Here is a 144,179-nt window from a genome sequence, read left to right on the forward strand (position 1 = left end):
GATCTATAGATAGATTGGTAGATAGGGAGGCAGTACATAATAGATAATATATAAATTGTATATGTAGAAATAACTCCAAAATAATAATAATAATGGAAAAGTGTGTAGGGGTGTGTGTGTGTGTGTGTGTGTGTGTGTGTGTGTGTGTGTGTAGGTGGCTGGGGAGGGGGAGCGCAGAGAAAGAAAAGGAGCGAAGCCCGAGAACGCATTCTCATCCAGTTTGTCCCTCTGTCTGCCCCGTAGGATGGAGCGCGCGGGTTTGAAGGCAGCGGCAGTTCGAATCGCAACAGCCTCAGTCGAGTCTGCAACGGCCGTAGAGGCGGGTCTGGGCGCTCGGACTGATCTGTACCGGCTCAGGTAAGTCTGGGAGAGAGGGCAGCGGGGTCGGCTCGGGCTGCTTGTCTCCGCCGGGCCCCCTCTCACCCTCTGGGAGGTCAAGAGCTCATGGAGTCTCAGCCTCCTTCCCTTGGTTATATGGAAACTGAAGCCCAGGGGTCTCCCCGTTAGTACTGCGGAGCTGGTATTCGAACCCGAGGCCGCAGGAGCCCCAGTGACTTAAGGTCACCGCGAAGGTAAAGGGCATTTTTCATAGAAAAATGTGTGACATTTGTGAACACCTAATGAGTTTATTGTGACTTTGAATATATGCTTTTAAAATTCAAAAGTTTTAATTCCTGACAAAGATAAACATTTATAAATGTGATCCGCCCGCTAGCTCTTGGGGTCCTCGGTAATTTTTTTTAAGAGTGTCAAAGGTCCTGAGACCAAAAAGATTGAGAAGCGCTATCGTGGAGAGAGGGGGTCTTGTTCTTCTGAGAGCTTGGACCAGGTGGCTCCCAAAGTCCCTTCCAACCCCGACATCCTGGGAGCCGCCCTCCTTCTCCCTCCTGTAGTCTCAGAACATTGCTTTTCCCTTCTGTTTTTTTCTTTCCTTCTTTCCTGTGTGGTTTTAGGTTGGAGAGAGAGACACACACACAGAGAAAAAAGAAGTGTAGAGAGACATACAGAAACAGAGACCGAAAAAGAGAGAGATAAACAGACAAAGAAACACATAGATACAAAGAAACAAATGTAGAGACAGAGATACAAATAGAAGTAGCGAGACAGAAACACCTGTAGAGACAGAAACAGAGAAAAAGGAATACAGAAAAAGCATCAGAAATATAGAGAAACACAGAAACAAACATATTCAGAGACAGAGGGAAAACGTTACATTCCTTTTGTAGGAAAGAGATGAGTATCACTCTAGGAGGTTGGGAAATGAGATTTCAGCGGTGTAATCGTGCTCCACCCACTGATGCGGATCAACAGGGCTTTATCAGCCTTAAAGAAGTTCCAAACTGCTAAGCTGTTCCTCTCTGCCCACTACTTCATGATATAGTTTGTGCCTTTATAAACCATTGTTAGAATCTGGCTGTGGAATGAATGAATAAAAGAACATTTATTAAGTGCTTACTGTGTGCCAGGTGCTGTGCTAAATTCTGTGAATACAAAGTGAGTTGATGAGAATTTATTAAAACATTTTCTAGGATACTTTAATAGGACCAGGCATGACAACTGATAGAAAAAAAAATTATTATAATTTTAATCTGAAATAAAATACTTCATCCTATCTCTACTTTTTCTTTCCCCTTGTGTAATAAAAAAAATGTACTTTGTCAATTGATTGCAACTTGGTCCTTCAAAGTATTCTTAAATTCTCATCCTTTTATTAAGCACTATGTGCCAGGCACTGTACTAAGCCCTGAGGATACGAATAATGAGCCAAAAAAAAAAAAGACAGTCCCTGCCCTCAAATTGCTAACATCCTAATAAGGAAAGATAACACATAAGCAGGGAACTAACAAGTTGGAATTGGGGAGAGGAAGTAGCAGAACAGGGACATAGTGGCAAAGTCCCTACAATGATGGCTGGTCTGGGTCCTAACTTAAAATGGAATTTCCAGAAAGAGTTCAGTGGAAGAAGAGGCCCATAGAGGGTCCTTTCATGGTGGTAAAGTGCGCTGAGGTGGTAGCGCCTGCTCTCTAGGAAATGGGGGAGACAAAACATACTGGTGTCTAGGGAAGGCAGTTTTGATCTGAGGAGTCACTGAGATGCTGAATTGATCAACAAGCATTTGCCAAGGGCCTACTATATGCCAATGCTAAGCATTGGAGGTGAAAGTTAAAAGTAAAAAGATCTCTGCCTTTAAAGAACTTATATTTTAGTGGGGGGTGGGGGGGGTGGGAGAGGGACGATGTAAATATGTGTGTATATACAAAACCAAGATAATTTGGGAGTAAAGTAGTTGCAGTTGAGGGTGATCAGGGCAAAACCTTGTGAAGAAGGTGGCGCTTCAGCTGAACCTTGAAGGAAACTAGCTCCAGGCATGGGGAATGGCCAATGCAAAGGCACAGGGATGGGAGATGAAGCAATAGTTTGTGAAGTTCGTGAAGAAGAGTTCAGCTGTATTGATAGTGTACATGAAAGGGAATAAAGTATAAAACTGAAATGGTGGTTTGGGGCCAAATTATGAAGGGCTTTCAATGACAAAAGAGTTGATATTTGATTCTAGATGTAGTCAGCCAGTAAACATTTATTAAGTACATACTATATCTATTGAGTGTAGGTGGAGGGGGGCGGGGTGAGGACAACATTGGTCAGACTTCTTTAGATAGATCATTTCAGCAGCTTTGTGGTAGATGAATTGTAGTGGGAAAGACTTGAAGCAGGGAAACCAACCAGAAAGTTGTTGTCCAAGAGTAAGGTGATGAGAACCTGTACTATTGGCAGTTGTGTGAGTAGAGAAAAGGGAATACGTATATAAAGGTTGTTAGGCTTGACAGCAAATAGGCTAAGTGGAATGAGTGTGTGGGTGAAATCCAACCAGAGTTGTAAGTTGGGATGACTGGAGGGTAGTGCTGCCTTCCACAGAGATAGGGAAGTTCAGAAGAAATTTTGTGGGCAGAAAAGATAACATGTAGTGTTTTGGACATGTTGAGTTTAAAGAGTCCTCAAGACATCAATTTCCAGGTGTCCAATAGGCAACTGGTGATGGGACACTGAGGTGAGTAAGGACTGGACAAATGGATATGAGAGTCATCTTCATAGAGATCATCATGGGAGCTAAGGAGATCACCAAGCAATATAGTAAAGAGGGAAAAGAGGATAGGGCCAATGAAAGAGCCTAGGAGGAAACCCATGGTTAGTGGGCATGACCTGGATGAAGATACCACAAAGGAGTCTTAAGGAGCAGTCAAGTCAGCAAGCATTTATTAAATACTTCCTGTGTGCTTCCGGGGTGGGGAACCTGCAGCCTCCAGGCCACATGTGGCCCTCTAGGTCCTCAAGTGTGGCCCTTTGACCGAATCCAAACTTCACAGAACAAATCCCCTTAATAAAAAGATTTGTTCTGTAAAATCTGGATTCAGTCAAAAGGCCGCACCCAAGGACATAGAAGGCCACAGGTATCCCACCACTGTGACACTGTGCTAAGTCATGGAAGATCCAAATAACTATGTGCAAACAATATATACTGGATAAATAGGAGGTAATCCCAGAGGGAAGGCACTAAGATTAATCACTGGGAAAGATTTCTTGCAGAAGGTAGGACTTAAGCTGAGACTCAAAGGAAGCTAGGAAGCAAAGATTAGGAGAAAGAGTCCCAGGAATGGGGAGCAGTCAAAGAAAATGCAAAGAGAGTTGTAATGAGGGAACAATAACAGGGCCAGTGTCACTGGATCGCAGAGAACATGGGTGAGATTAAAGTGTAAGAAAACTAGAAAGGCATGAAGGGATTAGTTTATGAAGGATTTTAAAAGGGGGGCGGGTTTTATATTTGATTCTGGAGGTGGTAGGAAGCCATTACAGTTTTTTGAATGAAAAGGACATAGACCTGAGCTTTAGGAAGATCAGTTTGATAGCTGAGTGGGGATGGACTGGAGTGGTGAGAAACTTAAGGCAGAGAGACCAATCAGAAAGGCTACTTCAGTAGCCCAGGCATGAAGTCATGAGGGCCTACACGGGTGGTGGTGGTGGTGGTGGTGGTGGTGGTGGTGGTGGTGGTGGTGGTGCCGCCGCCGCTGCCGCTGGTGCCACCGGTGCCGGTGCAAAGACGGAGGAAAATGGTGAAGTAATACGAGACTGAGGCTTGGCTGAGCATAATCTGCAATGGAAAAAGATGGCTAGAGAAGAGGACAGTGTAAAGTTAAATTGGTTCACCAAGTGAAAAGAATGCTTCAGAGGACCAAGGTGCAATGAATTGACAAAGTGCATTTTTTTTTACATATACACAAGGGGAAAAGGTGCTGAACTCCCTGAGAAAGGAGGGGAAATGACCTGGGGAGTCAGTATACTTAACCATAATTTTGATTGAGTGGAATCCGTGGGGGCTGGGGAATAGAGGTCAGAAAAAGTATAGCCAGGGGATGCTGTGTCACTAGAGGGAAGTCCCCATGAGGGCTGATAATAAGAGTGTGAAATAAAGAAGTCCAGGATAAAAAGCGACTTTGTTCATTGTGGAAAGGGAAGGAGTGGGCAGGATTGAATTTGGAATCAGGCTGAGGGAGAAGGAGATGACAGAACATAAGGAGTGAGCAGGGGACAGTCTCTCCTCCCAAATAGTGGTTATTAATTTTTGCAGGGTTAGAGAAGAGAAATGGGAGAAACCATGGGGGCTGAGAAGTGAGGTATGTGGAAAGGGTAATAGATTGGAGATGGAAAGAGAAACTCTCAGATTCTAAAGACATTGCAGATCAAGTTGGGCCTGGTCTGGATCTATTCCTTAACTTGAGAGGCAGAGGGAGAGGGAAGAAGTTTTTCAAGGAAGGCAGTGGAGCACTCGTGCCCCACCCCCACCCCCCACCATCAGAGGCTCTGGTCAGTGACTGGGCCAGGGACTGGGTACAGGTGGCCTTTGGGGTAGCTAGTGAAAGTACAGTGTGATGTGAAAGAGGAGCTTGTTTTGCATATATACTTTTGTCTTTTAAGCACAATATAGTGGAATAAGTACTAGGCTGCAAATCAGGATACCTGGGTTCCATTTCCAAAACTGCCACTAATTAACTGTGTGATCTTAGGCCAGTTATTTACCTCTCTCGTCTTTGATTACCTTAGCTGTAAAGCAATGTGACTAGACCAGATGATCTTTGAGTCTCTTCCTGTGCTAAAATTATATAATTCTATATTAATGAGATGGTATTTTCCATGTGGATTCATGTAACTATCTTTTTTTCTGTTACAGAACCTAAGGTTTGCTGCTATTGGTTTTTTTTTTTTTTATAATGGAAGGACCAGATGCATTCAAGACACCTAGCAAATTATCTGACAAGAAGAAATCTTGTAAGTTTAATCAACAAGCAAGGGCCTATGTGCCAGGCACTTTGCTAAATATTTGGGTTACAGAGGTCAAAATGACGTTCCCTGCCCACTCCAGGAGACAACCTGTAGATGTATAAATAAATACAAAATCGACAGTAAAAAGAGGGTACCTCCAGCTACTCTGGACGGGATGGGGCAGTTCTAAACCACATTCCACTAGTAACTGACGAATGTATTAATAAGTCCCTGTTAATGTGTATTAACATGTTAACATTCTGTATAACAGATACTGGGAGAAATAACATAAGTTAGACATAGTCCCCACCTCAAAGACCTTGCAGTTTAGGAAAGCAACAGCTATACTGAACATAACTAAGCTGTAGTACAAAATGGAATGTGAAAAATTTGTAAGAGACAAAAAGTCCTAAGAAAACTCACAAGGGCAGGTGACTTCTATTTTAACCAATCAAGTATTAAGTGATTACACTGTGGCAGGTGCTGGGAATTCAAAAACAAAAATCATATAGTCTTTATCCTCAAGGAACTTACATTCTATAGGAATATTGGGAGAGAGGAGCCTTCTAGCTAAAAGCATCACGTACCTTTGAGCTCCTGAGGAAGTTCAGTCCATTTTCAGATAGCCCTAATTATTAGAAAATTCTTCTTCACATCTTAGCCTAAATTTAGCTCTTTGAAACTCCCACCCATTGTTTCTAGTTCTGCTTGGCTCTAGAGGTCAGAATAAGTCTATTCTCTTCCTTGTGACAGCCTTTCATATCTTTAAGAAAAACTAACATCTTCCTGCTCCCACAATCTTCCTTACGTCAGGCTAAATATCACCACCTCCTTCAACCAAATATTATATGATCTCAAGGCCAAAGCCCTTCACGGTCCTAGTTGCGTTACTGTAGCTTATCAGTTTCATTCCTTAAACAAAATATTGTTAGAGAACTCTCTTGATCTGAGTGAAATGGGAGCTCTTGGGAAAAACATACCCATCAGTAGGCACAGCCTTCTCATGACTGTGGGTCAGACAGGGAGCCAAACTGAAAGCATAGAAATGTGTTAGCATTAGTATTAGCTAAGGAGGCTGCTGATGGAAGCTTTGACTTCCTAGGGTGCAGATTTAGTTTTTATAACTTTTCAGACCCGCTTAGAGTAAGTACATAGCCAATCAGCAGCATTCTTAGGCAACTTAGGATAGATAAGAAATGCTTCACAAGAGAGGGAGGAGTGAAGAAAGGGGAAATCATTCAAGGTATAGAAGGGGGTTTCTGGGGGAATATCTGCCAAGCAGCTGGAAGGGTTACCAGAATGAGAGGACATTCTCTGTTCAAGGGCCAGAGACAAGAGGAGGTGACCAAATACTTTTACAATTGTGAAAGTTTTATTGATAGAAGATACAAGCCTTGCCTTGACCACAACAGGGAAGGAATTCCCTTCTACTGTTGGGCCCAGGAGTCCTAGTTCTAGCCCTGTGGCTAGGCCCTCAGCCCTTGGTTTCTTTAGTGTGGTTAGAGTGTCCTGCCAGTGAAGGTGCAGCTGCCAAAGGTCCTGGTCCCAGCCCTTGTCAGTGATTTATATAGTCCCTTATCAGAGAAAGAAAGAAGTTCCCTGTCACTGGAGCACAGATTTTGAAAACTTAGCCCTTTCTGTCTTCAGTGAAGGCAAGGAATCCTGCATGGGAAGATGCTGAGGGTCCTACTCTCAGCCCTTGTCAGCAATTTATAGAGATAGGGAGGAGAAAAGAGGAATTCCCCACCATCAAAAGATATGGTTCAGTGCTTTTGCCTTTGTTTTTTCCAGAGAAGAGGGAGGACAGCAGCAAGGCTGCCTATTCCATCCTTTCAATGGAGTAGTGGCTGCTAGGAAACATAGTCTTGGACCTTTGGTCAGAGCTCATGAACTAAAGGTCCATGAACTAGTGGTCCAGTCTCAGCCTTTACCCATCTAAGAGGTTCAATTGGATTCTGACAGGAAGGGACAACTACAGGAGTCATTGCAGGAGGCTTTATTAGTGGCGTGTTGATACCACTACCAGAGGCCAGTGGTAGACGTAAACAAGGTTCAGGGGCCTGTAGTATAAGCAGCAAAATCTTAGGAAGGAATGGGGAAAAGAGGGGTGGGGGGAAGGTAGAATTATTTAATACCTGTGAGATAGGCTAGAAGAGCTGATTGCCTAGTGCGGGAGACAACTATGTAGACAAGGGATTGGCAGTACACTGAGTGAGGGTTGACAGGGTCTTTTATAACAATTAGTAAGTTGACCACAAAATCTCCAGTCATATGTGTGTCATCTTCTGATTGGCTTGACATTACATCTTGACAATTCTGTTTGGTAGACATTTTAATGAAGAGGGAGGTGAAGAGTCATCTCAGTTGCTCCCTATTACTTTCTTCCCTAGAGTTAGGAGTAGTTCTCAGGTGTTAGGATTAGTTTGCAAACCTGAGTGTAGTCTGCAGCTGTTTTGATTGAATCGACTTGAATTTGAGTTAAGTGGGTAGGGGGTGAGGTTACCAAGGTAGACCCTGCTAGGGTGCAGCTTCACAAAGGAATTGAGTCCTGAGGGGAGGTAAGTACCAGATGAAAGCTTGGCCTTTAGGCAAGTTTTCCCAGGATGTGGGTGGTAGATTGCTGTTGCCACTGCCCCTGTTTGTTCCTCTTTCTCAAAGAGGACCATGACATCAGGAAGGTGATGCCATGACATGCAAGTGAATTGGATTTAAATGAGAGAGGGCTGAGATATTCCCATTGGGCATTTCCATAAATGGAAGCTCTGCCTTATTTTTTCTGGAACCCAGAAGCTGTGTCAGCTCTTTTCAAGGAAAAGGCAATCAGCCTTTAGGGAAAACAGAATTCCCTCTAAAGAGTTCTCTCAACTACCAGAGTCTTGGCCCTAGGAGCCAAGTTCCTTTAGAACACAGACCAGCCCAGACAGGTAAGTAGAGTCACTAAATATTTAAATCTGTCTTTGAACAGATAGGTGAAGAGTTTAGATTTATACCCTATCAGAGAGCATTAAACTCATGCTGACTTGATTAAATCTTAAAAGTAGAATTAAAATCAATTAAAAAATTAAACTTAAATTTAAAAAGTAGAATTAAAATCAATTTCAGTTTTGTACCTCAGCATATAGTTGGGGGTAGAGCCAAGTTTATCCCCTTGTTTCTTGCATCCGCTGGGGATGAAGGACCTCTAAAGGGGCTCCATGGTTACAAGTCTCTTCAAGATACTTTAAATACATACACTATACTTCTTTCCTGTCAATATAAGCTGCTACTTGCAGGGATGGTATAGGGATGATTTATGCATAGCAGAGCAGTTCCAGATGTGGCTGTACTAGGATCCAGGGCCATTAACTTGTGGGACTACTTGCTATACACTTGTGCACTGACCAGTTGCCTTACTATCATCTTAAAATGCTGAGGAAACTGTTTTCTTTCACTTTATTGAAGCACTCCTTGTGTAGTTCAACAGTGGAGTAGTTTGATCATATTTCTGAATTGTGTTCTTGCTAATAATTTTCTGCGTTCAGTGTTTGAAATTTACACAAAATATTGTCAGTAATAGGTCAACATGATACACTTGTGAAAGTCTTCTTCAAATATTAATTTGTCTTCTTTTATATTTAGCATCATGCTTAACTCCATCATCTGTAGCTATTCCAGCCTCTCCATTTATGCAAAAGCTTGGCTATGGCACTGGGGTAAATGTTTATCTTATGAAAAGGTAAGGAATACAAATAGACATTTTGTATAGAACTCTGGGTCCAGTCTGCCTTTTTGGCGGGGGTGGGGTGGGGTGTGAGGTGGGGGGTGGGGGGAGTGAGGAAGACAGGGAGTTTATTACAGAAATAAATTACTGAGCCAGTCTCAATCATTTTTTAGGTCTACAGGTAGTAGGGTACTAAGCTGTTGTGAGTATGGTTGCCTACCTACTAACATAGGAGGTAGAAAATTTGGAAACTCTACTACCAGTGTTTTCTCCTTGTGTTTTTCCATTCCCATCACACAACTCTATTGTTGGGGCTGAGAATCCAAGGATTCTCAGGTTAATTTTTGGTATGCAGTTTAGATTGTGAAAATACATCTCACAACAGAAAAAAGAAATATTTGAAATCTTGATAGTGAAAAACATTTTTCATTAAATTGCTATCTTGTTTTTATGTCATCGACATTTCTCAATATATATCTTATCTCTTTCCCATAGGGCCATCCCTTATAAAAAGCAAAAAATCAATTCAGCAAAACTAACCAACACATCAAAAAAAATCTGAAATAACTCAGTATTATACACTCAGAGCTCCCCTTTTGCAAAGAATGGATCCTCATCTTTCTTCTTTAGGACTATTCTTGATCATTATAATTTCATGGCTCTCAGTTTTGATTATTTTGTTCTTTCCAATTATATTGTAACCATAATATATTGTCCTGTTTTTTTTGTTTCACTTTGCAGCTCTTCACATAAATCTTCCTATTTATCCTATTCTTTGTTTTTCTTGGCATGGTAATGTTCTGTTACACTCATGTGCCACAACTTGTTAAGCCATTTGCCGACTGATGAACATTACAAAAAGTGTTGTTTAAACGTTGAAATCACTTTAATTCTTTGTTTTAAAATTGAACATTTTGGTCATTTATTTTTAGTACTTTCTCATAGCCTGTTCTTAAGTTTCTACAAATGTTTCATATAATATTTGCTTTTTTAGGTCTCCCAGAGGTTTATCGCATTCTCCTTGGGCAGTGAAAAAGATTAATTCTAAATGTAATGATCATTTTCAAAGTATATATCAAAAGAGACTAACTGATGAAGCTAAGATTTTGAAAAACCTTCAGCATCCAAACATTGTAGGTAAGCTTAAAGAATTTTTAATTTATAAGAAGTATATAATAGAATCTTATTCTACTTAGCCACAAACTGTTTAGACCAGGGGTTCTTAATCTTTTTTTGTGTCCTGGGCCCCTTTGGTAGTCTGGGGAAGCTTATGGATCCTTTCAGATTAATGTTTTGTTGCCTACATTCTTAACTGAATGAAATGCTAAATTTCATTTAGATGTTAGTAAAAATAAAGATACAATTTTTTTCTTCCCTTAAGGGTCCACAGACCCTAGATTATGAACCCTGGCTTTAGACAGTCTTGGGAATATCCCTTATAAACTTACTGACATTTTGATATGGTAACCCTAGTAGAATTAAAGTAATTATTGTCTTCACTGATAAATTTTTCCAGGAGTTGGGAGGAGATAGTTAATATGTAAATTCAGTTATTATACAGTTATAAAATATGAGAATTAGAAGGATCTTCAGCCATCGTCTGTCACGTACATACATTCAGCTATACTCTGTCACATACGTAAAAGGAAATAGAGCGTGTCTGACTAGTGATTGTTCATTCTCTTCTTGAAGACATACCACCTCTGAAGACAATTCTGCTTGCTAAGAAGTTTCTCCTGATATCAAGCCTAAATTTGCTTCCTTGCAGCTTCTACCCACTGCTTCTGGTTCTTCCCAGGGGGCCAAATAGAACAAGTCTGTGCATCTCCTAATGAAGCCCAAGATCAACATTAGCTTTTTGGGCTTCCATACCCTACTGATGATTTGTATTGAGCTTGCAGTCCACTAACCAACTCCCCCACACCCACCCCTAGTCTTTTTCAAAATAACATCTGACCATGCCTCCCTGATCTTGTGCTCGTGGAGTTGATTTTTGTTTTAACACAAGTCTAAGGCTTGAAAGTTCTCATTATTGATTTTTTTTTCACCCTGCTAGATTTAACTTAGGGCTTTGGTCTGTGAAGAGCCTTTTGGGTCCTGATGCTATCATACATCTGTTGTGCTAGCTATCTCTCCCAACTTTATGTCATTTGCAAATTTGATGAGCACATGTTTGTGCCTTTATTCAAGCAATTAGTAGGAAGGTTAAATAGGACAAGATTAAACACAGAATCCTGGGGTAGATCACCAGAGCCCTGCATTAATATTAAACCATTAAAAATTGCTTTTTGAGAGCAGCTGGTCTTGAATCTTATCTATTTGCATTATCTAATCCATACGTTCTTCATCTTCATAAAAATAACTCAAACTATTTGATCAAAAGCTTTGCTAAAATCTATGCAAACTATATTCCACTGTATTTCCCTCATCTATTTAGTAATCTTCTTGAAAACAGGAAATGAGATTAGATTGGTATTACTGGTTTTAATGAACCTTTATTGACTTTCGTGATCACTCATTTCCTTCCCATGTGTTCACCAACCATCTCTAATATGTCCGTTCTAAAATTTTCCCAGAAATTGAAGTTGGGATCTCTGACCTATGTAGTTTAGAGACTCTTCTCTTTCCTTTTTTGAAAATCAAGAACATATTTGCCCTTTTCCATTCTTGTGGTACTCCTCTTGTTTTCCATGATCTTTCAGATATCACTAAAAATGGCTCAGTTATTACTTCTACCCATTCTTTCAGGCCCTGAGGATGTAGTTCATCTGGGCCAGGTGACTTAACTCAATAATGTCAGCTAGTTACTCTCTTAATTACTTATCTTGGGTATCAACTCCTTATTTAGTCATTTTTGTCCTGACATTTCCCATGCAAAAGTCATTGTCTTTTCTCCCTATTTTCCTTATTAGTGAGATGTATTTTTGTACCCAAATGTGTGTGTGTGTGTATATATATGTGTATATGTGTGTGTATATCTATATCTATATATATATATATCTCTAATCTTCTTTGAATAATTCAGCGAAGAAAACAAGCAAAAGAAGAATCAAGCAGCTATTATTCATTCATTTATCACTCCTTGCAAACTCTCATCCCTTCTTTGATCCTCTCTTTTTCTCTGTGTTGCTTTAAAAAAAAAAACACCTCCTTTTTTGTTGCCCTTGGCTTCCCTTGACAACTTCAATTTATTCTGAGTTTTAACATTGCTAATATTTGTTTTTAGAGGACCATTCCATGCTCTTACATTCATTCTTTGTTGCTTAAAAATTAAATTTTATTTTTTTTAACCTAAAAAATCTGCTCCCTCTTTCCATTCTTCCCCCTCCCAACCCCAAAGCGAAATAGAAAAAAAAATCTCAAGCAAAACAAATTTCCTTATTGGCCATGTCCAAAAAAATATGTCTCATTCTGCATTTTGAGTTCTTTACCTTTTAATCAGGAAGTGGGTAGCAGGTGTCATTGTTAGTCCTCTGAAATTCTGGTTGGTCATTACATTGATTGGCATTCTTAAGCTTTTCAAAGTTGTTTGTCTTTATAACATTGTCATCATATAAATTTGTTCTCTTGACTCTGCTCACCTCATTCTGCATCGATTCATAAAAGTCTTCTTAAAGTTTCTCTGAAACAACTCTCTTCATCATTTCTTACAGCATAATAGTATATGCCATCACATTTATATACCATACATTTTTCAGCCATTCCCTGATTTATGAACTCTCCCTCAATTTCTAATTCTTTGCCAACATAAGAAGAGTGGCTATAAATATTTTGTACATGCCTAGAGTTTGTTTTGCTTAGGACCAATCCTTCTCTTAATCTACCCTTTCTTTTATTCTTGACTATCCATCTCTTGTTGCTTTTCTCCCTATTTTCCTTATTAGTGAGATGTATTTTTGTACCCAAATATGTGTGTGTGTATATATTTGTATATATGTGTGTATATCTATATCTATCTATATCTATATATCTATATATCTATATCTATATATAACCTTCTTTGAATAATTCAGGTGGGAGTGAGGTTCAGTTGTCACCTGCTTCCCAATGCCTTCTTCCTTGTTGGTATAAACTTATACTTGTGTACTTTGATTGTATGATAAAACTTTTCCCTTACCTTCTTCCTCCCACTTCCTGCCCCTTGTCTTAATCTTTCCATTCATCTTTTAAGATCATTAGGACATAACAGAACCTCTCACAGGTCCTCTGTCTAATTGACTTCCTTGAGGTAATCAGGATGGCCAAGTGAGACCCAGCATTTTTGCCTGGCTATCCAAACACACACACACACACACACACACACACACACACACACCCTAGAAAATATGCCAAACTGAATTCAGATCAGGAAAGTTAAGACAAAGTCACAGTTTTTCCGGCCCAAGGCAGCTTAAGAATACAGAGGAGGTCTCCTAACTCTCTTTAACCTCTAATGATAGGGTTCAGAGGAGACACACATCTCTCCATGTGAATAGGATAAAAAACTTTGGTCACAGTGAATGAGCATGTTTCATTAATTTTAAAGGTCTTTGATGGAGGCAGTGATAAAAAGCAATGCTCTTTTCCACAAACCACTCCAAACAGTTTTAAAAATGTACCAGAACAAAACCTGATGAAGAAATCCAAAAAAAGTCACAGTGAATCGTTTGTCCAGCCCAGCTTGCCATAGGGAGACAGACAGGTATGCAAACACTGGGGACAGATTTAGATCAGAAGCACATGGCATTTTAGAGCACTCCAGCACTCAGGGAGAGACTGTGCCAGTGCAAGAGGTGGGTCCAGACTGGAGTTCCACTAGACTTATACCAGGGCACTATAAAGGAGACAGGTACAAACTGTTCACCTACTACCTAGTTCCTGGACACCGACCCAAAGCAAAGGAGGGTAACGTTTGTGGGTAGGAAGGCCCTGGGTGGGGTACTGAGAAAGGAGGAAGTTCAAAAGCCAGCAGCAACAGTGTGGCTCAGACCCCAAGCACAGAGCAGAGTCTTATTCCCAGCATCTAGCCCAACCTACAGAGGAATAACCAGGACAGGAATCCTAGAGCCAAAGGGAGCCTACAGTTTTGTCACTCTCAACCAACAGAGCTTTTCAGCAAGTTGAGGGGGCAGAGTCCAGCAGCAGTCTACACTTGTGTAGACCCTATCTTTGTCCCCCTGCTTTGAGTTCTGCAACTATAGGTTTGAATCTGAACAACATAGCTATGGGTTTGCCCTATTTAGAATTCCATCCCGTGGACTCAGTGGTAGACTTAGCTACTACCTGCCAGCTTGAAAAACTTTATTGGTTCAGAATGACAGACCTGTTGGCTTCCCTTTGGGTTGCATTCTTGCCCCAGTTTTTTTGCAGGTTTCAGACCGGGCTGGAAACTATCATAGAGACTCTGCTCTACTCCTTGGGTCAGAGCTACACTGCTACTATTTGCTTATGCATTTGCTGCATGCTTGGTACACAGCTTAGGACCAGAGATCACTCCTTACCCTGGAATATTACCCCTGGTTATGGGTTTCCTCCTCAATCCTTCCTGGATCTGTGACCAGGAACTGGAGAGTGAGCAATGGAGCTGCTAGTTAGAACTCTTCCTCAAGTTTAGGCCCCTCTATATGGATCTGGTACTCTTTGCCTTAGTGTACAGTTTATCCCTGACTGGAATGCTCTGTCTGGTACACTACTGGTCAGACCCTATTTCCAGTTTCTGTACCTCCACCTCCCTTTGCTGACCTGGGTTAGTAAAATGACTCATTGATTTTTTTTTCTCTTGGATTTCCCAGTAAAGATTCAGTGTGGGTGTGTTCTAGATCTTTTTGGAGGAGTTGGGAGGAAGGTCACTGTACTTCTACCTGCTACTCTGCCATCTTGGCTCCACCTTTGTACATTTCTTTTTAAAATCTAAATTGGTTTGGTAAGTTCTGTGCATCTACACCAGTCTTTTCAGATAAATCCCATTTTTCTGTTTTCATTTGAATTTTGTTCTTAAGCATTTCCCATCCCTCTTGGACTGATTTCCTGTATAGCGTGTTAGTCCATGGGGTGCTACTCATGTTTCTGAATCTCTTGAAATCTGTTTTCCTTAGTATAGGATGCATGTTAGACTGTACCTAGATTTCTTCTGTATAACAAACTGAAAGGCAGTGGAGCACCCTCTGTGCCTCCCTTCACCCCAAGGTTGCCATTATGTTACCCCAGCAACCAGTTAGTGTGAATCAGATCCAAAATAGAATTTTCTTTTATTTATTCCTCCAGCTTTTAAAATTTCATACTTTTAAAGGATGAAATAATCACTAAAACAGCCAATACTTTATATCTGTTTTGGTAGAAAGCTCCAGCAGATGTCTGGATAATCGAAGTCCCCCATCACAAGCATATCATGCCTCAGTACCTAGATTTTAATGTTTCCTAAGTTCTTCAGCTATTTCTTTCTGTCCAGGTGGTATGTAGTATATTCCAATGACAGAATCACCTCCACTGACCTTCACCTAAATATTCCCAATCATGCTTCCCCCTTGGTGGTTCTTGCATTTCTTCATATGAGTATATACAGAACCATCCCTATTGAGAACTTCTTGATTCACTCAGTCATCCAAGTGTGTCATCTTGGTGTTTCCCTGAGCTCCTTGCTTATTAATTGCATATATCCAAACAATTATGAAATCTTATTTCTATCCCCATGATATTTTCTGTGTGTATGTGTGTATGTGTGTATGTATGTATGTATGTATATATATAGAGAGAAAGGTCTCTATATATGTATATAGAGAAAGATATAGATACAAAATATATATATATTTCTTCCTTTCCACTTACACAGCTACCTCTCTAGTTCAGGTCTTGCCTGAACTATTGCAGTAGCTTCCTAATTGGTCTCCTTGCCTTTAGTATCTGCCACTCTAATCCATTCCCCACATAGCTGTTAATTTGATTTTCCTAAAACTTAACTCTAACCATGTCCCCTCTTCCCCATCCCTACAACCCCCTGCAAGTTCCCTGAGCCTTATAGGTATAAGCTCCTTTATTTGGCATTTAAAATCCTTTACAACCTGGCCCCTACCTTTCCAGCTTTCTTATGCATTATTCCCTCCTACTCAGTTGTTACTGTCTTCTTGCTGTTCCCCACACGTGTAGTCCATTTCCTTTCTGTAGGCTTATTCCCCATTCCTGGAATACTTTCACTCCTCATTTTCCTCTCTCAGAATACCTGACTTTTTTCAAGGATGAGTTTAAACACTCCTTATGTAGGAGGTCATTGTCCCCCACATACTCTAGCTGCTAGTACCTTCTCCTTATTTTCCATCCACTCTGTATGTTTCTTTTGTATACGTATTTATATACATGTTATCTCCCACGTTAGAATGTAAGCTCCTTGAGGGGAAAGGACTGTTTTTTCTTTTTCTTTATGTTCCAGTACTTAGTGACACAAAATGACACAAAGAAATCACTTAATAAACATTTATTGATTTTAACACAGCCTTTGCTAGATATACTCCGTCTTTAGCTTGGAATCTGTCAGCTCAATGTTTTAAGCTGTGAAATTCAAATTCCATTCTTAGAGGAAGATGCAATTTTTGCCCCTTCTTCAGTTTCTTATCCAAGACTTCATAGCCATTCGCAATAATTTTTAAGTTCCTTCTAAATCTATTTCCCTTCAAATTACAAACCAGTTTTCCCAAATGCATTTGTTAATTTTTGTTGTTTAGTTATGTCTGATTCTACGTGACGGAAGTCCATGGGGTTTCCTTGGCAAAGACACTGGAGTGGTTTGCTGTTTCCTTCTCTAGTGTGTCTCATTTTATAGAAGAAGAATCAAAACAAATAGGGGTTAAGGTCACAGAGTAGCAAGTGTATTTGATCTTCCTGACTCCAGGCCTGATGCTCTATCCACTGCACCAAATTCTTTTCCCAGTTTCTATTACCTTTTATCATAGAGTATTGATTTACTACGTTAATATAACTTAATAGTCATTGATGGGGGAGGCGTGGTGGTAGAAAGCTTCTTTACATTGCTAAATCAGTTTTGTAATTATTTGCACAAATATCTTTGCTTTATTGTATAGCTACTAGTATTGGTTTAGTCCTATATTGCCATAAAAGCAGAACTTTTAATTATCTTTTCCTAGTCTGGTAAGAAAATATCACTTTCTTTAAGGTTATCGTGCATATGCTGAAGCCCAAGATGGCAGTATGTGTCTTGCTATGGAGTATGGAGGAGAAAAGTCTCTCAACGATTTAATAGAAGAAAGAAATACCAACTGCCATTCTCCTTTCCCAGCTGCTACAATTTTGAAAGTTGCTTTGCACATGGCAAGGGGGTTAAAGGTATATCAATACCATTATATTTAAAACTACTTTTATATAGAACACATATAAAGCAAATATATACATATAGTTGATAGTACACACTTTATACTTAAGCACATAGAGAACAGTGTCTTAACAATATCTGCATGAAACGGATGGCATACTTTTCTGAATTCAAAGAGAATTTGCCAGACATTTAATTTAGATTGAGTCCTTGCCTCTTATTAATCATCCTTGTGACCTTGCCCCATTTATTTCTTTAATGGTAAATAGGTAAAAATATGTCTCAGAGATCATAGTAACACTATAAAGATTACTAATTTCACAAGTGAATTTTGAATCTCAGAAGTTGTAATATGCTTAGTAATTTGGAATGCCAACTTTTGATAGGAAATTTGTATTATGTGAGTAATAAATAAGGAATTGCTGCCTGCAAATCAGGTGCCACTTTTACAGATTTTTCTATTAACTAGTGTGAATTTTATTATTCATTACAATGAAAGATTGGAAAACTGTGTACTTAATTTTTTTTTATATTCATAATCCAAAATCTGTATGATATTTTGGAGAGTGAAGGGAAAGGAAGGAAAGCTATGTACCCCTACATAGTCATTGTGTTAAGTATGCACTAAATGCTTTCTATGTGATGCTTATACAAATTACAAATGCTTACATCTTACATGTATTGTATATCATAAGCACCCTAAAGTTCTAACTTCTTGTGATGACTCCTAAGATATCCATAGGCCTCTCAGATATGAAAATGAAGTCTAGCCAAAGAACAAGGTATTATCAATGAGGCACAATCCCAAGGATTGTAGATTATCATACTGGTATGGTATATGTTTTTAAGGCTGGTAAGAATTCCTGAATATTAGAGTAGGGAGCAAAGATGCCATTTATGACTTTAATTTTATCTTCAAGTAATTGTCTAAATATAGTTAAACTAAGTTTGTACAACTGCTATTTTTAGATGATTAGCTACTCTTAAATCACTATATGTGCTATTTTGAATACATCAAATAGCTAAAGTTGATGGGGCTTTTTGATTTTTTTAGCTGTGATTGAAATCTAGACTTACAATATAATCTAAAATCTAGTGAACTTAGGCTTTTAAGTAATTATGGAAAAATTGGAAAGCCTGTCAAAAATCCCATTGTGGGAAAAAAAATGGTTATTTGGTTCTGTTAAAGCAAACAATCAGGCAAATTTTTTTGGGGGGGGGAATAATATTAAACATACTCAAATGTGAAATTTCTCATTGTTAATAGTTCATCTTTTAACCAGATTTCATTTTCACATTTGAGCGAGAATCTTAAAGGTGTGTGGCCATTTTAGTTGGAAGCATCACAAGAGAATTATATAATAATTATACTTACATTAATTAATTTTACTTACTACACTTATAATAGTGTACATTTGTATAGCACTTTATAGCTTTAAAAAATTATTTGATTTGATCTTGACAATAACTGTGTGAAGTAGGTAATATAATTGTTACCATCCCCATTTGACACAGCTGGGTGGTATAGGGGCTCATAGTTCTGGGGCTCAAATCAGGAAGATCTGAGTTCAAAGCTGACCTGAAACATTTACCAACTATGTGACTCTGGGCAAATCAGCCTCTGTCTGCTTCATTTCTCCCAATTCTAATAATAGCAGTGACCTTGAATTGTTTTTGTGAAGATCAAATGGGATAGTATTTGTAAAGTATGCACATAATAGGTCCTTAATAAATGCTTATTCCCTTTTCTTCCCTTTGTCATTCCCTAATTGAAGATATGAGCAAGATCTGACAAGTATTACCATTTTAAGTATGTGGTTCTTCTTATGCTGAATATAATAAAACCCTTTTTTCCTGCTCTCCATTTGTTATTAATGAATAAGTGAATTTTATTTGGTCTTTCCTTACCATGTGATTACATTAAGCACTTGCTATGTGCATAGAATCGTTCCAGCTAGGCCAGTCTTTTTATAGTATATATGCCATGCTCATTCATATCTCCAAGGCTTTGTTTATGCCTGGACTGCTTTTTAATTTTTGAAATTCTACCTATATTTTACAACTCAGCTTTACTTGCACCTCTGTGAAACAGTCCCTGGTCATGCCAGTCTACCTCTAAATTTCTATAATACTTACTGTTCATATTTCCTTCTTTTTATACTTAATAACAAGCTGCTTTATACTCTTCAACTGTTCATGTCCATGCTTTGCATCTCCAATGAGAATGAAAGTTTTCATTGTCCGATGAAAGTTACTCTCTCTTAAATTCCTATCTTCCAGAATGCCAGCAGTTAGGTACTTATAAGGTTGGTAGTCCATATTTTTTTGAGCAATGTCAGACCTTGCTTGAATTCTTACCTTTCCACACAGAAAGATCTGTGTAGATCGTAATTACAGGGAAAGCGGTTACTTTTTCCTTATCAACTAGCTAATGCTGGGTATTAAAATTTATGATCTCCCAATACAGATCTTCAAATGACTAAGCAATACCAAATAGTTAATCTAATTATAAATAGCAGATAAATCAGTTAGGGGGTCTTTAGAACATGGGAATTAAGAGAAGCAGGATGTAATGGTTATTATGTTTGTAAAGCACATTATTGTTTTTGTTGCTTTTGTTTTTGTCGTCATCATTATTGTTTGACCAACCACATCTACCAGTTTTTTCCCTTACTCCCAACCTCCTGGCAGACATGACTTTTATTATGTTACAGTTGTTAAAGTTATTATGTACACTGTTACTGTGTTACAGTTATTAACATAATACTGTTTCTACCTTTAGGAAGAATTAGAACTTATTTTTCCATATTAGAAACTCCATAGTTCGTTATGCACACCCATTAGTGTGGCCACTCTTTCATCAATTCTCTTTTTTGTCATTCTGCTTATGGGAGCTAATTAAACTATTTCTTTTAGTATCTGCACCAGGAAAACAAGCTGCTCCATGGAGATATAAAGTCTTCAAATGTTGTAATTAAAGGTGACTTTGAGGCAATTAAAATCTGTGATGTAGGAGTTTCACTGCCACTGGACGAAAATATGACTGGTAAGTAATTCTCTTTTTCTGTGCGGTTTGAACTAGGTTGTGTTGTTAGGATAAATATTACTTGAAAACAAGACTATAAACTTGCGTGTGTTTAGCATCCTATGGGTATTTAAAGTACCTTAGTCGAGGCAGCTAGGTGGCACAGTGAATAGAGCACCAGCCCTGGAGTCAGGAGGACCTGAGTTCAAATCCAGCCTCAGATACTTGACACACTTACTAGCTGTGTGACCTTGGGCAAGTCACTTAACCTCAATTGCCTGCCTTCCCCCCTCCAAAAAATAAAAAAGTACCTTAGCCTAGATTTATTTACTATTTACTGCCTAAACAATTGCAGTTTTCCTGTAACCTAAGAATTTTAATATTATATCTAATTTCACAATAATTCTAATTTGGATTTGTAAATGAAAACAGGTTATAGAAGCACCCTAGTAAAGTGCTAGTGAATATCTTTGATCTAGCAGCAAAGTAGAGTAATTCGTTTTATGGCATTACCTTGCGATGTTAGTTTTAGAGGTTTGTATCTGTTAGTAGCTACAATGTTTCAATAGAGTATTTATTAAGCACTTAGTATATGCGGTATGCAGACACTGTGCTAAGTGCCAGGGGGTATATATGCAAGCAAGATAATACACAAAGGGGAGTTGGAAAGAGGGTGATACATAGATGACTGCATGGGGTGGAATTAGCTGGGAAGTGGCGTGGAGGCCTGGTTCTCAAGCAAGATAAGGCAAAAGCTCTCCTGTCAGAGCTGGGGGACCCAGGGACAGTGCAAAGTCACAATTGGAGAGAGAGGAGGATGATGACCACAAGATAGGCAGCTTGGGGAGGAGATGACCAGAAATTTTTATATATAATGTGAATTAGTCCATCAATATTTATTGAGTATTTGGTATATGCATAGATCTAAAGCTGGAAGAGACTTCAGAGATCATCTAGACCAGTCTGCTCATTTTAGGGATAGGGAAATGGAAGCCCTTTGTTCAAGTTATTTCTAGGAGAGTGTAAATAGTATAGTCATTTCTACCTTTAAGGTACCCATTTTCTACTCATTACTAGTTTAATAAAAGCAGCACAGAAGTTCTAAACAGTACCTTTTTTTTTTTTGCTTCAATTATTTATTTACTTTTAGTTTTCAAAATTCATTTCCATAAGCTTTAAATTTTCTCACCCTCCTTTCCCCCTCCCTTCCCAAGGCAGCCTTCAATCTGATATAGGCTCTACATGTACATTCCTATTAAACATATTTTCATATTAGTCATGTTGTATAGAAGAATTATAACGAATGGGAGAAACCATGAGAAAGAAAAAAAAAAAGAAAATAGTCTGTTTCGCTCTGCGTCCAGACTTCCTAGTTCTTTCTCTGGACATGAACAGCATTTTCCATCATGAGTCCTTGGTAATTTTTTTAGGTTCTTGCATTACTGAGACGGACTAAGTCTATCAAAATCAGTCCTTGAACACTGTGGCTGTTATTGTGTAATGTTCTCCTGGTTCTGCTCTCTTCACTCAGCATCAGTTCGTATGTCTTTCCAGGTTTTTCTGAAGTCCGCCTGTCATCATTTCTTATAGCACAGTAGTATTCCATTATATTCATATACCACAACTTGTTCAGCCATTCCTCAATTGATGAGCATCCCCTCAGTTTCCAGTTCTTGGCCACTACAAAGAGAGCTGCTTTAAATATTTTTGTACACATAAGTCCTTTTCCCATTTTTAATGATCTCTTTGGGATACAACCCTAGAAGTGGTATTTTTGGGTCAAAGGGTATGCACATTTTTATAGCTCTTTGGGCATAGTTCCAAATTGCTCTCCAGAATGGCTGGATCAGTTCACAACTCCACCAACAATGCATTAGAGTTCCAACTTTTCCATATCTTCTCCAGCATTTATCATTTTCCTATTTTGTCATGTTAGCCAGTCTAATAGGTGTGAAGTGGTAACTCAGAGTTGTTTTGATTTGCATCTCTCTAATCAATAGTGATTTAGAGCTTTTTCCATATAACTATAGATAGCTTTAATTTCTTCCGTATGTGCTACTGAAACGAGCTCTAAACAGTAACCTCTAAAGAGCCATTTCTATGAACAGTGTCATAAACTAATATTTCAGAAGTGCTCTTAAAGGAGGCACCTGAAAGGGGTTTGTGCCCTACCTATCCCATTGCCCCCAGGCTGTTCATTGCCATTCTACCCCATCAGTCCCTAGTTGAGGACCATAGGTAAGTATTTCTTCAACACTTGCTCCTTTGCTTGGCTTAGTAATTATTGCTTGTTGGCTGATGTTTTATACTATGCGGCACACAGTTGTTTAATATTAAAATCTCAGTGCTGCATGTTGAAATATTATTGATGGTTACATGTGACTAGAAAAGGTAGGTGGATCATTTAGCAAGAATTAGAGACAACAGAGGGGAAAGCTAGATAGATGATAATACATTATTCTTCAAGTTACTAAATAATCACAACAGAAAGTTCTCCAATGAGTTGGGTTGATTCTCTGGAGGACTGGTGGGATAATAGAGACAAATATCACACAGGATGAGAAGGCTAGAGGATTTTGATTTGGCTATTAAGAGGCTATTAGGTTTTGGATCTGTACTTCACCAATTTAAAGAAATTCGGATATTTTTGAAGATCAGTGGTAACTAAAGGTTGTTAAATTTTAGAAACAACATTGAATCTTGTATTTATGAAATGTCATGACATTTAGCCATTCACTTTTTCAAATTGCTGATTTTTATCATGTTTCCTAAGTGTTTCTGGGAATATCTGTTAGTATTTTCTTTTTTTAAAAAATGCAGACTATCTGGTAAGTGAAGTGGCATTGATATGTTTTGCACTGAAACTGTGAAATAATAAATACAGCTAATATCCAGTCACTCAACATATTTATTCCTTTCAGTGAGCGATCCTGAGTCACATTACATTGGCACAGAACCCTGGAAACCAAAGGAAGCTCTGGAAGAAGGTGGTGTTATTACTGATAAAGCTGATATATTTGCCTTTGGGCTAACTATTTGGGAGATGTTGACCCTAACCATTCCACACATTAATCTTCCAGAGGATGGTGATGAAGGTATATAAGTGTGCTTCGTTCTTACACTCTAATCTTGTTTGTTTACCTTAGATTAAAGGGTTGTCTGTAAAATGCCACAAATATTATATGTGTACTTTATAACAAACTTGACTCACATTCAATATGTATTTTCACTTGGCTAATATATTTAAAAACATTTGATTATATGATTTAGTAGTTTATTAAAGCATCTTCTCAGTATTTCTGAAAGAAATACAAATATGGTATGGGACCACACAGATATAAAATAAAAGGAAATATAGATAATTCAATGATATATATCAAGATTTTTCTAAAGAAGGATCATATTTGAAATGTAGAGAGACCCATTATTCCAGTATGCTTAGTATTTTAACTAGTTGATAAATACTCTGACCTGATGATTCAAGAATTTAAGGCTTTTGCCAAAACAGATTTAAACCCCTAATTCAAAACATTTTTGCTTGAAGGCTTTTGTTGACATCTGTTAATGTTTTCTCTTCATAGGATATAAAAAAGTGGTCCCTTGTACAAGCTGGTATAGCATAGTTAGGATAACCTTTAAATTAAGATGAGTGGTGATATTCTTTCCACTAGAGTTTGTCTCAGACTTGTTGAAAAGCATTTCATATGGTCTAATGGGAAGAATTGAGAATCAAGTGACATAAGTAATAGTAAATACCTGTTTTACAACACTTTGCGGTTTGCAAAGCACTTTCCGATCCCAGATCTGCTATTGCCAGTCTTTTTGTTATTTCAATTCTGGGAGTTAGTTTTCTCATTTGTAAAATGAAGGGACTGAACTATATGAGTGTGGAGATCCCTTACAATTCTGTGATTCTTTGACCTTAAACTGACTTTCTTTTTAATTACCCATAATTATTTATGTTAATTATATATATCTCTAAATTTATTGAGCAGACCAAACTTTTGATGAGAGCTTATTTGATGATGAAGCATACTATGAAGCACTGGGAACAAGGCCAGCCCTTAACATGGAAGAATTGGATGAATCATATCAAAAAGTGATTGAACTGTTTTCTGTTTGCACTAACGAGAATCCTAAAGATCGTCCCTCGGCTGCACACATTGTTGAAGCTTTGGAAATGAATGTGCTGTGATTATGTAGGACTCACTTTTTCATTTTTGAAACATCGTGACTGACTGATGCATCATTATGTTATTAACAATCATACATTTGTATAACAGCTGAAGGCTATTATTATACCAACATTTCATTATTAAGATTTCCTGAAATAATCTAATAAGAACTGAAAAGCTTTCTTAGAATTTGAATTAGAGTCTCTAATACTAGGATGCTCATTTTCTACTTATGATGCTTATCTTTTAGAAGTGTTGAGGTCAGTGGGTTTTCTTTATACTGCACATGGCTATCTACTCAAGTGCTCATGGGAAGTTGCTGTATAGACTTAAAACACTGCCAATAAAGTGCAGTTAGGCTTAATTTTTAAAATTGTTTTGGGCTAAATGGCAATTTTCAATACCTATACTAAAACTGTTATTTTCTTATAAAACTCCCATTTTCAGGGGGTTGATAGAATTTTTATAGTATAAAATAGTTTCAGGAAGATTTTCATATTTGAAAATTTTCAGTTGTTTGCTTATATTTGCCTGATGTGGTGATTAAATATAAACAATGGAATCTGAGAGAATTAAATTACATTTTAAAAACAAAAAAAAGCCCAGTATCCTGGCTGCTTCTCCTAGGGTTGGTTTTCAAGAGTGGGCACTTATTGTTTAAATGAATTGCAGGATTTCTACCTGAGAGTTTCAATTTATAAGACATAGATTCACGTTTTGGTTATAATTTATTAAATTATTTCACCTGAAGTTATATGATTCCTTCTTAATTTTTCATATATTGTAAGTGGTAGCCTCAATATTTCATAAAAAGATAGTGTTGAAGGGTTAGGATCCAAGATGGCAGCTGATAAGCAGGGACTAGCGTGAGCTCCGTACCGAGTCCCTCCAAAAACCTATAAAAAATGGCTCTGAACCAATTCTAGAACGGAAGAACCCACAAAACAGCAGAGGGAAGCAGGGCTCCAGCCCAGGACAACCTGGATGGTCTCTGGGTGAGGTCTATCCCACACAGAGCTGGGAGCTGGGAACGGAGTGGCGCAGAGCCCAGCCTGAGTGGCGTGGACCAAAGAAACCAGGAACTGGGCGGAGGGGGCCCTAGCGCCCTGAATATGTGAGCTGCTGCGGCAGTTACCAGACTCCTCAACCCACAAACACCAAAGACTGCGGAGAAGGTTAGTGGGAAAAGTTGCGGGAGTAGGAGTTCGGGTTTGGCTTCCAGCCCTGGGGGCAGCTACAGCTGTTGTTGCTTCCCGCTCCAGGCCCACCTGGTGGGAGGAATTAAGTGGCAGATCAGAGCAGGGGTGCACAGCCTGCTGAAGATCTAAGCCCAGTCTGGGTTGGGGGTTCTTGGGGAAGGAGCAGTGCTGGTGTGGCAGAGCCGGCACCTCCCCCCCAAACGTGGAACATAGAACTCTCTAGTCTACAAGCAGTCATACCCCACTGAAAAACTCAAAGGTCAAGTTAGTTGGCTGGGAATATGGCCAGGCAGTGAAAACGCACCGAGATTCAGTCTCAGACTTTGCATTCTTTCTTTGCTGACAAAGAAGACTAAAACATACAGCCTAAAGAAGTCAATAAAGTGCAAGAGCCTACACCAAAAGCTTCCAAGAAAAACATGAACTGGTCCCAGGCCATGGAAGAGCTCAAAAAGGATTTGGAAAAGCAAGTTAGAGAAGTAGAGGAAAAATTAGGAAGAGAAATGAGAAGGATGCGAGAAAACCATGAAAAACAAGTCAATGACTTGCTAAAGGAGACCCAAAAAATACTGAAAAATACACTGAAGAAAACAACACCTTAAAAAACAGACTAACTCAAATGGCAAAAGAGCTCCAAAAAGGCAATGAGGAGAAGAATGCCTTGAAAGGCAGAATTAGCCAAATGGAAAAGGAGGTCCAAAAGACCACTGAAGAAAATACTACTTTAAAAATTAGATTGGAGCAAGTGGAAGCTAGTGACTTTATGAGAAATCAAGATATATAAAACAGAACCAAAGGAATGAAAAAATGGAAGACAATGTCAAATATCTCATTGGAAAAACCACTGACTTGGAAAATAGATTCAGGAGAGATAATTTAAAAATTATTGGACTACCTGAAAGCCATGATCAAAAAAAGAGCCTAGATATCATCTTTCAAGAAATTATCAAGGAGAACTGCCCTGATATTCTAGAGCCACAGGGCAAAATAGAAATTGAAAGAATCCATCGATCGCCTCCTCAAATAGATCTCAAAAAGAAATCTCCCAGGAATATTGTTGCCAAATTCCAGAGCTCCCAGATCAAGGAGAAAATACTGCAAGCAGCCAGAAAGAAACAATTTGAGTATTGTGGAAACCCAATCAGAATAACCCAAGATCTGGCAGCCTCTACATTAAGAGATCAAAGGGCTTGAAATATGATATTCCGGAGGTCAATGGAGCTAGGATTAAAACCAAGAATCACCTACCCAGCAAAACTGAGTATCATGCTCCAAGGCAAAATATGGACTTTCAATAAAACAGAGGACTTTCAAGCTTTCTCAGTGAAAAGACCAGAACTGAATAGAAAATTTGACTTTCAATCGCAAGAATCAAGAGAAGCATGAAAAGGTAATCAAGAAAAAGAACAAGAAAAAGAAATTGCAAGGGACTTACTAAAGGTGAACTGTTTTGTTGACATTCCTACATGGAAAGATGATGTGTATGATTCATGAGACCTCAGTATTAGGGTAGCTGAAGGGAATATGCATACATATATGTTTATGTATATCTATGTGTGTGTGTGTGTGTGTGTGTGTGTGTGTATATATATATATATAGAGAGAGAGAGAGAGAGAGGAGACACAGGGTGAGTTGAAGATGAAGGGAAGATATCTAAAAGAAATAAAATCAAATTAAGGGATGGGAGAGGAACATACTGAGAGAGGGAGATAAGGAGAGATAGAATGGGGTGGATTATCTCGCATAAGGGTGACAAGAGGAAGGAGTTCTGTGGGAGGAGGGGAGAGGGCAGGTGAGGGGGGAATGAGTGAACATTGCTCTCATCAGATTTGGCCTAAGGAGGGAATACCACACATACCCAATTGGGAATCTTACACCACAGGAAAGAAGAGGGAAGAAGAAAAAAAAAATGGGGGGGGGGAATGATGGAGGGGAGGGCTGATGGGGGTGGAGGATGTCAAAAACAAACACTATCAAAAGGGGACAGGGTCAAGGGAGAAAATTCAATAAAGGGGGATGAGTTGGGAAGGAGCAAAATATAGTTAGTCTTTCACAACATGAGTATTGTGGAAGGATTATACATAATGATACACATGTGGCCTATGTTGAATTGCTTGACTTCTTAGGGAGGGTGGGTGAGAAGGGAAGAGGGGAGAGAATTTGGAACTCAAAGTTTTAAAAACAGATGTTCGAAAACAAACAAAAATGTTTTTGCATGCAACTAGAAAATAAGATACACAGACAATAGGGCATAGAAATTTATCTTGCCCTACAAGAAAGGAAGGGAAAAGGGGATGGGAGGGGAGTGGGGTGACAGAGGGGAGCACTGACTGGGGAACAGGGCAACCAGAATATATGCCATCTTGGAGTGGGGGGGAGGGTAGAAATGGGGAGAAAATTTGTAATTCAAACTCTTGTGAAAATCAATGCTGAAAACTAAATATGTTAAATAAATAAATAAATAAATATTTTTTAAAAAAAGATAGGGTTGAAATAATGAAAACATTGAGAAAAGTTCAACTAAAGGTAAATTGACTTAAAGTTGGTTTCTGGGTAACTTCCAGAAAAAAAATGGTGGAAAGACTCAACAAAAATCCTACCCCTATCACCTCAAAATAAGGAGAAATATACAGTATAGGAATATACTCTTAAGAAGTGAAGAAAGGAAATACTTTTTACATAAGTAGTGTTCTGAAATAATATGGGAAGTCTACATGAATAATTCACTCCCCCTATGTGTGCCCTACATGATCAACCCTAACAGGCCTCAATGTCAGCTTTGATTGTAGTAACTTCTATACTATCTGTTTCAGCAGTGACCCAGTCCAGTCCCTGTCCAACCCCCCGGAGAAAGCCCTGAACATCTCCATCAACATAATGGAGACAGTAGACAACTGAGTTGGGGAAGAGATCTGGTACCACCACAAAGCCATACGAATGGAAAAGATGAGGTTTCCTTAAGGGAAATGTTGATGAAATTTCCTGCACTATCTCCAGGGTGTCAGTAAACGTGAGAAGAGATATAGAGTCAGGGAGATTGGAATTGAAGAGGAGTCAAAGGTTGCAAAGCTTTAACATGCACTTACTGTGTGCACATTATTATGCTAAATGTTGGAGAAGAGAGAAAGAGACCTTAGATGAGTCTCCTGCAGTCTCCTTAGACTGCCCCCAGCCCTCAAGAAGCTTGGAATTTAGTAGGGAGCTAAGACATCAACAAAGATGTAATGTTAAATTAAACTATGTGCTTCAATTAAGTGTCAATTTTATTCACAGCCCACAGTTGGGTTTGAGAAGGGTCGCTGAAGAGATCAGGGAAGGCTTTAATGGAGGGAGAGAGCAGTGGTATTAAAGAATGGACATATAGGTGGCTCGGAATTTCCTCCCCCTCTCTCTGAGCAGGTAGGTGTGAGAACAGCGTTTGCTGTTGGAAGGAGTTGTCTTGTTTGACTAAAATGTAAATTGAGAATAGAGGCCAAAAGGTGATTTTAGTCACCTTTGTGGAGGATCTTGACTGCAAGGGAGAGGAGTTTGAACTTTATTTGGATGGCAATAGGGAGCTACTGGAGACTTTTAGCAAAATTTACAAGAGGGAATGTATTTAGCAGACATTGGGGAAGTGGAATTAGCAGGATCCATCATGACTTGAGTAGCAAAAAGGGGAAGAATCAAAGAGAACCCAGAGGTTTCAAACATAGTGAACTGAGGTTTGATTGAAAGGAATGGAAAAAGTGAATAGTGAGGAATTAAATCAGTTTTAGACAACTTAGAGAACGGATAGTGGATGGAAGAGAGGAGTTTTAGATTGAGGAGCTCTAAATATGTGGGCAGGTGGGAAAGAGTGAGGGGTGGGGATGGGGGTGGGGGTGCTGTAGCATGGTCCTAATAGCTTAGAGAGTGAGACTATCCCTTTCATATAGTTTGGTTGCTTAAAGAGACAAAAAAATAGCATGTAAGGAAAACAATAAGTCAGTTTGAAGAAACATAATCTTTGAGATAAAATGTTGTAGTGACTGACTTCTGAGACTCTGAAAGAGAACTGTCCCTCAGATAAATGTACAGATCTATTTGAAGGCAGAACAGTGATTGAGGTAATGGTGGCTGAAAGGTATTGTGGTCCATAAGCTCATCTGCATGTGACTTTCATGTTTTGGAGGCTATAATAAGTTGTGAGTTAAATAATTGGGAACCTATGGAAAAAACTGTAAGGACTTCTGGGTCATACCTGATGGAAAAGTGGCTCTTTTGATTTTCACATCATAAAGCAGAGATGTGTTCGTGCTTATAAGGAGATAATAATTTGAAGCATTAAAACCTTATAAGTTGGTAGAAGAGCAAAAAATGAGAAGGGGAAGTTAAGCACAGGAAGCAGGCCACTACAAAACCTGCTGACACGAAGCAGCTCAGCAGGTGAGTGAACAGGAAGGCTTCACAGGTATGTTGCTGAAACTGGGCTGGTTGGAAGGGAGGCCCTGTTTTGCCTAGAGCCTATTGAAAGAGAGGATTACTCCTGCTATTCTGTGGACAGCTGTCTGACCTTACTACTGCCCTGTAGTGCCATCTCTAGCCTGGGAAAGGGATTGTCCTCTTCTACACTGGGCTCAGAAGGAGAAAAAAAGCAAGGAACCAGGTTTTGCATCTGCTTTGCTGTGAGAAACAGCTTGACTTTCCTGAGAGTTGATTTGTATAAGATCAAACTCCCATAATGTCTGAAGAGCTGTCTGGGGAAAAGCTGCATTGCCCTATTATCTTGAGAAGAAGTAATTCCTCTGAAACGCAAAGCAGACCTGTCAACTTCAGCAGTTCTTCAGTTTGAGGAAACTTAATTACTGAACAAGCATAACACTTTGTTAGCATCCTGCCCAAGATGACTAAGAGTTTGGTATTGCTTTAGCAGCCTGAGAATAGTGAAGTACCTTTGTGATGCATGTTGCATGTTGTTCTCTAATGAGACCAAAGACCTCAAGACCTGGTGTCCAGAGTTGTCATTTGTAATTGTAAACCTGGACACATGGATCTCCAAACTCATGTACTTCCTTCCTAAAATTCTGTAAATATGAGCACATTCTCCCATAGATACTATATGTATTGGTAAAAGAGTCAATGTTGGGTTTATGAGCCTATTGTATTTTAATCCTACTTTGCTTTCTGTTAAGTAAATGTCATGATTATTCCTGCTTTCACCTCCTATTGAGCAAAGGTGGTGATTATTCCTGGTTTTACCTTTTATTGAGTTAAATGTTGTGGTTATTCCTGCTTTTTCTTTCTAATGAGTCTTCCTTTTTTTTAAGTAAACATTTCATTTTTAAAAGTGAGTGGTGTCATGGTTACTGATTTCGTATAACTGGGAAACACACTGGAGGGTGTTCAGGTGTAATAGTGGTAAACAGTATTTTCCCCCATTAGGATCCTATTAAAGGGTAGTGGCCCATGGTTGAAATTAGGGCCAGATACCCCACTCTGAGGAAAACAAAAACCAAAAAACCCAGACCTGCTGGCATGAAGGCAGGATGGGATGAGTCAGCCAACCCAGAGAGAAAGGAATGTAGGTGTCATGTTGGGTGCCTTGCCTACCGGCTACATGAGCTGTTTGCAGGTGCAAGGCCATGCCTGGGTTATAGGATCAAGGTTGTAGCTAGTACAATTAGCTTTAATGGGTATTGGGGATAGCTCTTCTGTGATTGTCAGGGAGAGGGTTGATGATGTTAAGGTTTAAAAAAAGTAGGAGAATTACCAGGAAATTCGGTCAGCCCCAGTCTTGTGTGTGCAGTAAGAAACTAGGTTCTCTACTGAAGATTTGGAGTTGGAGACACAGAAATGAAAAGAGTCATTATAGCTAATGAGATAAATGTCAGTAAAAGAGTAGGATTGTCAAGCAACTGAGGTTGTGCACCATGAATGTTTAGTGGGTGAAAACAGCTGAATTTCACAATTCTTTCTGTTGATGCTTAGTCCTGTAGCAGGAAGGGAAACATCTAATGGTGGTGATTGGCAGGTTGAAAATGGAAGGTCACGAGACTGTTCTAGGATAACAGCTAGTGAACCGTTAACATGGTAGATTATATGAGACTGAGAGAATAGAAATGGGGTGAAAAAGAAAGGGGTGAGTGTGCAAGATGGATGGATTGTGATTGGAAAGTGGAATTTCACTGTTCCTGATATTAGAGGTGCTGTAAATTACAAGGTCTGTTGTGGCAAAGTATTGGCATGTGGCTGAAGTGGGTGAGGTGAAAGCAATTAGAGAGTTGAGGAGGTTGACATAGTCCATGTCAAAGGTGTCGTCAATGTGAATATTGAAATTCCCTAAGGATAATAGTAGGGGATGAAGTGGAAAGGAAGACCAAGAGCCAGGTACTAATCTAATCCAATCCTACGGTATTTATTAGGCATCTGCGATGTGCAAGATCTGAGTTCAAACCTGGCCTCAGATACCAGCTGTGTGACCTTGGGCATGTCACAACCCCTATTTGCCTTAGTTCCTTTATCTGTAAAATGGGGACACACTGGAGAGGTAAATGGCAAACCACTCCAGTATCTTTGCCAAGAAAACCCCATGGACAAGTCTGTGGGATCACAAAGAAGTGAACACAATTGAACAACTGAACAATAACAATGTGCAAGACTGTCGTCTTGAAAAATCTGTTTTTCTGGATTAATCTTTCTCTTCCAATGGCTATTTTCCCTAGCCACATCCCTTCCTCCTAGCAGATATACCTACTTTTTGTCATGCCCTTTGTATTTGTACTTTCATGCATCTGCAATCTTTTACTCTGGAAACTTCCAGTTTCCTACATTGTGTTTCCTTATGACTTCAGGCTTAGAAACAATATAGACCTGCCTGGCCAAGGCTCCTTTCCCTATAGAATACCTGAATAACTTTGATCTAGGGGCTTCTCTGAGCCCTGAGCTGCATGAACTACCATGGACTGAGAAATCCCAGTGAAAGCTTACAGGCATCAGTCCTGGGTGTAGCCTTTCCTAAGGCCGTTTTGTACTCCCTCTTCCTCATGCCTAAGAAGAAGCATCTCCAAGGTTCTCTGGCAAATGCTGGCAGTATCCCTTTTCTTCCCTTTCCCAGTTTTCTGGATGTGTTAGTTCTAGCCCCAGGATTGGGAATTAATAGGCTGCTCTAGTAAACTTCCCTTGTTGCCCTTACCTCTCCCTTGGTTCTACCTTAGGTGTCTTTAGTCAAGCCATGTGACCTTCCCTTAAACACATCAAATAAATGGACCTATTACTTTTAGCATTGACTAGCTTCTCTAATTCTGTGATGCCCCGTTAGTCCCATCAATGGACCCTAGTCAGGGCACTGTGCTAGGCATTGGAGATAACAAAGTGAAAAGTAGCTCCTGTCCTTTAGAGCTTATATTCTACTAGGGGTATAAGTAGATAAGATAAATGGATAATAAAGTATTTAAGGAGAGAGCACTAAAAACCAAGGAGACTGATGGCAATAAGCACTTATTAAGGCTTAGTACATACTAAACATTAAGGACACAAAGGCAAAACCAAAATCCCTACCATCAGAAAACATTCTAATGCGGGAAGCAATGTGTAAACAACTAGATAGCTATGAGATATATACAGAGTAGATGGAAGGGACTAGGCCAGGGGTGGGGAACCTGTGGCCTCAAGGCTACCTGTGGCCTAGGTCTTTGGCCTTTTAACTCAGTCCAAATTTTACAGAACAAATTCTTTTATTAAGGGTATTTGTTCTGTGAAGTTTGGATTCAGTCAAATGGCCACACCCAAGGACCTAGAAGGTCACAGGTTCCCCACCCCTGAATCCAACCCCCTCATTTTACAGATAGGGAGGCTAAGGCACAAACCTCCTTAAAGTTACATAGTAAGCTAGTAGCAGAACTAGGATTGGGAAGTTAGGTGTCCCTACTCCCAGTTCAGTGATCTTTCTATAACACCACACTACCCAGTCCATCTCTCTTTTCTTTTTTTTTCCAATAAAGTAATCTTGTTTTAAATTATTTTTGTTTGTTGATGTTTTTTGTTTTATGTTTAAAATGATGGCTGATTCTGGGGATTACTAAATTGGTATTTGAGCACCTAGAGGGCCACATGTGGCCTTGAGGCCACAGGTTCCCCACCCCCGCACTAGGCGTTAGCAACTGATAGAAGAGCTGCTGGAGTAGGTGGAATTTGGACCATCTTGAATATACATGTAAATATGTATGAGCATATAAACATACAAACCATGCACATATACATATGTATATTTGAATCATCCTCATGCATAGAAAAGAGAATTGAATCCATAGGAGGTGATGAGATCACCAGGCAAAATACTATAGAGTGAAAGAGGTGGGGGGAGGGGAGAAAGGACACCCAGAGAGGGCCTCACCTGGATAAACTTAACAAAGGAGAGTGATCAGATCGGAAGAAAGAGAACCCTCTGTCACAAAAACCAAGTGAGAAGAGAATATCCAAAAGGTGGTGATTAATGTCACATGCTGCAAAGAGATCAAGAAATATGAGGGTTGAGAAAAGGCCATTAGATTTGCTAGGAGATCACTGCTAACGTTGGAGGGTGAGGTCTCAGTTGAATGATGAAGTTGGAAATCAGACAGCATGCTGCTTAGAAGAAGAGAAACTGAAAGCCTCTGGTAGTGTAAGACACCTTCTCAAGGAGTTTAGCTGAGAAAGGGAGGGGATGTGCAGGGTGATAGCCAATGGACATGACACGATCAAATGAGGACCTTTTTTTAGGGATGGGAGAGCAGAGAATGAGCTGGTAGGGAAAGATTCATAGTTAGAATGGGGATGATCATGAGGACAATCTGCTGGAGAAAGGAGGGGATAGGATGGGGAAAAGGGCACATGACAATACAGCACTCATGTGCCACGTACTGCTCCAAGTGCGATTATCTCCTTTGATCCTCATAGCAACCTTGGCAGATAGGTGCTACTATTATCCCCATTTTACAGATGAGGACACAGGCAAACACAGGCCAAGTGGCTTGTGTAGTGTCATATAGTTAGCGACTGAGGACTCAGATCTTTCCGACTCCAGGCCAGGCCCTCTATGCACATGTAGAGAGGTTGGCTTTCGCAAGGACAAGGGCTGCCTCTTCAAGAGAAAGAGGTAGTGGGGAAGATGTCTGCATGACGAGAGTGGAGGAGAATGCTTTTGAGAGATCATTTTTGAAGCTCTATGGAGAACAGATCGAATCAAGGAGAGTTTGAGATTCCAATCAGGACATTGTTGGAATGATCCAAGGTAGAATTTATAAGGGGTTGAAGTAGAATAGTGGTCATGTGATTGGAGAGAAGAGGACAGAGGAGAGATGCTGTGGAAGCAGAATTGACAAGACTTGACAACTAATTAGATATAGGGGGTTATAGTGAGGGAAATATTGATGATATTGGGAATTCAGGTGACTAGAAAAGTGATGGTAATCTCAACAGAAATAGGAAAGTTTGAAGGAAGGGGGTGAATTTAAGAGAAGATAATGAGTTTGACTTTGGACATGTTGAGTTTGAGACGCATATAAGACATCCAACTGAAGGTGTCCTTCAGGCAGTTGGTGATGTGCGATTGGAGCTCAGGAAAAAGAGTAAGACTGGAAATACAGATTTGGGAGTCATCTGCATGGAAATTATAATAGGGAGCCAATGAGCTTACCAATAAAGAGTATATAGAGGGAATAGAAGAGGAAAGTTCTGGGGGACACCTATATTTATGGAGTGGGACCTAAATGATGATTCCACAAAGGAGACCAAGAAGTCAGACAGGAGGACCAACCAAGAGCAACATAAGAAAAACCTAGGTAAGAGAGTATGTGCAAGATGAAGAAGAAGTCAACAGTGCAAGATGCTTTAGAGAAGTCAAGAAGAATAAGAACTGAGAAAAAGTCATAGGATTTAACAACTTAAAAATGGAAGATAACTGTAGAACAGTTTCAACTGAATGGTGAAGTCAAAAGCCAAGTTTTAAGAGGTTAGAAAGAAGGAGGAGAGGAAGTAGAAACATATATCATTTTATTGTGCTTTGATTTACAGCACTTTGCAAATATTGCAGGGGGTGGGGTGGGGTTTTTTGTGTGTGTGTGTGTGATTTGTGGCAATCCTACATCAAGTAAATCTATCAGAGCCATTTTTCCAACAGCACGTGCTCACATCATGTCTCTGTGTCACATTTTGGTAATTCTTGCAATATTTCAAACTTTTTCATTATCATTATATCTGTTATGATGATCTTTGATGTTACCATTGTGATTTTTGGGGGTACCACGAACCATGCCCATATAAGATGACAAACTTAAATCGATAAATGTTGTGTTTGTTTTGACTGCTCCAACTGGCCATTCCCCCACATCTCTCCCTCTCCTTGGGCCTCCCTGTTCCCTGAGACACAACAATATTGAAAAATATTCCATAAACTTAGTTCATAAAACAGTGGCAGGGTTTGAGAAGATTGACTCCAATTTTGAAAGAATTTGTACTGTGAGTAAAATACTATCCAACACCATCACAGGCTGCAGAGAAATCTTTCATGAAGGAAGAGTCACTTGATGTGGCAAACTTCAATGTTGTTTTGTTTTAAGAAATTATCACAGCCATCCCAACCCTTCAGCAACCACCACTCTGATCAGTCAGCCGTCATCAACATAGAAGCAAAACTGTCCACCAGCAAAAAAATTACAACTCACTGAAGGCGCAAATGGTTAAGTTTTTTTTAAGCAATATTTTTAAATTAAGATACGCACATTGTTTTTCAGACAATATCATTGCACACTTAATAGACTATAGTATAGTGTAAATATGACTTTTATATGCACTGGGAAATCAAAAAATTCGTGTGACTTTATTCATTTTGTTGCAGTGGTCTGGAACCAAACCCACAATAACTCCAAGGCATATCTGTAGAGGCAATGTTTATAGATAACTTTTCTAGGAATCTATCTGTGAAAGAGAGATGAGACATAGGCTTATAGCTTGAGATGGTAGTGTCAAGAAGATTTTTTAAGGATGTGTTTCGGGTGGGCGGAGTCAAGATGGCAACTGGAAACCAGGGACTTGTGTGAGCTCCCCGCCAAGTCCCTCCAAAAACCTATAAAAAATGGCTCTGAACAAATTCTAGAACTGCAGAACCCACAAAATAGCAGAGGCAAGCAGGGCTCCAGCCCAGGATAGCCTGGATGGTCGCTGGGTGAGGTCTATCGCACACAGAGCTAGGAGCGGAGGGGAGCAGAGGGGAGCAGAGCCCAGCGTGGGTGGTGGCAGGACCAACCAGACCAGGAGCCAGGTGGAACAGGCCCCAGTGCCCTGAATCAGTGAGCTGTGGCAGTTGCCAGACTTCTCAACCCACAAACACCAAAGACAACAGAGAAGGTTAGTGGGAAAAGCTGCAGGGGACAGAGTGAAAGGAGTTTGTGGTTCAGCCACCACCCTGGAGGCAGAGGAGGTGGTGCAGCTACAGAACTACAGCTGCAGTTGCTTCTGGCCCCAGGCCCACCTGGTAGGAGGAATTAAGTGGTGGATCAGAGCAGGAGTGCAGAGCCTGCTTAAGATCTGAGTCCAGTCTGGGTTGGCAGTTCTTGGGGAAGGAGGAGTGCTGGTGTGGCAGAGCTGGCTGTATAGAAATAGATCTGAAAACAACAGTGCATCCCCTCAAGCTTGGAACAAAGTACTCTTTACTTTACAAGCAGTCATACCCCGACGAAAAACTCAAGGGTCAAGTAGTTGGCTGGGAACATGGCCAGGCAGCGAAAACGGACTCAGATTCAGTCTCAGACTTTGAAATCTTTCTTTGGTGACAAAGAAGACCAAAATATACAGCCAGAAGAAGTCAACAAAGTCAAAGAGCCTACATCAAAAGCCTCCAAGAAAAACATGAACTGGTCTCAGGCCATGGAAGAACTGAAAAAGGATTTGGAAAAACAAGTTAGAGAAGTAGAGGAAAAATTGGGAAGAAAAATGAGAGTAATGCGAGAAAACCATGAAAAACAAGTCAATGACTTGCTAAAGGAGACCCAAAAAAATACTGAAAAAAATACTGAAGAAAACAAAACCTTAAAAAATAGACTAACTCAAATGGCAAAAGAGCTCCAAAAAGCCAATGAGGAGAAGAATGCCTTGAAACGCAGAATTAGCCAAATGGAAAAGGAGGTCCAAAAGACCACTGAAGAAAATACTACCTTGAAAATTAGATTGAAGCAAGTGGAAGCTAGTGACTTTATGAGAAATCAAGAACCAAAGGAATGAAAAAGTGGAAGACAATGTCTTCCAATATCTCATTGGAAAAACTACTGACCTGGAAAATAGATCCAGAAGAGATAATTTAAAAATTATTGGACTACCTGAAAGCCATGATCGGAAAAGGATGTGTTTCAACAATCCGGCTAGCAGCTGTTGTGGGGGTGAAAAACCAACACAAGCCCAACAACAAGAATGCTACCAGCACACTGCAAAAGCCCAGGTTCTTTTGATCTGCTTTACTAAGGAAAGCAACGTTAAGGGGTTGACCAGTTTACTTTAATCCAGCATACAAATACCATTCACTTAGTTCAGGGGAAAAAGCCAGCACCCTGAACTTTGGAGCAAATACAAACAAATTACAAACATCGACAGACAGACCAAATACAATTCCTAGTTACCGACATCTAAATTCAGCCTGCGAGCTCATAACAAGGGCTGGCCCAGAGTCACGAGTGCCACCACTGCTGTGGGTAAGAGAAAAAAGAGAAAGCCAACCCCTGGTTTTATATCTTTTTCAGGGTCAAGGGTGAGTCACACATATGATTCACCCACATGACCTAAAATCATAACAAAGAGGTGACTTAAACCCACGTGGTCTAAAAGCCTCTGATGTCCCAAACACGTCACTCAAACTCATGTGTAAACTAGGCCCTCCCCTGAGGCAAGGAGGACTCCAAGGACACCCAAATCTAATCAAGGAAACAAAGGCCAAACTCTTCAAGGGCATTTGGTTGAACTGAGTGCTAAGAGCCCATTTTGTTTACCAACACAGGATGAAGGAAATCTGGGAATGTTTGTAGGCTGCAGAGAAGGAGCCAGTGGATAAGGAGAGATTGAAGATGAGAGAGAGAAAGGACAATCAAAGGGACAAGCTACAAGAGGAGATGGGAATGTTTGAGACTAAGGATGCAAGTATAGGTATTGACTTTGGGAAGAAGGGCCACCACTTCAACAGAAACTGGAGCAAAGAAGGATGAAGCAGGGTATGATATTCAGATACACAGCTTAGAAAATCATCAAAGAAAAGGGATTTTGAGAAAGAAGGAAACATTAGACACTTATGATGTGCCAGACACTGTGTTAGGCACTGGGGTTACGATACAAGCAAAAAAAAAAAAAAGAAAAGAAAGGATGGGGCTAGGCCTTGGGGAAAGGTATTCAGTGGTGAGTGAGCATGGGGTTGGAAGGCTGTTCAAGGCAGTGGAGGCCTCAGGAGCTGATGGAAGTTCCAAGATGAGCTAGCAGCTGAGGGTATATGGTTTTAAAAGTCCAGAAGAAGCTAAGAACAGGGCTGGGAAGGGAATGAAGGTAGACCAGACGTATGGGATAAGAAGGGAAATTTCATGAGTGAATGAAGGATTAGCATTAAGTACTTACTGTTAGCATTTACTTCACATTTCTATATAGCTTCAAGGTTTGCAAAGCACTTTATAAATATGTATTTTCACAATCACCCTGGGAAGTAAGTGCCACTATTTTCCCCTTTGACAGAGGAGGAAATGGAGTCAGACAGAGGTTAAATGTCTTGCCTGGGGTCACATGGCAAGCATGTGAACTCAGTAATTACATTTACAATATGTATTTTTGGTGCTTTTCTCATTCAGGATTTCCTGAGTCTGTTACTTATTCCATCTTTAGTGCAACTTCAAGCAATCAAAAAAGGTATGATTATTTTCATCATATAATCACGATCCTTTCCACCAACAGGCGATCACGTTAAAGGCAAACCAGCTCAGTTGAAGCTGCACTCTGAGTAAGAGACAAGAGACTAGGCAAGTCAAACCACCATCACCCCTCAGACCATGAGGAGACAACCCAGGACCCTCAACCTGAGGCATTGTGAATGATGGGACTTTTCCATCTGACTTGCTGCTGAAACTGGTGTGTGTTGTGTTGCCCATTAGAATGTGAGCTCTGTGAGAGCAGAAGCTGCCTGCTTTTCTATTTGTATCCTTAGAACTTAGTCCATAGTAAGCACAGGTGGTATAGTCCATAAAGCTGTCTTGATGATGGCTGTGGGGGACAAGCTGGAAGCAGAAAATCATCTGGAGTGGTAGGCGCTACCAATCCCAGGGTTCTTGGGCTTATCTGCCTGAGGGTGGAAAAGAAAATAGGCCCCTTCTCTACAGTGATTGTTCCCCTCAGTGATGGCTGTAGAGCCCAGGATGGAAAGCTGAGACACCAGGAGAGCCAGCGCCCTGAATTTCAAAGATCCAAGGAGGAGGCCTAGCTCTGGGAGGTAGAGGTCAGAGCAAGAACTCAGGGGCCCTAGTAAAGGATCAAGCACAGCCAACCGTCCAACTCAAAAAAAGCGAAGAAGGCATAGGAACGTGGCCCTGACACAAAGCCCCAGCTCAGGAATTAAAACTGGAGAGTTGACTAAGCCAAAGAAATTACCTACCAGTATAAAAAGAAAGATTGCAAATCTAACTCCATGAAAACTTCAGATAGAGACTTCAAGAAAAAAAAATTCTACATTTACTACATGAATAACTAAAAGTGAAGCAAGAGATAAAAAAAAAAAAGAAGAAAAACTCTTTGGAAGAATGAGTAGTTTAGAAGAGAAAGTGCTACTACCTAAGAAATGGAAATCCTTTAAACCGAGGATACCCCAGAGACAGGAAGAAAATGTAAGATACCTGATGTAATGTGTCCTCAAAGTCTGGTCTTTTTTTTTTATTATTAAGAATGTTTAGAAGTCCTCTATCTCATCTATACTGCCCCTCTGTAGTTTCATTCTCAATTTCGCTGAGTATGTTATTCTTGCCTGTAGCCCCTCTGGAATATTGAATACCAAGTTCTCTGCTGCTTTATATTGATGGTTGCTGGATTATGTGTGACCCTGGCTCCTTGGTATTTGAATTCTTTCTTTCCTGCTACTTGAAGTATCTTTTCCTTTGACTTGGCAACTCTGGATTTTGGTTATAGTATTCCTGAAAGTTTTAATTTTGGGGTTTCTTTCTGGAGGTGAACATTAGATCTTTCCTATTTTGATTTTGCCTTCTGGTTCTAAGAAGTCTGGGAAGTTTAAAGATTTCTTGAAATAGAATGTCTAGATTCCTTTTTTGGTCAGTGTTCAGGTAGTCCAGTGCAGGGGTGGGGAACCTGTGGCCTCAAGGCCATATGTGGCCCTCTAGGTCCTCAAGTGAGGCTCTTTGACTCAAAGGACCTCTGGTCCAGTGATTCTTTGATTTTCTCTCCTTGATATTTCCCAGGTTAGTTTTACTATGAGATACCTTACGTTTTCTTCTGTTTTTCTCCCCCCCCCCCTCCAGCCTTTTGATTTTGTTTTAATACAACTTGTTGCCTCAGGGAGCCATTGGCTTCTGTTTGGTCCATTTGAATTTTCAGGGAGTTTGTTTGGGAAAGGTTTTGTACCTCTTGTGCCAAGTTTTCAACTCTCTTCCCAATTCTTCGTAGCTCTCATTTCTTTTCCATTTTTTTCCTCAAGCACCATCATTCCACTTACCATTTTTAAAAACTCCTTTTAAAACTCTTGCTTCATCTCTTCTAGGAATTCTGGTTGAGTCTGTGCACAAGCTATTTTCTCTGAGGCAATGCTTGTAGATATTTTGGAGTCATTCTTTCATTCTGCATTTGTCTTGAGTGTTCCTGTCACTATAATTGTTTTTTTTTTGCCCATTCTTCTAGCCTAAATTTTGACCTTCAACTTAATGTTAGGGCTGGGCTCTGCAACACTTCTGGAGGGAAGATCTAGGGCAGTCCTGTAGCTGCTTTCTTGAGGTATTGAATGTTGTATTATTCCAGGATCTCAGGTTCAAGCAGGGGACCTGCAAACTTCCAGAGTTCCCAAAGTTATGTGATTAAGGTAAAATCTGATTGCTTGTATTCCAAGGAAACCCTTTATAAGAAACTCCCCATGTACATCAAAATATTTTTGGCAGCACTTTTTGTGATAGCAAAAATTTGGAAATAAAGAGATGCCCATCAATTGGGGAATGGCTAAACAAATTGTGTTATGTGAATGTAATGGAATAGTACCCCACCCCTTTGAAGAAGTGGGAGATCCATGGATGTAGTATGTTGAGAGAGAAGGGGAAGGAAATTAACTTATATAGTGCCTACTATGTGCCAGGCACTGTGTTAAGTGCTTTATAAAAATCTCATTTTATCCTCACAACCCTGAGAGACTGGTGCTGTTATATCCACATTTTACAGTCAAGGAAACTGAAGTACAGAGAAATTAAGTGATTTGCTCAGGGTCATACAGCCTGGATTTGAAGGCTGGATTTGAAGTCAGGTCTTCTTGACTCTAGGCCCAGAACTCTATCCACTGCACCACCAGATACCTCACATTGAACATATTTTCAGATTTTTTCTTTGTAATTTAAGAAATAAAAAGCTATCTATAACATAGTACAATAAAAGATGATTGCACATGAAACTGCAAATCTACCATTGCTATTCCTTTTAAATATACAACATTATCATGTAAATTTTTTTCTTCCCTTCCCCCCCTCAGATAGCTACCACCAGGCCCAAATATATATGCACAATTATTCATCAGTGTTTTTTCTAGATGTATACAGCATCTTTCTTCATATGTCCTTTATAGTCCCACATACTTCTTAAAACAATGTTCCCTTGGTTCTGTTCATTTTGCTCTTCCTTATTTCGTACAAGCTCTTCCATATTTTTCTAAAATCACTAAGCTCATCATTTCTTACAGCACAGTAGTATTCCACCACTATCATATACCACAACTCATTCAGCCATTCCCCAATGGGTGGCCATCCCTCAATTTCCAATTCTTTGTCATCACAAAGGGAGCTGCTATAAACATTTTAGAACATACAGACTCTTTTCCTTTTTCCCTAATTGTCTTTGGAAATAAATGGAGTAGTGGTATTGCTGGGTTAAAGGGTTTAGGTACTTGAATAACTCTTTGGGCATAATTCCAAATTGCTCTCCAAAATGGTTGGATCATTTCATAACTCTACCAACAATGAATTAGTGTCCCAGTTTTTCCACATCCCCTCCAACATTTGCCACTTTCCCCTTCTGTCATTTGAGCCAGTCTGGTAGGTTATATCATAGAAGGGATTATTTAGGGGGCTGGACTAGATGGGGTACTTTCAACTTTGAAATTTTCTGAAGAGCATATAAGATTCTGTGACAGGTGCCATACCAATCAAACTACCAAAAAATTATTTTACTGAGCTGGACAAAATAATAACAAAATTCATCTGGAAAAACAAGAGGTCTAGAATATCTAGGGTATTAATGAAAAGAAATGCTAGAGAAGGTGGCCTTGCCATACCAGATATTAAACTGTACTACAGAGCAGCAGTCATCAAAACTGCCTGGTACTGGTTAAGAAATAGGGGTGTGGATCAGTGGAATAGGATAGGTACACAAGTAGGAGAAATCAACAAGTTTAGCAATCTACTCTTTGATAAACCCAAAGAGGCCAGCTTCTGGGCTAATAATTCACTATTTCACAAAAACTGTTGGGAAAATTGGAAAATGGTAGGGCAGAAACTGGGCATAGACCAATATCTCACACCATACACCAAAATAAAGTCAAAATGGGTTCATGATTTAGGAGTAAAATCTGATACTATAAGTAATTTGGGAAAGCAAGGAATAGTTTACTTATCAGATTTATGGAAAAGTAAAGAATTCATGACCCAACAAGAGATAGAGAGCATTACAAAATGCAAAATAGATAATTTTGATTATGTTAAATTGAAAGGTTTTTGTACAAAAAAAGCCAATGCAACAAGAATTAGGAGGGAAGCAGAAAATTGGGAGAAAATCTTTGCAACTAGTTTCTCTGATAAAGGCCTCATTTCTAAAATATACAGGGAACTGAGCCAAATATATAGGAATACAAGCCACTCCCCAATTGAGAAATGGTCAAAGGATATGAACAGGCAGTTTTCAGAGGAAGAAATTAAAGCTATCTATAGGCATATGAAAAAATGCTCTTGATCACTACTGATTAGAGAAATGCAAATCAAAACAACTCTTAGATACCACATCTCTCCAGTCAGATTGGCTAAAATAACAAAACAGGAGGATGACAAATGCTGGAGAGGATGTGGGAAAATTGGAACATTGCTACATTGCTGGTGGAGTTGTGAGCTGATCCAGCCATTTTGGAGAGCAATTTGGAACTATGCCCAAAGGGCTATAAAAATGTTCATACCCTTTGACCCAGCAATACCACTTCTAGGGTTGTATCCCAAAGAAATCACACAAGTGGGAAAAGGACCCATATGTACAAGGATATTTATAGCGGCTCTTTTTGTGGTAGCCAAGAAATGGAAATCAAAGGGATGCCCATCAGTTGGGGAATGGCTGAACAAGCTGTGGTATATGAAGGTAATGGAATACTATTGTGCCATAAGAAATGGGGATGATACGGACTTCATAACAATCTGGAAAAACCTACACGATATAATGCTGAGTGAGCGGAGCAGAGCCAGGAGAACATTGTACACAACCACAGATATATGGATTCTGTGAGGACCAACCCTGACATACTTTGCTCTTCTCAGCAACGTAAGGTGCAAGGACAACTCCAGGGGACTCACGATGGAGAATGGTATCTTCATCCTGAGAAAGAACTGTGAAGTTTGAATGCAGATTGAGGCACACTTCATGCTCGCCTTTTTTCTTCTCTTTTGTTTTTGTTTTTGGGTTTGTTTTTTTTTGGTTCTGTCTCTTCTTTCTCAGGATTCACTCCATTGGTCATAATTCTTCTCCACAACTTGACTAGTGTATAAATTAATTCAATGCGAAGTTATACATGGTAGTTATATGAGATTCCATGCCGTCTTGGGGAGGGAGGGGAGAAAATTTGAATCTCAAAATTATGTAGAACCGTGTGTTGTAAACTAAAAATAAAAAAAAATTAATTTAATTTAAAAAAAAAAGATTCTGTGACAGAATTAGGTGACCACAGAAATGATATCTCCAGGTTGTTTTAATTTGCATTTCTCCAATCAATGACTTGGAACATTTTTTTCACATGGTAAATTGTTTTCTTTTCATTGGAAAACTGCTTGTTTATATCCCTTGGCCATTTACCAATTGGGAAATGATTCATATTCTTATATGAGACTTTTATCTGATAAACTGTCTACAAATTTTTCCCCCGATTTTCTGCTTTCCTTCTGTACTACATGGCTACATTTGTTTTATTTGCACAGACCCTTTTTAATTTCATGTAACTGAAATTACCCATTTTAAACCTAACTTTGCTCTCTCGTTTATTCATAAATTGCTTGCCTATCCATAAATCTGATGTTAATAAGAAGATTTTTTTCAATATAATTGCTATGATTTTTCCTTTCTGTCTTTAAAAATAGATAGGATGGCTCTCTGGGAGGGAAGGATATTGGGGAAAACATGGTGATGTAGAAAACAAAATACATCAATAAAAATGAAAAACCTGTGTTGCAGGAATAAGATGCTTCTGCACTAGTGGCTTAGCATAGTACCTGGTACATAAGCATTACAAAAATGTCAGCTTTATTAAACATAGAAGAAAATCATATTTTGTTGTAAATCTCTATTCTGTATCTTATTTTAAAAAGATGAAATTTAACATACTTAAAAATGCATGTCTTACTCATAACTGTGAAAGACAAATGTTTCTTTTCTACTTTTTTAAAACCATCATCCTTTAATGTTAAGGTTATTTATCTATTTAGAATGTACTGTGGAATATAGTGTAAGTTATTAGTCTAAGCCCAATTTCTCAATTACTTTCTAGTAGCTTTTATCAATTTTTCCCTACGTAATTTGTTTTCCACTTTATCAGAAAAACATTGGGTTATTGAGTTTTTGTGATCTATTGTTTAACCAATACCATACGGTTTTGATGATTGCTGCTTTGTAATAGTTTGCTGTCTGGAAGTGTTACAAGCATGTATAATCAAGCTAAACAAATTCCCCATAGAACCTAAAAAAAAAATTGCCTCAATCTACACTGAATCCATCATCTATCTGGTTGTGGGTGGCAGGTTTCATCATGAGTCCTCTAGAACTGCGGCTGGTCATTGTGTTGATTAGAGGTTCCCAAGTCTTTCAAAGTTGTTTACCTTCCTGATATTGTCATTCTATAAATTGTTCAGGTTCTGCTCCCTTTATTTTGCATCAAGTCGTTCAAGTCTTCCAAGGTTTCCCTGAAGCCGTCCTCTTTGCTGCTGTCCTCTCTCTTTGATCTCTGGGGGTATTAAAGGCATAGCAGCAGTATGGCTACATCAAATTCAAGCAGGGGCATTTTTCCAAACTACTTTCAAGAATGGCTGGAGCAATTTGCTGATCCACAGTTGTATTCGGGCACTTTTTCCACAAGCCCTACATTTGTCATTTTTCTTTTTTGCCTTTGTCATTCTGAGAAATGTGCAGAACCTCAGAGTTGTTTTAATCTACATTTTTCTAATTATTCTTAGTAGAGTTTTTAAGTATTAGCTGGATGATCATTATTTATGTTGTAGAGGGGAAATCTTGCTCCAGGACAGGTTTGTGGTCCTTTTCCAACTCACCTAATTCTGTCACAGAATCTTATATGCTCTTCAGAAAATTTCAAAGTAGAAAGTACCCCATCTAGTCCAGCCCCCCTAAATAATCCCTTCTATGATATAACCAACAAATGGACTTTTGCTTGAAGAATTCTAATGAGTGGGAACCTACCACCTCCCAAACCACCCTGTTGTATTTTGGGGTTTCCAAAAAGGAGGTACATGTGATTGTTTTTTGCTTGGAGAACCCTTAAACTGCATTTTGCTCTACTCAATTAACTAAATTAACAATCATTAATCCAGTTGGAAACTTTAAAAAAATTATTTCAGATATAAGGAATTAAGTTTTTATCTTTATCCTGAAGAACATACAAAGAGCACTGGTATAACTTTAAATGATACTAATGAACCACTGTAACATCAATAAAACTTTTATTTTTAATTAAACGTATTTTGACAAGCTGTTTCTAAATAAGTGCAGAAAACACCAAAATTCACCTAGAAAAGACATAACCAGACTTATTTACACCCTTTCATCATTTCCTCTAGAGCATTATAATTCCACCTCAAGAGATACTGAAATATGAAGTCTTACAATGTACATTTCCCCAGTTTTAATTAGATGCTCAACAATTAAGGTGCATTTGAAAAATTAAAAAAAAAAGAATGGAATTTCAAGTTGTTTTAAGCTTAACGTCAATGATATTAAGTAACAATGACAAATTTATTAAAGGCAAGTAGCACAATAAAAGCTATAAAATTTTCCCTTGACTAAAACTAGCTAAGGAAAAGACAATATTCTGGAGTTAAACTTGATGAACCAATTCAACACACATTTGGTTCATTTCAGAGAAGTTTTTCAATAGCATTAAAGCATCTAAAAAGTGGCATTTTTATATTGACCTTGAAAATATTAGAGATTTGAAACATAATTTAATGAATTAACTCAATATAAAAGTTCTCTCTCAATATAACAAACTAATTTGCTCTAATCAAGTGGCTATATTGCATATTGAAAATTAATCCCTCATTGCTAGAGACTAAGTATATCGAAAACCAGATGCTTTGTCAACTACATCAAGAAGGCAAGAGAGATAATCGTTTTCTACAACCATAGCCAGCCACAAAAACGGATCGGAGAGCAAGTATCCCTATCACAAAAAGTTTTTAATAATTTGGACCTTGGGATAAATTCTTTCTCTGATTCACCAATTTAATAAACACAAAACACAAAATAGGCTTTAACATTTCTGGGTATAGCTAAACGTGTCTAACTAACAAAGTTATATACAAGGAAGTTGGGTGTGTTGCAGTATTTGGTTGCAAATAATTTCCCATCTGGTGTTGGGTCAGAAAAGGCTATTTCATCAGTACGCAGAAAGCAGCCAAACATGAAGCAATTCCTAAAATAGAGAGAAGGGAAAAAAAGATGTTAATGGAAACAACTTACATTATTTGACAAACACCAAAGGAAATTATTTCCTCAGGATCACAAAATCAATTGGAAGGCACATGAGAGACCATCTAGCCCAACCTTGATCTTTATAGAGGAATCCCCTCTACAACATCTTCATAAGGGCTTGTCTGCTTCTAGGATGTCTAGTGAGGAGGCCCCACACCCTCCCGAGAGAACCCATTGATTGTTATGTTTTCCTAGTTTTGAAGTTGGCTGAAAAGAAATAGGATTAATAGGACTATAGCAGATTGTGGGTAATCTGAAGAAATAGCTCATTGAATGTATGAGTAATTCAAACCCAAAAATATTTCAAAAAATTTTAATCTAATTTCAGCATCTTCAAGATTTATTCTTGGAGCAAAACTAACTTATTTGAATTATATATCCCTCTTGCATTATTTCAATCCTTCCTCTGTCAAAGGAACTGATAAGACAATGACCACAAATGACACAGGAGGAAGGACAAAATGAGTAGAGTCTGAATAACTCACAGAAAACATATGACGACTTCCTAACAGAACTGACTGTACTTCACTGGCCATGCAATTTTTGAGGGCTGAGGTGAAAAGGGCAGTTGGATTCATCTCCATCAATTAATACTTACTGAGGATGTCATTGGTATTATGTTAAACCTTTCCTTTTTTTCCAGGTGCAAAGCCAATTCAAATTAAATCTAGGTGTCCCTTCATTTGTAGACTGCATACATTTTAGTCAAATAGTAAAGCAAAAATAAGTATTCCTGGGGACAGGATGTGTTCCCAATTCCTGGGACTCTCTCTGTAGTTTTATTAGTAGGCTGTGCTTCACAAAGAGCACAAAGCCCATAAAAACAAACACAATCCAGTCAGGCAGCCCCTTCTCTGGTGTCCTTTGCTTAGCCCAGAGGCAGGGGCAGACCTGACTTTCATAGGCCAAGGAGTGATAGGCATGGGGAAAACTCTCCCGAATCCAACTGCATCTCCAGCCCCCTGCCAACCTCTTCTCTCCCTTCCTCACCGGACAGTATCCACCAATCGACGGGCAATGCCCTTTCTTCTCATCAGGCTAAAGACCCAGATTCGACTGATCCCACAGAGCGCTGGTTCTGGGGTGCTGGAACATTGCCAGGCTCGCTGGTTGTAAAACGTCTGCTGGTTTGGAGAGTCTGGACTAGATGGTTCAGTTAGGACACGGAAGGCCTGTGACGTATAGAAGCTTTTTTAAAGCTAACGGTGCAATGAGCGGAATATTTCTTAGAATAATAATGGTGATGATGATTATGACAATGATAACTAGCATTTATCAAGCACTTTGAGATTTGCTAAAAGCTTTACAATTTATTATCTCATTTGATTCTCATAACAATCTTGGGAGGTAGGTAGTATCACCCCCATTTTACAGATGAGGAAACCAAGGCAGAGAGAGGTTAAATGACTTGTCCAGGGTCACATGGCTAATTAAATGCCCGAGGCCAGAGCTGAACGCAGGTCTTCCTGACTCCAGCCTGGAGGTGCTCTGTCCAATGGTCCAACTGGCTGCTGCTTCATTTCTTTTTTTTGTGTGTGAAAACTAGAATGTCTAGCTATGACAAAAGCTGCTGCCTCCACTGACTATAGGAAAATGAAGTCTTATTGTTCCAATTCCTAAGTCAAATGACTTAACCTTATCAGCTAACATCTACACCAAGGCTAATGCTGATTAAAAAAAAAAAAGCTGCAGTGTTGATATAGTCCCATCGCTGAATGTTCTATGCTAAAAATAAGTTGCTTTTTCTAATTAAAAGAATCCCCTAAATAATTGTTTCTATAAAATCAGAATCCCAATTTTAATAAGGTAATACCCACTCTTCTTTCTTCTAACATTTTTCGAGAGGATAAAAAGGGAACATGGGTAAATCAACCACATTCTACTGCTTCCTTTTATCAGAAACACTAATCACCATCCAGAAATGAAAACAACCAAGCTGGGAATGTTCCCTAAAATTTTCACTGTCAAAAAGAAGTCTCTTTCTGCTCTGATCCTTTGTGACCAGGTAGGTATAGGTGTATGACATGAGGACAGAGGAGGAAGCAAAAGGACTGAAAACACAGTCTCTACTGAAAATATGCATATATAAAATAAGCATACACATAAATATGTAAAATAAGTATGTACATGAATATATGTACATATATATAATAAGAATATGAATGAATAAGTACATGAATATACACATGAACATATACTTATGTCTTAAAATATGTGTTGGTAGGCATATAGTTCTAATTAAATATTTTATTCTTCAAAGTAATAGTACATATTTTAAGGAAAAAATTGTAAATATTTTTCTTCAAATTGTGTATGTCTACATATCTACTTTGAGAAACACACTTGGAGCCCCAGGTGAGACTGGAGTGCCAAGTGGGCACTAATGGTGGATGAGAGGCCCTGAAAGAGGCTCAGCAGTCCTCACACCAGAGGTGCTGGTCCTCCTTGGAAAAGTGTGGATATAGCGAGATCAATGATTGGAAGGCCCCATGTACAGTAAAAAGGCTCACAGAGGCATTTTCAGTAGTAGGCAGAAAAGCAGACACGAGGACATGAGCACTGATCAGGGATTGGCTAAACAAACTGTGGTACATAAATGTAAGGAAAGAATTGTGTTGTAAATAATGAACTGGAAGAATACAGTGAAACAAAGGAAGACTTATACGAACCAATGGCAGGATGAAGTAAGCAGATATACACAATGACGACAATATCGTAAGTAGAAACAACAACACAAAAAGGAAACTCAAAGGTGTGTATGTTAGTGACCAAGCTTGGTCTTGGATAAAAGTTGAAAAAAAATGCAGCTTCTTCTCCTCTTTGCAGAGATGGAATGTTGTATGTGCCTTGGACTCAGCTACACCACTGCTGGGCCTATACCCCAAAGAGATTAAGAAAAGAACTAAGGTAGAGTACATTCGAGGAATGGGCAAGGCAAAAACATGAAGACAGGAGAGGAAATGCATACTCTTCTCCTTCGTGCGTTCAAGAAGCCTGGAAAAGTAGAAGCCAGGTTGTGAAAAGCTTTAAACACCAAGCAGAGGCATTTGTGTCTGAGCCTAAAAAGAAGCGGAAGTCACTAGAGTTTATTAACTAGTAGATGGATGGGGTCAAATTTGTGCTTTAGGAAAATCACTTTGGCAGCTTTGTGAGGTATGGATTATAGAAGGAGAGGCCAGAAGACCAACATAACATAATAACTAACAATGTGTGAAAAGTTTTGGTGGTAATAGATTAAGGTAATCTTCAGTACTAATAATGCCAAAGTTTAATCTGACTTTAGACAACTTTTAAAAATTTAGTTTCACAAATCATATTGCAAGGGGCCACTAAGTGATGGAGTAATGGATACAGCACGAGCCCTGAAGTCAGGAGGACCTGAGTTTGAATCTAGCCTCAGATACTAGTTGTGTGACCCTGGGCAAGCCACTTAACCCTGATTGCCTCCCCTAAATCATATTGTAAGTTTTAAAGATAAATATACATACAAATATACGTACCTGTTTGATTGGCTCAGCAATTAAACATCCAACTACTTTCTTTTCATCAGATATATAGAGGAAGGTTTTAATTTTGCTTGGACAGTTTGGGACAACTTGCTTAAATCCCAGTTCATTATCTACAAGTTCACAGACATCTTCTGCCTATGGAGAGTTGTTAGACCAAGAGAAGTCAAGTTACAATTATACTTGTTAACTACTAAAGCAGAAAAAACATGCGAGATATGTACAAAAGTGCTTCTTAGGAATAAATCACTGTGGTTTTCCTTGTCGCCACTTCTGAACGTGACAAAGCATGTAAGGGAAGGAATGACATTCTTTCCTAGCCACTTGAAAGCCCATTCTCCACAAATCATTATCTCAAATGAGAAACATTTCTTTTAAGAACTGAAAGTCTGACAAGGTAAGAAGCACAGCTAAACTCCATGGGCTTCCTTTTTTGGTTCCCTCAGTTATGTTCTACAGACCTTAGTTTAAGACTGTCATCCTTACATGTCAGTGAGCAAAAATATCATTTTACATTTAGAAAATAAAGTTGGGTTATGTTATCTTCTTGAAAAAAAGAGTAAAGGGTTTTAAAAGGTCAAATTTTGTACCTTTCGAATGGCATATTTTGGGTCACCAGGAAGTACTAATATAATTTTGCCATCCCAAAACTTTGCCACGATACGTTCTTTCTTCCAACCCTGCCAAGAGAAAATGTCTAATTAATGAAAAGCAAGATTAGTGATTATGTTTTCCATTTCACTAATAAGTTGTCAAAATGAACCACTCTGGAATTTGTACATGGTATTATCAAGAAGGCAAATGTGATTAAGCTAGGGGACTTACAAAATTAGAGATGTTTGCTGAAGTACTCACTCAAGACTTGATAAAAATCAGCAGCCCCAAGGTTCACCACTGCTGGTCCCATTCAGCACAGTCAGCTCCTAGCTCCAGTTTACTTTAATCTGGGGCATATTGTAGGCCCCCCTAAGAAAAGACTAGGGATAAGTAGACCATGCCCTCAGTTCTGAGATGGTATGCTCCACCTACCCCTCCTTGCAGCTTTTAAGTTTTTATATTCCAAAAGAAATTTGGATGGAAAAATGCTCATAGTATTTCGGGGATTATTATCATATATTCTGAAACATCTTAGGCAGTGGCTGGGAAAAACTTGTATATTTTTATTTATAAATTATTTGTTATGTATATGTTATATATTACATATTATTATATACTATTATATATTAATTATATATTATTTATTTATAAAAACTTGTCTATTTTTATTTCTAAGAGCTAAGACTCTAATTCCTATCATATACTCACATCTTGAGTTCTGCTTTCCTGCTTAAGCTTCTATGTAAGGGAGAGGCAGCTCTCTACATAGGCCTTCCATTTTATGCTAAGTTTTACCCTTTGAAAGTTACCATTATGGGTGGATTTGCCAATCTCTCCATACCACCGTGTGACCGACTTAAAAAAGAACACCACAAAGAGAACTTCCTCACACTCCCAGAGAAAATGTTCATTTTTGTCTGGAGATGCTAAAGCAGTTTTCATCTTTAACCTTTCACACAGAACCATCCCTAATATGTGGGGGAAGAGTTCAGAGTCTGGAAGAATTCTTTAACAGAGAAAAAAAGGGTAGTCCAGGAAGAGTAAGAAAAAGAGGGACACTGACAAAGTGCAGGAGAAATTACCACGGTGGGTTGGGGAGGGGTTAGAGAAGGTAAAAGCAGTATGACAGAGAACAAACAAAGGAGTAAGGGGAAAGAGGAGGGTAGAAAGTGACAATGGGAAGAAGGCAAACTGCTCTGAATTAGTAGAAAAGTGAGAAAGCCTCTGTACCAACTCAACTTTTTTTTTTTTTAAAAGAGACAATGCCAGTGGTAAATCTCCCAGTCTCTCCTACCTGTTCTGTTCTTGTGCCAGCTGGGTGAATTCCTTTTACTACAAATCCACACTGAATTTTCCATTATTCTTAGATTTTAGGGTGTTACAAGCAGAGCTTTATAAAATGCAACAAAGCAAGTCCAGATGCAAGTACCCTTTAAGAATCTTGGGGTATGCAAAGAAGTATGAGGAATGCAAAATAAAAATCTGATGTCCACCAAAACACTCAGAATGGCACTTTTTGTGTTAGCAAAGGACTAGAAATAAAGGATATGCCAACTGAGAATGGCTAAACAAACTGTGAGTACAAGAAAGTGAGGAAATATGACTGTGCTGTAAGAAGTATGATTACCAAGAATACTAAGAGGTAGGAGAAGAAAACAATGTACAGGAAAATAACAAAAACAACAAAAAATAAAGTGAATATTGTGTAATTATAATAACTAAGCTTGGCCTTTGTCACAGAGGTGGAAAACACAGCATAGGCTGTTAGACCCAGCTGATGTGCTGACATTGTGAATTGCTCCCCCCGCCCTTTTGTTATTCTTTGTTAAAAAGTCTGACTCTGAGGGAAGAGAAGGGGAGAAACAAATTTAGATATGAAGATATCAATGAAAATTTTAAAAAGAATAATGAAAAATGAAGCAAAGATTTAGGAAGAGAAACTTGAGAGCTTCATGGATTAAATTCTTCAGGAGGCCAGTAGCATGTGCTATAATGTTCAGGTGGCACCAAAGGGTCCAAGTAGATGTAATTTTGCTGGTATTTTGGATTATTCTCCATATTATTGCCGTTAGTCATGAATAACACCGATGATTATATTTCTAAAATACACTTCTACTTCACTTACCCAGCACTTATAAGTCTGGTACACTTAACTAGTCATGAAGTCAATGAATGAAGAAGCCTTGGAGTTTAAGCAAGCACCACTAAAGAGAGCCAAGAACTAATTTAGCTGATGGTTCTCAACATTTTTAATTTTTATTCTATGAACCTCTTTTGTATATATAAAAACATATTTGTAACATAATGGGCAATTATTTACTGCTTAAGGCACCATTAAGGAAGGGTGGTGGTTAAACCACCTTTTGTCTTACCACATATTTAATTCCTTCCAGGAATCTCTGGTGATAGTGGGCATGTTGTGCTTCATCCTCAGGGCTAGCCGCTGTATAGATCATGCCACAAGACTTGCATACAATGGCTCCAAAATGCTTCTGACCTGCATCCTATCATTAAAGGAAAGGAAAAAAATAGAGAATCTTTAGCTATAGAGAATTCAAAACTAAGGTCCCATGAGAATACCAAATTGTACCTTAGCTATCCATGCTTCACCACCACTTAGAAAACAGAAGGATACAAGGAAGCCAGAAAAAGGTCTAAGAAGGCATCTAAAATAAATGAAGGGATGTCATAGACAGGGATTCAGGGCACTTTGATTAAAAGATTAGGACTATGGAAGCAAGAAAGAATGTGACTGAAATTAATAAAATTATGAATTGTATTGAGAGGATGAATATGAAGTATGTATCTCAATACCTCAAGGATATATGATTTAATCATTGTAGTCCCTTGTTCTGCTGTCATAGACTCTATGTAGACGGTCTTCATTCCACAATGATTAAGTACTTAATACACACATGAACTACATTAGGCACTAGAGATGTAAAGCCAAAATAGGATGCAGACTCTGTCCTCAAGGTACTTACATTCTATTCTGAGACAGTATAGAATGGCAGAACAGTAGTTGTGGAATTGGAGGACCTGCACTTGAATCCTGTTCCACCATTTATCACTAGGGTGACTTTGGACATATCATACCCCTTCTCAAGGTTGTTTTACTTGTAAAAGGAAGGAATCCAGTCACCAGAAGATCTCTAAAGTCCCTTCCCGTTCTGAATCTATAATCCATTGATTCTACGTAGATACAGATATATCCATACAATGCCAAGCCTCCAAAATGAATGATCTTCTCTGAACTTAACTTGTCCTATTCCAATGGATCATTAGAGCATAGAATTCTGGGAGGCTCTTCTAATAAAGTATGAGCTCTGCAGGTCCTATCAAATTGGAAAGACCTTAAATAATGGCTCAGGGATTGACTAACGTACATATTTCATATAGGTTAATCTGTCAACCTGAGGGCCAACCTGGATAGTCTTGGGAGTTACTATATTCACTTGTGCTTTACATAGCAGTCTTTGTTTCAAAAGATTACATAAGATATAAAAAGATACAAGACTAAAATTCAGCAGTGAAGACAGATAAGCTCATAGTTGATCGAGCCATTGAGGAAAGTTAGGAGTGTTCAAGATGACTGATTTCAATTAGTGTCATGACAGACATCTGCCACATTTTCCAATAAACTGTTCTTTGTCAGAGGCAGAATTCTGTGATTACAGTATGGCATTTCTTGTGTCCTTATTAAATCTGACTGGTAAATAGAATCCTTCACTCAATGTCAGAATTTGGTTATCAATGTTCCACTGAAATACTGTTATGATTTCTTGTAAAACAACATAAACAGGCACATAAGACATGTGCTTTATCCACAAAGCTCATATAACCATTAGATTATAACAAAAATGGACACTCTATTGAGTAAACATAGTGTGAAGTATATTATGCCAAAACAGAGTGGACTACTTATTCTCTGGACTGAGGACTACAGTTTGAATTTACTCACAATAATGAACTGGTCTTTCAACTCTTTGTTTAATTCTCTGCTGTTTTTGTTAGCCTTCTGTGCTTGGAGCTCTTTCAAGACATTTGAAGACTCACGAATAGTTGTGCCAGATCCTAAAGATGGTGGTTCTTCCAGGAAAGCTAAAGAACTTAGAACACAAACACATCCACATGAGCTTCAGTTTTATTTAACATTATGTGATTTTATAAGATAATTAAAATGTCAGGGATAAAATACTGGAGATAGGAAAATGGATCCATAAATCTCCTAGCTCCCCCTCCCCCTGCCAGATGGGCTATAGGGAGGAGAGTATGGCCCTCCCATTCCCAGTCCAGTGCGCTGTCCCTCCCAGCCCTTCTCCCTAGCAGGGCCCCCCACCCTCCAAATGCTTTTGTCTCTCCCGCCTCTCCTCATGTCTAGGGATCATTCAAATCATTCTGGGGCATGACTGTATACATTGACCAAGTATAAATTACAGCTGTTGCAGCTTTTTGTTATCATTTTGTAAGGATCTATACAGATAAAATCTGTCTATTTAATTTTGCCCTGGCATTTTTCCTGACGGTTGACAGCAGCACCTTTTACTATGTTGACTGTTTTTTTTTGTTTGTTTTTTATTGGAGGGTGGGTGGGTGGGTAGATACATTGTTTTTTTGTTATTGTTATTCCCCCCAGTCTTGAGATTAGGGCTCTTGTTTCTGGAAGTTTCAGAGGAAATAAATGTTTCAAAGAAAAAAAAAGAAAAAAGAAAATTAGAATGTCAGAATAAAAATTCAAAATGAAGAAAAATTAGTAATGTATGTACACTGGTGACTGGTAGTTGAAAACAGATCACATTCTTTGGCTTTATCAATGCAAAAAGCAGCATTTTCCAACCTCTGTATTATCATGCTTTGAGGCACTATTAAGATACCCCTACTGTGGTCACAGGAAGCCAATGATCTTTAATTTCTAAACTGTCAGCACACTCTTACAAAAAATAAAATTCTACAGGGCAATGCCAACTTCTTGGATTCTTTCTACTTCCTGATCCCCAACTATCTTCTAAGTGTGGGCAGTGCCTACACTTCTGTCCTTTGCTCTTCAATCTTTATACTTCCTGCCTCTTCCTAACTTCAATATGCACGACTCCAAAAGCTGCACTTGCTGGCTAGTTTCCCACCTCTCGGTGGTTATAGGGCATTGTCCTTGACATGGACAAATCTAGAACTAAATTAAGGCACTTGTGCTCTCTAGGCCAAGTTTGAAAATAGAAGACCTTCATGTTACTGGTTCTATATATGAAGCTGAGACCTTACTGCCACAAATGGGCATCAAAAAATAAAGACCTGAGTGCTGGAGACAGCAGTGCTTTAGGAAAACCAGTCTCTTCATCTCTCTCCTCCTTCTATATCCAAAATGGTTCCCCTTGCCAATCTCTCTCTGATGGGGTGCCACTTTTAGTTTCCTCAGCTAGAAACTTTGGAATGAGGTTTGAAAACTTTTCTTCTTTACCTCTTATCCATACTATTACATGTATCTCTCTTCTTTTCCATTTCCATTGCTTCTGCTCTAATATAGACTTTTATCATGCCATACTTCTAATAGCAGAATAGCCATGGGCTTTTCACTCAGCATCAGTTCATTTAAGTCTTTCCAGGTTTTTCTGAAGTTGGCCTGCTCCTCATTTCCTACTGCACAATAGTATTCCATCACAGTCACATAACAAAACTTGTCTAGTCATTCCCTCAATTTCTAATTCTTTGCCACCACAAAAAGAGCTGCTATAAATATTTTTATATATATGGGTCCCTTTCCCATTTTTATGATCTCTTTTGGATAAAGACCTATAAGTGGCATTGCTGGGTCAAAAGGTATGCACACAGACTAATTTTTCTTAATAATAATTTCAATACGTTATTTTTTTTTTGAAGAACACAATCATCCCTGATAGCCTCCTGCTTTAAGTCCAAATTCACCTCCTTGGATATCGAACCCTTAATTAGAATCTGCTTTACCTGTTCAACCTTATTTCTCCTACTCAACCCCTGAAATGATCAATATTAATCCTGTATCATTTTCTTATTGACCCTATTTATAATTAATTGCTTTTGTCCTGTAACTTCTTGTCATGATTCTCAGCGGCTGAACTTGGTTCAGAATTGAGCTGGTCTGTAATTGACTAAGTTTAAAAATTAAGCTCTCCTGTAAATCGTTAATCTATTCTTGCCTCAAGGAATTTAGCTGACCTTGGGGGATGTGTAGATACAACAGAATCAGTCTAATATCTTTACACCACGAAGCTAGCCTTCAAGGATGTCTAGTTTGTTGTCCAGAAGGTCTGGGTGCCATATTGTACCCGGACTCAAGCAATAAACACTTCTTTGTCACAAAGAAGGAGGGGCATTGTTGCTAGACCCATTTACCAAAATCCGACCAATCATGTTGTTCCCTGAGGCTCAGTTCTGTAACCAAATCATGCTGTCCTCAACCCTATGATGTTACCTAACTTGTTCTGTACTCCCCAAAACTTATAAAAGGGGAGCTGTCTGTTGGCCAAGGCCTTTGGTATGAATATAGTTCAATCCATTGGCCCTTTATTGACAGGCAGTATGCCCCTGTTAATAAATATTATCTTGCATGGAGGATTGTCTCAGTTTATCCTTTTGTTAAATTTCTCCTGCGACACCCATAGGATCTCTGTAGAGCAGTGTCTTCACTGTTTCCCAGGGTGGTACAGTGGGAAGAGTGCTAGGTTTGTAGTCAGAGGATGTGGGTCCAAATCCCATCCCTGCGACTACTTGTGCAATTGTAGTCCCTTCACCTCTCTGGGCCTTAGTTTCCTCATCTGTAAAGTGAGGGTGTTGAACTAGATGACCTCTGACTTTCCTCTGAGCTGTAAGTTTATGATCGTATAAATATCATTACTCATTCCCACCTCTGTGCTTTCATTAATTCTATGTCTCTTGTCAGAAATGGTTTTTTGCATCCATTTGCTGATCTCACAGTTTCACAGTTCCTCTATGAAATCTTCTGTCACCTTCCAATGGACACTGATTGTTTCTTTCTTTGAACTCTACCTCTTTGTACAACCAATACCATGTAATTTGGCATGTCATTGTAATCAATTAATTTCATAAATGCTAATTAATCTAATTTTCCCACTGGATTTTAAGTTCCTTAAAGAAGAATGACTGGAGGGGCAGAGCCAAGATGGCAGTTGGAAAGCAGGGACTTGCTTAAGGTGTCCCCTAAATCCCTCCAAACACCTCTAAAAAATGGCTCTGAACAAATTCTAGAGCTGCAGAACCCACGAAATAACTAAGGAAGCAGGTCTCCAGCCCAGGATGACCTGGATGGTCGCTGGGAAGAGTCTATTGCACGGTGCTGGGAGCCAAGCGCAGCCCAGCATGGACCGTGCCAGGACAGACCAGACTGGGAGTCGACTGGAGCAGGCCTTAGGGCTGTGAATCATTGAGCTGTGGCAGTTACCAGACTTCTTAACCCACAAACACCAAAGACCACGGAGCAGGATAGTGGGTAAACTGCTAGATCGGGTTGGAGAACAGTCCAGCTACCAGCCCTGGGGGTGGCGGAGGTGGTGTGGCAGTGGAGCTCTAGTGTCAGCTGCTTCCAGACTCGCTGGCTCACACAGTGGGAGGAATCAAGTGGCACAGCAGAGCGGGAGTGCAGGGCTTGCTTTGCCCTGCTTGGATCTGAGTCGCAATCCTCGTTGGTGGTCCTTGGGGGAGGAGGAGCACTGCTGTGGCAGAGTTTGCGGTGACAGTGGAGTAGAAGTAGCTCTGAAAATAGCAGCACAGCCCCTAAAGCTTGGGACAAAGTACTCTCTACTCTACAAGTAGTCATACCCTGATAAAAAGCTCAAAGTTGAAGTAGTTGGCTAGGAACATGGGTAGGCAGTGAAAAAGAATGCAGACTCAGACTCAAAAATCTTTTTTTGGTGACAAAGAAGACCAAAACATACAGCCAGAAGAAGTCAACAAAGTCAAAGAGCCTCCCAGAAAAATATGAATTGGTCTCAGGCCATGGAAGAGCTCAAAAAGGACTTGGAAAAGCAAGTTGGAGAAGTAGAGGAAAAATTGGGAAGAAAAATGAGTGATGCAAGAAAATCATGAAAAACAAGTCAATGACTTGCTAAAGGAGAACCCCAAAAAAACACTGAAGAAAATAACACCTTAAAAAATAGACTAACTCAAATGGCAAAAGAGCTCCAAAAAGCCAATGAGGAGAAGAATGCCTTGAAATGCAGAATTAGCCAAATGGAAAAGGAGCTCCAAAAAACCACTGAAGAAAACATCACCTTAAAAATTAGATTGGAGCAAGGAGAAGCTAGTGACTTTATGAGAAATCAAGGTATTATAAAACAGAACCAAAGGAATGAAAAAATGGAAGACAAGGTGAAATATCTCATTGGAAAAACCACTGACCTGGAAAATAGATCCAGGAGAGATAATTTTAAAATTATTGGTCTACCTGAAAGCCATGATCAAAAAAAGAGCCTAGATATCATCTTTCAGGAAATTATCAAGGAAAACTTCCCTGATATTCTACAGCCAGAGGGTAAAATAGAAATTGAAAGAATCCACTGATCGCCTCTCGAAAAAGATCCCAAAAAGAAAACTCCTAGGAATATGGTCACCAAATTCCAGAGTTCCCAGTCAAGGAGAAAATACTACAAGTAGCCAGAAAGAAACAATTTGAGTATTGTGGAAACACAATCAGGATAACACAAGATCTAGCAGCTTCTACACTAAGGGATCAAAGGGCTTGGAATATAATATTCTGGAGGTCAATGAAGCTAGGATTAAAACCAAGAATCACCTACCCAGCAAAACAGTATCATGCTCCAAGGGAAAATATGGACTTTCAATAAAACAGAGGACTTTCAAGCTTTCTCAGTGAAAAGACCAGAGTTGAATAGAAAATTTGACTTTCAAACACAAGAATCAAGAGAAGCATGAAAAGGTAAACAAGAAAGAGAAATCAGGAGCAGCTAGGTGGTGCAGTGAGTAGAGCACCAGCCCTGGAGTCAGGAGGACCTGAGTTCGAATCTGTCCTTGACACATGTACTAGCTGTGTGACCTTGGGCAATCACTTAACCCCAATTGCCCAGCCCCAGCCCCCCAAAAAAGAGAAATCATAAGGGACTTACTAAAGGTGAACTGTTTTGTTTACATTCCTACATGGAAAGATGATGTGTGTAATTCAGGAGACCTTTCTCAGTATTAGGGGAGTTAAAGGGAATATACATATATAGAGAGACAGAGGGCACAGGGTGAGTTGAATATGAAGGGGTGATATCTAAAGAAATAAGATTAAATTAAAGGATGAGAGAAGAATATATTGAGAAAGGGAGAGATAGAATGGGGTAAATTATCTCACATAAAAGTAGCAATAAAAAGCAGTTTTGTTGGAAGGGAAGAGGGGGCAGGTGAGGGGGAATGAGTGAATCTTGCTCTCATCGGATCTGATCTGAGGAAGGAATGACATACACACTCAATTGGGTATCTTACCCCACAGGAAAGTAGGTGGAAGGGGATTAAAAAAGGGGGACATAGAACGTAGGGCAAATAGAGGGAGGAGGTAATCAAAAGCAAACACTTTTGAAAAGGGACAGGGTCAAGGGAGAAAATTGAATAAAAGGGGACAGGACAGGATAGAGGGAAATATAGTTAGTCTTTCACAACATGAGTATTGTGGAAGGGTTTTACATAATGATACATGTGTGGCCTATGTTGAATTGCTTGCCTTCTTAAGGACAGTGGGTGGGAAGGGAAGAGAGGAGAGAACTTGGAATTCAAAGTTTTAAAAGCAGATGCTCAAAAAAAAAGTTATTTTTGCATGCAACTGAGCAATAAGACATATAGGAATGGGGCATAGAAATCTATCCTACCCTACAAGAAAGTAAGGGGAAAGAGAATGGGGAGTGGGGTGACAGAAGAGAGGGCTGACTGGGGAATGGGGCAATCAGAATATATGCCATCTTGGAGTGTGGGGAGGGAAGAAATGGGGAGGAAATTTGTAACTCAAAATCTTGCGGAAATCAATGCTGAAAACCAAAATATTAAATAATAAAGTAATTGTTTAAAAAAAAAAAAAGAATGACCACTTGTGGTGTGCCAGAAAGTGCAACAGACTGGCAATGAAGCCATCACAAAGTATATTGGTCTAGCAATCAGGAGACTGGAATTCTAGTCTCTGTTCAAAGTCACTAGTTATGTGCCTTGGAGCAAGTTACCTTATTTCCTAAGATCTAAATATCCCAACTAGAAAATAAGGGTATTGGACCAGATGATTTTTAGACCCCTCCAGGTCTAAAATGCCATGACCCTCTGATTTCCTTTCCATTCTCCACAGTTCCTAATAAGGGACAAAAGCACACTGTATGACTACTAGTACTGATAATGATGATGATGATGATGATGATTTATATAGGGCTTTAAGGTTTGTTGCACTCTTACAAACTCATTTTACAGATTTTACAAATCTCATTTCGCACTCACAACAGTCTCTGGAAACAGATGTTGGTATTATCATTTCCATTTTACACAGGAAAAAACTGATGTAGATTGAGGTTAAGTGACTTGCCCAAAGTCACATAGCTAGTAAGTGTGAGAGGCCAGATTTGAACCTCCTGACTCCAGGTCCAGTGCTCTATGCACTGTGGTGCCACCACTGTTCTAATGGGAAGGAGAAGAGTTTCTGGAATATATTATCTGTATAATAAATCAACCAGGTACCAGAGAAACTGCGAAATTACAAAAATCATCAGCCAATTTTTTATTCCTATATTAGAAGGTAAATACCAAGTGAAACAATCAAGAATAGTCAAAAGAGAGGTATTCATGATTAGCAAGTGAATAACCATTTACAGACAGCTTTCAATCCTAAGCTGGCTTTCCTTTTATCACCAAGATGTCTCTTGGTCATCCTTTACTTGTTAACAGACTGTAGGGTCATATGGAATACAAAACACAATTAGGAATAATTGTGCAATATGTAATTCACTGCAAAATATGTCAAATAATTTATTCTAAAATTAATTGGAACTATCTTAATATAAATCAACACATCATTGTAGTTGAATATACTTAGTTTATGCAAATAGGATGACAGGATTAATGGATTTCTTCTTATTTCTAATAAAAGGACAACAAAATTAGAGGATATGAATTTAATCTCATGTTTTTTAACTGCTTCCCCACCTTTCAAGTGAGTTAACTAAGAAATATATTAGTCCCCAAATAGACACCTTAAGACAGAGAGAAAGAAAGGACCTAAATTATCTATAAATTGGCTAAACTGCCAGTTAATTATTGATATTCTAAAATTTAACTAATAATTTCCAATAAGATCAGAGGTGAAACAAGGATGTCCATTATGACCACTGTTATTCAACATGGTACTGGAAATGTTAGCTTTAGCAATAAGAGAAGAAAAAGAAATTGAAGGAACTAGAATAGGCAAAGAAGAAACAATGAAGGAATTAGAATAGGCAAAGAAGAAACTAAGTTATCACTCATTGCAGATGATATGATGATATACTTAGAGAGTCAAGTAAAAAACTACTTGAAATAATAAACAACTTTAGCAAAGTTGCAGGATATAAAATAAACCCACGTAAATCAATTGCACTTATATATTACTAACAAAGCCCAACAGCAAAAGAGAAAGAAAGAGAAATTCCATTTAAAGTTACTGTAGACATTATAAAATATGTGGGAGCCTACCTGCCAAAACAAACCCAGGAACCATATAAACACAATTACAAAACGCTTTTCACACAAATAAAGTCAGATCTACCGTATTACTCCATGTATAAGATGTACCCTTTTCGAAAAATTTGGGGTCTAAAAACTGGGTGCGTCTTACACAGTGGTTATAGATTTTTGTACTTGCATTTCCCACTTTTTCACGCTTGTTTTTGTGCTCATAGTTGTAGATTTTTGTACTTGCATTTCCCGCTTTTTCATGCTTGCTGTCTTTGTATTCATTGTTTCGCATCTGTTACTGGTATATTAGGTTATGTTTTGCCATGTTCTGCCCAGAAATGGCTCAGAAAAGATTTTTTGTACAGTGCTGAATTCAAGTTAAAAGTGATCCAGTTTGCAAAAGTGGAAATCGTGCTGCTGAACATAAGGTTGGTCCTCCTCCAACTGAGAAAATAATCCGAGACTGGCTACATGAAGAAGAAACCCTACTGAAAATGCCACGGCTGAAGAAGGCCATGAGAGGCAAGTCAGCAAAATGGTCTGATTTAGAGAGGGAATTGAAGATATGGATTGAAGAGCAAAGGGCAATTGGAATTTCTGTGTCCACAAAGATGGTTTGGCATGAGGTGATAAGAATTGCTGATGAAAAAGAAATTACTGATTTCAAAGGAGGACACAATGGGTGCTTCAGGTTCATGAAATGGGGTACTAAGCATGCGTACATGCGCCAGACTTGACCAAAAGACGCCTGAAAGCTATGAGCAGATGAATAAAACTTGAGTTCAATAACTTTATGTAATACATTTTTTTTCCTTCAAATTTCAGGCCCCAAAATTAAGGTGCATCTTATACACGGGAGCATCTTATACGTGGGGAAATATAGTAAATAACTGGATCATTTGCTCGTGCGTAGGGTAGGCCAAGCTAATATTATAAAAATGACAATTCTACCTAAATTAATTTATTAATTCAGTACCACACTAGTCAAAATACTAACAAATTATTTTATAGAGCTAGAAAAAGTAGTGTCAAAATTCATCTGGAAGAACCAAAGGTCCAGAATATCAAGGGAATTAATGAAAAGAAATGCTAGGGAAGGTGGCCTAGCCATACCAGATATTAAATTGTATTATAAAGCAGCAATCATCAAAACTACTTGGTACTGGCTAAGAAACAGAGGGGGTAGATCAGTGGAATAGGTTAGGCACACAAGACACAGTAGTCAATGATTATGGTTTGATAAACTACTGTTTGATAAACCAGAACTCACTATTTGACAAAAACTGCTGGGAAAACCAAAATAGTATGGCAGAAACTGGGCATAGATCAACATCTGACACCATATACCAAAATAAAGTCCAAATGGGTACATGATTTAGATATAAAGGCTGATACTATAAACAAACTAGGGGAGCAAGGAATAATTTATCGGTCAGATTTATGGAGAATGGAGGAATTTATGACCAAACAAGAGATAGACAGCATCACAAAATGCAAAATGGATAATTTTGATTATGTTAAATTGAAAAATTTTTGCACAAACAAAGCCAATGCAACCAAGATTAGGAGGGAAGCAGAAAACTGGGAAACAATTTTTACAACCAGTGTCTCTGGCAAAAGCCTCATTTCTAAAATATATAAAGAACTGAGTCAAATTTATAAGAATACAAGTCATTCCCCAATTGATAAATGGTCAAAGGCAGTTTACAGAGGAAGAAATTAAAGCTTTCTATCTATAGTCATATGAAAAAATTCTCTAAACCACTCTTGATTAGAGATGCAAATCAAAACAACTCTTAGGTACCACATCACACCTATCAGATTGGCTAACATGACAAAACAGGAAAATGATAAATGTTGGAGAATATGTGGGAAAGTTGGAATACTAGTTCATTGTTGATGGAGCTGTGAGTTGATCCAACCATTCTGGAGAGCAATTTGGAACTACGCCCAAAGGGCTATAAAAATGTACACACCCTTTGACCCAGCAATACCACTTCCAGGGCTGTATCCCAAAGAGATCATAAAATGGGAAAAGGACCCACATGTACAAAAATATTTATAGCAGCTCTTTTTGTGGTGGCCAAGAACTGGAAATTGAGGGGATGCCCAACAACTGGGGAATGGTTGAACAAGCTGTGGTATATGAATGTCATGGAATACTACTGTGCTATAAGAAATGATGAGCAGGTGGACTTCAGAAAAACCTGGAAATACTTATATGAACTGATGCTGAGTGAAGTGAGCAGAACTAGAAGAACATTGTACACAATAATAGCCACAGTGTTTGATGACTGACTTTGATAGACTTGGCTCTTCTCAGCAATGCAGGCACCTAAAACAATTCCAAAGGACTCATGATGGAAAATGCCATCCACATCCAAAGAAAGAACTATGGAGTCTGAATGCAGAATGAAGCAGACTATTTTTTTCTTTTTTTTTTCTTTCTTCCATTCACTATAAATCTTCTATACAATATAACTAATGTGAAATCTAAAGAAAAATTTAAAAAATAAAATCTAATAAGAATTACTTAAAGATCATGATTATAATGAAAATAATCATACCTTTTTTGATTGCTTGAAGTTGCACTAAAGATAGGATAGGCAACAGACTCAGGAGATCCTGAATGAGAAAATCACCAAAAATCAATACTGTAAATGTAATTACTATACAATATTAGTCAAATCAAATATTGTAAAAGTTCAAAGCTCAACTTCAACCCCAGAAAGACTAGTTGCTAAACGTTAATCAGCTGTGTAGGAAACACAAATGACCAGGTATAAGGTTTTAGATTAATTCCTGGAATATTTCAAGCAACACTTACATATCAAATGTAATAAAACCCAAGGGAAAATTTTAAATATGAAACACCAGCAGATATATGTGAGAGAAAAATAATAATTTTTTTTTTGCAGATTACTTAAATCGCTTAGTTTTCTGTGCAGTTATAACACTGTATGCTTCATTATAAAATAATAAGTTAAAAAAATCAAGAGGCAAAGCAAGAAAACTAAAATTAAAAGAGCACATGATTATAAGTTTCTTGAGGGTAGGGGCTGATTTTTGCCTCTTTTTGTATCCCTGGCACAGTACCTGGCATACAGTAAGCATTTAATAAATGTTTACTGACTAGTGTTGAAAGGAAGCTATTTTACACCCCTTCTGAGTAGTTTTTCCTCTATTTTAAAAACTTTTGCCCTAAAAAGGCCTTTTTAAAAGATGCTGTAAATCTGTTTCAGCTTTTTGACCTCCAAAAGGATAGCTAAAGGAGACCAGGCAAATGTGACATCTAGAGACAAGATAATCTGTTGTTCAAAAAGGCAGAATCTCTTGGAGGAGACCTGTAACCATTCAAGAGTTTGGTGTAACCATCCACAAAGGAAAAACCAGGCAGGTGAAGAGTGTATGCTGTCAGGACTGTGATGCACAGTCCATCACTATATGTCCATCTATAGCTATAAAGGACATCCACATGCAAATGGATGGGTAGGTAAAGAATGTATATTTCTTTGTGTTTTTAGTTTCATTGACATGTGGTCTAGACTATGATGTGTTTAATGAGTTCTAATCAGGAAGAAATAGCAAACTTCATTTAATGGATCCCAACTGTCTTCCTGAAACAAAGGCCCACTTTTAAAACATACCAATATTTTGTTGGTTGTATAGTATGATACTGAGTCATAGAAGACTAAAGTCTTATAAGATCTGAAAATAAGTACCACTCATCAGGCAATGGAGAAGCATATGGTAAGCTGCCTTCAAAATCTTAGAAAGAACTATTAAGGAAAACCACAATAAATGATGTCATCAACAAAGTGTTAGATGGAAAAGAAAAGCTGGCAACATGGTAAGAGCAAAGAATTAGTTAACAGCCCAAATATTCCATGGCTATCCTCTTGCTATGAGGAAATGAGGGAGGCTAAAGAATACTGGTGGCAATCTCCTGTGGCAAACACATGGGAGAATATGGATTGGAGATGCACAGGAGGGGGAGGCATGGATGTGTTGCAATCTGCAACAGAGGAGCGAACTTTCATATTGAGGAGATCATGGATTTCCATGATTATTTATACAATCCCTGTGTCTCTTTATATTTGAGAGATTTTAATACCTTGTTACTTTGAACAGCATTTTTCTCTCTGCACATTTTTCTGAGTTTTGTTAGAAATATATAGAAATTATTTGACTAGCCCATTTAGTATCTTGCTACTTTGATAATTCATTTCAATTGGTTTGCATATATACATATATATTATATAAACAAACTCAAGAAGATAAACAACAAAGAAACTATCATCTGCAAATGGAGGTATCCTACCTTTTGCTTTAATTTTATTTTCCTGCTTTACCACCATTTCAATGTCAAATAGTAGCAGCTAATATTTATATAAATTGTTACCGTGTGCTAAGCATTTTACAATCATTATGTCACGTGATTTGAAATAGGTGCTATTATTGTCCCTATTTTACAGATGAGGAAACTAAGGTAAACAGAAGTTAAGTGACTTGCCCAGGGTCACACAGCTACTAAATGTCTGATGCGATATTTCATTCTGATTCTTAATGGGGAAAAACCTAAAGCTTCTCAATTACAAACGCTAACTCACTCTTCCAAATTGCTAAACTATGCTAAGGAAATATTCTTCTGCTCTAATATTTAGTGCTTTAAAAATAAATGATGTTATATTTTATAGAAGGGTTTTCTGAATTTACTGATGCAGAAACAAGAAAAGTATAGTACCTAGGATGGAAATCACAGGGACACTTTAGGTTAGGCAGTACTCCATAGGAGAGGAAGGATAGGGAAGCTAAAGATAACCTCATATTCAGCATTTTATATTTCAAAAGATTCAAAGAAAGAATATGCAGGATCTCACAGATTCTACAGGAAAGACCAGAAGGGGCTGGAATGAAACTATAAACACATAAAAAATAACAATTCCAAAGAGAATGAAAAAGTAATGAACTCATAGGCTAGAACAGATGTTAAGATATGGATAGCACATGGAAACAAGGGCAGACGGCATGGTTTATAAGGAAATTAAAAAGGGCTAAAGTTTAGAAAGAGTAGATAATGGTAAGGAAAGGAATGCGGGATTTTATACTATATTGGAAAAAAAAAGGAAGACTATATAAAAAGGAAAGGACCATTGCTCAGGGTAGATGGAACAGGCAAAAAGTGCCCAACTTTTATTTTGCTTCTGTTTTCTCTGCCAAGAAGAATTATTTGGGATTAGAAAGGAAGGCACAAAAATGTTTAATAGGGAGTTAATACTCAAGAAAAGGGAGGGGCTTTTGGCCAAGACAATTGCCTGAAAGGAGGAAGACATCCCAGGTAGCACACACCTAGTCTAGCAAAAACCTTAAAATTCACACCAGATCAAATAGTGATCAGGAAATCCAATGAGAAACTATAGGAAGTGACTTCTTTCACCCCAAAATGGCAAAAAGTCAGCCAGAAGTCCAAAGTTAATAATGGGAAAAAGACTGCCAGCAAAGTGAGTGTCATCTCCAGCAACCAAGCTAGCAGCAAAGTTGTAGCCTGTAAGGCTCTGTGTCTGGAGCAAGCAAAAATGCAGGGCTCCCCTGAGAAAGCCTTGGAACCCTGGGGAATAGCAAAGACCAGTGCAGTGCTTGGGAAGGCCCCTGCACTCCGGGGTTATTAGCAGCCCTCTTTATTAACTCCTAATAGTAGAAGTCAGTCCAGGAATCCAAGTGATGCTGGGCAAGGCCACTGAACCCAAAAGCACAGCAGTGGGGTGGAGCTTCAGAGATAAGTAAACCAAAAGACATTGATCAATATTTAAAATATTACACATCTAGAGAAACACAAAAAGAGTAATTTTGTAGCTACAAGCAGAGACTCAAAGGAAAAAAATGGATTTTCGATTAGCATTACATGAATACCTAGAAGAAATGAAGAAAAAAAAAGCTCTGGAAGAATTAGAAAGAAAATACATAGCTTAGAAAACTCTTCCCAAATAACAAACTCCCTGAAAATTAGACTATATCAAAAGAAACCAATGATTCCATCACAGCAAGAAAGAGTAAAAGAAAAATTGAAAAAAACAAACAAACAAACAAAAAAAACAACCCACATGGGTAGTATCTGATATTAAACACAAATGACCTAGAAAAAGAGAATGTAAGGATCATTGGACTTCTTGAAAGCCATGAATTAAAAAAAAAAAAGCCTGGATGCTGTATTTTGAGAAATCATAAATAAAAATTGTCCAGAGCTATTAGAACCAGAAGATAAAGATAAAAAGACTCCTCCAATCACCACTTGGGGGGGAAAAAAAAAGGAAGAGTTCCAGGAATGTCAGACAAAATCCTGACCTCCAAAGCCAAAGGAAAAAAAAAAAACTCCAAGTATCCAGAAAAAAACAAAACACCAGTTTAAGTACTAAGAAACTACAGTCAGGACCGCACAAAAATGGTAGCTTTTACTAAAAATCAGAGATTAGCATTCCAAACTATATAGGCTCAGAACCAAGAATAACTTATTCTGCAAAGCTGAGTATAATCTTATGGGGCGGAGGCGGGGGGGGGGGGGGGGGGGGAATAAAAGGACCTATAATGGAATAGAAGATTTCCAATCATTTCTGATAAAAAAGATCAAGAGCTGAGTAGGAACTCTGAAATACAAACACAAGTGTCCAGATAAACCTAGACAGGTTGGTGCAACTGGAAGGTGTGGTGTGATGACATAAGGTTAACATTCTAATAGGGGTAGAAGAAACAAGTGTACCATCAAAATTTTCATGTCTCCAAGTACTTGGGTGTGGATTGGTTCTGCTTTGACGGTCTGAAGAGGGCAAAAGGAATGGAGGGTGGTTGGAAGAGGGGAAAGAGAAAGGAGGAAGAAAGGGGGTGGAGGGCATGAGATAAACCTCTTAAACAGATGGAGGGTCAGAACACACACACAGTTTGGTGTAGAAATTTATCAGTTTCAACAAAGAAACAAGTGGTGAAGGGAGGGGATGGAGGGAACAACTCCAGTGATATTAAATGAGGAATTAAAAAAAAAAGAAATCAAAAAGAACTGGAATTCAATTAAGAAATGTTGGAACAAACTGCGGTATGTAAGTCTTATAGAATATTACTGTGCTATAAGAAATGATTAAAGAGAAATCTGGGTAGTATGAACTGACAGTGAAATACAGAACCAGAAAAACAATTTATACAAGAATATTTTAAGAAATATAACTTTGAAATATCTGAGAACTCTGATCAATGCAATGACCAGCCATGTCTTCAGAGGACCTATAATGAAGTCTGTTACCCACCTGAAAGAGAGGTGGACTCAAGAACCACACAAAGATGTGACTACCGTGCGGATTCATGTTGTTTAACTGATTATTTGTTACAAGGCTTTCTTTTTTTTTTCCCCAGTTTTTAATTATAGGCAGTTGAAGGCAGCAACAGTGACACAAAAACCAAAGAAACCAACAACAAAAAGAAAGCCACTGAGCATTTGGAAATAATTTTTTTTTTTGGTGTTAAGTTCAGAGAAAAAAAATCAAAGAAAAACAGTAAGTAGGAGGGTAGTAAAAGTTCCTAGCTGCTGCCTTTGATGGACTGTAATATAAACACTGTCTCTGAAATATCCTAGAAAATAGAGGTGATATGGAGGGGTTTTCTCAGGATTGGGGACAGACTTGCTGATTTAAAAAAGGGTGGGGGGAGAAACAAAGAAAGTACTAGATCTCAAATTATACTACAAAGCACTAATTATTAAAACAATTTGGCACTGGTTAAGAAATACAGAAGTTTATCCCTTTTGACTGCATAAAATTCAAAAGTTTTGCACCAACAAAACTAGTGCAGCTAAAACTAGAAGGGTAAAAATCTTTGCTGAACATTTGCTTCTCTGATAAAGATCTCATTTCTAAGATGAAGAAATGATTCAAATTTATAAGAATAGGAACCATTCCTCAATTGACAAATGACCAAAGGATATGAACAGGGAGCTTTTAGAAAAAATCCAAGCTATCAATAGCCATATGAAAAAAATGTTCTGAATCACTAATAACTTGAGAAATGCGAATTAAAACAACTCTGAGGTTCTGCTGCATACCCCTGAAAATCAACAAAAACAGAAAATGACAGATGCTGGAGGAGCTGGAGGAAAAAAGGTATATTAATGCATTGTTGGTGAAGATGAGAAATGGTCTAGCCATTCTGAAAAGCAATATGGAACTTTGCCCTATCAGTAATAAAAAAAAAAAAGTGTATACTTTTGATTCAGTGATACTACTAGTAGGTTTATACCCCAAAGAGATCAAAGGACTTGTATATACAAAAATATATATAACAGTTCTCTTCATGGTGGCAAAGAACTAGAAACTGGAGGAGTGGGGTCCATCATTTGGGGAATGGTGGAATGAGTTATGATGGTGATGGAATACTATTAGTATGTAAGAAATGGTGAAGGGGATGGTTTCAGAAAAACCCAAAAAGACTTGTATGAAGTGATGTAAAGTGAAGTCAATACCTACTATGTGCCAGGCATTTTGCTAAGCAGTAGGGACACAAAGAAAAGGAAAAAGAAGCCCCTGCCATCCAGGAGCTCAGTCTAATTAATGGGGAAGACAACATACAATCAATCATGTACAAACAAGATAAATGTAGGATTAAGTAGACACAAACTGAGAAGGAAGGCACTAAGATTAAGGAGGCCAGGGAAAGGCTTCTTTCAGAAGGTGGGACTTTAGCTAATATTTGAAGGAAGCCAGGTAATAAAAGAGAAGGAGATGAGGAGGGAGAGTTCCAAGCACTGGCGAACAACCAGTGAACATGCTCAGTCAGAATTTTCTTCCTAGTGTCGAAACATTCTTATATTCCTGATTTAAGTCCAAATTTAGTCATAATGAATAATTTACTGGATATGTTGTTACTTAGGCAGCTAGGTGGCTCAGTGGATGGACCGTGGGGCCTGGAGTCAAGAAGATTTATTTTCATGTGTTCAAATCTGGCCTCAGACACTTACTAGTGGTGTGACCCCGAGCAAGTCACTTAACCCTGTTTGCCTCAGTTTCTTCATCTGTAAAATGAGCTGAAGAAGGAAATGGCAAACCATTGCAGTATCTTTGCCAAGAAAACCCCAAATGGGGTCGTGAAGAGTCAGAAACGACTGACTGAACAATAAGAGTATTACTTACTATTATATGGAATACTTTTCATTAACAAATACTCATTAGTGATATTAGTCTATAGTTCTTTCTCTTCCTTATCCTGTTTTACTTATCAGGACCAATTTATTTTGTGGAAATGAGTATTTTTTTCCCTATTTTTGAAAAGTACATGTAGTATAGGGATCATTTGTTCTTTAAATTTCTGACAGAAGTCACTATCTGGTCTTGTCCTGGTGTTTTTTTCCCCCCAACAGGCTGGATTAGACTCAAGGGACATACAATAAGCCATTTTTTTCTGGTATTTGAAGGAATATCACATGGAAGGAGGATTAGACTGTTTGTTCCAAGAAGGCAGAACCACAAGTCAAAAGAGGAACATTTAAGGCCTGGTATCAGGCAGAGCTATCCAAAAGTGGAATAAAAAGGGTTGTTTGGCAAGGTACTGGGTTTCTCCTCATTGAAGGCCTTCAGGAAGAAGCTGGGTGATCTCACTTGATGACTGTGGTAAACTAAGGAGTCTTTTTTGGTTGGGTTGAAATAGCAGCAGAGGTCCCTTTCAATTTTAAAATTCTGTGATGTGCTAAAAAAATTAAAGTGACAAGGAACAAATTACAGCGGAAATAAAAATTAATTGTCACATAGATTTGCTTCTTTTGTTCCTGTTTCCCTCATCGATTGCAATTTGTATTGTTATGGTTTATAATGGAGATCTTTCATATTTCTGCCTTTCTGTACTTATTTAGCAGTTCTTTATACTTTAGAAAAAATGACCTTGTTGAAGAATGAAGAAATATCTTCTCTCTCCTCATCTACAGTTGTTTCCATTTCATCATTTTCTCTTGTTTATGGGTGGATTAAACTGAATCCCAAGTAACTTATCCCCAGTCACAGAGTAAATAACCAGTGAGGGTTTAGTACAGTGGAAGGAAGAATGTATCTGGAATTGTTTTCCCAATTCAGGTCAATATAGGGAGACAGATCTGTGGGCACTGTGTACAGTCTAGCCTGGAAGGTATTGCACAGAGCTTTACAGCATGGGGGCTGACCTGAGGCCTCTAACTATAAATCGGGGCAAGAAGTGGTCAAGAAACAGGCTAGGATAGACCTGACTATGCAGGGAAGCAGGAACAGGAGCCAACTGGAAGCTCTGCTGCTGTCAGTTGAGAGCTTAGTCACAGACCCAGTGTGAACCGAGGCGAGGATCTACACTTAGGGGTGGCCCACCTGTGACTGGTGAGTTTTGGCCTGAAGTAAGGAACAGGAACTGAAAGGAGCAGCAGGTGTGAGCCTATAGTGGGGGCTTGCGGTTGAATGGTCAGGACAAGGAACTCAGACCAAGGAGGGCCCTGAAATTCTGTTGTGAAACCTGCAGAGCCTTCCAGCTAACACAGGGTTAGAACCTTCAGTGATATATCAGTCTACAAGGCCAGGCAAGTCTACATTTGTGATACCCAGACCCAAACCAGCACCAGGAACTTGCAAAGCTAAGACCAAAAGGGCAGCAACTGAAACCATGCTCCACATCAGATTGCTTTGGGCTGCCTGAAAGGCTGAAGGGCCTTAGCTGATCCTGAGATCCTTGAAGAACACAGCACTAAATACCTGGAGAAAGCAGCAGTAATCCCCAGAAAATATAAATTGAACCAAATGAAAACTAAATATTCTTTCTAGAAATGTGCAACAGAGCTAGGCCCTAACACAAAGTCCTAGTTTGGGAAATAAGACTGGAAGAACGAGCTTAAAAAAAAAGAGGTGCTATTATGATGACAATGCTGTCCAAGACACAAACCCAGAAGAGGAGAATGACTCCAACTCCACAAGCAAAACCTCAAAAAACAAAAACAAAAAACCACAGCTTGGATACAAGTTAAACTAGAATTCCTAGAAAAAATGAAACAAGTTTTTTAAAAAGTCAGAAGATTGGGAAGGAGAACCACCTTAGTGCCAGATATTCAAAATTTTACCTTTTTGAAAGTCAGACTGTACCAAACAAAGGTTAACAAATCCATTAGAAATATAGGATAACTTCCAGGAACATCATAATAGAATTTAGAACTTTCAGGTCAAAGAAAAAAATACCACAAGCAGCCAGAAAAAAAGAGTTCAAATAGCAGGCAGCCAGCCACAGTCCGGATTCAGGATTACACAACATCTAGCAGCTACATTTAGGAGCAGAGTGAGGAATATGATATTCCAAAAGGCAAAAGAGATAAGGTTTATAACCAAGAATAATTGACCTGACAAAACTGAATATAACACTACAGGGGAAAAATGAAGCTTTAATGAATTAAGAGTATGTTCAAGTATTCCTGATGAAATGGCCAAAACTGAATAGCAATTTGAAATACCAGCACATGGGTCAAGAGAACTATACAAGGTAAATATAATTGAGCAATCAGAAAGGACAAAATTAAGGGCAAAGAATTTACATACCAATAGTCAGTGTTGTTAGTGCTGAGTTGTGGCCAACTCTATGTGACCCCATGAACTTTTGCTCCTGAGGTTTTCTTGGCAAAGATACTAGAGTGGTTTACCATTTCCCCTTCTCCAGTGTGCCCCCCTTTTACAGAGAAACCGAGGCAAATAGAGTTAAGTGACTTGCCAAGGGTCACACAGTTTATATCTTTCTGAGGTCACATTTGAACTCAGCTCTTCCTGACTTGCAGGACAGGTGCTCTATTCACTGCACCAACTACCTGTCCCTCCAATAGGGAGAGATTATATAAATATTCCCTCAGAATCCTAATGCCATCAAGGATATCAGGAGGAATCAAATAAAACAGAGGGCCTGGGAGTAGTTTTGCTATGTTTTGATGATCTTAAAAAAAGGAAAGGGAGGGAGAAAAAGGAATACACTAGGCAAGGAAGGTGGAGAAAGGGCAAAGGCCATTTGAACCTTACTTTCATCTGAACTGGTCAAAGGAGGATAGAAATACATCTAACCACACAGAGCTGGATACAGAAATACACTCTATAATTCATACGAACCTTCCCAGGTTTCCCAATACAGCTGCCACTACGTAATTTTTAAGTCAGCCTGCTTTCTAAAATATTATTACAATTAATTTTTGAAAAAGCTGTTTTGATTTTACTTACCTTTCTTACTTTTCTCACTGTGAGACCCCTTTAAAGAAAAAGACTTATCTTCAACAGGCTTCCTTTCTTTAGGAGAAATAATTCTACCATTTGAACTCTAAAAATAAACAGAGGAAAAAAAATCACCAATGATATTTAATTATTAAGATCACAACATACTATAGATGTTCACAGTAGATTATGTATTAAAATGCACATATAAAATTTTTAAAAATTTGTAAATTCTCCTTAATTGGATTCTTTTTCATATATTTCTTTTCTTCTAGATGCATTAAAATTAAGAGTTAAAAAAAAGAAAAATTGAAATATTTAAAAGAACATTAATTTGGGTCTGCTATTTGCTCTCCAGTCAAAAGTGAATTATTAATGAATCCACTACCTTTCAAACATTTACAGTCAACTCTATAGTTCATGTGTTTCAACCTTCAGGATTATGCCAGGTAAATTTTTAACATCTGGTATTTTCCTTGTTAATTTGGTTTGTGTGCTGAGGAAATGTAAACTATTTTAAATTAAAGTTAAAATTAAATTAAAATTAAAGTTTAAGCTACCAGGTCAATCTATATAATTTCAAAACAACATATATTCATCCTGTAGCATCATATCATGTACTGCCATGATAATATTAGAATACTGATCTGAAATGATTGTATGACTAGATGAGAGGTTTTCCAAGTTGTGTTTTGTAGAACTCTCAGGCCACAAATGCTGGCAACTAAGCTTAATTCTCCTTTTTATGCTTCCTCAAAAGGTCTCTTTTCTCTCAAATACTCCTGAGTGATGTATCACTGATTATTAGAGCTGGAAGAATCTTAGAAATCACATGTAGTTCAACACATTTTGGAGATGAGGAAACTAAGGCCCAGACAGGTTTAAGGCTGCACAACTAGTGAGCTGCAGAGATGGGAATCATGATCTCCTGACTCCCAGACAAATACTCTTTTCACTATACTATAGATAACCTTCAATAAATAATCTTAGGAAACCTCTCCTTCATGTTTTTCCTTTTATTTTCTTTTCAATTCTTAGGCTAAATATGCCACCATACATCCTTTCTTTTAGTGATTTCTGGAATCTGACTCACCTCAAAAGTCTTTCTTTCATTAGTGCTAGGCAAACCAGAATTCACAATCACTGCTGGTTTAGATTTATTTGCCTTGAGTTCAGACATTGTTTGACCATCCAAAACCACTTTCTTGACCAAAGAGTGGGATTTTTTCCCAGCCACAAAAAATGCTGCCCCACTCTGGAGAGTCACTTGGGGTTTAACTTTTAGACTCAGCACGCGAGGAGTTGAGGTCAAATTCTTGTCAGGTTCATGACTGTTATCCTCTTGCCCCGTGGTTGGTTTAAAAATCACTCTATTTTGCTGGGGTTTTACAGCATTCCTTGACACAGTTTTAATGCCTTTACAACTTCCATATTTAGGAGCTGAATTCTTTTTTCCTTTAGGGTTTGTCCTCTTGAACACCTTTTTATGTTTTTTCTCTGTCAAGGTGGGAACTGGCTTGTTATATCCACAATCATTTTTCTGACAAAGAGACCTGCTCTCTTTGACAAGTTTCCTCTCCAGTGGGTTCAGGTACCATTTATCTCTGTTATAAAAGGATCTAGTTGACATGGCAGATTTGAAAGGAGAACCTTGCTGTGGAGACTTCAGTGGGCTCACCGCCTCTCCTTTCTGAATAGCACAGGCTGTTTCTAAGGGATACTTAGTGAACTGACTTGAAATGTGGTGTCCTTGGAAGAGATAACATATATTTTCTTTATTTGTATCACTAATTTGGGACATTTCCTTTCTAGGGGTTCCACTTGGGGATGGAGGTATACTTTCAGTAAAGTCCAATATTATTTTCTTCATTGGATTTTCAAATAATAGGCTATAAAAAGAAAACAAATCCATTATTAAGCATTACTACTTTCAAATCTCCTATCATCACATAATACTAAAACAATTCTTATTATTGGATTCTACAAAAAATGGGATTCCATACCCTTGTGCTAATTAGCTGTGGTTCTAAGATAGTTTTCTTTTCCTGGAAAGCCTATTTTAATAAATGTCATTGAATAAGATGCCATTACAAAGAAACATCTTACAACTAATCTATTTTTAAGTCCAGGAGAATAGATCATAGTAATAGAACTTTATTGACTTGGTTAAAAGGAATTCTTAACAATTACTCATTTTCATCTAGGGTGCTTTAACTCTACTTTTCTCATCTTAAAAGCCCTGTGGTTTAACACTCAAATCTCCATACTGACTTAGAAAACCACAAAACAACACTGTCTATGCTGTATTTTTATTTATTATTATATGTTTCCCAATTGTATTTTAATCTGGTTCCTGGCTCTCTGGGAATTCAAGTTAGACACCTCTGCTTTAGCCAACACCCTTTCACTGAGCTTCCAGGAAAAATTTACCCAAAATCCAATCCAGCTTAGAATATTCCTCTTCAATTGCTAATTTATTATGGAGCCTAAGAATCAGTCCTGTTTTTTTTTCTCCTATAGCCAGCACCAGACTTTTTTTTTGAAAAATATAAAATAAATTATTTTAAATGCACTAAGGAACTTGTTATTTACCACAATCATATAATCCTTTGGTACAGTTTGATTCAGTTTTAGAAATGAAAGAATTATTCCTGACATTTTGTGTAAAGGCAGATTTTCAACATTAGATCTGTTAAAAGTAAAGAAAAGCTTTGTTTATTATAATCAAATTTTAAGACAACAAAACTACTTAGAAATCTTGTGATGTTCCAATTCAATAACCACACAAATAATATTTTACTTTTTACCCTAACAGAAGAGTTCTAGGATGGTTAAAGAGGTTAGAATAAGAGTGGAAACCGCAGATCTGTCTGACTTGGTGAAAAGGAAATAGTAGAGTAATATAATATTCCCGTTTTTGTGGGAACAGGTAACTTCCTGATTTGTTACAAAAAGAAAGTTATTACTAGAATTGTATAGTATTTACAAATTTGTGTTAGGATAGAATGCCTCCTTACCATGACCCCAAAGATTAAGACACATGAAGGCGGGAGACTTTTATGGATAGGGGACAAGAGCAAAGACACACGGGAAGATTTTTATTTTATTTCCACTTTGTAATTTCCTCTCTCCCCTCTACCTCTTTTGAGATAGCAAGAGAAACAAAACTCATTACGAATGTGTATAGTCATGCAAAACAAATTCCCTTATTAGCCCTAAGTCCTAAAAAAAAAGTTAAAAAAAAAAAGCCTGGACAACATTTGGCTTGATGCCACTAAAAATTTCCCAATAATGGGAGCTGTGCAGAAAATTTAACTGAGGTAGTAGATTCCCCTGCCTCACCAGAAATCTTTTCAGGTAGGCTGGAGAAGGGATGCTTGTTCAGGTATGGGTTGGATGGGTGGCCTCTAAGATTTCTCTCAGGGCTGGGGTTCTATAAACTCACCTGCCATATTGAGAAGAACTTTGATTCCTTTTCCTTGGAGTAACATTTGCCATCTTACATGAATCCCTAGAACATATTAAAATTTTAAGGATAACCAAATACATAAAATAAAGTTGATAGCAGAACCAGCACAGAAAAAGTAACACTGACATGTCTACCAAACCATTATTATTTACTGTGCATCAGAAACCTGAAGCAGTCTAATAAAGGCATTCTAGTCTGCTGGGAAGTTAAAGGAACTGTAATAATTCCTCACCTTGCTATTATACTTTGAGTTTTACAAAGTGCTTTCCTCATGAGAGCCCTGTGTAGGAGAAGGTAGTACAAGTATCTGGAAACTGAGGATTAAAGGCATTAAGTAATTTATGCATGGTCACATAGCTGGTGGGCTCTGGCTCCCAAGAAGAGTGATTGACTCCGAATCTCTGAGGCTCTCCACTACCCAATGAGGCCTATATTTAACACCATTTGATAGTATCATTTGGAAGCTCTCAGAAGCCAACAATGCACTTGGACATTATAGACCGCCTTCAGATTTGAGGCTCCCCCCCCCCCTCCCTTTTCCTTAATGCCTAACACAGTGCCTAGCACATAATAGGTGCTAAATAGATGTTTGCTGAACTGGGCTATATTCGTTTTCTTTCTGCAGAAGCAGAGCTAAAAAGAAGGAAAGGCAGGGGATCCTGAGAAGAAGCAGTTTCTGACTCTGCAAAGGCAAAAGAGGGTTGCTGGAGCAAAAACAGAATTTAGGGTTCAACTAGGGAGGGGACTGGAAAGATGCACTAGTCCCAAGGCAACTGAACCAGGGACATCTTCCTCAAACCGCAGAATAATATCAGCAATCAAAAAAACCCCAAAAAACCCCAAAAAAACAAACCAACTTTGGTCAGGATCTGTGATTTTTTTTTTCCTGTAAGAAAACTTCCCTTTCCAAAGGTAGAGGAATGACCGGTAGGCGATTTTAAGGAAGGTCCCAGAGAGTTGCCCGGGGCACTGAGGGGTTAAGGGACTTGCCCAGGGTCACAAAGCCAGTAGGCAGGTGCAGGGGCTTCCCCATCTTCTGGCTGGCTCTCCATTCACTGAGGCGGCCCCCGCGCCTCTAGAGACAGTGCCTGGCGTTTACCTAGACCTTTAGAATTCGCGAAGCGCTTTACGGACCCTACCTCACTGAATCCTCAAGACCACCCTATGAGGTTGGTACTGCAGGTATTGGGAGCCCCATTTTACAGGTGGGGAAACTGAGGCCCAGATGACAAGAGTCGCCCAGGGTCGCAAGGCTAAGTATAGGAGGCGGGATTTCCAAACTAGCTCTTGCAACGCCCACGCTGCCTCCACCCACGTAAGATTCTTCGCGGGGGGAGCCACCAAAAGAAACCCCCAGAGGTCCTCTGTGAGGCCCAGAGAGGTTAGGTGAATAGCCCAAGGTCACACAGCAAGTTAGCGCCAGAGCTTGCCGGGACCAGAGCCCAGTTCTTTTCTCCTCAGACCCCGTCCTCTTTCCAGTTAACCCCCTACCCTCCCTCCCGGGGTTCCAAGCCCTCCATGCCTCCCCCTTCCTCACGCAACATAACCGGGGGCGCCTTACCTCTCGGCGGCGGGTGAGAACAGCAGTCCAACCAGCAGTATCCTAACCCCGACTGAACCCGCCCGCCCGACCGTTCAAAACGTGTATTCAAATTAGCGCGCGGAGCGAGCCCACGCCCCTCCGCCGTTCCCATTCGTCTGTTCTGACTTCTCAGAGCGACGAGCTGTCCAATCGAGTCTTCTCTTTGCTCTAGGCTCCGCCCACGACCTCTCTTCCACTGCGGAAACACTCTCAGGCGGTTCTGCGCCTGTCAAGTTCATAGAAAACCACAAGTCCCAGGGTGCTGCGTTGTTGCGGGACGCTCACAACCACGTGATTGTAGTCCTGCGCTTGCTAGCAATCGTAGGCAAAGTGGAATGCCCCGTCCTGGGCTTCTGGGTTTTGTAAGAGCGGTTTGGGTTGGATGTTGTAGCCCCGTGATTCTTTTATGATCTTTTAAGCACGGGCCTGATCATGTCACTCTCGTTCAAAAGTCTCTGGTGGGAACTCCTCTGTCATTTGAAGTCCTTCATAGGCCGGCTCCTGCTTAATTAACTTTCCAGTCTTACTACCCATTGCTCCCCTTCGTGGACTGGATGTTCCAGCCAAATCGGCCGGTTTGTCATCACAGGCACCATTCTATGCCATCTCCGTGTCTTTGCACAAAGCTAGCCCACTGCCTGGAATGCATTATGCTTCGCCCCCTTTGAATCCCGAGCTCCTCTCAACGACGAACTCAAGCAGCAACTCCTGCATGAGTTTCTTGATCATCCTTGATCTCCCAGCTGCTAGTCCATCCTCATGCCTAAATTGAGTATTTAAGTACACACACATACCTATACACACATACAAATATGTACATTCACACACATACACACATATACATACACACATATACATACACATATATGTGCGTGTGTGTATGTAAAAGCAAAGGATTTGGCATTAGATGACCCAGGTTCAATTCCTCTGTCACTTAACTCCATGTGTAAACCGAAGAAAGTCTTGGTCTCTCCCTCTCAGTTCTCTCATTTTACCTAGGAGGGTGTTAGACTTTAAGGTCCCTTCCAACTTAAATCTACAATTCTGATATCTTGTTTTCTCCAACAGAATATAAATTCCTTAGAAGCAGGAGGTTGTTTCTTTCCCTCTCTTCCTTTCTTCCTTTCCTTCTTTCTTTCTCAGGCAATCGGGCTTAGGTGACTTTCCTAGGGTCATGTAGTATCTAAGGCTAATTTGGAACTTAGGTCCTCCTGATTCTCTCTACCACACCACCTAGCTGCCCCTGCTGTTTGTTTTTTTGAAGTAGAGTTTACTTCTTGAGACTGGAATGTCTTTAAGTTCAAGTCCTACAAGGGACTCACATTGGCTGTGTGATCCTGGGCATTTAACCTCTCAGCGCCCCAAGTAACTCCTTAAGACTGGCAGGTGTCGAACTGCATTAGTTGCTATACCTGGGAAATACCTGGTCCAGCATTCTCACCCCCACCCTTTAGTTCCTCCCCAAAATTAACAACAACAACAAAAACTGACCCCAAAATTGGCACAGAATAGGTGTTGAAATGCTTGATGTTTGTTTGGAGGGGGCCTCTGATGTCATATAGTCCAACTATTTCATTTGACAAATGAGGAAACTAAAGTTCAGGAAAAGTAAAGGGCCACCTAAGGTCTCATAGCCAGGATTCAAATTTGGATTCTTTGACTTGAAATATTGCGCCTAATATACTCAATAAATTTCAGTGCACATGCACAAATATCACTTAATGTACTCAATAAACTCTAGTTGCTCCCTATTACCACCATGATCAAATATAAAATTCTCTGGCTTTCAAAGTCCTTCATACCGACCCCCCTTCCCAACCTTACAATTTTCTTTCATCTTACACCCACCATAATCTCCTACCCTTCCATCCAGTGCTGTCCCTCCAAGATACTGCATGGCCCGACTCTAAGCATTTTCATCGGCTTTTCCTCACTTCCATTTCCCAATTTCCCTCAAGTTCCACCTTTTACAGGAAGCCTTTCCCAATCCCCCTTAGTTCTAGTATTTTCTATCTATTGATTATTTCCTATAATAGTCAACTCCTGTGTATGGCTTATTTGTACATAGTTCTTCACATGTTGTCTCTACTATTAGATTGTGAACTCCTTGAGCATCTTTCTTTGTGTCACCCGGCTCATAGTAGGCACTGATTTCATTGACTGACTTATCCCATTAGGGAGGTAGTACACCTATTATTCCAATTTTACAAAATAATTCTTTATTGAGAATTCATGAGACTGTCTTTATTTCATGATACAGAAGGATAAGGGAAGAAGCTGAGTGTCAGCATGGGAGCTCTTCCACCAAAGCACCACACATCTGTGACATAGGGAAGATAGGGAGTTGCCTGAGGCATATAGAAGTAGGGAGTGCACGTTGTTCATGAAAGTCAATATCCACAATTTCTTTTTTTGTTGGTGGCTTTGCTAGGCAGATATTTTGGGAATCCTGCTCATTCCTCTCCCAGGTATACTTTGATTCTTGGTAAGAGAGAATGGCCAAAGATTGTCCCCTCTGGTCTCCTCAGAGAAGTAACTGGACTAGTTATATTTATCTCCACCACTCTGTACCTTCTCTAACAACGGCCTAAATATTGCTACTTTAGAGGAATGATTTTTTCCTTAGGTTTAGCCACTTTCACCGTCATTCTTCTTTAAAAAGAAAGAAGTATCTTAAGCTCACGTCTGAAATCTTGACCCTTCCCACCAAAAATGCTAATTATAGAAAAGACCATGAGTAGTGAGTAAATCCATTTATCCACAGATCTCAAACAGAAATCAGAGAAGTTATGCTTATTAGATATACAAACACACTCTTTAGATGACAGTGAGATATTTCAGCTCAGTCAAGAGAGGGAAACCTTGATCTAACCCAAAGGGAAATTCCCCAAACTCTCAAATGAAACAAAACTGGAAATCAGGACATATTGAGGACCTGGATTTCTCCTGGCATGTCTGGCTTCTGACGTTTATCTCTCTCTCCTTGAGTAGAGTCTGGAACTGTGTAATGATTATTTGTTAAAGTTAGTGGAATATACTATGTATTTTTCAAGCAGTCTTGACTTCAATAAAAGAAAGTTGAAATATTATACTATTAAGGTAGTACTATTGAACTGGCAGATAGCCGTCGAAATGAAGAGCACTGGGCTTGGAATCCGTAAGACATCTTCCTGAGTTCAAATATGATCTCAGACACTTATTAGCTGTGTGACCCTGGGCAAGTCACTTAACCCACTTTGCCTTGGTTTCCTCATCTGTATAAGGAGCTGGAGAAGGAAATGACAAACCATTCCAGTATCCTTGCCAAGAAAACCGCAAATGGGGTCACAAAGAATCAGACAACAAAAACACTGTATTTGAAGTTTAAAAATATCTGCATTCAAATCCTGGTTTGACCACTTCATTTTTTTAGAACTTCCTTTCCTTCTCTAAAAAGTGTTCAGATTAGATATTTCTAAAGGTTCAGATTGGATAATTTTTCTATCCAAACCTAAAAGTCTACGGTTTGGAAGGGAGTTTCCTTGTTTTCCTCTCTTGGTTGAGAAAAAATCGCAAGTCTGGTTATATATTTCCTCAGGCAGATCAGTCCACTGCCTAATTCCACACCCCCTCCCATGCCTGGAAAAATGGCTTCCTCAGCTCCACTCCAGCCTTCAAGGCTCACCTCCTATAATGCCACTCCTAGTTTTCCCCATATCCTTTCAATGTGTCAATACAACTTCAAATCATGTCATCATTTCCCTGATGTCGTGGTCCTCTTCAAAAACGAAGGACAAACTCAACCTGTGAGTACCCTCCTCCTCTCCCTCTCCTTCTTCTTCTGCCCAAAAGAAGGTACATTTTGATGGCTGAAGGGTGCCTCCTTAACTTCGTTTTACTGGCTAGATTTCTTTTTTAAAAAGCAAGCCTTAAACCCAATTCATTTTGGAGCTCACAGATTGGACAACTGGTACCATCCTGACCTCCTAGCACAGAATGAATGTAAATACTAAATAGTAACTGTTTCTCTTTTGGCCAAGAGCCCTGAGGGTCTTCCCCTCCCAGTTTGATTTTTTTTTGACTTTTGATTAAAAAAATTAAAAAGTAATCCCTTGATTAATTTCTTAAAGAGGCCACTCAAAGTGAGAACCTGAAAAGGCCTGAGCCTAAAAGGGCCAGGGTCTCCCTTTGCATCCTGGGCCATCTCCAGTCATCCTGGTAAATATCAGACCACTGGACTAGTTGGCTCTGGAGGAGAAAGTGAGGCTGGTGACCTTGCATTTCCCTCCCTCCCTCAAATCAAAGTCATGTCATGATTTCCCCGATCTCACGGCCCTCTTCCAAAACGAAGGACAAACACTACAACATCTGCTCCATCTTCCAAAAATTACTTTGTATTTTACTTTGCATACTTCTTGTTCCCCGACCTTTCCTGCCCTCCTTGAATCATCGTAATTTAATCAATGACATTTACTGTGCCCCTGAGAAGCTTGACATGGTGGGATAGGGGGTCTAGAGCCAGGCTGCCCGTCTCAGGGAGACCTGGGTTCAAGAACGGTACTTGCCCTCAGAGTTCATACTGATGAGGGCCCAGTCTCTGGGAACCCCCTTGAATCTGGAATGCAGTCTCTGGGAGCCCCCTTGAACTGTCCTTGAATCTTCCAACTGGATCTGGCCTTCCCCTAAGGCCACAAGCCTCACATTATCTTTAGTCCCAAATCTCTACCTAGCCTCACCCTTTGTTGTTCAGCTACTTCCCACCCTTAATCCCATTGTTACCTCACCTTGCCCTCCTTGGACTTCCCCTCAAGACCCTCCCTAAAGCCCTCCTCTAGTCACCCCAGACCACCCCTCAATCCCTCCTACAATCTTTGTGTATATAATCTCCATCTTGCCTCCATGAAGGTGCTCAGATTCAATCTAATTCAGTAGGTTGAATCTCACAAAGAGGGGAGGGGGAATTTCTTAAGACAGCCCATTGTGGTGAATCCTTAATAAACTTTCTCTTTTCCCTTGCCTGAGAAGGCTTGAGTCGAATTCTTTCGGCAGGACCCCATGCGGCAATATTTTGGGGTGTCCAGCACCCTTCAACCTTTTACCTCTACAATACTTTCTAAGTAACTAAAAGCCTTTCGGGCAGGAATTACTCATTTTTCTGTATTCCAGATCCCAGTTTGTTAAATTTAAGTGAATTGGACTGCACTGTTTCTGCTTTCACAAACTGGAACCACCTTAATGGAGAAATTGGATTTTAGGGGTCTTTACACGGTTTAAATTTCTCCTACGTACCCAGCGTATTTAAGTACTCCCGCCGCCCTCTCTATCCAAGCCAATAAACCACAGGTACCAAAGCCACGTGGACACCCAACAGGAGCGCCGCTAACGTGCCAGTTACTAAGATGGCGGGGTCGACGTTATGACGTTGAGCGCTAACGTAAACAGGAAGTGCCTGGTCTGAGGGGCGGGGCCGGGAGAAAGTTCCGGCGGAGATACAGATTGACTGACTGACGGACTTGGTTCGGCTTCCCGGCAGCCGCTCTGAGCCCGTACCTCGGAGCTGAGGGCGGCCTGAGGAGGAGCCGCCGCCGGCGCCGGCATCATGGTGTTCTACTTCACCAGCCACGGTGAGTGAGGGCGGGAAGGGAGAACTGGCGGCGCCCTGGGACTCAGGGTCCCCTCTCCCTCCCTTCCTCCGCTCCAAGTGCTCCTGGGCTCGTGGCGAGAGTTCGGCCCTCTAGGGCCAGCCCCGCGCAGGCCTCGCTCCCTCCGGGCGTTGTGACTCAAGTAGACAAACGAGCCCAAAGTGGAGGCCGAGCCCTTGAGCTCGTTCTAGTGGCAGCCTTGAGGCATCACTGACTTCCTCTCTGGTCCTCAGTTTCCCCTTTTGGTAAAAAAGAACCCATTCGTCGCCCCTCTGGTCCCGGTACTTGTTGCTCGCCCTCTTACTCCCTTCTCCCCTTCGAGGTTTCCACCTGCAGGGGTTTTCTCTGCTCACCGCTTTCCCCAGAGTTGGCTCACCTCCGGGTGAAGGCGTATTTCTTCGTCTGGGAGCCTACTGAGATCCAGTGCCACCTTCTGACAGCTCTGGGTTATCGAAAGTGTGCCTTAATCAGAGGGCTGAGAAGGGCCCTCTAGTCTTTAGGATAACTATTCAACAAACATTTATTAAATACTTATACAGGGACTTAAGTGGAACAGTTGGAAAGCAAGAAGACATGGCTTGAACTTGGTGCATTATATAGCACAGGACACGCCACGTGGGATGCTGCAGTTTTTGGGCATCATTGAACTAATTGTACTCAGGAACGGTCTAGCTAAATCTGACAGAAAAACAAATGAAGATTTAGAGCTTTGGTGTCAAACTTAAATAGAATCAGGGGACCACTAAACCGTACAAAAGTATCCTAGCATTGAAGCATACTTTTTTCACTTTATTATTCTTAATTCATTAGTTCATTTATTTGCATCATAGCTAACATTGGAAATATATTTTGCATGACTTCACACGTATGACTGGATATGTTGCTTGCTTTTTCTATAGATGGAGGAGGAACTAGAGGAAAGATGAGAATTTGGAACTCAAAACTTTTTTTAAAAGTGTGAAAAAATGATAAATTTAAAAATGTAATTGGGAATATTAGTGAAATAACTGAAAATATGATTTTAAAAAGGATCCTTGCAGGCTGAATATTGACTTAGAAAACCCCATATTGTCTTATCTATGTTCTGTAGGATTTTTATTTATTTTGTCAAATGTTTCTCAGTTACATTTTAATATGGTTCAGCCTCACTCCCAAGTGGGAAGTGGAGTTTTGGTGGGGGCCTCCTATTTGACACCTAAGATTTAGAGCACTGTGTAGGACAGTAAAAGAGTCCTGTTGCTTATAACCTCTGTCACTTTTATTACCTTGATCAAGTCACCTTTTATGTCCTCATTTTTCTTACCTGTGCAATGTGTTGGACTTAGATTACCTCTGAGTTTCCTTCCAATTCTAAATATATGATTAGAGGGCCTTCTAAGGGCCCTCCCAGGTCTAAATTTGTGATGAGATAGGCTTCTAAGTTCCTTTTTCAGCTCTAAATCTATGAACCAATGATCTTGTGAAGCTGAAATTCAGTCACTGTGTAAGGTTTGTATTCCAGATCTTGGAAATTGCCCTTTGTGTGTGTATTTTTTTTAAATCTGTGGCATTCTGCCTTATTGATAATAAAGAGAGAAGAGAATGCTATTCCTTAAGTCCTTCGTGATGCTTTTTTAATTTCTGATTCTTTGCTAGAGGTGAGACTTTAATAAAGATTATTAAATTTCATCTTATGCCAGCTAAGTGGCGGTAGGATTGATTTATGTTGCTTACTGGGTTGGTATGTTCTTTTGAAATGGGATTTTAGATAGAGTAGTTGCTTTTGAGCTTTGAGGTATTCTTGTTTTATCAGTACCCTCTAATTACTTTTATTCTTGTGTTTGCTTTGGAGTGGGGCCTGGTATTAATGGAAGAGTGCTACGTCTTAGAACAGTTAAGGATTTTAGATATCTGGTCCAGTATATTTATTTTTTGCGTGAGACTGAGACCCAGAAAAGGTAAGTGGCTTTGTCAAGGATACATCAATTTCAAAATGGCAGTGGATCATACACTTATAGGTTGAATGGTTTTGAAGGGTTCTTGTCCAGTCCCCACCTTTTAGAGATGAGGAAATTGAAGCCCAGAGAAGTAAAAAAAAAAAACATTTTTTCCACGGTCACACAGGAAGTTTGGCCTCTATTTCCTTGACTTCTCAGTCTAGTTTGTCTTCCACTATACTATACTAATTTAACATTTTTGGATGAATTAATATGATCATAAGGAGCATCAGTTGTTTATATGGTGATGCTATAGCAATAAATTGTTTTCTTTATAGCTCTTTTTTATACCCCTTGTCACCTTTTGCTGACATCAGCATCCTCTCTGTGACGGAACTTATTGATTCCCCTTCCCTTTGTTATTATCTCCACTTTATCTAGTATATAGTCTTTGTACAAAGTCATTTGCAAGTTATCCCCCCCATTAAACTTTGAGTTCCTTGACACCAGGGGCTATTTTTTGGATTTCTTTGTATCTAATGCTTGTTAACTTGACTTCCAATTTGTAGTTTATTTGCTAAGGACCTAGCTAAGGACCTAGCCAAGGACACTTGTTAGAACTGAATATAAAATACAGATGTCCTGAATTAGGGTTTGTGCCCTCTCCTCTAATTCTGAAATTCATGAGGTTTAATGTCTCTGGATTTTTAAGTTTAGGCTACTAAGGGACCTTTTTTCTTTTTTTTTAAAACTAATTTCCTGATTATCAACTGAATGCAGAATTTCAGAGAATAGCAAGGAGAGATAAGGTTTTCTTAAATGAGCAGTACAAAGAAATAGAAGAAAACAATAGAATGGGAAAGACAGGATCTCTGTAAGAAAATTTGAGATATCAAGGAAAAATTTCATGCAAAAATGGGCATGATAAAAGAGAAATGTTAGGGATTTAAGAGAAGGAGAAGAGATTAAAAGAGGTGGCAAGGATATGCAAAAGAAATAAACAAGAAAGATCTTTATATCACCAATAACAATGATGGTTTGGTTACTGTTCTAGAGCCAGACATCCTGGAGAGTGAAGTCAAGTGGGCCTTAGGAAGCATTGCTAACAGTAAGGCTAGTGGAGGTGATGGACTTCCTGCTGAGCTATTTAAAATCCTAAAATATAATGCTGTTACAGTGCTGCACTCGATATGCCAGCAGAGTTGGAAAACACAACAGTGGCCATTGGATGGGAAAAGATCAGTTTATGTCCCAGTCCTAAAGAAGGGCAGTGCCAAGGAATTCTCAAATTATTTTGAACAGTTGCACTCATTTCACACACCGGCAAGGTTGTGCTCAGGATTCTGCAAGCTAGGCTTTGGTAACATGTGAACCAAGAATTACCAGAAGAGCAGGCTTGTTTTCAAAGAGGTAGAGGAACTAGAGACTAAATTACCAAATTACCTTTGACTGTGTGGTTCACAACAAAATGTGGCAAATCCTCAAAGAGGTGGGAGTACCAGATCATCTTATTTGTCTCCTGAGGAATCTGTATACGGGCCAAGATGCAACAGTTAGAACTGAATATGGAACAACTGATTGGTTTAAGACTGGACAAGAGTATGAGAAGACTGTATATTGTCACCTTATTTAACTTACTTGCAGAATACATATGCAAAATTCCGGGCCGGATGAATCTAAAGCCAGAATTAAGGTTGCCAGGAGAGATATTAACAATCTCAGATTATGCAGATGATACCACTCTGATGGCAGAGAGTAAAGATGAATTAGGACCTCTTGATGAGGGTGAAAGAGAGGAGTGTAAAAACTGACTTGAAGCTTAACATCAAAAAAATTTAATATCTTGGCAGCTGGTCCCATCAACTTCCTGGCAAATAGGAGAAGAAATGGAAGCAGTGTGGGATTGTATATTCTTGGGTACAAAGATCACTCCCAACAGCTGCTGCAGCAATGAAATTAAAAGATGTTTGCTCCTTGGAAAGAAAGCTATGGCAAGTCTGGACAGCATACTAAAAAGCAGAGACATTACCTTGCTGACAAAGGTCCAAACAGTCAAAAGTTGGAGGACCCTCCCAGGGGACATTTTATTTTGTTTTATTTTATTTTTTGAATTCTGTTCTCCTAAATAGAGCAGAACTGCTTGTTAAGGTAGAAGCGGTGGCTGTTGTGTAGTCTTTTTTCAGTCATGTGTGACTCTTCGTGACCCCTTTTGGGGGTTTCTTGGCAGAGATACTGAATGGTTTGCCATTTTCTTCTCTAGCTCATTTTTATAGATGAGGAAACTGAGGCAAACAGGTTTAAGTGACTTGCCCAGGATCACACAGCTATTAAGTATCTGAGTCTGGATTTGAACACGTGTCTTCCTGACTCCAAGCCCAGTGCTCTATTTACTGTGCCACCTAGCTGCCCTAGTGATGGATACCTTGGAGGAAAATGGCCATTTCTTCAAGGAATTGGTGATAGAGGAGAAGAAAACTTAGATTTGGGGAGAGCAGATTTCAGAGGGTGTGCGAACTCAGTGTCATCTTTGACTCATATCCAGTCCATTGCTAAATCTTGTTTCTACCTTCACAGTATTTCTACACTCCTGTCTGCTTACATAGCATCCCTCACTGCCTCTTGCCTAGACTATTGTAGTAACCTTCTAATTGGTTTTTCTGCCTCATCTCTCTTCTCACTTCAATCAGTCCTTTATTCAGCTGCCAAAGTGACTTTTCTAAATTGTAGGTCTGACCATGTCAACCCCTCACTTCCCCCAAAAGAACTCTAATGTCTCCCTGTTACCTTTAGGATCAAATAGAAATGCCTCTTTGTGGCTTTAAAGCTCTTAATGACCTGACCCTGTCTATAGTTTCTTGTCTTACGCTTTGCTATTCTCTGTGGACTCCATGATGTAGCTGTAATGGCCTACTTGCTGTTCTTCCCTACACTCTGTCTCCTGCCCCCATTTCTTTGTAGTGCCTAAAATGCTCTCCCTCCTCACCTCTATTTCATTACTTCCTTGGCTTCCTTCAAGACTCAGCTCAAATTTCACTTTCCACAGGAGGCCTTTCCCTTTTGCCCTTATTGCTAGGGCTTCCCATTTGAGACCCTCTTCCATCTACTTTGTATTACACAGTGTCCTAAAAACATTAGTGCAATTTTAAGCTTTAATAAACCACAAAGACTTTTGGGACACGCTATGTATCTTGTGTGTATCTAGCTATTTACATGTTGTTTCCCTTACAGTTGTGAGCTCCTTGAGAGCAAGGACTGTTTGGCTTTCTTTGTATCCTCAGCACTATAGTAAGCATTTGACAAATGCTTGTTGATTGACTGACAGGCTGTGTGAGGCTTTGGGTTGTGTTTAATGAGGTGAAATTTAATGGGGATAAATATAACATCTTACACTTAGATTCAAAAAATCATCTACGCAAGTACAAGATTTGAGAAGACGTGGCTAGACAGTAGGTCATCTGAAAGAAGATCTGGGAATTTTAGTAGAATGGAAGTTCACTTGTGAATCAACAACATAACATGGCAGCCAGGAAAACTGATGTGATCTTTGGCTGTGTTAAGAGGCATCCCATCCAAGGATGAGAAGGAGGAAATACGCTGCTGTATAGTCTGAAAAATTGTGTTTAGTTCTGGATGCCATGTTTTAGAAAGAACTTTGATAAAGCTGGGGGGTGCCCAGAGGAGGGCAACTAAGGTGGTGCAAGGACCTTGAGTTCTTGTTATATGAGGATTAGTTTAAGTAACTGAGGATATGTAGTTGGGAGAGGAGATGTTTGGAAGGGAGTGAGGGATCATGATAGCTATCTTCAAATATTTGAAGGACTATCGTGTCATGTTGGAGAGGGAAGGGACTAAGCATTTACATGGTGCCTGTTATGTGCTAGGCACTGTCCTAAGAACTTTCCAAATACTATCTCATTTAACCTTCATGACAACCCTGGAAGGTAGGTGCTATTATGAGCCCCATTTTATAGTTGACGAAACTGAGGCAGAGAAAGGTTAAGTGACTTGTTCAGGGTAACACAGCTAGTAAATGTCTGAGGCTTGATTTTAACTCAGGTCTTCTTGTTTCTAGGCTCAGTGCTGTATCCCCCAAACCACCTAGCTGCCTTTAGGAAGAGGTATTAAATATGTTCCTCTTCCTCGCAGGCAGAATTAGAAACAATTGATAGAAGACAACTTAGGCTTTGATGTTAGGAAAAACCTTCTAACAGAGCAATAAAAGGGGAATGGCTACCTTGAGATAGTGAGTTTCTCCTCACTGGAGATCTTCTAGTTGAGACCGTATGAACACTTGTTATGTGTGTTGAAGAGAATTCTTTTTTCTAGTACCACCGATACTGAAGTCCCTTCAGACTTTGGAATTCTTTCTCTAAATTCAGTTACCCTATGTTCAGCCTTAAAGATGGGAATTCCTTTCCTCTTCTACAAAATTTTGCCTAAATAAACAATAAAATTAGAAAAATATTTCCTAGCTGAAGCTTGGTTCCACAGGTATGAAATGATTATAATAGAGGTCTGACTCCCTGACTAACTTGAACTGAATTTTATAGAGATGAAAAAGTAGGCATATGGGTCATAAATTGATATTTTTATGCTTGTCCTTTTGTGCCAATATCATGTGGGATCTTTTCTTTCAAAATTTAACCTCTGAGGAAGGGGAGGTGACATGATACAATAGAAAAAAAATCACTCAGTTTAGAGAAGAATTGTAAAAAAGTCTGTAACTTTCATCAGGTTCCTTCAACTCTCTAGGCCTCAGTTTCTTCATGTTTGTACATTTTACAAGCCCACTTGCCTTTCAGGAGATATAAAATTACTAAGATTTCAAAACTACATAATACTTACTCTGAGCAAGTAGGAAAGTGACCATGTGCATCATCTTGCTCAAACTTTTCATGTCTGTTTTCATCATGCCAGTGTTTTTGTAAGGTAATGTTTGATGTTATCTGATTTCTTTCCCTTTTTGTATTTTCTTCTTAGCTGATTCATCTGTTTACACCATTTATATGGGAAAGGATAAATATGAAAGTAAGTTTTACAAAGCATTTGATTTTGAAATTTTCAACAGGTAAGCGATACTATTTTTCTTTCTCTTCTGTTTTGCTTTGGGAATGAGTTTTGAGCTTTTGTGAATCAGGTCAAAATCCCATTATTAAGAATTTCAATTAGGTGTCAAAATACATTGGTTCGAATTTTGTTTGTGCTGAATAGTTTTTGAAATTATTAGCCTAGCTGGTGCTTGGAAATCTTATAAAGATTTTCATTATAATGTTAATTGTTATGGAATTTGAAATCTGTATCAACCTGTTTTGGTTGAGATCAGATAAAAATGCTGTGTCATGGGCCTTGAAGACTTTGCTCTCACATTGTTTTTTTCCCTCTCTCCCTAGACAGCTGCTACCTTAGTATAGAAGCTCATTACCCTTCACCTAGACCATTGTAATAGCCTTCTAATTGACCTCCCTGCCTCAAGTCCAGTTCATTCTCCACAATACTGCCAAACTGATTTTCCTGAAGTGCACACCTGACCATTTCTTGTTCTACTCAGCAAACTCCTCTGGCTCTCTATAACTTCAAATATAATTTCTTCTCTCTGGCTTTTTGAGTCCTTTACAGATTGGCCATTGTTCCCCTTTGTGCATTCAGAGCTCTAACCAAACTGACCTTACAATTCCTCATAAACAACCCTTCATTCCTTGCCTGGAATGTACTCCTCAGTTCCACTTTTTAGAATCAGTCAGCTTGTCAGTAAGTGAACATTTACTAGGCACCTAGTATGTACCAGGCACTGTACTAGGTGTTGGGCATACAAAAAAAGGCTGAAGACCATTCCTGTTGTCAAGAAGCTCACAGTCTTAATGGAGGGACAACACACAAACGACTGGGTCTGAACAAGCTGTACACAGGATAAATTTGGAGATAATCACTAGAAGAAAGGTGTTAGAATTAAAGGGAATCAGGAAGGCCTTCCTATTCTGGGGGGAATTTTAGCTGGGACTTGAAAGAAACCAAGATGTGAAAATGAGGAGGGAGAGATTCCACGCATGTGGGACAGCCAGGGAAAATATATGGAGTTGGGAGATGGTGTCTCTTGTTGGAGAACGAACAAGGAGGCCAATGTCATTGATTTTGTGTGTGTGTGTGTGTGTGGAGGGTGGGGTTATAGGAAAACTGGAAAGGCTAAGTTTCGAAAGGCTTTGAATGCCAAACAGAGGATTTTGTATTTGATTCTGGAACCACTGGAGGTATTGAGTAGGGGGAGTGACCTGGCTAGACCTGTGCTTTAGAAAGATCACTTTGGCAACAGAGTGGAGGATGGAGTGGGGTGGGCAGAAACTTATGGCAGGAAAACAAACCATCAGGCTATTGTAATAGTATAGGTGTGAGGTAATGAGGGTCTATTCCTGGGTGGTGGTAGGGTTACAGGAGAATGGGGAGAGTATACAAGAGATCCTAAGAAGTTAGAGTCGATGGGTCTTGATAGCAGATTGGATGTGGGAGGGTGGCGTGAGAGTAAGGAATTGAGAATGACACCTAGATTGTGCACTTAGATGACTGGGAGGATGACTGTGCTCTCAATAGTAAAAGAGAAATTAGGAAGAAGGGAAAGGTTTTGGGGGGAAAATGACAAGTTCAATTTTGGGCATTCTGAGTTTAAGATGTTTAAGGGATATCCAAATTCAAAATGTCCAGTAGGTGGTTGGAGATTTGAGCCTGGAGGTCAGCAGAGAGATTAGATCCTGAAAATAAATTTGAGAATCATCAGCATAGAGGTGATAAGTTAGTCCTTGGCAGCTGATGAGATTACCAAGTAAAATGGAGGGAACTGAGAAGAGGGTACATGACAGAACTCTGGGACACCTAGGGCTATCAGAGATAACCTTAATAAAGATCCAGCAAAGGAAGGAGATGGAGAAGGAACAGTCAAAAATAGGTAGGAGGAGAACTAGGAGAGAGTAGTCCTGAAAATCTAGAAAAAGGGTGATTAACAGTGTCAGAAGCTACAGAGAGGCCAAGAAAGATGAGGATAGGGAAAAGGCCATTAGATTTGGCAATTAAGTGAGAAACCTTTAGTTGAATGATGAGGTTGGAAGTCAGACTGTGGAGAGTTAAGAGGAGAGACTAAAGGAATCCTTAATTCTTTTCAAACATTGCCAACTACATTAAGCCTTTCATGATTCTCCTGTCCCTCTCCCTTCTCCCCAGGTCCTAGTGCCTTTCCTCTCAAATTAACTTGTATATACCTGTATATAAGTACTTACTGTCTCCCCAAGCTAGGTTCCATGAAGCCAGGGACCATTTTAATGTTGTTTTTGTATCCCTAGCACCTAACAGTACCTGGCACTTATTAGCTTCTCAGTGAATGTTTGTTGATTGATTTGATACCTGCTAATGTTTCTGAGACTGAATAAGAAACATTTTTCATGCTTTAGCATTTGTGTCACTTTTGATTGTGTAGTAAAACCAAGTTTCTTCTTTGTAGTCCAAGTTGCTACTTGAATATTATAATTTAGGGTATAGCTTTTACATTACAAAAATTGAGGAGAGAGGCTAGACTACAGGTTGACTCCCTTGGGCTAAAGGTAATAGTTTGTTGTCCTGATACTCAGAATCCTGAGGACCTTGGGGAGGGGAAGGAAGGGGAGGGGAGGGGGGAGAGAGAGAGAGAGGGAGAGAGAGAGAAAGAAAGAAGGAAGGAGTGTGTGGAGGTGGTTAGGTATAGGAAAGGGAGAGCAACATTGAGGGCCAGAGGGAAGTTAGAGTCATAGTGCTTCTACGCCACAGCCATGGAGCTGAGGTGTTCATCCAGTGCTCCCTTCAGTCACCTAAGAGTTCCCTGGGCCCTTTCTCTCCCCCCAATTGGAGGGAGGGCTCACAGGGCAAAATAACTCTGCCTGAGGGAAAACAGAGCTGAGCTGTTGTATTTATGGGGCCTCTCCCTGGTTCTCTAGTTTTTGTTTTCTTTTTCTGGGTTTCCTCTTTTCTTTTCCTTGAAACATGGATGAAAATAAGAGTCTCTTAAAGCATAGTGTAAATCCATTGATTGCTGAGCCTGCCATAAGAGGAAGATAAAGTATTGAGGATCTTGTGGTTTTAAATTTAAGTTCAATATGTAACAGTCGCAAAATATAAGGTCAGAAAGGCAGAATGGGTCAATGACCTGCAAAAGATAAGGTTCACATTATAGAGGTAAACAGCCTGAAAGACCCAAGAGCTCTGATCCCCTTCATAACCACAAACGATGAAACATGCTTACATATCTCCTTGACCAACAGGTGGGATTCAGGGTACAGATTGAAATCTGTTATCCCTTACCTTCGGACTATATATTTTCTTCATATCAGACATCTTTTAATCCTCTTCTTGAAAGTTCCTCATTATTTATGTATTGTAGCTTGCTTATACCCACTGTGAGCTCCCCATTACCATCTGTGTGATACTTCTTTTTAATTCACAGGAGATTGTTGTAGTCCATGTCTGTCTGTCATATACGGGAAAGATAGAATGTTGGTATTAAAAAGATGATGAGAGTTTGTTTTCATGGAAAACTTGGGTAAAGGAGCTTTGCAGCTTCCCAAAGTCAATACAGCTTACTCTCTTGTCTATCTTCAGGCTCAACTCCTAAATATACAGACTGATAGACAAGGTCTGTAGGCTGTCTATCCAAATGTCATAATGTGGGCAATAAACATTCTTCATCCATTTGGTTTTCTTTATGTGAGTAGTCAGGCTTTCAAACTCTTTTGATTGCTTATGGGACTATAACCCTTTTCTATGCACCTTCCTTGTTCCAGGACTTGATATAACTAGCACATCATCTATAAATAGGAACATCTTGAGAACCAGCTTCACTGTCTACATACAGATTACTATAACAAATGTTTTATTGTCGTATGGATATGGAACCACCACACTTACTAGCCTGAACACTGATTCCAGATGTGCCTATGGGGGAGGTCAAAGTGGACCTAAGAGAAACAAAAAAAAAAAAAAGCAGCCAGGTTGTATTAAATGTATGTAGAGGAGATAAAATTATGAGAGAGCTGAAGGATCAATATTCACAGTGTCTAAATGGAGGGGAAAAAACAAAAGACATGGAAAAAAATCTTTGACCTTCTTAATACCAAAAAAGGCAACTGAAAAAAAATCAACAACGACCTACTTTTATACTTAGTCTTCTCCCCATACAAAGTTTCTGTGTGGGTCATATATATACAAATTGAGGTGATCTTTAATGAGGATATCAGGGAATAAACAGATTTTTTTTTGTAAGTGCTGTAATAGGCCACATTTTTACCATTTCATAGTGTATAAGAATATAAGATCCCGCTGTGCTTATTATTGATTTAGAAAAAAAGCAGTAGAGAAAAATAACACCTTAAAGACTGTTTTTTCAACAAAATGCTTCCCATCCATTTGTAGTGATTATTCAAGATTCCTTGGAACATAACAATAGAAATATCCTTGCTCATTGATTCTCTGATCATAAATATCAAGTGAAGCATAAAACAGGGAGATGTATGCTCAACAAAGGTATTCATCACTGTGTTAGAATAATTCCAGTGTGGATACTGAGTTGCCTTGTACTTGAAGCCCTTTTCCCTCTTCTGTTTGTCTCTGCAAAATAATGGACAGTAGAAGGTGATATACAGGGTGTCCCTAAAGTTTGGACACGTAGGAAAATTGACAGCAACGTGGAGTTATTGCACCGAGTTCATGTGAATCTTGCAAAGCACATCAACCTTTGCATCATAAATGATGCAAATCATATTGAAGGTGTTATTTGTTAATATTCCAATTAAATAAAATGTTGTTGAAAATTCCATTCATTTCATTTCTTGAAAATGTGCATTTTTGCCTATGTGTCCAGACTTTAGGAACACCCTGTAGAGCATCAGGTCTCCACAAGAGCCTAAGGAGGCTTGTGACATCTGCAAGTGCCATTAGCCCATCTCTAAGCCAGAAATGGTACTTTATATTTTTTACCTTTTTGCTGTCTTGTGGACTCTGTGAGAACCCAGTTTCTTAGATTTTGACTTTTCTTTTATTTTTATAGCCAGAGATAACAGTAAGAAATTATTGCTTTTCTAATCTTGACTTCTTTCCTGAAGCCCTTTAAATTAGACCCTTCACTGCTCTTGAATTAATGGAAATTTTTTCTCATCTTCTGGTGATCTTTCATTTCTTACAGTTTTCGTATCTCCTGGCATAGCAGAAAACTACTTTATATACTATAAAGAAATTTTTGGCACAAGCATGATCTTTTCTAAGTAGCTTTTGTCATCCTCAATTTTTTTGATTTTTTGGATAGACAGATATAAATCATAGCTTTGGCAATTTCTTATTTTCTCACAAAGGGTAGCTTATTCCTCTCATTGGCCAGCAGGTGGAATCAGAGTCATTCATGGTATGAAAATGAGAGAAAATAAACCACAGGATCTCAAAAGTTGTAAGGAACCTCTCAGCTTGGATTCTTTTCTTTTTATAACTTTATTTTTATTCTAAGCTTAACAAACAACAAACAAAATGGACATTTCCATATACATATTAGAACATAAAACGATTGTACAAAAAACTCCAGATCTCTGTTATGTATAGTATGCTTTTCTTTTTCAAGTATTTAAGTTCAACTTGAAACTTTCAAACTGTCCCATTTGGCCAATCTTCTTTCTGACCTTTTTTTTCCTTTCTCTGCATTAAAAAAAAAAAACAGGAAAATGCCTCAGCGACCTTCTTTTCCTCTCCTTCTCTCCTCTCTCTTTCCCTCTCCATTATATGGGGAACAAGTCCTCTAACAGATACACTAAGTTTCAAGCAAAACAAATGTCTACATTAACTGTGTCTGAAAATGTGTGTCTTCTGTATCTTAAGTTCATCACTTCATCTTAGGTTATCTAAAAACCATTGAAATTCCTGAATTTATTTTTATCTTTTCTGCCTACCCCACAGTGGAGAACAAAAAGGCCAAAAAGAAAGGACAGTAAGTCAAACAACTACCATATTTTAAAGTGACTAAAAAGCAATGATTATCTTTTTAAACTAACAACTTCTACATTCAAATAAGTGAATTTCTACATTCAGTATTCCCTTTAGTCTTAGTTTCCTCATCTGTAAAATAGGGATAAATCTACCCCAAAGGACTATTGTAAAGGAATACATTAAATGAAGTAATGTATCTGAAAATGCTTTATAAACTGTGAACAGAGGTTAATTCACGGTCATCTATCTAGTTAGTTAGTGACACGGCCAAAATTTTAATTCAGGTCTTTTGGCTCCCAGTCGAGTTATATCTGTCAGTTATGCTAAATGTGTTTTTCTTTATTTGTGTGTTTCTTGTTTTGTTACTGTTTTTTAATCACCACCAAAGACCGGCTCTGTTGCCTCATTGTGGTATGATTATGACCCAGGGTCTTGAGGGCTATGCCAGTAGATAGTACATGCAAATTTACTAAGGCAAAGCTGTTTGTCTGAGATCATCACCAGAAGGTTGGTGATGAAGTGCTGTGGCTGTGAAAGTTGTAGACTTTTTAGTAGGCATAGTGGAGTTATGGTTTCCATTGATAGAAGGAGAACCCACACCAAACAAAATATGATATTGATACCTTGGTATCTAAGTATTTTTAAATAAAAATTAAATAGATTATTTCAGCCAATTCAGTGTAAGAAGTTTAAAATATCTCTTTCTCTTCATTTATATGGTAGAACAATAAGAACTTTTTTTTAAATTCTTAGGCAATTCCTCAGTTTGGAATGAATTGAGGAAGAAACTGGTTTTGTTGTTGTTCAGTCATGTCCAGCTCTTCATGACTCTATGGACCATATCATACCAATACTGGCCATGGGGTTTTCTTGGCAAGGATACTGCAGTGGTTTGCCATTTATTTCTCCAGAGACAAACAAAAATTAAGTGACTTGCCCAGAGTCACACAGCTAGTATGTATCTGAGGTCACATTTGTACTTTGGTCTTCCTGACTCTAAGCCCAGTGCTCCATTCACTGAGCCACCTGACTGCCTGAAGACCCAATATTCATTCTAAATCTACAGAAAAAGCTATTTCTCTTAAAGTTGGATTATCAATTTAGTTGTTTTTGAATCTAGGCATTCAAATTAAATAACTTCCCTTAGTTTACTGGTATGATTTTGTTTAAAATTTATCAGGAAGCATATGTATGTATATATTCCAGATCATGTTGACTCTTTAAAAAATTTTTAAATTAAACATTTATTTCTTCTTTCCACCTCACCCTTCATTGAAAAACAAAATAAAACCCTCGTTTGTAACATTTGCATAGTCACGAAAAACAAATTCTCACATTGCCCATGTCCACAAATATATGTCTTGTTGGAGGAACTTCAGGATAGTAAGTTTTGGAAGGTCATACTAGAAAAAAGGCTTTGAAGATGGGCCTGGTGTTGAACTGTTGCCTATAATCTGAGGACAAGGCTAATTAAATTCAGAGAGCCGCATCATTAGAAAGTTAATGGTGAAGTGCTTTGCTGGTAAAAATTGATTTAATTTGCATGTGATTTGGATAATTTTTGCTTTTCATATGGCAATGGATAGCTTGGACTTCTTTCTCAGAAAACTGCCTGCTTATAACCATTGACCATTTATCAATTGGAGAATAGCCCTTATTCTTAAAAATGTGAATAATTTCTTTGTATAGCTTAGAAATTACATCTTTATCAGGAGCTTTGCTCAAAAGATTTTTTTCCAGTTAATTGTTTTTTCTTCTAATCTCAGCTGCATTTGATTTTGTTTTTGCAAAACTTTTAAATTTTAAGTAAACAATTGGCAATTTTATCTGCTGTAATCAGGAACTCTTCCCCTGTTTATAGATTTGAAAGGTAACTTCTTCTTTGCCCCTCTAATTTGTTTAAGATGTGACCTTTTAAATCTAAGGCATTGTGAAATGTTGGTCTAAATCTCATTTCTGCCAGCCTTATTTCCCATTTTCCTAGTAGTTTTTGTTGAATACTGAGTTCTTATCCTGATAGCTAGGGCTTTTAGGTTTACTGAACACTAGGTAACTAAGTTCCTTTATGTATATGTGGTGTACCCACCCAATCTTCTTTACCAATCATTCTTTCTATTTTTTTAACCAGTCCCAAGTAGTTTTGTTTATTACTGCATTGTAGTGCATTTTAAGATCAGGTACTACTAGGGCCCTCAGAATTCTTGACCTTTTGTTCCTCCAGATTTATTTCATTTTTTTGTTTTAGCTCTACAAAATAAAACTTTGGTAGTTTGATTGGTATGACACTGAATATTGGTGTCATTTTTATTATATTGGTTCAGTCTTCTTGTAAGCTTTAATATTTTTTGTTGACTAAGACCTATCTATTTCTGTTATGTCTGTTGTAGTTGTAGTCATGTAGTTCCTATGTATATCTTAGTGGTTGAATCCTAAGTATTTTATACATTCTGTAGTTTTTTTAAGAGGCAGCTAGATGGATAGAGTGCTGGACTGGGAGTCAGGAAGAACTGAATTCAAATCATCCTTAGACACTAGTTGTGTGAGCCAGGGCAAATTGCTTAACCTCTGTTTGCCTTTATCCATTGGAGAAGGAAGTGGCAAACCACTCCAGTGTCTTTGTCAAGGAAACTTCATAGACAGTATTGGTGTGCTATGGTCTGATGGGGTCCTGAAGAGTTTGAGGAACAACAATAACAAGTTGTTTTAAATGGAATTTTTCTGTCTCTTCCTGCTGAATTTTGTTAGTAATATACAGAAGTACTGACTACTTTAATGGATTCATTTTATATTCTGCTATTTTGCTGACGTTATTAATTTCAGTTAATTTCTTAGCTAATTCTTTAGGGTTCTCTAAGTAAACTATCATCTCATCTACAAAAAGCAAAACAATTATTTCTTTTTCAGATGTGATGGTTTTTACATATACATACACCTACCCATGTATACGTTTCTTACACTTTATTCTTTTTTTTTAAAATTTATTTAATATATTTAGTTTTCAGCATTGATTTTCACAAGAGTGTGAATTACAAATTTTCACCCCATTTCTACCCTCCCGCCCACTCCAAGATAACATACATTCTGGTTGCCCCGTTCCCCAGTCAGTCCTCTCTTCTGTCACCCCACTCCCCTCCCATCCCCTTTTCCCTTACTTTCTTGTAGGGCAAGATAAATTTCTATGCCCCATTGCCTGTATATCTTATTTCCTGGTTGCATGCAAAAACTTTTTTTTTTGTTTTTGAACATCTGTTTTTAAAACTGAGTTCCAAATTCTCTCCCTTCTTCCCTCCCCACCCACCCGCCCCAAGAGGGCAAGCAATTCAACATATGTCACATGCGTATCATTATGTAGAACGCTTCCACAATACTCATGTTGTGAAAGACTAACTATATTTTGATCCTTCCTAACCTATCCCCCTTTATTGAATTTTCTCCCTTGACCCTGTTCCTTTTCAAAAGTGTTTGTTATTGATTACCTCCTCCCCCATCTGCCCTCCCTTCTATCATCCCCCTTTTTTATCTTCTTCCTCCTCCTTTCCTGTGGGGCAAGATACCCAATTGAGTGTGTATGTTATTTCCTCCTCAGGTCAAATCAGATGAGAGCAAGATTCACTCATTCCCCCTTACCTGCCCTCTCTTCCCTTCTTACAGAACTGCTTTTTCTTGCCGCTTTTATGTGAGATAATTTACCCCATTCTATCTCCCCCTTTCTCCCTCTGTCAATATACTCCTCTCTCATCCCTTAATTTGATTTTATTTTTTTAGATATCATCCCTTCATATTCAACTCACCCCGTGCCCCCCTCTATATATATATATACATACACACACATACATAGATATATACATATATACATATTTATATACATGCATATATATGTATATTCCCTTTAGCTACCCTAATACTGAGGTCTCATGAATCATACACATCATCTTTCCATGTGGGAATGTAAACAGAACAGTTCAACTTTAGTAAGTCTCTTGTGATTTCTCTTTCTTGTTTACCTTTTCATGCTTCTCTTGATTCTTGTGTTTGAAAGTCAAATTTTCTATTCAGCTCTGGTCTTTTCACTGAGAAAGCTTGAAAATTCTCTATTTTATTGAAATTCCATATTTTGCCTTGGAGCATGATACTCAGTTTTGCTGGGTAGGTAATTCTTAGTTTTAATCCTAGCTCCATTGACCTCCGGAATATCGTATTCCAAGCCCTTTGATCCCTTAGTGTAGAAGCTGCTAGATCTTGTGTTATTCTGGTTGTGTTTCCACAATACTCAAATTGTTTCTTTCTGGCTGCTTGCAGTATTTTTCTCCTTGATCTGGGATCTCTGGAATTTGGCGACAATATTCCTAGGAGTTTTCTTTTTGGGATCTTTTTGAGGAGGTGATCTGTGGATTCTTTCAATTTCTATTTTACCTTCTGGCTCTAGAATATCAGGGCAGTTCTCCTTGATAATTTCTTGAAAGATGATATCTAGGCTCTTTTTTTGATCATTGCTTTCAGGTAGTCCAATAATTCTTAAGTTATCTCTCCTGGCTCTATTTTCCAGGTCAGTGGTTTTTCCAGTGAGTTATTTCATATTGTCTACAACTTTTTCATTCCTTTGTTTCTGTTTTATAATGTCTTGATTTCTCATCAAGTCACTAGCTTCCACTTGCTCCAATGTAATTTTTAAGGTAGTATTTTCTTCAGTGGTCTTTTGGACCTCCTTTTCCATTTGGCTAATTCTTCCTTTCAAGGCATTCTTCTCCTCATTGGCTTTTTGGAGCTCTTTTGCCATTTGAGTTAGTCTATTTTTAAGGTTTTGTTTTCTTCAGTATTTTTTTGGGTCTCCTTTAGCAAGTCATTGATTTATTTTTCATGGTTTTCTTGCATCTCTTCCCAATTTTTCCTCTACTTCTCTAACTTGCTTTTCCACATCCTTTTTGAGCTCTTCCATGGCCTGAGACCAGTTCATGTTTTTCTTGGAGGCTTTTGATGTAGGCTCTTTGACTTTATTGACAACTTCTTGTTGTATGATTTGGTCTTCTTTGTCACCAAAGATTCCAAAGTCAGAGACTGAATCTGAGTCTGTTTTCGCGGCCTGGCCGCGTTCCCAGGCAACTTACTTGATCCTTGAGTTTTTTGTCGGGGTATGACTACTTGTAGAGTAAAGAGTACTTTATCCCAAGGTTGAGGGGATGTGCTGTTTTCAGAGCTATTTCTATACAGCCAGCTCTGCCACACCAGCACTACTCCTCCCCCAAGAACCACCAACCTGGACCTGACTCAGATCTTAAGCAGGCTCTGCACTCTTTCTCTGATCAGCCACTTAATTCCTCCCACCAAGTAGGCCTGGAATGGGAAGCAACTGCAGCTGTAGCTGTATAGCTGCACCACCCCTGCTCCCCCTGGGGGCGGTGGCCGAACCTCGAACTTTCACTCTGTCCCCTGCAGCTTTTCCCACTAACCTTCTCTGTTATCTTTGGTGTTTGTGGGTTGAGAAGTCTGGTAACTGCTACAGCTCACTGATTCAGGGTGCTAGGGCCTGTTCTGCCCGGCTCCTGCTCTGGTTGGTTCAGGCAGGGCTCACGCTGGGCTTTGCTCCCCTTTGCTCCCAGATCCGTGCTAGAGAGGTGATAGACCTCACCCAGTGACCATCTAGGCTGTCCTGGGCTGGAGCCCTGCTTCCCTCTGCTATTTTGTGGGTTCTGCAGTTCTGGAATTTGTTCAGAGCCATTTTCTACAGGTTTTTGGAGGGAGCTGGCGGGGAGGCGGGGAGCTCACGCAAGTCCCTGCTTTCCAGCCGCCATCTTGGCTCGGGTCCCCCCCCCCCCAATGCTTTATTCTTATCCTTATAATTTATTATGGTTAGTTATAAAGCAAGAACTGCTAATTGCCCATGTAAAGATAATGCTAAACCCTTAATCTGCAATTAGCAAATGACCATGGTAACTGGATATTGAGAATATTGGAAGGTACATGAACTGGAAAATGATAACAGGACACTTGATATTGATAAAACTTTTCTAAAAAAGCTAAGTGAATGTCTCTCAGGAGTCATATGCCTTTTTCCATAGTGATATTTTTAAGCTTAAGTTAGAATATAATAATGAATAAATGATTAAAGCATTTACTAAGCACTTCTGTATGCAAAGCTGTGCTAAGAGCTGGGGGTACGAATAAAAGAGTAAGACAGTCTGCTCTCAAGGAGCTCACATCTCTAATGGGGGAGAAAACACATATGAAAGTTTTAGCTGCAAGTCTGGTGGGAGAGTCCCATAGTCCTTAGGTTGAAAAGCATTGTCGATGAAAATACCTTTTCTTGAATGTAATTTTCACTGATAAAATATTAGTTTCTAATGTTGAACTGTTTGACAGTGCCAAGGGCTTTGGTGGCAAGAACTTTCTTTTCTAGATCTTCAGAAGTTGTAGCAATAGGACCTCTAGGAACAGTTGTCAGCCTGCATTTCCACAGGTATTGCTTCTTCAGATGATAGCAGGGGTCCCTAGGCCAGAAGCACTGCTATCCCAAGGCTCTTGGGTTCAGGGTCAACTCATTTATTAACTCAATTAAAAAAAATTAACTCACCTCATTTTAAAGCAGTAAAATCACTTGAAGATAATTTACTACTTCTCTTTTCTGTCTGGGAACTTTGACCAGAAACTATTGTGTATTCAGACATTAAACACAAATTTATGGAGAGTCTGCTATATTCAAGGCACCATTTTAGGTGCTGAGGGCTCTACAGAGATGAATAAAACATTATAGTATCTGCCCTCAAGGAGTTTTCAATCAAACACATCTCATATGTTGGGCTAACCTATTGGCCTACTTGCTGAACTCTGGGGACTACTGATGTTCACAATAACCTAATGAGAACTATTGGTTTAAATAGCTTACTACTACGACCACCCCTAAAAATGCTTGAAGTAAAGAAAACCTGAGAGGTTTTTGTTTGTTTTTGTATTATAAACCCTGGCCAATCTTAAGTGATATCTAGTTACTAGAACATGTTTCTTATTCTTCTCTTGTGTTTCCTTCAGATGAGGATCTAATAAAATATGGCTGGCCAGAAGATATTTGGTAAGTAACTTTCTTTGTTCTTTCTCTATGAAGTATCTTCTACCTAATTTAAGACTTTGATGATCAAAGATAAGACCTCTGAGATTAAGAACAAGGCCAGTGTCCTGTATTCTCATTTAAGTAGATTAAATTATGAATAACTGAGTGCTATGCTAGCTTCCAGCTTTTGCTACCACTACCTGAGACAGGGACTTTCTCCTGATGCTACAGCCTTGGCATTCATCACAATATCAACACATACTTGTCTTTTTGTTTTTTTGGGGGCTTTTTTTGACCAATATATTATTTCTTCCTTGCATTCTTCTTAAATAATGTAATCATTGTTTTACTATGAACAGTGAGGATAGTATGAGTGTAAGATATTTAAATGCATGGCATTTGTATGTGCAGAATCTTGTTGTGTGTAGATTTGGAGCTGGTATTTATTTGTTTCCCTTAGTTTGGACACCTCTTTCCAGCCCCATTAGGCCTGTTTTAGTCCAGGATCCTTTTATCTAGCTACCTGAAAAGTCCACATTTTAAAATTTTCATGTCTGAAGCTATCCCTTTACAGCTGTGATCTTATGTAGTGCTTTATGTAGATTCACAAAAATACACTGTGAGGTAGGTGCTATTATCATCTCCATCTAAATAGTTGAGGAAACAAAGGAGTTTATTGACTTGACCAGGGAAGCACAGTGTTTGAGGTGGATTTACAACCCAAGTCTCCCCACTCCAAGTGTGGAGTGTGGTTATAGGTGTGCTATTAAGGTCTGGATTATAGGGGGCAGAACTAAAATGGCAGAGTAGAGGGAGCAACTCAAGTAAATTCTCCCAACATTCTCCTTCAGACACCTTTAAAATAATGTGTCAAAGTGAATTCTGGAGTGGTGGAGCCAACAAAAGGCCAGGGTGAGACATTTTTGCAGCCCAAGGCAACTTAGGTCAGTAGGAGAGATCTGTGACATTTAGCCTGCCATAATGCATGCAGTGGTTAACACCAGCAGTGTGCATTGGTTATGGCAGCAGCAACAGCCGCAGCTTTGGGAGCTCTAAGTCCAGACATGGTATAGGGGTGGGACAACTGGTTAAAAAGGGACTTAAGGGGACCCTAAGCTGGCACCGGCCATAGGACCAAACACCATTTAGCAGCTCTGTTGCCCATACACAGTTCTGGGTTTCAGTTCTAGGGTGGAGAGGAGTACTTGTGATTGGTCACAAGAGAGCAGGGAGCATGGTTATAGTTCCAGGGCAAAGAGGAACATTAGTGCTTGTAGCTACAGGAGAGCAGGGCCCTTCCTGTGTAAAGACCAGAGTACAGACCAGGAGAGCAGTGACCACACTTTTCCCTAGATAACACCACCTTAGAAGCACTGAAAACTTGCAGACTCCCCAGAATCAGCTTTGAAAGCAGCAGTGTGAAAAAGCCTGGAGCTTGAGACAGTACCTCTCCACTCCCAGGTGAACAAAGCTGACTTGAACATAAAGTTCAGTTAAGAACTAGACTGGAAAAATGAGCAAACACCAAAAAAAGGCCAACCGTGGTGACGGGAAAGATTAAGACAAACTCAGAAGACTACAATATGAAAAAAGCTACAGGCAGTGCCTCAAAGGAAAAAAAAATGCAAATTGGACACAAGTTCAATAGGAATTCCTAGAAGAATTTAAAAAAAGAGATGAGTGGTACAGGATAAATTAGGTAAAGAAATGAGGGTGATGCAAGAAAATTATGAAAAGGGAATAGACAGTTTAAAGAGGAAGAAAATAACACCTTAAAAATAGAGTTGGCCAATTGGCAAAAGAGACACAAAAATTCACTGAGGAAAAGAGCTCCTCAAAAAGTAGAATTGGTCAAATGGAAAAAGAGGTACAAAAGCTCACTGAAGAAAATAATCCCTTAAAAATTAGAATTGGGCAAGTGGAAGCTAATGACTGCATGAGATATCAAGAAACAATAAAACAAAGTCAAAGGAATGAAGAAGTAGAAGAAAATGTGAAATATCTCATTGGAAAAACAACTGACCCAGAAAATAGATTCAGGAGAGATAATTTAAGAGTTGTTGGATTAGCTGAAAGCTATCATCAAAGAAAGAGCCTAGACATCATATTTTAAAAAATTATGAAGGAAAATTGCCCTGATATCTTAGATACAGAGGGTAAAACAGAAATTGAAAGAATCTACCGATGACCTCTTGAAATGAGATCCCAAAAAGAGAACTTCCAGGACTATTAGAATCAAATTCCAGAGCTGCCAGATCAAGGAGAAAATATTGCAAGCAGTGAGAAAGAAGCCATTCAGCTATCATAGAGCCCAGTCAGGATCACATAAGATTTAGCAACTTTCACATTAAAGGATCCAGAGGGCTTGACATATGATATTCTGGAAGGCAGAGGAGCCAGGATTACAACCAAGAATCATCTACTCAACAAAATTGAATATAAACCTTTAGGGAGAAAATGGATACTTAATAACATAGAGGACTTTCAAGCATTCCTGATGAAAAGACCAAAGCTAAGAAACAGTGGTGAATCATTGGAATAGGTTAGGTATACAAGACGTAGTAGTCAACAACTATAGCAATCTACTCTTTGATAAAGCCAAAGAATCCAGCTTCTGGGTTAAGAATTCACTATTTCACAAAAACTGCTGGGAAAATTGGAAAATAGTAGGGCAGAAACTGGGCATAGACCAATATCTTACACTGCATACCAAAGTAAAGTCAAAATGGGTTCATGATTTAGGAATAAAGTCTGATACCATAAGCAGTTTGGAAGAGCAAGGAATACTATATCTGTCATATTTATGGGAAAGGGAAGAATTCATGACCCAACAAGAGATAGAGAGTGTTACAAATTCAAAATGGATAATTTTGATTATATTAAATTGAAAAGCTTTTGTATAAACAAAGCCAATGCAACAAAGATTAGGAGGGAATCAGAAAATTGGGAGAAAATCTTTACAACCAGTGTCTCTAATAAAGGCCTCATATTTAAAATGTACAGGGAGCTGAAGCAAATTTATAGGAATACAAATCCCCCGATTGAGAAGTGACCAAAGGATATGAACAGGCAGTTTTAAGAGGAAGAAATTAAAGATATCTGTAGTCATTTGAAAAAATGTTCTAGATCACTATTGATTAGAGAAATGCAAATCAAAACAACTCTTAGGTACCACATCTCTCCTGTCAGATTGGCTAACATGACAAAACAGGAAAATGATGAATGCTGGAGAGGATGTGGGAAAATTGGAACATTGTTACATTGTTGGTAGAGTTATGAACTGATCCAGCCATTCTGGAGAGCAATTTGGAACTATGCCCAAAGGGCTATTAAAATGTGCATATTGTTTGACTCAGCAATACCAGTAATAGGGCTATATCCCAAAGAGATCATACAAGTGGGAAAGGGACCAGTATGTACAAAAATATTTATAGCAGCTCTTTTTGTGGTGTCAAAGAATTGGAAATCAAGGGGATGCTCACCAATTGGGGAATGGTTAAACAAATTGTGGTATATGAATGTAATGGAATACTTTTGTGCTATAAGAAATGAGGAGCAGAGGGGCAGAGCCAAGATGGCGGCTGGAAAGCAGGGACTTGCGTGAGCTCCCCGGCCAGATCCCTCCAAACACCTATAAAAATGTCTCTGAACAAATTCTAGAACTGCAGAACCCACGACATAGCAGAGGGAAGCAGGGCTCCAGCCCAGGACAGCCTGGATGGTCTCAGGGTAAGGTCTATCACATGGAACTGGGAGGGGAGTGGAGCAGAGCCCAGTGTGAGCCGTGCCTGGACCAACCAGACCAGGAGCCAGGTGGAACAGGCCCTAGCGCCCTGAATCAGTGAGCTGTGGCAGTTACCAGACTTCTCAACCCACAAACACCAAAGATAACAGAGAAGGTTAGTGGGAAAAGCTTCTGGGACAGAGTGAAAGGAGTTCACAGTTTGGCCACTGCCCCGGGGCAGGGGAGGGGGGCAGCGGAGGTGTTGCAGCTCTGAGGCTGCTTCCAGAGCTACAGCTGCAGTTGCTTCCAGCCCCAGGCCCACCTGGTGGGAGGAATTAAGTGACTGATCAGAGAAGGAGTACTACAGAGCTGCTGGTCTGGGTTGGCAGTTCTTGGGGGAGGAGGAGTGCTGGTGTGGCAGAGCATGCTGTGTAGAAATACCTCTGTAAACAACAGCGCAGCCCCTCAAGCTTGGGACAAAGTACTTTCTACAAGCAGTCATACCATGACAAAAAGCTCAAGGGTCAAGTAAGTTGCCTGGGAACACGGCCAGGCCGTGAAAACGGCCTCAGATTCAGACTCAGACTTTGGAATATTTGGTGACAAAGAAGACCAAAACATACAGCTAGAAGAAGTCAACAAAGTCAAAGAGCCTACGTCAAAAGCCTCCAAGAAAAACATGAACTGGTCTCAGGCCATGGAAGAGCTCAAAAAGGATTTGGAAAAGCAAGTAAGAGAAGTAGAGGAAAAATTGGGAAGAGAAATGAGAGTGATGCGAGAAAACCATGAAAAACAAGTCATTGACTTGCTAAAGGAGACCCCAAAAAATACTGAAGAAAATAACACCTTAAAAAATAGACTACCTCAAATGGCAAAAGAGCTCCCAAAAGCCAATGAGGAGAAGAATGCCTTGAAAGGCAGAATTAGCCAAATGGAAAAGGAGGTCCAAAAGACCACTGAAGAAAATACTACCTTAAAAATTACATTGGAGCAAGTGGAAGCTGGTGAATTTATGAGAAATCAAGATATTATAAAACAGAAACAAAGGAATGAAAAAATGGAAGATGAGATGAAATATTGGAAAAACCACTGACTTGGAAAATAGATCCAGGAGAGAGAATTTAAAAATTATTGGACTGCCTGAAAGCCATGATCAAAAACAGAGCCTAGACATCATCTTTCAAGAAACTATCAAGGAGAACTGCCTTGATATTATAGAGCCAGAGGGTAAAATAGAAATTGAAAGAATCCACCCATCACCTCCTCAAAAAGATCCCAAAAAGAAAACTCAGGACTATTGTCACCAAATTCCAGAGCTCCCAGATCAAGGAGAAAATACTGTAAGCAGCCAGAAAGAAACAATTTGAGTATTGTGGAAACACAATCAGGATAACACAAGAATCAAGAGAAGCATGAAAAGGTAAACAAGAAAGAGAAATCACAAGGGACTTACTAAAGTTGAACTGTTTTGTTTACATTCCTACGTGGAAAGATGATGTGTATGATTCATGAGACCTCAGTATTATGGTAGCTGAAGGGAACATACATATAGACAGAGGGCACAGTGTGAGTTGAATATGAAGATATGATATCTAAAAAAATAAAATCAAATTAAAGGTTGTAAGAGGAATATATTCAGAGAGGGAGAAAGGGAGAGATAGAATGGGGTAAATTATCTCACATGAAAGTGGCAAGAAAAAGTTCTGTAGGAAGGGAAGAGGGGGCAGGTGAGGGGGAATGAGTGAATCTTGCTCTTATCTGATTTGATCTGAGGAGGGAATAACATACACACTCAATTGGGTATCTTACCCCACAGGAAAGAAGGAGGAAGGAGATAAAAAAGGGGGGATGATAGAAGGGAGGGCAGATAGGGGGAGGAGGTAATCAAAAACAAACACTTTTGAAAAAGGGACAGGGTCAAGGGAGAAAATTGAATAAAGGGGGAGAGGATAGGATGGAGGGAAATATAGTTAGTCTTTCACAACATGAGTATTATGGAAGAATTTTACATAATGATGTGCATGTGGCCTATGTTGAATTGCTTGCCCTCTTAGGGCGGGTGGGTGGGGAGGGAAGAAGGGAGAGAATTTGGAACTCAAAGTTTTGAAAACAGATATTCAAAAACAACAAAAAAAAAGTTTTTGCATGCAACTAGGAAATAAGATATACAGGCAATGGGGCATAGAAATTTATCTTGCCCTACAAGAAAATAAGGGAAAGGGAAATAGGTGGGAAGAGGGTGACAGAAGGAAGGGCTGACTGGGGAAAGGGGCAACCAAAATATATGTTATCTTGGAGTGGGCGGGAGGGTAGAAATGGGGAGAAAATTTGCAATTCGAACTCGTGAAAATCAATGCTGAAAACTAAAAATATTAAATAAATTAAATAAATAAATTTAAAAAAAAAAAGAAATGAAGAGCCAGACGGACTTCACCATAACCTGAAATAACTTATGGACTGATGCTGAGTGAGGGGAGCAGAACCAGGAGATCATTATATATGATTACAGACACATGGTATCTGTAAGGACTAACTTTGATAGACTTGCCTCCTCTCATCAATGCAAAGTTTAAAGACAGCTTCAAAAGACTCATGACAGAAAAAGCTGTGCATATCCAGAAAAAGAATCGTGGAGTCTGAATGTAGGTTGAGGCAAACTTTTTGGTCTCTTTTTTTCCTTCTTTGTTTGGTTTCCTTTCTCCTTTCTCATGATTCATTCCATTGGTTATAATTCTTTACAACTGGACTATTATGTAAATAAGTTTGATGTGAAAGTATACGTAGAATCTACATTGGATTACATGCTGTCTTGAGGGGGAAGGGGGAAGAAGAGGGAGGGAGAGAAAATTTGGAACCCCAAAACTTGTGGAACTGAGTGTTGTAAACTAAAAATAAAAAAAAATTATTAAAAAAAAAGCTGCCAAATGACAGGAGGAAGGGGAGGAAGAACGCTTTGTGGAAAGTCAGTTGTCTCCACAGTCAACAACTTTAGAGATGCCAAAAAATAAATAATTCATTAGAAAGAAACCAAAACAAAAAAATTAAAACAAGAAACTAAAAAAAAAATGAAAAGACCAAAGCTGAATGGAAAATTTGACATTCAAAAACAAAAGAGAAGCATAAAAAGATAAACATGAAAGAGAAGTTATAAGGGACTTAATAAAATTAAACTTTATTATCCTATATGGGAAGATGATACACATAACTCCTAAAAACTTTGTCATAATTAGGGCAGCTAGGGGGAGCCTATATAGACAGAGGCATGGGTTTGAGTTGATTATGTTGGGGTGATCTCAAAAATAAAAAGGACGTTGTGAGAAAGAGGAATGCCCTGGGAGAAGAGGAAAGGGAGAGGAAGAATGGGGAAAATTATTTCACATTATAGAGGCTCACAAGAAAGGAGTTTTACAATGGAGGGGAAATTGGGGGTGGGGTGGCACGGTGGGCAACACTTGAACCTCACACATCAGAATTAATTCAAAGAGGCAAGAATATATATATATACACTCAGTTGGGTATAGAAATCTATCTTACCCAGTAGGGACGTAGACCAGGAAGGGGATAAGAGAAAGAGGTAGGTGTGATAAAAGGGAGGGCAGATTAAGAGAGAGAGTGGTAAGAAGCAAAACAGACTTTTGAGGAGGGACTGGGTAAAAAGAGAAAGAGAAGGATAAATAGAGAAAATAGGGTTGAGGATAAAGAGAGAGAGAGAGAAGGCTGAATAGAAGAAAATAGGATTGAGGGAAACACACAGTAATCATAACTGAATGTAAATAGGATGAATTCCCAAAACAGAAATGAAGAGCAAAATGGATTAAAAACTGCAATCTAACAATATCTTTACAAGAAAAACACTTGAAACAAATACATACAGAGTTAAAATATAAGTGGCTAGAGCATTTTGGAATCTATTATGCTTCAGCTGAAGTAAAAAAAGTCAGGAGTAGCAGTTATGATCTCAGAGAAAGCAAAAGCAAAACTACACCTAATTTAAAAGGGGTAGGGAAACTGTAAAAATACCATGGACAATGAAGTAATAACAAAACTTTTTACAGCAAATTTCTCTAATAAAGGCCTTATTTCTCAAATATGTAGGGACCTGACTCAGATTTATAAAAATAACAGCCATTTCCCAATTGATAAATGGTCAAAGGATATGAACAGATGTTTTTCAGAAAAAGACATCAAAGCTATTTATACTCACATAAAAATACTCTAAATCACTATTGGTTAGAGAAATGCAAATTAAAAAACTTTGAGTTACCACTTCACATCTATGAGATTGGCTAATGTGACAAAGAAAATAATAAATGATGGAGGGGAAAAATATGGCATACTAAGGCACTAGTGGTGGAATTATGAACTGGTCCAACCATTCTGGAGAACAGTTTGGAACTACACTCAAAGGGTTGTAAAACCATGCATACCATTTGACTCAGCAATACCCTTTCTGGGTTTGGATCCCAAAGAAATCATAGGAAAAGGACCTATTTGTACCAAAATATTTATAGCAGCTCATTTTGTGGTGGTAAACAATTGGAAATTGAGGAGATGTCTATCACTTGGGGAATGGCTGAACAAGTTATGGTATATGGTTGTGATGGAATACTATTGTACTACAAGAGATGATGAGGGGAATGGCTTTGATATGAACTGATGCAAAGTGAAATGAGTAGAACGAGATCATTGTACACAGTAACAGCAATATTGTAATGATGATCATCTGGGAAAGAATTAGCTACTCTGGTCAATACAATGATCCAAGACAGTTTGAAAGACTCATGATGAAAAATGCTATCCACCTCCAGAGAGAGAACTCATGAACTCTAGAGTCTAAATTGAAGTATAATTTTTTCACTTTATTTTTCTTACTTTTTTCTGAGGGTGGGGGCAAGATGATGGCTAATATGGAAATATGTTTTGCATGATTTTACAAGTATAATTGGTATCATTGCTTGCCTTTTCAACAGGTGGGGGAGAACTTGAAGGGGGGAAAGAATATGGAACTCAAAATTTAAAAAAAAATACTAAAAAAAAAATTTAAAAAAATTTAACATGGTTAAAAATTAAAACTACAAAACAAGCGTTGGGTTATAAACAGGAAAGAAAAAGCCCCACTTTTTTTGTGGTGGAGAATGGTTTATAGTGGCAATCCTTAGGGATCAGTGCCAGGACCATGAAAGGGAAGTATACAATGAAATTTTCAGGTTTATGTAGGTGATACTTAGTTCTCTTGGGTAGTGAGATGCCATGAACAATGTTTATAAGCAGAAAGTGCTCATATTAACTCTGTGAATGGGTTGAAAAGTAGTAGATGAACTTATATGGGAAGAATAATGCAATACAAGATGATAAAGTGAGAGTTCCTGAAATGAGTAATGACCCACTAAGAGGATCTTGATATCATATATAAACTACTCAAGATTCCTGCTCTTGTGCTGTTGCTCACATGCCATGTGTCAGCAAGAATGGAACTGGAATAAGCAGCGTAATCTTACCTCTGTACAAATCATGGTGTTTCTGCCACTTGGAACACAATATGTTTTAGAAGATCATTGTTTCTCAGAAAAGACAGGATGCTCTTCAGTTTGGAAAGATAAAGTGAGACCAAGATATCACCAGAATCATCAAATTCATGAAGCCAATGGGATGGCTATAGATACAGATCTGTAAACAAGAATCTGACAATGCCAGAACCGGGAGCACCTGCTGAAGCTTGAAATAGAAAGTAGTTCTTTATTGCATGGAATGTTAACATCACCCCCAAGAGGGCACATGTAGCCTGGAGATGTAAGTGGGTTGATGAAGCTTTAGATAAAATTAATCTAGATGTTATATTTCTAATGAATTACTTTAAAGAGGGGAAAGGGAGCTACATGGGCATATGGATAATGTTTTGCGAACTGTTTTGAAGAACTTGGGCTGCTTCCTAAGGTCTACTATTATGGTCATGCCCTATGTTCGGTTTTCTTCTACTATACTAACTCCTAAGCCACCTCTTAAAAATGATTTTCCTCTTGTAGGTTTCACGTGGACAAGCTCTCTTCAGCTCATGTGTACCTCCGGCTACACAAGGTAATTGGAACCAACTTCTTTTAATATATATATTTTTTGGTGCAATGGAAAGAGTTCCTGGGTTTGGAATCAAGAGGTTTGAATCCTATCCCTGCCACTTTCCAATGCCTGTTTCCTTATCTGTAAATTGAGGGAATTGGTGTAGATAAGCTAAATTCTTTCCACTTCCAAATCTATGATCCTGTGATTTTTTTTTCTCAATGAGAAGCATCACGTGTTATTCATATTTCTGCAGTTAACATACTTAATATATTAATTACTAAAATTGGAGAGAATGAAAAGATAAACCTGGTTTGTTCTGCTCTGCTATATTAGAATCCTCTCATTGAATAAAATAGAACCCAGTAGGGCACCCTGAACTCTGCACATGCTTAGATTTTGATCAGCATTAAAATCACATCATCCATTTAGGTTACCTTTGTGTTTCAGGGGGAAAGGATAGAAGACATTCCAAAGGAAGTGCTGATGGATTGTGCACACCTTGTGAAGGCCAATAGTATTCAAGGTAATCTTTTCCTGAGGCATTTTCAGAATTTGTAGTAGTTTTACATATCCGAGAATGTTTGTTTCTTTTAAAAATATGTTGTTTTTGGGGCAGCTAGATGGCACAGTGAGTAGAACACCAGCCCTGGAGTCAGGAGGACCTGAATTCAAATCCAGCCTCAGACACTTGACAGCATGTACTAGCTGTGTGACCTTGGGCAAGTCACTTAACCCCAATTGCCCTGCCCCCCCCCCCCAAAAAAACCCCAAACAAACAAATAAAATGTTATTTTTAATGTACAACAATAATGGGGAACATATCTTCTTTAGTTTACCCTTTATAAATGGTGGCTTTGCTGCATAAAAAGCATCTGTAGTTTTTTCTTATAAAACAATATGCTTTTCATTTCCCTGTGTCTTGATTCATCCCACTTCTTTATTTTTCTTGCCCTGAAATGAAAGATTACCTTAGGCTCTTTAAAGTATGCCTTTAAGGTGATTTGTAAAGGGTTTTTGTACACTAAGTTAATATTATCAGCTCGGCATGAGAAGCATTTATTTGTAGGTTTATCATTTAGTCGTCAGATTCCATTGCTGAAGATTACTCACTTCCTCTTGCCCTCTTCATACATATATACTTTTTGACTATTTTTTTCCTTTTGAGTTGGGAGGAAGTGTATCAGTTGATGTTGTCTTCCATTGTTTTGTTAGGGCATGATATGTTCTAGCCATAACCTCTTGACAATTAAGGAGGTGAAGAAAAGGGTTCCAGGTTAATGTATTCTGAAAGTAGGTGGACACTAAGATATAAATTAGGAGTTGAGAGTTTGTTGAGACAGATTGAACTATAGGAGAAGAGTTGAGGTGTGAGAAAGGCTCAGGTAGAACCTGTATTATTAGAATTGGCTTAGGAATTGATGAGAAGAGGGTGAAAGTAAGATTTGGTGTGGGAAAGGAATGTAGTTTGGGATAGAAATAGGGATTGGGGGTGGGAGGATATGTAGCCAGTGTCAGAGGACAGTATTGGGTTTTGCAAATGGATTTTTCTTTTGCTTCTCCCCCCCTCTTTGTTTTGTTTATTAGGCCTCATCAGGAGGTACCCTTTATTTGGTTGGGAAGAAATGAGGTCTTTAAGATGATAGGCCTTGTGCTGAAAGAGACCTTAAAGATATCTGAAATATATACAGCCTACGTTTTCTTTCTTGTTGTTGTTCAATTGTTTCAGTAGAGTCTGACATTTTGTGACCCCGTTTGGAATTTTCATAGCAAAGATACTGGAATGGTTTGCCATTTCCTTCTGTAGCTCATTTTACAGATGAGGAACTGAGGCAAACAGGGTTAAGTGACTTACCCAGGATCATACAGCTAGTAAGTGTTTGAGACCACATTTGAACTCAGAAAGATGACACCTGGCACCTTATCCGCTGTGTCACTTAGTTGCCCTCCCTACATTTTCTAGAACAATCTATATTTTGAGAAAATAAAGTATACTTTTAAATAACATTTCATGTGAGGAATTTCTGCTAAAGATCACGTAGTCTTAGCTTGTTTTGTAGATGACAGAATCATGACCCAGGGTGCTTAAGTGAATTTCCTATTTATAAGTTTAGTGTCTAGAGACCAGATCTGCTGTCTATTTATTGTTCTTTTCTTTACGCTATACTGCCTTACTGTTAATAGCTGTGAAAAGTCCCTAGTTTTCTATTTTGCAAATTTGTAAATTCTCTTTATTGTTTTAGGACACTTAGCTTTTCTTTGGTTCCAGGATCTAGAGAGAAGGGAAGGAAAGGCTCCCCTCCCTCCCAGTACCATTGTATGGAGATGCCTACTCAGCTTTCCAACATGCTGAACTCTTTTTTTCATTCCCTTTTTTTCTCTATATCTCCTCTTCTCCCACCCTAATGGAATCGGCTTGGCAAAATAAAAGCAGCACTTATGAGTTAGCATAGGAAATAAAAATTCATAACTAGAATCATATTTGCCTCTCACTTACAGAGGACCATACTGAGGCTCAGAGAGAGTAAGTTACATGTTCATATTTGTTTAGGTAGTTAATGAACACAAGTCTCACCCCCACAGCGTGCCTCCTACTGCAGAGGCATAGACATCACTCTGCTACCTCTTGTATTGCCCCGGAGACCTCAAGACTACCATGTTCTACTGTCCCACAGCCCCAGAAACTGTACTGCCATCCTATCCTCCCTGATACCCCTGAGACTTCCCCATGAGAAAAATGGGGGAATTTGTTCTTCATCTTCTTTTCCCCCTGGTTGTAGCTTTAAAAAAAAACAAACAAAAAAAATGAAGTAGAGAGACTCTCTCTTGCTGAGGACGCTATGGAGCTTTCATTACTCAGAGTTGGCTAGTTGTGGGGTTGCAAATGGATATCATAATGTTAGAATAGGTAAAGACCTTAGAGAGCATCTTGTCTAACTTCATCATTTTGCGTATGAGGAACCTAAGGGCCGGAGAGGTTAGTTTGTCTAAGGTCACACAGAACAGAGTCTGCGCCAACGTCCAGGTTTTCTTATTTCTTGTCCCTACTGCTCTTTCAACTATAGTACAGTAATTTAGTGGTAATTTTATTTAATGGATCAGCTATCATTTTGTGAGTAATAGAAAAATAACTGAATGACTTAACATTTTGTTATTTTGATGATATTTTGAGTTTAATTGTGTTTAACTTTATCCTTGTTGGCTTGTGATTATTGGTGGGAAGTTTGAGAGGAAAGCATTGTCTAGTGTTCTGTTGCCTTAATGCTGAAGAAAAGTTTCTCTTGTCAGGCTGCAAGATGAACAATGTTAATGTGGTATATACACCGTGGTCCAACCTGAAGAAAACAGCAGACATGGATGTGGGACAGATAGGATTTCACAGGCAAAAGGATGTAAGTGTTTTCTATTCTTTGAAGGAAATAGGCTCCTGTAGGAGTATAGTACCCAATTTTTCCCTCTAGCACTGTTTTTGAGGAGTGAGTATATTTTAAGTTTAAAAAAAAGGAAATAAACTGGTAGTGATCACATATACAAATAGCCGATGGCTCCCTGGATGGGTTCCTCCACATTTCCTCCCTCCCCTCTGTCCCAGCCACTTTTAAGCAGGAAAATAACTGACTCCAAAGAACAAAAAAAGCTTTCTTTTCTTTCCCACTGCCACCTCATTTTCCCTTTTCTTCACCAAGGTGAAAATTGTGACAGTGGAGAAGAAAGTAAATGAGATTCTGAACCGATTAGAAAAGACCAAAATAGAGCGGTTCCCAGACCTAGCGGCAGAAAAGGAATGCAGAGACCGAGAGGAGAGGAATGAGAAGAAAGCCCAGATTCAAGAAATGAAGAGGAAAGAGAAAGAAGAAATGAAGAAGAAGAAGGAAATGGATGAACTTAGGTGAGTTGGAACTGTGGGGCTGACCTCAGAGGTGGATTCCTAGTTTTCTGTCTTGTAGAATGAAGGGTTTGGACTAGAACTGTAGTGTCAGAAGGCAAATAGAAATAGATAAAGCCTCAAATCAACATCATCTGTGTTGGGTTGTATTTTTATTTATTTTGTCAAACATTTCCCAATGACATTTTAATTTGGTTCTGGACAGGGGGTTACAAGTTTAATCTTTCTGGTCACATGATATCTGAGGTACTTTTCAGCCCTTCCCTAACTTCGTCTCCTGGTGAATTAAAAAAATTTTTTTTTATTAATTTCAAAGTTAAATACAAAACAAGAAAAGAAAAAAAGCTTTCTATGTACACAGTAAAATATAAGAGAGGATTCAATATAAAACAGTAAATATCCATTTCAAGAAAACCTATGTAATAAATACTACTCATTTTTTTTAAAGTTATCTAGCTTTTCTGGGCTTCCTTGTAGTTTTTCTTTTGTTCTCTGCTGTGCACTTTTTAGTTTATTCCTTTCCTCACCCCCCTCTCCAAAAAAAAGGCTACAATTAAATTCAAATATATATAAATATACACACATATCCGTAAACCCACACACATATATACATATATATACACACATATACATATATGTAAGACCATTCTATGCATATTTCTGTTTGTCAGTTCTTTCTGGTGGGGGATAGCATTTTTCTTCAGAGGACTAAGTTTTTCCATGTTTTTCTACATCTACCAACTTATCATTTCTTATATCACAGTAGTATTCCATCACAATTGTATACACACAGCTTGTTCAGCCATTCCCCAGTTGAAGGGCACCTATCATTTTAGCCAATTGATATGTGTAAGATGGTATCTCAAATTTGTTTTAATGTGCATTTCTCTAATCAATAATGATTTAGAGCATTTTTTCATACAATTATATATAGTCTTGATTTCTTTATCGAAAAACTGCCTGTTCATATGCCTTGACCAATTATCAGCTGGGGTGTGACTCATACTCCTACAAATTTGACAAAATTCTTTATATATTTGAGAAATGAGACCTAAACAATATTAAATAATACTGGTGACACATATTCCTGTCTTCAGCTTTTTGGTCTTGCTTCCTAATTCCTGGGAAAGATCATCTCTAATAGCTTTGACTCTCATCTCTATTCTGATAACTCAAATCTGTATGTCCAGCTTTAACTTCTCAATCTGTATTCATATGTTTAATTTCCAGTTGTCTCTAGAACTTTAGCTGTACTGTCCTGTGCAAAACTGTATTTATCATCTACAATTAAGCTGCACTTCTCAACTTCTTCATTTCAGTGTCAGCATTGTTCTTCTGTAATATTAGACTGGTAACTTTAACATCATCTTTTACTTCTCCTTTATCTTCTAAATCCAATGTATAATTAGATTGTTAATTTTTTTAGGTATTTCTTAAAATGCATCTCTTATCATTTTCACTTTCAGCACTTTAGTTCAGGTCCTCACTCTGGACTGTTAACATTGTTCTCTTAACTAATTTCACTGCCTTTGTTCTTTACCTTCTCCAGTCCTTCTTGTATACCACTGCTGGACTGGTCTTCCTAAAGGACCATTCGTGGTGTTACCCTTCCTAGGAATTTGGGTTTCTAATACTTAGCAAATTATTCAAGTGTTTCTTAGCTTCCTTTTTTTTAAAGGTAATTTATAATTGATATGTTTTTGTATCCCTCATTCCTCCCACTCAAGAAGCCATCTTATAACAAGGAATATTTGTTTTAAATAAAAAGATGAGAAAAGACAATCGGCAAAATTGATGAATACATTGAAAAACTATGAAAATATACACAGTGTCCTATGTCTGTGTGCGTCTCACATCTGCAGAGGAGTGGGAATGTCTTCTCAGGTCTCTTTATTTTGGGCCGTGCTTGTTTTTTGTAGTTTTTAATTCAGTTTTGATGTTTTGTGGTTATTGTTCTTCCTATTTACGTTGTTGTAAATATTTTGTATGGTGTTTTCTAAGGTCTCTGCTTACTGCACTCAGCATCATTTCATATAAGTATTTTCATGCTTCTCTGTGTTTGTCATATTTGTTGTTTCTTATAGCACAGTGATAATCCATTCCATTCATGTACTACAGTTTGTTTAATGGGCATCTGTTTTGTTTCCAGTTCTTTGTTACCACAAAAAGTTCTGCCATAAATATTTTGGCGTATATGGTCATTTCTTATAAATGACTTCCTTAGGGTGTATGCTTAGTAGTAGAGTCTCTGGATTAAAGGATATGGACATTTTAGTGCTTTTATTTGCATAATTCCAAATTGCTCTTCACAGTGGTTGTATTGATCCACAGCTCCACCAACAATCCACACTAGTGCATAGACTATTCCATATTTTGGTCATGATTGGCCATTTGCTGGGTGTGAGGTGAAACCTCGGAGTTGTTTTAATTTATATTTCTCTTATTATTAATGGTTTGGAGAATTCTTTCGTATGATTGTTAATAGTTTGCAGTTCTTTTGAGAAATGTTTAGTTCTATCCTCTGACCGCTTATCCATGGGGGAATGTCATACATAGAGTCATACATTTCAATTCCATGTAATCAAAATGTCCAGAATTACCTTTCTTTTAAAAATACCTTTTGATTATGACCACAAATATCAACAAATATAAACATTTCAATTTACAGAGATGAACAGAAAAGAGGATTATATGTGATAATTTGTCATTAATAATCTTTTCTTTCCTTTTTCTTTTAGATTTCTCTTACTTAATAATTTACTAACTTCTGCCCTAACCGCTTTCTATCCCCTAGAAGCCCCTCTTTATCATGTACATAGTCAAACAAAACAAATTCACACATTAGTCATGTTTGAAAATGTATATGTCGTTCTGCATTTCTAATCTATTACCTCTCTGCCAAAGAGGTGGGAAGCATGCTTCATCAGTCTTCTGAAGTTCTTACTAGTCATGCTTGATCATAATTCTTAAGTCTTTCAGAGTTGTTTTCCTTTACATTATTTTAGTTGTATAAATTACTTCTGGTTTTTTTCACTCTGTTTCAGTTTATAGAAATCTTCCTAGGTTTCTCTGAATCCATACTTTTTGTCATTTCTTACAGTGCAATCATATTCTGTTGTGTTCACATGCCAGAATTTGTTCAGCTATTCCCAAACTTGTGTGCCACACTTTGTTTTCATTTTGTTGCAACCACAAAAAGTGCTGCTGTAAATATTTTTGTACAGATTGGTCATTTCCTGCTCTCTTTAACCTCTTTGGGATAGCCTAGTGGTGGTAATATTGGGTCAAGGTGCATGCACAGTTTAGTGACTTTTTGAGGTATAGTTAATATAATGCTTTCCAGAATGGTTTGATTAATTTACAACTCTACTAACAGTGCATTAATGTGTTGAACCTCTCAAAATCCCTCTAACAACTGCCATTTTTCTCTTTTGTCATTTTTGCCAATCTCATGGGTGTGAGATGGATTCCTAATTTAGTTTGCATTTCTCTTTGGTGATTTGAAGCATTTTGTCATAGGGATGCTGAAAGTTTGCATTTCTTCATTTGAAAACTGCCTGTTTGGCATGTTAGTATAGTGTTTGGTAGATCTGTGAATCTGGATGGATTCTGTTTAGTGATTCTGGATCTGGTGGATCTGTTTAGTCATTCTGGAAAGTAATTTGGAACAATACCTCCAATGTCACTAAACTGTGCCTATGTACCATTTGAGTCAATGAAACCACTATTAGGCTTTAACCCAAAAGAGTTAAAAAAAAAAAAAAGGAAAAAGACCCATAAGTACAAAAATATTTATCATAGCTCTTTGTGTAGTATCAAAGTACTAGAAACTCTAAAGGTAAGGAGTGCCCAACAGTTGGGGAATGGCTGAACAAATTATGACATATAAACATAATGGAATAATATTGTGCCCTAAGAAATCAAGAAAGAGATAGTTTCAGAGAAACCTGGAAATACTTTTATCAAATGATGCAGAATGAAATAAGCAGAGCCAGTAGAACCATTTATACAAAAACAACATGGTAAAGAAAAACAAACTCAGTTTCTTTATCTGTAAAGTGAGGATTATTTTTTAAGACCTTTTCTAATTCTAAATTTTATGATCTAGACTTATTTTCCATTCTTCTCTCCCATGAACTTTGATCTTCATAATATTCCCTCCATGTTATGCTAATTTCTTGCTTTTGTACTTCTCCTTGTTTGTTCTATGCATCTAAAATGATATAGGATCTTAGGTCTAGAATTGAAAGGGACCTTAGAGGTCAAGTACACCTCCTTACCCCATTTTATAGATGAGAAAACTGAGGCCTAGAGAGGTTAAATGACTTGCCCAGGGGTTATACAACTAGAGTAAGTGTCTGGAGTAAGAGTCTTCTTATTTTTAGTCTAACACTAGATTCTCTATACTCCTTACATATTTCCTCACAGCTCTGCCAGGCTAAAATCTTCTCCTTTAAATGTGACTCAAGTCCCATTTCTTCCCTGACTGTGCCACACCACTGATATATCCATTCTTTGGATTTCTGTAACAATATTTTAGTAGTTAATTATTTTTTGTCTTTGTTTTTTCATGTGTGTGAGTCCTATCTCCCCAACTACAGGCCAGGGAACATATCTTATACTTCTTTTTGTACCTACCATCTACAGTGTTGAACACATTTTAGTTGTTTGGTTGATTGTCTTTCCAATTGCTTTAGAGTATCTTTAGTTTTCTCCTTCCCTTTCCAATTGCCATGGAAATACAAACAGTTCTTTTATCCTTTCAGTGTTTTCCAATACCTTAGAAATGCTGTCTTTGATTGTATTGTAGTAATATGTGACAGTAGTATACAATACAGTAGTATATATGAGCAGCATTTTTTGAAAACACATTTTTACTTAAAAGTTTTTTTCTAGTCCCGTGCTAATACTACACTGCTGTGTATATAGAAAATATACACTAATTTAAAAAATAAATATCATATCCCCTTCCTCCAGAAAAAAACCTAATACTACTTGAAATATCTTTTCTCTTCTAGGAGTTATTCTTCACTAATGAAGTCTGAGAATATGTCTTCAAATCAGGTATATTCTGGGTTGTTTGTTTTAATATCTTACCTTGAAGGGAGCTTGGTTTAAAATAATTCATTTAGGAAGGATTGGAGACTTATTGGTGATATCCCTGATTTATATCCTTATTACAGACTAGTTGGCATCTGTTTTGCACCAGTGCTAGATTCTATTATCTTTAAGCCTCACTTTTAATTTTTGCTCTTCGTGGGACTTGTAAAAATGAAATTTATCACAGAGATCAAGAAATCTATATACTTTTTCCATTGTAAATGATCTTTTAGGGCCTGTTCTGTTTATTTCTCCCCTGCCCTTTCCTGCCTTGGTCACACAAGAATGTTTTATTATTTGTCTTTTTAATTTTTTCTGTACCCATGTGGCAGCATGTTCTTCCTAGAAGTAGATTCAGAAACAAAATTTTCATCTAAACTAAAAAAATTCAGTAGCGGTATTAGCATTCACATTCATTTGCTACCCAAGGAAGGCTTTTTTTTAAACTCTTTGATCAATAAATTCCAGCCAGGACAAAAAAGAAAGCATACTCTGTGCTCTAAATGTGCTAACCGTGCCTTTTGGAGAAGGAACACAACTACTAGATACTAAAGACACTGAATCTGTAGTCAGCAGAACTGGTTTTGAATCCCAATTCTGTGACTAATTAGCACTCTTATTTGGGGGAAGTTACTGACTTCTCTGAACTTCAGTGTCTTTGTGAGATGAAGATCATAATAGTTGCACTATTTAAACTCGTGTACTATGGGGAAAACATTCTGTAAAATACATCACCTGTAACTTTTCTCAGAGACTTGAAGAATCCCATAAGAACTGCTTTTCCCAGGAATTCTTTTGAAAAGAGGGGGTGCTGCTTAACAATTTAATGTCCTGTGAAAAACATTGAAATTAATGCTCCTAGAGGAAGTATTCGTAAGATGATTGTATATGTTTTTGACCACTGGGTAAAATATTAGAGCCATCTGAAAAGTATTTAAGACCCTGTTAATAACTTACTCTACTTATAAAAGATAAATAAGGCCAGTAGTCTCATTTCTGCTGTTAAAGAAGCACTAACACCCATTTGGATCAGCGAGTTATGTTAGAACTCCTAGTTAAGGGCTTTTGTGTGCCCCTGTTGCTGCTTTTATACAAAGTATCCATGTCAACAAGTCATACATATTTATCACTTTGGGGACCCTGTGCTTGGAGTTCTCCAAACTGTCCTGCTGAAAATCCCAAGTCCAAAGTCAACATTGTTTATAAAAGCTCTCTGTTATTTGTTGTATAAAGAATATTTCTGGCTGAATTTCCTCAGAATCTGGCTCCTAGCTTGAGTTGTGACCTTAAACATTTTCATGCCAAGCATTAGTGAATAAAAACTTTTGGACATTGTGCCAGAGTTAATCTGGAACTTTTAATATGTGTGCACAAATACCATCTGATTAGTGACAGATATTTAAAACCACCATGCTAAGAAATGTAATTTATAGAGCAAGAGATTTTATCCCTCATGATCCTCTTTCCTCTGTTCCCTTCCTCTCCTTGTCCTCCCTACTCCCTATCCTCGTGCTTCTCTTGTGCTTCCTCCTTTGCAAGGGTGGCCAGGCTTGATCCTTTGTGTACAAGGTTTGAATCTGGTTCAGGTTTCCAAGGAAGAACTGAACCAAATTAATTACTGTCTCAAATTGTATGGGCACAAGGAATTATTGTGCCTTTCCCACCCTCAACTCCTCCATGCTTTATCTCATAAATAGATTGCAAAAACAACAACAAATCTGATTGCTGTATTAAAACATTTACTGAGCTAAATAGAAACATTTAGACATGGGACCAATAGTAATTAAAAGCACCACTGAGCCCCAATTGTAGGATCTAGCTTCTAAGGAATTTTCATCAGTTAAATCTCTTGAATTAAAAATTTTAGTCTTTGAGTTTGTTTGAAGTTGGCCTATAAAAGATTCTGTAGCCCTACATTTAAAGTTGTCTTCAGCCTTGATGACACTTTTATTTCAGTTTGGTACTTGAATGAACAATAGAAAAATCAACTTTCTTCTCATAGTTTCTCCAGAAAAAAGCTACAATCTCTCACTGTGTCTAGATGTCAAACACCTGTATTATTCTGCCCTTTATATTTATATGGCCAGAGTTGACACAGATATATTTTTCCTGTGGTTTAACTAACTGTATTGATTGTAGGGGACCATAGACTAACATCCACAGGTGAGCACTGGACTTCTCAGTGTTCTCGACCTTTGTTCCTCTCTGTCTAGTATTTATGCAAACTAGTAAGAAGCCCTCAGATGATTGAGTTTCTGTCATGGGACCTCGTTCTCTTTTCTTTGTAGTCCTATAGTAGAACAGCTTGAAGAGCAGGGCCTTAAGACAGGAGGGGAAGCAAGAACCATGTACATAAAATACATGGGACTGAGTTTCTGACAGACTAGAAATCACCTAACCATAGTATGTATTATCACCTCCAGAATTATCAGCTGGGAAGAGTCAGGCATTCTCTTAATGGTATTTTCATTTGCTCAAACTGTTTTTGAAACTTTCCTTTGGGAATTTCCTTTGGAGCTCATTTGTGAGCCACACACAAGAAAATCAATATCACTGTTCTGTAGAGACTCCTCATTTTTTTTAACCAAAAAATGGTATTCCCCAAATTGAATCATCTTCCAGATTCATCAGACTTGGTCACTAATGATTTGGATATTTCAGAGAAATCAAAGCCCCCCTCACAGGTCAAAAATGTACAACCAGAGTGATATTCAAAAGCATATAACAGGCCTCAAAGGGAATTTCCAAAGAGGAATTCTAGAAATATTTTTGAAAAATAATACTGTAACAGTAATAATAGCTAGTGTCTATATAGTATTTCAATGCTTATAAAGCAGTTTACATGTTATTTCCTTTGAACCGTACAACAACCCTGTGAGCTAGGTGCTATTGTTATCCTCATGTTACACAGGAGGAAACTGAGGCTTAGATGAAGTTACATGCTCAGGGTTTCACAGCTAGTAAGTGTCTGAGGCAAGATTTGAACTAAAGTCTTTTTGACTCCAGATCCCTTATTCTACCTAACTGTCATAATATTTGGCATAAGGATGTATGGCTTCATCAAAGTAACTACTTTGAAAAGGCATGACACTCATTTGGAATAAATTCTGGTATGTTTGATTAAAAAAAATCACAGTACGCCTTGTTTACAGCTAAACTAGGTAATGCCTTTGATAATTTGGAGCACACATATTCACTTACAGTCATCTGACCTCTTTTGCCACCCTGGAAAATGGCTATTAGCCTAGTTGGAATAATTTGGAGTTGATAAAGAGGGATGATTATTTAATTGCCTATGGAAAATCAGGGGGGGAGGAGGGGTATGTGGATGGTAAAAAAGAAAAAAATTCAATGGTCAACTAGAAAATTTTCAAGACTTCTGTAATGGTTTCACTATTCTTTTCACAGGATGGCAATGATTCAGATGAATTCATGTGAATGAAGAAAATGGATTTTGTGAATTTTTGGACAGATACAGACATTTTGATTTTCAGATGTGTTCTGCATACCAAAAAACCCACCTAAAACCTACATGAATATCATGAACTGGAGCTTTGGGAACTTGGTTCACTTTTTGTTTGTGAAAAATGATCCCATGTGTAACAGTGGAGCTTGGAGACAGCGAGTATGTAGCTTTAAGAATGAGGAAACGTTTGTACCAGAAGAACATATCTTGGCTCCTCATGCGAGTTGGCTCTCCTTGCTCTTGGGATAAGTTTCCAAAATAACTAACTTGGGGAAGTATTTGTGTTGCCATATTATTTCCCTGAAAAAACCAGATGTCATAGAAGACCCGCCTATTTTGTAAAATTCACCCACTTGTATGTTTTGTATAGTAGAATGGGGCATTTGGGGAGAATGTTTTCTCACATTCACCAATTAGAAATGGATACATTTGTGTTTAAAATGACAGGAATTTGGGCCTGTGCTTTTTTGAACTAAGGTCATTAAGAGGAACTTGATTACTCTTTGTATTGCTCAGCTTATTCAAGGGAAGATTTAATATGCATGTTCCATTGTCATTTCTTATCCAGTCAGCTAGTGATCCTGTGATCTCTTAGTCAGACTCCGGATTCTAGCTTTTTTAAGACAAGGGAGGCCATCCATTGATCATCATAATACTATTATATTAAAAGGAACAGTTGGTGATCCTTGAGATTGGGATTTATGCCAGTTTGCATCAGCAGACACTCAACTCTGGCTACACATACAGATTCTAGGCTTTTATTGTTTCTTAACATTGGAGTATCTGAGATCTCAGTCTTATTTGCCCTAGTCTGGTGTAATAAGGCATGCCATCCACCCAGAAAACCTTTCTTGTTGCTGGGTTTTTAAATGCAGTGATAAATGTTCTCTCTGAATGTGCTTCAAGATCTATTACTTTAAAAGGCCTATAGCAACCAAAGCATGATGATCATATTATAGATTCACTAAGAGCAGCTAGATGACATAGTCCTAGTGGGAAGGTGGTGCTGTCCAAACCTCTTTCTAGGGTTGTAATCCTCATTTCAAAGGGGAGCCTTGCCTTTAGGGTTTTTGCCCAGTAAATGTAGCACAATGCAGATATGATACCAGAAAAAAAATGGAAAATTTAGAGTTTAATGATCACTGGGCCAGCTTTGTTGTCTTGAAGAAGTAGGATTGCTCTTTATAGTTTGTAACACCAGACTCTAGATTTCTCCCCTTGATCTGGAACAAAAGCCTAGGTAGTTTTTGTGTAGGTTCTTACAATTGCATCATCTTATGTCTCAATGACTCTAGTGATTTTAGTCCTGTAAAAGAGGATAAAGCAACAGTGAAAGAGAAAACGAAAACTGCAAGGTAGCAGTAGCCTAAATAAGTTTGCCTTTTAGCCTGTCCCTGCCCAGACTTTCACACTTGCTGACCTTGTGCCCCAGGCCAGGAAAAGCTTTAACCTAAAAGTACAACAACGTAAAGCAGTTCTGAGCATTTTTAGGGGCCGTTTGGGCAGAGTGATTTGGAAGGCCTGTTTGTGTGTATTTCCAAGGTGAAGTGCAGAGTTGGACAGGAAAAATTAATGTCATTCCAGATTGGGCAGAACTTGGAAATAGGAACATCTAGAAAGTAGTGATTTCCTATGTAATCTTCTCTCTCTTCTAAACACAGGGTTTTACCATTAGAAAAGAATAAAATATCATTGTTGAATATGAAAGAGCAATGATATTCCAAGTACTTATGGTATTGTTTAAAAAGTGGGGAGTCCCACTTATCTATCACATATTGACAAATCCTTGGATGCTTCAAGGTACTTTCCAACTAACATACTAAAATCCAAACAATTCTGGTTTCCTCCACTATTTGTCTTTGATTGCTTTCTTATTCCTCACACTCTTCACCCAAGGAATTTCCCTTTTAACTGACCCCCTAGATTTCAGAATATCTCCCCTTCTACTTCCATGACCTTCCTCTGCTTTGTCTACATCTGTACTGAAAATGTAGTCAAGCAATTTAAAGTGCATATTGATACTTTTTACTAGCTTGAGGAGAATATGGAAGTTATATCCTTTAATATTCCAAAAGATTAATGATTTCTGTGTAGATATTTCCAACATGACTTTGGCCAAAACCTTATCTACTGACCTTCTGGTGATGAGCGTCTCCAAACTTAGCAAACTTCTTTCTCAAATGAGAGAGAAAAATAGGATTGTAGGCCTGTATTTAAAGCCTTTTCACATTGGGTAAGACCTGTCAGAGCTTGTTCTTCTCCTGTAGCCTTTGAGGAGCCAAGGTGGCTTTCACACCAGAGTTTAGATTCAAATTAGGACTTTCAGTGGAACACCAGTACACAGATTAGGTAAATTGTAGTTACGTAGATTTATGTTGTTCATTTTGCCAGTTTAAAACATTCATCTATCTCTAATAAAGTCCCTTTTTATTGCTTTTCTAGACAGCTGATCCCACCTCTATCTTCTACCTTTAGGATCATTACAGTTTTTGGGGTGTGAGAATGGTCCAGCTTATTTCTACTCACTAGTCCAAGACTTGGAATATATCAGCTCCTTTTGTTTCTAGGAAATCCAGATCCTTTTCTTTCAGGTTTTCAGGCCCACTCCACAGAATCAGTTCAAAATCGTTCTCCTTGAAGCAATCTGATCATACTTTGTTAGGTGTCCTTTGGATTCTAACCACAGAAATTGTCTGATTAGCTCCTGCTCTTTCTCAAGTACTCAGTACCTTGCTTTGTTCCCCTGAGCCTCCAGTCTCAATCAGCACCTTCTGGCGTCTCCTTGAACCTTCATAACTCCCACCAGCTTCACTAATGTAATTGGTTACTAAGTGGCCAAGTATACTAGGTACATTAGTATCTCAAATTTTTTTCATCTATTCCTGCCTCCAGTATTCTTTGCAGTATTATATTCTTCAAACTCTACATTTACATTATATTACATCCACCCTAGCTGGTCTGGGGTCAGTTACCATGCCTACAGGGACTTGTGTGTATATGTAGGGGGTGGGAGGGAAGGAAGGGGTGATTACAGTGCCTTAGTAGAAGATTCATCACCCTCCAGGAACTGGCATTCTATCTAGTGGAATCAGATGAACAGTCTGAGAATTTTCTTTGCTCTCATCTGTGGGAGAATCCCCTCACAATACATGTGATAAAGGCATTTGTTGAAATTATTCACTCTCCATTATGTTCTTTTATTCCTGCAACCTCTAATTCAGCAGGTTGTTTAAGCCCAAACACTTATTCCCCTCTTTCAAGAAAGGTGTGAACCATATTTAAAACAAGTTTAGACTGAGAGGATGACAGTTTTAGCAGCCTTGATAACTCACCCTACTTGTACTCTCTCTAATTCAAAGCTAAAACTATTCCTCTAAACTTTGCATCAGTCAGAAAGATGAAACTTGGTTCCTACAATATAATGGTTAAATAAGGAAGGTTTCCAAGCAGGATAGCAAGATAAGAAAGTTTGATGGTTTCTCAATTCCTTCTCTGACTTTGTTATTTTGTTGGAAGCCCAGTCTTATGACTATATAAAAAACAATTTCAATTGTACCCCCATAGAGGTGATTAGGTTATCTCATAAGTCTGAAAATGCCTCCACAAAAGAGATTGGGCTAACCTGTACTCCAAGTGTAAAATGGAAAATTCACCAATTTTGTACCCTCAGATAAAATAGCAACCTCAAGCCAACTTGACCATTCAGCCGAGAGCCAATGTGTTGTAATTCTAAGTGGCTGGTGTGTAAAACTCAAATAAAATCTTTGGTTTCAATAGAACCTTGTTAGCTTGTTTATGGGACTCCCTTGCACCTGTACTCCACTTTCCAATAAAGTGAATACTCATTGGAAGCAAAGAAGAATAGAGCAAAACTATTTCATAGAATTATAGACTTAGAAAGTTGAAAATTACTTCAGATGTTCTCCAGCTCAACCTATTCCTGATCGACTAAGAATCTCTTCTAACAACCCTGACAAGTGATCATCTACCTTCACTTCAAAACCTCCAATGAAAGGAGAACTCACTACATTCTGAAGTGGTCTGTTCCACTTTTGGAAAGCCATTGTGATTAGGAAGCCTTTCTTTACATTGATTCGAATTCTGCTTTTTTCACTTCATTGCACCCATTAATGCCCTTTAACAAATATAATTATTCTACATGACAGTGCTTCAGTTACTTGAAGATAGCTACGTAACCTTCCTTGATTTTCCTCCCTAACCTGTTAAATCTCCAGGCTAACATTCACCTCCCCCCACACCCCACCCCCCACAAACTTATTTTCTTTGGTAACTTGTTTTTTATATCACTTTCACTGCTGAATATATCATTCCCCACCCGCCTACCTACAATCCATTCCTTATAAGAAAAGATTAAAGAATATAAGTTAAAACTACATAGATGTTACATGTATAGCGAGTGGGATCTTGGTCATAGGGTGCTGATACAAAGCATGTTTTGGAAGGGATTTTTATTCAGGTATGGATTGAATGGGCTGGTCTCAGGCCTCTTTATATGTGATTCTATAAGCTTGTTTCCTTTGTAAACAAGGTGACAAGAATGGTAAGGCAAGGGACTGCAATGGACCTAATGTATCTGGATTTTAGCTAAGCATCTGACAAAGGTTTTCATGAAACGTGCTTGTGGCCAAGGTGAATAGAGGAAGTGATGGTAGCTGAATTCAGAACTGGTTGAGTAAGTTTATCAAATGGCCCTCCAGCTATTTCATGAAGACCTCTCCTGAGGGAACCCACTACTTCCCAAGCCTGCATATTTTACTTGAGCTCTCAGGGGTTACTTTTCCTTAAATTTAGGCTAAATCTGTTCCCCTGCACCTTAGACCCTTTGCTCGTAGTTGTGTTGACATGGCCCAAATGGAACAAGTCTAGTCTCTGGTCCACATGATGGCAGCTATCAGGTCCCCTTTAAATTTTTTATTCCACAAGCTAAATTCCTCTGTCCTTTCAAATGAGCCTCCTATGGCATTCACCATCCTAATCCTCTAAAGGCCTGCTTAGGTGTAGTACCCAGAACTGAATGCCATGCTGAGTACAGCAAGTACAGTGAACCTCACCAGTCCTGGAGAGTTCGTCTTTCTCATTGCTGCCAGTGGTTGTGTTAGCTTTTAAACTCTGGGTTCATTTATATGATGCTTTGAGGTTTTGCATGGAGCTTTCCTACGAATGACCTTGCACAGAGGTAGTACAAGCCTATTTTACAGATAAGGAAGGAGTTCTGAGAAGGTAAGTGATCTGCTCATCATCTCAAAGTTAATAAGGTGGGATTTGAATCCATATTTCTTGACTTTTAAGTCCAGGGCTTTACCGTGTTTCCATTTTTGGATTTCATGTCACATACTTCATATTGAACTTTTAAAAGGAGTTTGTTGTGTTATATAGATTACACATTGTTTAAATTATGTTTAAATTATTAGTTGAGCAATTTTTTCTCATAGATAATACAGAGATGGACTTAGTCAACAAGATGATCCACAAGCATTTATTATGTACTTAATATGTGCCAGGTGCTGTGTATTGGGGTATACAAAAGATAGGTCCCTGCCCTCAGGTAGCTCACTTTCTAATGGGGGATGCAACATGCAAACAATTATGCACATACGTATAAGATACAGGGCAAAAGGGAGGTAACCTTAGAGGAAAGGGGTGGGGGAGATTCAGAAGAACCTCTTGCAGGGGGTAAGATTTGAGGGGAGCCAGAAATCACACATGGATGGTAGCTTCTGAACAAATGGGAATTGAGAGAAAGAGAGTTTATGTCCCAGGAAAAGTAACTGGAAGCTAAGAAGGGGCCAGGTCCTGGAAGGCTTTAAATATTAACAGATGATACTATATTTGATCCTGGAGCTAATAGGGAGGGATTGAGTTTATTGACATGGTCAGACCTATGCTCTAGGTATGTCACTTTGGTGGCTGAGTTGAGAATGGACTAGAATAGGGAGAGAGTTGAGGCAGGGAGACCACCAGCAGCAGGCTATTCCATTAGTCTAAGGCATAAGGTGATAAAGGCCTGTATCAGAGTGATGGCTATGTGAGTAGAGAGTCAATTAACATTAATGTACCATGTACTAGCCACTGTACTGTGTGCTGGGGGTTAAAAAAAAAGGCAAAAGAGAGTCTCTACCCTCAAGGAGCTCACAGTCTAATGTAGGAAACAACATGCAAACATGCAAAGCAAGCTATATACAGCATGTATGGGAACTAATTAACAGAGGGAAAGCACTGGAATTAAGAGGGGTTGGGAAAGGGTAGAAGATGGACTTTTAGTTGGGACTTGAAGTCAGAGAAGCGAGGCAGAACTGAGGAGGAAGAGCATTCCTGGCATGGTGGACAGACAGAAAATGCTCAAATCCAAGAGATGGAGTGTCTTGCTTGTGAAACACTGAGGAGCCCAGTGTGTCACTGGATCAAAGAGTACATGCTGAGGGATAAGGTGTAAGGAGACTGGAAAGATAGGAGGGGAGGAGGTTATGAAGGACTCAGAATGCCAAAAAGGATTTTGTATTTGATCCTGGAGGCAATAGGGAGCCACTGTATTGAGTTGGCAGGGTTGTGTGGAGTGTGTGTGTGGCATGACTGGACCTCTGCTTTAGAAAATCACTGTAGTGGCTGAATAGAGGAAGGATTCACCTGGGGAGAGACTTTGGGCAGGCAGACCCATCAGCAGATTTGCAGTAGTCCAGGTATGAGGTGATGAAGGCCTGTACTAGTGGTGGCAGAGGAGAGAAGGGAGTGTGTTGGAGAGATTGCAAAGATGAAGTCGACAGACCTTGGCAACAAATTGGCTATGGGGGGTGAGAGATAATGAGAAGTTGAGGATGACACTTAGGTTGTGAGCCAGCAGGGCTGGAAGGATGGTATCACCCTCAACAGTAATAAGGAAGGTAGGTGGTGGGGAGGGTTAAGGGGAAAATAATAACTTCAGTTTTGGACATGTTGAGTTTAAGATGTCTACTGGATATCTAGTTTGAATTGTCTGAAAGGCAGTTGGAGATTTGAAATTGAGGTTGGCAGAGAAGTTAGGACAGGATAGGTAGCCTGAAGAAATATCAGGAGTAGAGATGGTGGTTAAATCTATGGGAGCTGATGAGATTACCAAGTGAAGTAATATAGAGGGAGGAGAGAAGAGGATTTGGGCCAGAACTTTGAAGAACACCCATGGTTAGAGGGCATGATCTATTCTAGATGGGGATCCAACAAAGGAGACTAAGAAAATGCAGTCAAATAGATAGTAGGAGAACCAGGAGAGGTCCTGAAAACCTAGCGAGAAGAAAGTATCAAGGAGAAGGGGATGATCAACAGGGTCAAAGGTTGCAGAGATCTAAGAAAATGAGGATTGAAAAAAAGCCATTAGATTTGTCAATTAAGAGACAGGCATGTATATAAGAAGTGAAGGGAGAAAGGACAGGACTTGGCAGAAGAGTAGGCCTGTGTGGGAAGAGCAAATGAGAATCATTGCACAGTGGAAGAGATGGGTAGATGTGGTGTGGGGCTTTTTGGAGGAGATGCAGGGGACAGTATGGGTCTAAGGATGGGATTTATCCAATGACAGTTGTGGATTCAGAATCATTGGAATAAGAATATTGCAGGGTGGGAGCATGCTAAACATTGAGGAATGATTCCAGGCGGAGTATCAGTGACTAGAAAGAAGTCAGTGAAGGGGGCCAATGATTAGAGGGTTGGCTAAATCAATTACCCAAATAGTCTTACTATGTGGAATGAAGTTCTGACAACGTTGAATCTTAAAGAGTGAAACTTAGGAAAGACTTAGGTGGATTGTCTAAAGTCACTAATAATAATAATAGAGTGAGCTAAGATTTAAACCTAAGTCACTTGTATTATTCCCAGCTTAGATGCTTCCCTGATATAATATTGATAATAGATGAAGTGTATATAGCACTGTTCATCTTGGCCACAGGTATGTATTTCCTGAAAGCCTTTGTCAGAGGCTAAGGTGTGCAAAGCACTTTAATTATATCATCTCATTTGATTCTTTGTGAGGTAGATGCTATTATCAACTCCATTTCACAGATTGGGTAACTAAAGCCAAGAGAGGCTGAGTGATTTGCCAGAAGTCATAGTTATTAGGTGTTTGAGGTGGGAATTGAATCCCAGTTTTCCAGACTTGTAGGCCAGTGCTCTATCCACTATACTGCCTGGACCAGCTGCATCATTTGAGAGCATCACATATTCACCACGCAGCTTTACAACATTAATATTGTAACAATTAGTTCTGTGACACCTGAGTTATCATCCAGCATGGTTTGAGATGAGAAGTAATGATTAGACGTCTTGGAGTGATATTTTGAGGAACTTTTGGGGATCCAAAGCTTTGCTAGGCTTTGCCTTGACCTGAATAAAAATCGTATCTTCTTTGTTATCTCCCTTTTACCTGCCTGGCTTCAGGAAAACTTGAGGGAAGTTTATATTCTTGAAGGAATGAACCTTTTCCCCAGCAGAATGTAACTTCCTTGAGAATACGGGCTCTAATTTTTATTGTATGCCAGCACATAGAACAATGCCTTGCACAAAGTAGTCCCTTAATAAATTCTTATTGACGATTTAACAGTTGATATAGGCTGAAACAATTTTTTTTAACGTGGAAAATTTTCCTAGTGAAAATATACATAGTGAATAGACTAGATGGTCTCTGAGGTCCCTTATTACTCTGTAGCTATGATTCTATGATCCCATGATTTGTTCTCCATCATACACAAAGGCTCCAAGGAAGCCCATTCAAAAACCAATTAGAATTTATATTTTAAATATAAATTTGTTTACAAATTCAGAGAACCTCAGAGTTAGGAGAGACCTCAGGGGTCATCTAGTCCAACTTGTTCCTGGACAAGTATCTTGTCTACATCATCATACCCAATCCTTTGCCCTACCTGTGAACATTCTTCAAAGTTCAGTCCTCTGTCCCCTTCTATCTTAAGCAGCTAAGAGAGACCAGCTGTCACCAATTTACAGATGGCTGTAAACATTTCTTCAGTCTTTTTCACTCACCAAAACTACAGCTCTTATCTCCGATTGTCTATAGGCTGTCTCCCCTTGGATGTGCTGAGTGTGAGGTCACAGTGAGATATTTCTTCCCAAACCTGCCTGCCCTGATTTCTTTCAGTCATATTTACCATTTCCTAGTCACCTAATGTTGAAACTGGACTCAGTCTTTGATTCTTCCTCCCCAAACAGAGTCACCACATCCTGTTTCTACTTTTAAAACATCTCATCCATTCTTTCCCCTCTACTCCCATTGCTACCACCCAGATTCAGAGGTTTGTAGATTTAGACCTGCATGGGATCTCACAAGATACCCAGCTCCAGTCCTTCATTTAGGAAGATCACACCATTGCATTTTTCCTTTTGTAAAGACAATGGACATCTTTATCATTTCCTAATTGAGGCTGAAAACCAGAGTTAGTTTTTTTTTTTAATCCTGACCCAATTAGAACAAAAATACGCACCAGAATTCTCTCATTGGCTCCAATTTGGCATCATCTGCATCTTCAATAAGAGGGAGTATAGGGACTTGGGGAGGCTGGTCCCCACCTCCCTCCAGGACATTTAGTTGCCACAGAAGCCCTGAAATAGTTTATGCTGTTTACCAAATCTAGCAAGTGGGTGTCTGATTTTAAGACAGGAAAAAAAGTGAAAGAAAATATTAATGGCAGGGAATTCTCCAAAGTCAGTATTATTTTTTCACTTCCACATCAACTCCACCCTGTAACCACTGCAGTAAAAACATAAAGGCTAAGCTTGACATTTTATATCCTGTCCAAATGAGGCCTCAGCTGCAGGGGCTCTCGTGTGCTTAGGTTTCTGCTCCAGCATTTACCTTCCCCAGAGGCAGCCAGAGCTTGCCTGTGTTTTCAGAAACACTCAGACCATAGGCCTCGGACACTGCGGCCTTGTTGACTTTTTGAAGAGACAACTCCAGAGTTAATAGGTTGTAATTATAGACAGAAAAAATAGCATATTCTATGGTTTTTGAGGTGGAAATTAAAATATTAGATTTTGGAGGGTTTCTATCTAGTCCAGCTGTGCTAGAATTGACCTTTAACTAAGAAACACCTAGGATTTAGTTCATAATATTAAGTCCATTTAAAAACTGAAATTCTGTGCTTTATTGGTAGGGGGCTTAACATTTCTAGTGAATAAATTCAGGATTGAAGGGGAAGGGAATAAACATTTAATAAGTGCCTACTATGTGCCAGGCACTGTGGTAATATTACAAATGTTACCTCATTTGAATATCTAAGTAATATTTCAGGACAAGCAAGGCTTTCTTGAAAGGTTTTTGAAAAAGCACACTTGGACATAAAAATTAGGTTTAAATTCAAATTTAAAGAGGGTTTATAAGTCTAATGTGATTAAAAATGGGTTTTTTACTTCAAAATTTCCTGTTCATCCTTATGTTCCCCTCTTGCATATAAAGTCCTTCCTTGCTCTTCTTTTTTTCCTTTTTGCTATCTTGAAAAGTTCAAAACCACTATTTAATGATGGCTGACATTTATAGAGCACTTCAAGGTTTGAAAAGCACTTTGCATATATGACAGGTGTGTGTGCGTGTGTGTGTACTCAAGTGAGCGAGCTTACATGCTAGATGTGCATATGGTGGTGTTGCTAAGAAGCTATAACCACCATTGGCATTTCCTGCTTTCTGCCGTGGAAGAGAAGCAAACTGTCAATTAATTAACCAGGTAGAAAGTGTAATGGGCAGCTAGTTGGCACAGTGGATAGAGTGCAGGGATTGGAGTCAGAAAGACTCATCTTCCTGAGTTTAAATCTGATCTTAGACACTAGCTATGTGACTCTGGGCAAGTCACTTAATGCCGTTGGCCTCAGCTTCCTCACCTGTAAAATGATCTGGAAAAGGAAATGGCAAACTACTCCAGTATCTTTGTCAAGAAAACACCAAATGGGGCCATGAAGAGTCGGATACGACAGAAAAATGACTGAATGGCAACAGGGAGCTTAATATGTATATACTTAAACTATGAGTCCAATAACTTCATTAGAAGGGAGTTTGTTGTGTATGTATGTGTGGGCTTTCCCAATGTCTTCGATATCCCTTTGATTCACTAGCCTATAATCCCTTGGACTACTCCCTCATTACTACCCTGAGGTTTCTCAGACCTAGAGGGGGCAATATGACTGGACCAGGTTCCATATAGATCTTAGAAGAAGACCTAGAATATTCTAAAAAATTACTAAGTAGGGAAATCTCTAATCTCTTCCCTGAGCCTCCATCCTATATTAGGAAAACAGTTTTTTTTCTCTATTTCGTAATACTTTTAATGGCCAAATGAGTTAATGAAATATAAAGTTTCATTAAGGAAACATAAATGAGCTCTATATTCTCTAATTCTTCCATTAACCATCCTTACTGCCTGGAGCATGGGGAGAATTATCAGGGGAGGCATTATAAATTCACAAGAGATTTGCTTGGCAAGAAGGGGAAGAAGAAGGCAGGTGAGAAGCAGGTTTCAAATCCTGCCCTGTTCAATCTTAAAATGGCTTGGGATGGGGCAGGGGAAGAAGAGGAGGGGAGGTTCATGCCATAAGTCTCTTCTGCTGTGGACTGAACCACAACATAATACCTTAGAAGTTAGTGCCTCTCTACTCTGTAGAAACCTACCTCTATGTTTCAGCATCTTCTGGGACCTCTATCCCCACCACATTTTTCTAACCATTACTTCAAATAAGCAGCAGGACTGATTATCAAATCCAGTAATAAGGCAGGCATTGTGCTAAAGGCAAAAACACGATCCCTGACCTCGAGGAGGTCACATTCTAGTGAGACAAGACAACATGTAAACAACTATGTACATGCATATGAAATATATACAGGGTAAATGGGAGGTAATCCCAGAGGGAAGGAGCTAGCAATGTTAAGAGACCAGGAAAGGTCTCTTGCGGAGATTGGGATTTGAGCTGCATCATGAAAGAAGCCAGGGAAGCCAGGAGGTGTAAATGAGTGGAAGAGCATTCCCCCATGGTCTACACTCTTTGAAAAGCCTCTGAGTCAGATGTCCTGTCCTGAGGGAATAGATGGGGTACATGGAGTAGGAAGACTGGAGAGGTAGAAAGGGGCTAGGTTGTGAAGAGCTATTACAAAAGCCGAACAGGATTTTATTTTGAATCAGCCAGTGACTCAGCCAACGTTTATTAAACTCCTACTGTGAACCAGGCATTGTGCTACAAAAATGAAATGGTCCCAGATAGCAAGGATCTTTCATCCTATATGGAGTGATAACATATACATGTATAAATATAAGCAGAATAAATTCAGTACAGTATGAGGGGGCACTAGTTCTTAGGGAGATCATGCCAGAGGTGACCCCTGAGCTAAGCTTTAAAGGAAAGTATGGATTTTAAGTAGTGAAGGGGAGAATGGCATGACAGAGAGCCTGCATGAAGGCAGAGAAATATAATGTATGTGTGAGAAACAGCAAAGAGATCATAAAAATAATGATACTAATAATGGATATTTCTATAACGCTTTAAGGTTTACAAAGAGTGCTTTTCATACGTTATCTCATTAGCACCCCACGAAAACTCTGTGATGTAGGTCAATACAGCTAAGATCTATGATTTTGATGTCGCAGTATCCAAGGCTGACCCAGAATGAGATATGGCTTAAAGTTTTAGAAGGATTCCTACGCTTCAGAGACTGAGATGATTTGTTCATGGTCACAAGGTCAGTAGGTGTCAGGTGAGGTTTGAAACCGGGCCTGAGTAAATCTAGGTCCTGAAATCTATTATTCCAACTCCCACCACTTGACTTAGATGATGGCTAAGATCTCTCTTGGCACTAACATTCTGTGAAGATGGGAATTCTCCCTTGTTTGCCAGGAGATTCCTGGAATCATCTGTAAATTCTCCAACTCCTGGACAAAGGTGGTGGTTTTTTTTTCCTTCTCCCAGGACCCCAGGGAGTAGAGTGAAACTCCATCCTCACTAAAACCTTTTTGGAGTTGGATTGTACAGAGTTGGCAAACTTAATCAACCAATATCTTAAGAGGCTTTTGCAGTATTAAATGTCAAATATTAGTTTCTCCAGCTAGGAGAAATAGGAGCTGAGTAAAAAGGCCAGCAGATGGCAGGAGAGAATAAGCATTGACCTCAGCCCTCTGCTCCCCTTTCATTACTCTTTCCTAGGTCTCAGGTGCATTGGCCCGCTGACTTCAAGAGACCAGAGCCAACAGTTCATCAAAGCTTTTCCCTTATTTGGTAGTATAAGTTTCAAGCTGGACAGGGACCTCAGAAATCATGTAGCAGGGATCCTTAATCAGTCAATCAATCTATAAACATTAAGCGCTGGTTAAGTTTCAGGTAATTGGATAGATGCCCTATGTTTTTGTCTGTTGATACACATTTTTATTAAGCATCTACTGTGTGCCAGGCATTTGGATAGACACCCTATGGTCTTTGTCTATCAATATGTATATTAGGTGCCTATTATGTGCCAGGCATTTGGATAGACACCCTATGGTCTTTGTCTATCAACATGTATATTAGGTGCCTACTATGTGCCAGGCATTTGGATAGACACCCTATGGTCTTTGTCTATCAACATGTATATTAGGTGCCTACTATGTGCCAGGCATTTGGATAGACACCCTATGGTCTTTGTCTATCAATATGTATATTAGGTGCCTATTATGTGCCAGGCATTTGGATAGACACCCTATGGTCTTTGTCTATCAATATGTATATTAGGTGCCTACTATGTGCCAGGCATTTGGATAGACACCCTATGGTCTTTGTCTATCAATATGTATATTAGGTGCCTACTATGTGCCAGGCATTTGGATAGACACCCTATGGTCTTTGTCTATCAATATGTATATTAGGTGCCTACTATGTGCCAGGCATTTGGATAGACACCCTATGGTCTTTGTCTATCAACATGTATATTAGGTGCCTACTATGTGCCAGGCATTTGGATAGACACCCTATGGTCTTTGTCTATCAACATGTATATTAGGTGCCTACTATGTGCCAGGCATTTGGATAGACACCCTATGGTCTTTGTCTATCAATATGTATATTAGGTGCCTATTATGTGCCAGGCATTTGGATAGACACCCTATGGTCTTTGTCTATCAATATGTATATTAGGTGCCTACTATGTGCCAGGCATTTGGATAGACACCCTATGGTCTTTGTCTATCAACATGTATATTAGGTGCCTACTATGTGCCAGGCATTTGGATAGACACCCTATGGTCTTTGTCTATCAATATGTATATTAGGTGCCTACTATGTGCCAAGCATTTGGATAGACACCCTATGGTCTTTGTCTATCAATATGTATATCTGGGACCAATAGTAAAGACGGACAGCTTAGACCTAGAGATAAACAAGAGGAGGCAAGATGGCCTTAGGGAAATTTAAAAGCTCCTCACTTAACCAATAAACAGTTATGAAGTACCTTCTATGTGCCAAGCACTGCGCTAAGCACTGAGGATACAAAAAGAGGCAAAAGACAGCCCCTGCCCTCAAGGAGCTCACAATCTAGTGGGATTCTTAATCTTTCCTTGTGTCATGGACCCCTTTGGCAGTCTGGCTTCCTTCCTTCCTTCCTTCCCTTTCTTTCTTTCTCTCATAAACAGATGCAGCCAATGTCTCACTTCTTGCTTAATGGTGATCCTGTCCTCTCATAGCAGTGGTGTGCTAGAGTCAGCTAGTACTGGCTGGAGAGAAAGTCGATTGTTAAATTTTCGTTGTGAGCATTTACACTTCAGAAATTGTGTGATCTGTAATCAGGGATTGATTTATTGTTTTGTTGACTGTCTAGACTTAAGAAAGTGATGGAGAAAATGGTAATGATGCAGGGTAAACTTAAAAATGTGTCCTGCCTACAACCCCATTCCTTCCCCTGCCAAGTTGGCTGTTAAATATTTACCAGCACGTCCCTATCTCTTAGACTGGTCAAGGCTGGCCAAAGTTAGCACTTTCAACTCTCATTTTACTTTCCATATAAGTCATTCCTCTCCATGCTTAAGGGCACCCACCCACAATTAGGGTCTTTAATTGGCCATCTGATCATACCTTACAGATTGATTTTATGTGCGTTGAGGGTGGGGGGGGGGCAGGAGTCCAGACTTATAATTTGATCTGTGTAGGAAAATTCAGAAGTGTGTAAACTTACATCACCCAATGAAGACAGAACAACCAGATGCAGATGTGGTAACTCCTCCACAACTTAGATTTGTCTGGGCACTGATGCTAAATCACTTGCCCATCTTCACCCAGCTGTTGTGGTCAGAGGGCAGGACTTAAGACCATGTCTTCCCAGCTTCAAGGCTGGCCCTCCATCCGTTAGGCAACACTGCTCCTTGTGCAGGCTATAGAACCATAGAATGGTAGAGCTGGAAGGCATCTTAGAAACTTCCTAATCCCCTCATTTTATAAATTTTACAAAAGTTTTACAAAA

General features: G+C 38.9%; 3 protein-coding genes across 3 annotated transcripts; 2 read left to right on the forward strand and 1 right to left on the reverse strand.

Annotated features, from left to right (window-relative positions):
• Positions 1-273: 273 nt before the first annotated feature.
• PBK (PDZ binding kinase) lies at positions 274-24,637 on the forward strand. The gene is made up of 8 exons (XM_036751694.1): positions 274-357; positions 5,222-5,319; positions 8,932-9,028; positions 10,008-10,150; positions 17,157-17,326; positions 20,229-20,358; positions 23,259-23,432; positions 24,333-24,637. Exons 2-8 carry the CDS (start codon positions 5,262-5,264, stop codon positions 24,530-24,532), a joined length of 972 nt encoding a protein of 323 aa, XP_036607589.1. The 5' UTR covers positions 274-357; positions 5,222-5,261; the 3' UTR covers positions 24,533-24,637.
• A 22,197-nt stretch (positions 24,638-46,834) lies between these two features.
• ESCO2 (establishment of sister chromatid cohesion N-acetyltransferase 2) lies at positions 46,835-79,389 on the reverse strand. The gene is made up of 10 exons (XM_036751855.1): positions 79,328-79,389; positions 76,976-77,771; positions 75,892-75,988; positions 66,223-66,280; positions 55,944-56,091; positions 54,355-54,486; positions 51,976-52,065; positions 51,380-51,523; positions 48,870-49,051; positions 46,835-47,820 (listed from the first exon to the last, which is right to left on the reverse strand). Exons 1-10 carry the CDS (start codon positions 79,378-79,380, stop codon positions 47,688-47,690), a joined length of 1,833 nt encoding a protein of 610 aa, XP_036607750.1. The 5' UTR covers positions 79,381-79,389; the 3' UTR covers positions 46,835-47,687.
• A 6,986-nt stretch (positions 79,390-86,375) lies between these two features.
• CCDC25 (coiled-coil domain containing 25) lies at positions 86,376-132,501 on the forward strand. Its single transcript, XM_036750234.1, has 9 exons — positions 86,376-86,536; positions 93,451-93,498; positions 106,474-106,513; positions 116,240-116,291; positions 116,721-116,796; positions 119,559-119,662; positions 119,957-120,159; positions 125,175-125,220; positions 128,665-132,501. The coding sequence occupies exons 1-9, from the start codon at positions 86,512-86,514 to the stop codon at positions 128,692-128,694; spliced, it is 624 nt and encodes a 207-aa protein (XP_036606129.1). The 5' UTR covers positions 86,376-86,511; the 3' UTR covers positions 128,695-132,501.
• Positions 132,502-144,179: the final 11,678 nt, after the last annotated feature.

The sequence above is a fragment of the Trichosurus vulpecula genome, chromosome 3 (assembly GCF_011100635.1).
Source record: "Trichosurus vulpecula isolate mTriVul1 chromosome 3, mTriVul1.pri, whole genome shotgun sequence".
Classification (NCBI taxonomy): Eukaryota; Metazoa; Chordata; class Mammalia; order Diprotodontia; family Phalangeridae; genus Trichosurus; species Trichosurus vulpecula.

Excerpts from the sequence above, each read along its gene's own strand:
- ESCO2 (XM_036751855.1), bottom strand. The coding sequence starts at position 79,380 with ATGGCAAATGTTACTCCAAGGAAAAGGAATCAAAGTTCTTCTCAATAT. Across the intron at positions 75,989-76,975 it reads ATGAAAGAAAGACTTTTGAG|AGTTCAAATGGTAGAATTAT; the intron begins GTGAGTCAGATT and ends GTTTATTTTTAG. Across the intron at positions 54,487-55,943 it reads TGAAAGACCAGTTCATTATT|GATGCAGGTCAGAAGCATTT; the intron begins GTGAGTAAATTC and ends CTTTAATGATAG.
- CCDC25 (XM_036750234.1), top strand. The coding sequence starts at position 86,512 with ATGGTGTTCTACTTCACCAGCCACG. Across the intron at positions 116,292-116,720 it reads TGTACCTCCGGCTACACAAG|GGGGAAAGGATAGAAGACAT; the intron begins GTAATTGGAACC and ends TTTGTGTTTCAG. Across the intron at positions 119,663-119,956 it reads GATTTCACAGGCAAAAGGAT|GTGAAAATTGTGACAGTGGA; the intron begins GTAAGTGTTTTC and ends TTCTTCACCAAG.
- PBK (XM_036751694.1), top strand. The coding sequence starts at position 5,262 with ATGGAAGGACCAGATGCATTCAAGACACCTAGCAAATTATCTGACAAG. Across the intron at positions 5,320-8,931 it reads ATCTGACAAGAAGAAATCTT|CATCATGCTTAACTCCATCA; the intron begins GTAAGTTTAATC and ends TTTTATATTTAG. Across the intron at positions 17,327-20,228 it reads ACATGGCAAGGGGGTTAAAG|TATCTGCACCAGGAAAACAA; the intron begins GTATATCAATAC and ends TATTTCTTTTAG.